The sequence below is a fragment of the Lygodium microphyllum genome, chromosome 12, assembly GCF_053477565.2.
Source record: "Lygodium microphyllum isolate KBCC chromosome 12, Lygodium_microphyllum_v1.1.10, whole genome shotgun sequence".
NCBI lineage: Eukaryota > Viridiplantae > Streptophyta > Polypodiopsida > Schizaeales > Lygodiaceae > Lygodium > Lygodium microphyllum.
Window position 1 is genome coordinate 49,057,043 of NC_141146.1, and position 144,179 is coordinate 49,201,221.

The 144,179-nt window shown below is 40.8% G+C and overlaps 2 protein-coding genes and 2 pseudogenes across 4 annotated transcripts; 1 reads left to right on the forward strand and 3 right to left on the reverse strand.

Moving 5' to 3' along the window:
• Positions 1-3,269: 3,269 nt before the first annotated feature.
• LOC148027741 (O-fucosyltransferase 35-like) lies at positions 3,270-15,091 on the forward strand. The gene is made up of 9 exons (XM_087689441.1): positions 3,270-4,148; positions 4,277-4,384; positions 4,606-4,690; positions 4,837-4,907; positions 5,101-5,189; positions 12,754-12,886; positions 13,004-13,233; positions 13,316-13,792; positions 14,214-15,091. The coding sequence occupies exons 1-9, from the start codon at positions 3,720-3,722 to the stop codon at positions 14,443-14,445; spliced, it is 1,854 nt and encodes a 617-aa protein (XP_087545567.1). The 5' UTR covers positions 3,270-3,719; the 3' UTR covers positions 14,446-15,091.
• A 31,664-nt stretch (positions 15,092-46,755) lies between these two features.
• LOC148027742 (heptahelical transmembrane protein 1-like) lies at positions 46,756-83,198 on the reverse strand. Of its 2 annotated transcripts, XM_087689442.1 has the most exons (4): positions 82,834-83,198; positions 48,155-48,238; positions 48,022-48,073; positions 46,756-47,681 (listed from the first exon to the last, which is right to left on the reverse strand). In XM_087689442.1, exons 1-4 carry the CDS (start codon positions 83,139-83,141, stop codon positions 47,028-47,030), a joined length of 1,098 nt encoding a protein of 365 aa, XP_087545568.1. In that variant the 5' UTR covers positions 83,142-83,198; the 3' UTR covers positions 46,756-47,027. The 2 variants fall into 2 exon arrangements, with proteins under 2 accessions (XP_087545568.1, XP_087545569.1); XM_087689443.1 differs by lacking the exon at positions 48,022-48,073 and having other exon boundaries at positions 48,151-48,238; positions 82,834-83,197.
• On the reverse strand, positions 48,289-53,637 carry LOC148027743 (uncharacterized; annotated as a pseudogene). Its single transcript, XR_015692642.1, has 3 exons — positions 53,234-53,637; positions 52,983-53,140; positions 48,289-52,883 (listed from the first exon to the last, which is right to left on the reverse strand). The product of XR_015692642.1 is annotated as an uncharacterized LOC148027743 (transcript).
• LOC148027744 (uncharacterized) lies at positions 53,748-55,005 on the reverse strand (annotated as a pseudogene).
• Positions 83,199-144,179: the final 60,981 nt, after the last annotated feature.

Here is a 144,179-nt window from a genome sequence, read left to right on the forward strand (position 1 = left end):
TAAAGGGCTCAAATCAATGCCATAAAACAAAGATCGATGCTAAGGTTGATTCTTGAGTAACCAAAAATATATATGAGTGCCTAATAGCTATCTATTGTAGAGGAGAATGATCACGACTTATTTGTTGAGTTGGACTAGGGCCTGAAATTAGGTGTAAATTATTGGGATCATGTTTTTGTTGATGCTTAGTAGGCTAAGCACTAATGAGTGCTATGGGAGCTCAAGGGAGTCCCAATGTAACGTGCCCATGTCCAGGCATGTCGAATCTAAGCAATGTCGCCTGGCACTCCCATGGAATGTTATGGGGTTTGTCACTTAGGGTTTCCCGTGTCCACCTCTCAATAGAACGTTCGCCCGGCTGAACCCACTGGGATCGACTTGAAATTTGGGTCCCTAGTAGTCAAGGTCTTTTGACGGCATTCTAGCGTCGGGTCCTAGACATTCTACTTTGCGCATAGATACCCAAGCCGAAGCAGATCCATATCACACTTGGTTCAAAGAGAATAGGAAATGAGAGGGATGCCCATTCAACCTCTCTTCCCGTAGGACATAGTCCCATTTCGGTCCCCTAAAACGGGATGAACCGGGGTTCTAACCTAACAATTCCTAAGGGTTGGTTGTCGATAAAACCTTGTGAAAAGCCTCCTAGTTCTCTAGGACCAAGTGCGGTATGGATCTGCTTCGGCTTGGGTATCTATGCGCAAAGTAGGATGTCCAGGAGGACCCGACGCTAGAATGCTGTCGGGAGACCTTGACCACTAGGGACCCAAATTTTAGGTCGATCCCAGTGGGTTTGGCAACGAACATTCTATTGTGAGGCAGACTCAAGAAACCGAAGGCAACAAACCTTGTAACATTCCATGGGATCGCCGGGCGGCGTTGCTTAGATTCGTCTCTCGAAGGATTGCTAAAAACGTGCCTGGGCAGTCGATAGGTGACACGTTACACCCAAAGAACCCTTACAAGAGGCCTCAATAGCCAATGATCAACATAAGTGAGAGGGAGCTCTAATTTGAATCTCTATAGGCTAAACCATGGCTACCTTCACTGTGAACTGAGCCAACTGCTTACTGAAGTGGGCTCAATGTTGACTCAAGATTGCTTTGAGCAAGCTCCAAGAAGCTTCAATGGGTGCTTAAATAAGTAGATGATCAATACAAACCTTGAAGGTGTGGCTATGGTTGCTAAGAATGAACACACTCGAATGCAAGCTGAGACAATCGGACCAAGCTCTAGCTTGTAGGAAGATGGCTTTGATACCAGTTGAAAAGAGGTGAGCCCTGAAGTGGAAGCATGCAAGCGAAAGCAAGAGCTATGGTAGAGAGAGAGAGAGAGAGAGAGAGAGAGAGAGAGAGAGAGAGAGAGAGAGAGAGAGAGAGAGAGAATGTGGGAACTCCAATAGTCACAATGGTCAGGCATGTAAAAAAGGGATGGGTGTCCAAAGGGGATTAGGGTTTTGTAAAAAATGTAAAAAGTGAATGAACAAGCTTGTTCTTGTGTGTGGCCAAAACTAGCTCTCCTCCTTCTTCTTCTTCTTCTTATTATTCTTGCTTGCTTGAGCTTGTGCTTGAAAGAGGGAGTGTGAGGGAGTGAGTGTGTGAGGGTGAGGGACCGTGGTGGAGAAGCTCTCCATCTTCTCCTCTCTTCTTCTTCTATTATCTTCTCTTGTCTTGTCTTGTGCATGGCAATGGAGCATGAAGCTTGGAGCTTGAGGATCGAGCTTGCTTGAAAGCTTGCACCTTGGATCATGGAGCTATCAGAGTGCTTGGAGGGAGGAGGCAACTCAGTCAAGCATGGAGGTAAGCTCACTACACTCATAGGTATGAGAGCATGTACGGCTATATAAGAGGTAGCCATTGCACTTGGCTTGAAATTCTTGAAGTAATAAGCAATTCGTAGGTCTTGGTGGTCTAGCGAGAAGCTCCCATATTTTGATTCATTGTCGGCATCAATGGATTCAAGCTTTGAGTGCTTGCATGCTCCAAATCAAGCATTGAAGTAGGGTGTGCTGCTTGAGAGATAGGTAGGAAGCAAAGCATTTAAAGAGGTATTCGATCTCCTTTGCATATTTTTCTAGTTTTTTGGATTTAGGTAAGTAGATTGGAAAGTGTAAGTGGTTTCTTGTGATTTGGATGCATTTAGATAAGAAAAAAAAACAAGGAAAATAGAGAAACACACATTAGGGTTTCTGCTATAATAGCACGCCCTAAACATGGGAAAAATGGAAAGAGAGAGGTTTAAGGCATTTAGACAGCAAAGAGAGAGAAGGGGGAGGTAAAAGACTAAGAAAAGAGGGGTTTAAGAAGCCATGAGGGCAAATAGAGAGGGGTTTAAGAAGCCAAGAGGGAAAAGAGAGAGCTCATTTGTGTGGAGTCAGAGAAATGTCTTCCTCCTCATGTTGACTAGTATACTAATCAACATGCAATCCTGCCTTGTCATCAAACACGCAAGCCAATAGTAAGCATGAGTCATTCCAAAACTACTACGCCACTCAAAATCTGCACTACAATCATCCTAGCAATAGGCCAAAATGTCAATCGACTCCCTTCTTGTATACATGCAGATAGACCAACCATCCAACACAACCAGCTCCTACTTTAGTTGGAAACTGACAAAAGTGGTCCTATTACAACGTCAGAACCATAGTCAGTTTTTGCATCATACATCATACAATGTGCCTTTCTCGCTGCTTATGAGAATGGAACACATGACCTTGAGTTTAACACACCATTTCACTATCGCTTGAACTCGTAGTCCTTGGCGAAAAGGCCCGATTTGAAGACTCGTCATAAGGCAGACCATTAGCTTTTAGTTGAATCTTAGTAGCTGATATTGTATAAGGTCCATGACCTTCAATGTAGCTTTTAGAGTTTTGCAAGAGGCAAAGTAAATATAAATCCCTAGGGATGGAGAAGCAAAGAATCAAGAATATAACATCTAAGTAATGAAATGGGATTCCTGACCATTGGAGCCAAGAGCCTTATACCATTGCTCGTAATAGGCTACCACTCATGTTTCTAGAGTCTTATCTCTAAGCAATGGAATGGGATTCGTGACCATTGGAGCCTGGAGGTCTTATACCATTGTTTGTAATAGGCCAGCACCCATGTTTCTAGACTCTTCCCTTAGAGGGAAGCTTGCCGTCCCAATTGGCAAGAGGATAGTTATTACTCGTACTATGATAGTCCGAATGCTTGCTGTGCCAATTGGCAGGAGGATAAATATTACTCGTAATATGATAATCTGAATGCCGCCCAAAGGGACGTACGAATCGGGAATGGCAGCCGATTCATTCGGACATGTCCACCCTCCGCGCGTCTAAGTTCTCTCTCGAGGTGTCTTCTGGCGCGTTGACTGATCTCATGCCAGTGCACTCTCCGTCACAGGCGCTCAGTCAAGCGTCAGTTATAAACACAGAGAGAGAGAGCGCCTGAGAGGCCAGTCCCCCCCTCCCCCCAATTGGGACACTCTCTGTGCTCTCCCTCAGCACATTAACATCAGGGTCTGCTATAGCCTGCTTACATCCATCTGGTATCTTAGATGTCCTGAGAGGCCAGTCCCCCATTGGCACACTCTCTGTCTGCTCTCCTTGAATCATAATAGCGTCAAGGTCTGTCATAGTCTGCTTATATCCATCCGAGATGTTCTGAACAGTCTGTACACAACAGTACCATTGAGCTATTCCTCCTTCCTGGCATCTCTGTGATAGGATCTAAGCCATGACCCTTCCATCTACCACTACCCTCGTCTCCCATGCTACCATGGATTCCCTCAGACTCAAAATGCCTGCCTCCCATCTGTCTGACACAAGTAGAGATGTAGCAGGAGTCGTACATTCCCCTAGGAGACCTCCTGTCACTAGGCGTTCCTTATCAAACAAGCAGCGGATGCTGGAGAAGACTGGGCTCTCGACTGAGACAAGGATAGATGCAGAATACTCAGGGGAGACTATCACTACAGGTCCTGCTACAAGGCCAGTGTGGAATCGTTTGTTCGCCGAGTCAGTGGCATTCTTCAGAACTAAAAAGGGGTTATCGAAAGCCTCATTCTGCTCGTTGGCATTATTCATGTGCTTGATCATAGCTCTAAAGGTATTTTCAGTCGGATGGATAACCTCAACGGATGATCGATATGTAGAAAACTCCATGGTACTGTCATATATCTGAAAATCTGTCTCTGAAAAGCTGTAGAGCAATTCTCATCTGTCTTTTCTAAGAGCATATTCAGACCGGGTAATCCACAGAGCTTGACCTGGCTGTAAAATGGCTGTGTACAGGTGCTGGTGGAGCAATACAAGGACAGAAATTGGGATGCTACTGACATGTATGAAACCACGGATGGATATAATTCATTGTTGATGGGAATGCAAACTTCTGAGTCTGAGGTAATGTTGGGCTAGGGGGGTGTATATTCTGTTTTGGTGTTGAATTGGACACTTTCGATGGACCCTTTTGCTCTGTAACTCAAAGTTAGGGATAGTAGCCCTGCCCAAAAATATGACTGAGACAAGCAAAGTCTGCTTTAAAGCTGTATTGGTATTTGAGATTAGCTGTATTGGTATTTGAGATTGTAGTTTGCTTACAAATGGGTGTAATTTTGCTGCAGCTTGTTGCTCAGGGTGGTGAGCTTTGGCATCGTCCAGATGCTCGAGGGTTTGAACAGTGCATTGGCAGACCCAAAAGTTACAAGCGTAAGTCCAATCACAAGATTGAAATTAGGTGCATCTTTTGTTCAATTCTGAGATCAAAACCACTGCACACCATTGTCACACAACCTGTGTTCAGCACTGGATTTCTGTGTTAGCTAATGTGAGGCACTGAGATGCTTTAACTTCAGGTCCAAAATCAACCCCCCGTGGCTATATCATGGTCAATGCAAATGGTGGGCTTAATCAAATGCGAGATGGGGTACCCTCTCTCTCTCTCTCTCTCTCTCTCAGAGTATGACCCATAAATACAAATATTCAGTGACATTAGGTTTCAGATTCCTGTATAGCACAACTTATCATAGGATAATCAGGCAACCTGTCAAGTTAACTCAATTTTGCTGCCAGACACTACAGTGGCTTAATTGGCTTGATTAATGGGATTTTTTTTGTAGATATGTGATATGGTTGCCATAGCAAGAATAATGAACGCAGCACTAGTCATCCCAGCTTTAGACCATACCTCCTTTTGGGCAGACCCCAGGTATATATTCTCAACCATCAATTGTGTTACATGGCATATTTTCAAGCCTTTTTTATGTGGTTTGGCCGCATTACATGTGAGCCTTGGTTTACATGTATTTAGGATTCTGTAATCTTTTTACATTTGTATTTTTCATACTGGGTGTTCACCCCATTTGGGGTTTCCCATTATCCCAAATAAAAAAGAGAAAGTGAGATTCTCCAAAATCAAGTAGCTAAAGTAGTTAGAGTGTTTGCCTTCCATGGAGAGACCAGGTTTCAAACACCATAGGGTGCTTGGTGGCTGACATCTTTTGAAACTATTGTTCCCACGAATTAGTACACTGACTTTGGCCCTGACTATGTACATTGAACTGACGCTGCAGAAGGATCAGATGCAACTCCTAGGTGTTGACAGCAGCAGATGCCCCCTGAAGTGATCAACTTAGGAACTATACCCAAAAATGCACACACACAGAGAGAGAGAGAGAGAGAGAGAGAGAGAGAGAGAGAGAGAGAGAGAGAGAGAGAGAGAGATTTATATTAACGTCTACAAAAGGCCAAGTTGGCCTATGAGATCAAAAGGTTACATACAAAATGTCTGGGAAGTTTTCCAAGTCCCAGTAAAGCTACTATCTAGTGTTATGGTAAACTAGGTGAGTAGGTACAAAATGGTATGCAGACTCGATGCAATCTACATGCACTTTTAAGTGCAGTGTGGAACTACTCATGGAGAGAGAGAGAGAGAGAGAGAGAGAGAGAGAGAGAGAGAGAGAGAGGTGTATTTATGTTTGTCAAAAGCCAAAATAGCCTATGAGACAAAGAAATGAGTACATTTGACCATGGCATCTCACCTCGAGAACAACAATGAAAATGAAGACGATGATGAAAAATGACTAACCATGATACTTGCAAGTATAGGCTACCATCATGTACAATATGATCATTTAGCTGACCTGTGGGTCTACACCGTGATCAATATAACTCTCTAGAACAATGTACTCTCCTCAAGGCAAGGATATGTGTCATGGGGTGGTCCAAGTCATTGAGTCCACTATGGGGAGGTACTCACCTTTGATGACGAGTGATGATGGCTCGAATCTTGCTAAGGGTGTTGGGCATGGTGATCGGGTGTTGGCCACCGTGCTCTATGGAGTGTGGCTGCCTTGTTTGTTGTGTAACTTGTGGATGGTGTAGTGGTGGTATCTGGTGAGCTAGCTCTAGAGCTAACACTAAAAAAATCTATGGAAAGCCATTGGCTCACTAGCTCTACCTTTGTCTTTGTCTTGCTTCTTAGGAGCTTCTCTTTGTATGCTTGGAGTTCCAATAAGAATAGTCCTAGGCATCTCTGATCCTTGTATTTCATCACCTTGTAGAAGGCCCAAATCTCTCTCAGAAAGGGCAATGAAATCTCCCTCTAATCCCATAATAGACAATACATCTACAAATAAAGGTGCTCCTCGGACTCAATTAGGCTTCTGGTGGCATAATTGGCAAATACATGCATCCTCAGGCATGTGTATACTGTCTTGGCTCAATCTTGAGTTGGTGTGATGATGTTCGTATTTGTCCAACAATACTACATATCCCATGGGAGAGGTGGACATCCATATATGTTGGTGTGACAATGAATCCCTTTGCCTACATGTGTAAGAAATGGCGCTGATACTATGCCATCTTTGTACCAAGGGGCTCCAAGGGACGTACCCATGTACAATTTTATCAACCTTCACAGTATCTAACCTGAGAATTTGATTCCACTTTGTATGAGTGTGATCTAAGTATGGGCAATCCAAATTGTACTATAGTAGTGGGAGTGTATTCATCTCTAACCCATTTATCTTGAACAATGATTGCATCTCTACATACCAATGTCAAAAGATGACATACCAGCGAGACAGTAGGGTTTGCAGGGAGGAACACGGAGTGAACTCGGCAAACATGGAGAAGAGAGAAGAAATTTTGATGAATGGAATGATGAAGTTCCGAATCATGGAGTGAATGTGATACAAGGAAACAAGGGTGCCGGAGCACAAGGAAGATGATGAAGACAGCCACGAACCACGAACCGCAATGTCCTCTTGAAGGTGTGTGAGGGTAGTGGTGAGGTTGGAGAGAAGAGGTGACAGACTGAATGAATCAGCCACGAGGAATGAATTAGAGAGTGGCCTATAAATAGGCATAGTCAGTCTAGGATGGCGCCCCTTTTTGGGGCTGCAAACCCTAAACGCAAAACGCAGAAACTCAAAAAATGTAAACTGTAGGTGAAGGGTGAAGGGTTTCTCAACACCCCCTCTTAGGCCCAAAAAGGGGAACAAGAGAAGAGAGGTGGAGATGCAATGCGTATGCAGCAGGTTCCACTTGGACAGTGTCCCTCATGGGGAAATTGTTCACTTGCCCAAGTGCCCTAGTACAGAGATGAGGAAAACATGCAATGCATAGGAGGAATGTCGGACTTTGTGTGGTGCCGAGAACCATAAGGATATCCCCGTACTCAATCTCGGGAGGTGGCTCTATGCTGACCAAGGGACAAAGGCAAGAAGAAGAGGAGGAAGAAGATGTAGAGGATCCCGAAGATCCAAGATTTCCACCGGAAAGGGAACCTGCAGTAAAGAATAATAGACAGAGTGAATTGGAGAACTCGAAACACAACCTCGGGAGAGAAGCCACTAGCTCCGTGCATCCATGCTGGAAGGAATACGAAGGCCTCGTCACCAAATTGCGGCTGAACCTCCGAGGTCCCGATCTAGGTGGTACCTGAAGATCCTAGGTATCAGTAGAAGAGATGATTGGTCGAAGATAGCCACCCCAAGAAAGTAGAGGATGGGTGAAGAACTTCATGTGGAGTAGGTTTCCCCTCTGAGATGGGAGGTGGAGGGACCTTGTTGAAGTCGAAGTAGATGCCCCCTCTCAAAGCAAATAAATAACATCCGCCTCTGAATCCCCCTCTAAAGTAGATAGGGAATCCAAAAACTCATGGATCATGGACTCCGTAATGTTTGATGACGAAGAAAGTACCGCCGGTCGTGCTAAAGAAGGTATTTGGGATGTTGAAGAGCTCCCAGAGGTAGCCTCTCGAACCTGAGTAGTCGAGGGTGGGGAAGGGTGGGGCTCAGAATGAGCAAGAGGTGGGCAATAGTCGCTATCTCTTAGTGGAGCAGACTGGGTAGCCGAAGAAGAGGAAGGAGCGGAGTAGCCACTGTCTCTTGAAAGAGCAGATTGATGAGGAGACGGTATCAAACGATCATTGTCTCTCGATGGAGCAGACTGTAGATCTGTAGGTCGTGGAAGCCACTGTACTTGAAAATAAGTGGGAGAAGACTGACGCTGGCATTGCGAGGATCTCCAGGAGGTTGTAGCACCAATCGATCGTCCATGTGCTCGAAAGGACCTAGTGCGCATTGGATGTGTTTTATTGCCTTGAGCATAGTACTTTGATAGCCGATGTAGAACGATCTCTGTGGCCCAAAAAGGAGAGGTGGCACAAGGAGTGTCTAGTGGAAGACACATATACTCCAGGGGGTGGGGAGCAAAGGTTGAAGTTGGCAAGCATCAGTGGTGTGTCCGGTGATGCCACAGTAGGAGCACCCAGTAGTCTGGACATCTATTGGTAAAGAAGCCATGGATACCAGTGTGCCTTGCTGAAGAAGGAAGAGGTCAGTCACTGCGGGTGGAAGGCTGGAAACAGGCGCTAGACTGTAGATAACACAAGGGACAATTGAGACTACGATGTCCTCCGTGAAAGGGGTGTGGGTAGCATGCTGAAAACATCTGAAACCTACAAAAACGAGATATTGACGCAGTGGAAGAAGAAGAGAAGTGGATGCCGAACCCACCACTGGTCTTTGCCTTAATTGGAGTGGAGGATCTTTGCCGCTGTTTGAGTAGATCCAGCTCTGATACCATGTCAAAAGATGACGTACCAACGAGACAGTAGGGTTTGCGGGGAGGAACATGGAGTGAACTCGGCAAACATGGAGAAGCAAGAAGAAATTTTGATGAATCGAATGATGAAGTTCCGAATCATGGAGTGAATGTGATACAAGGGAACAAGGGTGCCGTAGCACAAGGAAGATGATGAAGACAACCACGAACCATGAACCGCAATGTCCTCCTAAAGGGGTGTGAGGGTAGTGGAGAGGCTGGAGAGAAGAGGTGACGGACTGAATGAATCAGCCGTGAGGAATGACTGAGAGAGTGGCCTATTTACATGGCACCCCTTTTTGGGGCTGCAAACCCTAAACGCAAAACGCAAAAACGCAAAAAACGCAAACTATAGGTGAAGGGTTTCTCAACAACCAATGATGTGTATCCCCACTCTTTGGTAATTGTCTAAGTCAATGCCACTGATGGATATCCGTATCTAGGGAGCTCCCATATTCTTTGTAAGCAAGTTATTGACTGAAGCAATGCTTCCATGACCACAAGTGCTGCTCCAATCTCTGCTCTAATAATCTCGTGCGTGCGCACGTGAGAGAGAGAGAGAGAGAGAGAGAGAGAGAGAGAGAGAGAGAGAGAGAGAGCCTCATATAAGAAGAGCACTGACTTAAACTAACAACAAGAAACTTTGAAAATCATGTTGTCAAAAAACTTGGTAATAGAAGTCACATGGATGGGATGGACATACATTTAATATTAATAAACTTTTTGGGATGATTTGAAAGACATCTTTTTAATATCAAAAGTAATGCATGGCATTGGATAGTTATCATGGTCTTGGAAAGGACTAGTGAAGATTTACTTTCCAAAAAGTATGTGTAAGTCATGGCTAATTAAAGGCCTGTTCCTGTAATGAGAGTGGCCTACAAACTTGTTACTTCAATGATTGCCACAATAAGTTGCATGGTATGCAACTTCCGAGTGGCATCTTCCATCTACTTGTTTTGTAGATCAGTACCATTCTTGACTCATGGTGGTCCAATGTTGAGAATCCCACTTATGCACACTGTGCTACACTCCAAGCAATTCAAGCACAGTGAATCACCACCTTGCACCCATTTTTATGTTTCTACACCCTCTCATCCTTGGTTACACAAAAGTCAGGACTATTGACATAATTTTGTCAAGTCAGCCCTCTACACTTAGCAGCCCCTACCATCACTCATCCTATTCTTGGTGCTGCTCACAGATCTATTGTGCTAGGAATTCCTCTTGCATTATGGGCACTTTGGGGTAAACCCCCAAGTGTACTCCATTTTTTCAAAATATTGTCCTAGCACTGGTTCTTGTTGCTATAATGGGCCAAGAATGCATTTAGTGATAAGTCTCACTTCAATGCATCAAACTTCACAAATTTAGTCAAATCTTGTGCACTAAGTGTTTGATTCTCATGGACTTTGGGAGCTTCTCCAATGTTTAGAGCCACAAAGCGATCCTTGCATCTCCCACCTTGACCTTGTCTGTCAATAAAAGGTGCATAATGCCCGAATTCCATTCTCAATTATAGCACTTTCTCCATGCATCTGCTCACTATGCTCATCTTATGGGCCACAATGTGGCATGGGATCATCCATGACACTTACATCTTGATCATGAGCTTTAGGACTTTATGATTAAGGAAGGGGAGTGGCTGAAGATTGGCGGTTACTCATTAAGTTTTGCTACCATTGACCCATCAAAGTTAGATGATGATTGGGTTACTTTATTTCTTGACATGGTGTCAACCAAGTATTCTAATTTTATGCAGAAAGTCTGTTCTTTGCCCAACTTGACGGCTACCTTGTGAGTTTGAATGCCAGCTCCTATGTTGAATACGGTTGTATCACCAAGGCTACTAGGAGAGTACTTCTCTTCCTGCTTTACACTTTTTCAAATGGGACATTTGGGAGGGGCAATATTCTCAAGGAACATGAGGCAAGTCCTCCAAAGGGGAAATCTATTTCTTCGGACTGAAGAAAAACCAATAGTAGGAGCCCTCCTAGCATAATATACCTAAAAAGAATAGGTTTTGCACACATTACTAGAGGCCCGATCACCATTGATATGAATGTCGTACAAAGGCACGGCAATCTTTGAGTAATCCAAATCCCACTATTTATTGGATCTTGAGCCCACCAAGTAAAATGGAAAAACCCCTCAGCTTGACTAACTGGTCAACTGCATAGTGCACAGCCCTTAACCCATCTCGTCGTCTCTGTTAATGGAAAATCATGATAAGAGTCAAGAGACACATATCTAAGACATCTTCCTCTCATAGAGACCTTCTAGAGGAGCTGGGTGGTGGCTCTAACCTTGGGCTAGTCGTTCATAGATAGGCTAGTCAAGCTAGTCATGCCATAGGATTTCTAGTCTAGTCATATAGTTGGGCCCCTTAGGAAAATCATTCAGTAGGATCTTTTTAGCTAGGTAACCTATCTTACATTCTTTATTTTTTTCCACTACAAGTTCTTTAGGTTTACCTTCATGCTTAGCCTTGCACCAAAAGCATCTCAATGAAGCACTGTTGTGCAAGTCATTGGATATCGCTGTAGCACTTACATGCCAGGCTTGTATTTTAGTCATATGCGAACCTTGTAAGGATCTACTGGTTCTTGCTGGTTTGGAGACATGATTTTTTGGCTCTCCTATGGTGGCTTTGGGTTCTCCTTTCCTTTAGCCCTACTTTCTCAAACCAATATTAAGTAAATATCGTTGTTACTTCCTCTTCTGAGGGCAAGTTCTAGGCACTCTTTGATGCTACTGTAGAAAAGGCAAAGGGCCTTGCTGTTCCTTTCCTCAGACTCAGTTTTGGGCGAGATGGGGTGTTAAGCTAGGTCAAAATCAATCCTCAATTATTGGGTAATTTATTCAGTTCTTGTACAGCCCTGAAAGGCAAAACTCAAAGTTATAGTTGGGCATTCATATTGCTCACCCAACTCCATATAAAGGGATCAAGGGAGGCCACCCTTCATCCCATCATTCCCCACTTCAGCCAACTTCCGTTGCTAGTTTTATCTTCCACAGACCCGCCACACTTTTGTTCCAACCCTATGCATCTGTGGCCGCTTGCCTTTCGACTGCTCTGACCCTTCTAGTTGCTACCACATTATTTTCTATGGCTGCTACAACCTTTTAGCTGCCAAAATGCAGCCATTGCTGCCCCTTTTGTTGGTCCAGAAGACATGCACTACTCCAGGTTCCCATGCTGCGTCCTTGCATCAAAATGCAGTAGTTTTCAGCTACTCTGAAAAGCAGCTGTAGCAGCCTGCTTTGACTGCTCCAACCTTCCAGCTGCCGCTACATTCATCCATGACTGCCACGATTGGTTTGCCACAAAAATGCAGTGGTTCCTCCAGACAATGTGCACTATTACTCCAAGTTCCCATGCTACTGCCTTGCATTGAAATGCAGCAATTGCCAGCCCCTTTGCTGCTCAGTGACTACTCTACCAAATGAAGAATAAGCTCTTTAAACTTGTACATGTTGGACATTGAGTATGGTTAAAAACAATCCTATGTTTGAGTTCTGCTCGAGAGTCCTGCATATTGGTTTGTGCTATGGCTTCCCACCATGAGAGGGGGGGAACATACACAAGACTCTGTAATATAAGGGAATATAGGTTTTTGCTTGTATCGTTGCTTATTGAAAATTTACTGTCTGCTTTGCAGCGAGTTTGGTGATATCTTTGATGTAGACCATTTTATAGAGAGCCTGCAAGATGACATTCAAATTGTTGAGGAGCTGCCTTTATCTTTGAAGAAGATGGAGCCTTACAAAAAGGCACCAGTATCATGGTCTAAGGTAACAGAATTCTAAAGAACCTACATGTTGCCAGTTTGCTCATGTGTTTATTTGTTTTGGTTGTTGTTATTGTTCTTCTTGTTGCTGCATGACAGCCTGCACTTCTGTCATTGAAAGGCATTCTACTACAAGGACGAGATACTCCCTTTGCTTAAAAAGCACAAGGTGGTCTACTTCACACACTCTGATTCTCGGCTGGCAAACAATGACCTTCCTGACTCTGTGCAAAGGCTTCGTTGTCGAGCCTGCTACAAAGCTCTTAAATACACGGATGCCATCCAAGAATTGGGAAACAAACTGGTTGACCGGATGAGGAAGGATATCAATTTCATAGCTCTACATCTCAGGTTTGTTGTCTGTGAGATTACAGCATTTTATTTGAGCTCATTTTCTCTGTGTGTCCGTGCGTGTGACTCGTGTTTACTGCAGGTATGAGAAGGATATGCTAGCGTTCACTGGATGTACACATGGACTGGCAGCTGAAGAATCTGAAGAGCTAAGGCAAATGCGTTACGAGGTGAAGCACTGGAAAGAGAAGGAGATTGATGGTGAGGAGAGACGGAAGCAAGGGGGATGCCCTCTTACTCCACGAGAGACTGCTCTTCTCTTGAAGGGCCTGGGATACCCCTCCTCCACCCAAATATACATTGCTGCTGGAGACATCTATGGCAATGCAAGTTTGAATGCTTTGCAGGTTGAGTTCCCAAATGTCTTCACTCACTCCACCCTGGCTAGTGAGGAGGAGCTGCGTCCCTTCCTCCCTTTCCAGAACAGGTTGGCTGCCCTAGACCACATTGTAGCCCTTGAGAGTGATGTGTTTGTCTACACCTTCGATGGAAACATGGCAAAGGCTGTGCAGGGCCATCGACGATTTGAGGGATACCACAAAACTATTAGCCCTGACAGGTACTCTTTTTTTTTTCTGTTCGTAATAGGTACTCTGTGTGTATGTGTGTGTGTGTCTATGCTGTTGTTTATTGCAATTTCTCCTTTCTGGTTATCTCATATTTACATACACAACAAGTTTTAGCCAAATTCCGACTGAAATTCCCACATTGTTGATTACGACATCATTAGCTACTGTGAGGGAGGGATCGAATACCTAGCTAGGTGCAGTTGGGGATGCGGCTGCCGGCTGGGGTGCCCCCAACGGCACCTAGCTAGGTCTGTGGTGCCTCCTGACCAAAAGCTCATGATGCTATGCACTAAGGGGAAAACCAAGGTAAAAGAACCCCTTTTCCCACATGGGAAAATGTCCAAAACTTCTCGTGATAATTGCATAACAAGGCCTACTTACTATATATCACTAGAATATGCTTACTTGCAGGGCGCAATTGGTTGGCCTAGTGGACGATCTCGATGCAGGACGGATAATGTGGGAGGACTTCGAATCTGAGGTGAAGAGGATACACCAGACCAGGATTGGAGGTCCAGATTACAGACAGCCAGGGGAGTCTCCAAAACTAGAAGAGAACTTCTATGCCAATCCATTGCCTGGCTGCATTTGCCGCAAACAGCAGCAACCTGGTACTGCTAGAAGAGCGCCTAACAAGACCTAATCCAAGCAAGAAACAAAATCAAACAGAATTGAGAAGAGACGCTCTTGCAGATGCCACAAGGCAGATCTGTGTCGAAGTTGCTGTAACGTGGCAGAATAAGGTCAGAAAACCAACATTGCCAGGCAGCAAAGCTTAGATGCGCAACACAATCGGATTGGCGTTTCCATTTCCGGGCATGATTATTAGTATGTATCATTCTCTTATTATATAGTACTGCTGGCGATCAGCGATGGTGGGAGCATGGATTGAGATTATTGTATGCCCGCTTTAGCATTCACCCCTCTTCCAATGTGGATTCCATTCCGCTATCGCGAGCAGCCTCGCTCGCTCGCTTGCCTGCTTGGTCGTTCACTGAATTCACCCTTGTAAACAAACTTTTGGAAGATCCTTACAAGGGATGCACAGGCGCTGTGGATACTGTACAGAAAATAATGTGTTATGGAAGCCATGAAGAAAGCTATAACAGACATTTAAGTGCACGTAGCAAAGGGACGCAGAGGCGCTGTGGATGATCTACAGTAAGTAATGTGTTATCAAAGCCATGAAGAAAGCTATAATACACATTCAAGTGCATGTAGCAAATGGTATCCCAACTGCACTTACGATGTATTTGCTTTTGCATGAAAATCTTCACATTAAGAACCAAGTATATGGCCTATTAAGTACTAGCTTCATAAGCATGATTTTCTTTTTGTAAAGGGTAATTGTATTAATCGCGAAGATTGTATTAAGACTCGCCCAATTGCTTCGTATCAGACAGCATGATGGAATAGATGGCAGGATGTTGGAGCTGGATCATCCCTTCATTACTCTTTGATGGTCTTTCCATCTATGTACTTAGTTGAAAGCAAAGCAATAATAGATGAAGCCTCATCTAACAAACATACCCCTCTTCTAGCCCAAAATTAGAATAAAAACATGGCAATGTTGTGGAGGTTACCTTTCTTTTAATTGTATAGATGCCTTTACTTTTAAATATATTGAAAATTTTTCGAGCTTCTCACAATATCCTTCGAATGTGCAAAATTTGTGCCTCAGCAAAATTAAAAACAAAAAGTTTTGGAATCCTGAGAATCCTCAAACCAACACTTTGTATTTCAATGGAAGGTTGGTTTGAGTAAACATCGCTAGTCTTTCTCAAAGAGATAGGGCCTCAATTGTTGTTTTATTACTTGTTTGTACCTTCACTAACGTAAACTATACATGTGGACACTTGCACAATTGATTTTTGAACATGTTAAATCGACATTAATTGTCCACACGTTAAGATTGTTCATCATCTAGTGAGAAAATTGTTTTGCATTTTGAGCACCATCTACTTGTGTGGTTAGAGCAATACAAATCACATTGATTTGTTTACCTACCTCAATTTAATTAACTTTGTGAGACAAAGCTCATTTTTACTAATTACTTTTGTCATGATGTTCAATCAACAAGTATCAATTTAGAGGCTTGTTTAGTGTCTACAACATATGGCTTTGTGTTTAGAACAACCAATCACTTTAGAAGAATATTATTGAAAGATATCATCTATATGCAACTTCAAATAATGAACATAAAGTGTAGCTTGGAGAACCACATCTTCAACATACTAGGAAAGATCCTCATCATTAGGAATGAGTAGATCCCCTCAAACATACATGAAAGACATTAACATTGTATATGGTGTCCAATCACTTTAAACGAATATTATCGAAAGATATCATCTATATGCAACTCCAAATGATGAACATAAAGTGCAACTTGGAGTATCACGTCTTTAACATACTAGGAAAGGTCCTCATCATTAGGAATGAGTAGATCCCCTCAGACATACATGAAAGACATTAACATGGTATATGGTGTCATTGAATCTTCAAGTTCCATTCTAGCTACCTCAATCAAAAGATTAGATGTCCACTTAGTAGACCAACTTTCCTCGGGAGGAGATAGGTCCATTGTTGGCAATTTTATATAAAAGGCCAATTTTTATTGTTTATCCATCCTATAATAAAGATGCAAGTCCTCCAATTGCAACTAAGGGCCTATACACATGCATATACATACATACAACATGACCAAAACTGTAGCCTAATCACACTTCAAGCTTTGAGAATAGAGCAAGAATTGTCATGCATCTCTATTAGTTTACTTGCACCAATGGGCTCTATTGTTGCCTTTTCATTGGCTACCTTTTTCACTTATACCAATGTTTTAATTCCTAATATCCTTCAACATTGAACATTTATGGTTGGCAAAATTGATGAGTTTGTTTGTCCAAGTATAGCATTCCCATAGCTTCAATTGAAAGATGCTTTTATAAGGTGCAAGCATAGCAATAATGTCCTTATCCCCTAGCCCTTGCTTAGTCGAAAGGTAACTTTTCCTAAGATCCATGAGGTTGTGAACTTATGCAAACATTACTCACGTTGTTTCACAACTGGTGATTGAAGATAATCCTCTCACACAATCAGAAAACAAGACGACAAGGAGTACCAATAAAGTGATTGACTTTGTTTTAGAATTGAACTTAACAAGAATAATTGTTTTAAACACGAGTCAACCAACAATACTTATACCTTGTGTAGTCACAGAATACAAAACTCTCAAAACAAAAATTGATGCCCATGCCTTAAAAACATACCTCAAATTGTGTTTAAACAAAACTTGTCACTTCCACAATGCTCGAAAACTCGAAAGAACCCAAAAAACTCTTGTTTCTGCAATCTGAATTTTATTCTTGCGTGATCCTTCCCTTCTAATAGTAGTCAAAAACATTGGCAAGAGAAAGGCCCTTAACTCCTAGTTTCTTCTCTTTATATAGTTTTGCATCCCTCCTCTTGAGCTTTTCTTTTTATGCTTAGCTTATTAAAGAAGGATTTGAGGCTTTTTCTCCTCTATTGCAAACTCTTTCCATACTCGTGAAGCTTTTGGCCTCCACCTTCAACGTGTTGCAGGCCGATCACCCTCATGTCATTGTTTTGTTTATCCTGCCCAGTCATCTCTCCATGATCACGGGCCAACATGCATGAAAACAAGACTGACAGCCTCTCAGACTACATGAATATGGTGTCAAGCTTCTTGGATATCACGACTGCAGGACAACTCCATGGAACCCGTGCTGCTGCGTCCTCCTTCCTTTTGAGTCCCCCCCTGGAGCCTGTGCTGCCTTCTTCTGCAATCACCAAGCCTCTACTATGTGACTGACAGACGGCACCCCCCAATTATCCTCACTCAACGGCTTTTTTGCACTATAATTACAATTCACAAATTATTATACGAAATACTTCATGTAATATGCCTCTTGGTCGACCTCTACTTGTTGATCGATACCACAGTGGTATATTCAACTACGCCACCCAGCTGCCGCATATATATTGCGTTGTAGTCCGAGCTATCTTTCATTACATACTCAAGTCAGTCCCCCTGCGTAGATGTTGCAGGATCTCCAGAACAATCATACAATATTGATGATAATCCCCCCAACAAAACATGATGTAACTCTCAGCTCTTTGAGGCCATAAGACTGCTCCAAAATAGGTCCCAGCCACTCGCTGTGTAGCCCTCGTGATTGTTGTTGCTGTTGCTGTTGTTGCTGTTGCTGCTGCTGCTGCTGCTGGTCCCAGCCACTAGCTGTGTAGCCCTCGTGATTGTTGTTGTTGCTGCTGCTGCTGCTGCTGCTGATGATGATGATGATGATGATGATGATGATGATGATGCTGCTGCTGCCGTTGTTGATGATGATGATTAGCCTCCTCAAAATCATAAACCGCCCTGCTCCATCAGCCTTGCATGAAACCAGCCTTCTGAATCATGTTGGCTGCAAGTCAGTAAATGCATGCATGATGCCCTCCTCATCATGTGACCGGTAGAGCCAGTAGATGATCAGCCTCTTTTGAAGCACGTAGTACTGAGCTTCAATAACAGTCACTCTAGGACGAAAATAGAAAAGAAAAAACAAGCCGAGAAGATCCGACGGCAGGCCACCAGCTTGAGATCAACACTTCCACCATTTCCTGAATCAGTTCTTCCTGCATGTTCACCAAAAACTTCCACGCCTAGTATTCTTCATATGCTATTATGCAAAGCTTCAAACACTCGACCAAGCTTAGAATTATAACCATCATCCTCCATTCTCCAACTAATCGTGCCAGCTCATGTGCTATGTAATCCATTAATTGCTTGTTACTTATACTCATAATAAGATTTGAAGTAATGAGAACTTCTTAAATTGTTTCTCTCTCTAAACACTCAGCCTTCTTTACCCCCTAACATTGAACCAGATCGAGTTGTTACTCCTTGGTCCTTTGTTACCGCATTTGCTCATTCAATATAGCAAGCATTTGTTCCTTGAATTCCCAATATTACAACCACCATCTTTTTCCACACAAGAGCTTGCACTTTGAGATATTATTTCATAAATCCCTCCAATTTTTATTTTTTGAACCCAAGTTCGGTCCATGTAGGCAATAACCATCCCAACTATAAAAGCAGTTTTTCGTGAGGTGTGTTCCAGCCTCTTGTAGAATCCCATCAAAGTATTGCTTCTTCCTGATGTATTTGCTTTTTATACCATGCAATGTGTCCTATCCACAAACATGCTTCTGAAGATGAACCTCATGCTCACTCAATCATGGTATTGAAAAGGTGCAAAGTCAGAACCAATGTTGTGCAGTCACACAACCCATGCAATACACAAAAAGATGGATACACTAAAAATATAGTGCCTAACCTAACTACAAGTGCTCGTGCGTTATGCATTTTGCAAGCACAGTTTCTTGATTACTTTACAACCCTTATCCTCACCTCTCATCTCTTAACAAAGAAGAAATGTTGTATTCTGCTCCATCCATCCAAAATCTCACAATCACTCAACAAAAATTTGGTCCTCATGATGTTGACCAGGTAAAACAACCCATCTCACAACTGCAGGTGACCTTCACGACCCTTAAACTCACCCATCCACCTTCCCAATCATCCAGTGTTTCCTATTTTGGTGATGAATATCCCAATTCCCGTGCATGCACAATAAAAGGTGCTCTTTCAAGTGCACATGCATCCAAGGTTTACTACATATAGGTACCAGAGCAGGCATCATGCTGCTGTACTAATGCTCTACGATGGTGCAAAAAGTGCATCAACCCAACCCATGGCATGGAAGCAATTGATAAAATCAAGAGACAACCCTCGAGTGTAGTATATTTGACAAGTGTAATGTGAAGCGGTCGTGAACCCAAAATCCCATTGATATGCAAAGATATATCAGCAAGAAAATATACATGTTTCAGGATATCCAACAACTACCATCAAAGTCTTGCTCCAATCTCTTCAAAAGAACACCAATCTTGACCAAGGCTATCAAGTTTTCAAGCTCAACAAATCCAAAATAACAACACAATCAATATTTGCTCTAGACAAACACAAAAAATCTAGCTTCAAAACAACAAAATAAACAGTTACTCAAATGACTAAGCTAAACAAATCCTAACCTATCTAATGTTTTTCTAAGGATTTTCAATTTATGCAAAAGTGCATGACATGTTTGAAAATAAATTTGCACCTTATGAGAACCTCTTGTTCTAGATTCAATTCAATGGTAGAAGTAAATAATTGCATACTTACTCTTGTTGCCAACCAAGAGTAAGTAGAAGCATCAACTTAAGAGCTTTCAATGCTTCTCAATGTGTGGTAGTCTCCCTTACTTAGAGTAAGTAGAAGCGTCAACACAAGAGCTTTCAATGCTTTTGTATTGTCCCAACAAATGTCATAAAGTCTACTAGTGTTTGCATCATCATCTAGGGATTGTTAGAAACATCAAATATGTGCAAACCTCAATAGTAGCTTTAAGATATCTCTAGCAATAGTTTGGCACCTCTCTAGTGGAACTTTTTAAATGAATGCCACCATGGTGAAGAGATATATTTATCCATGTTTCCTCTCAAGTTCATGACAAGTAAGTAAAGTTCACCCTATATATCTTCAACAATCTCTTGTGATATCCTATCAAAAAGAGTTCATAGAGTCTTTTGAACATATGCTATGGTAGGATGTGTGAATGCACTTTAAGTTGCCTAGGTTGTTTCCCAAGGGGTTCACTATAGATGTTGTATGATATCATGTGAGTCTAAGGGAGGGGGTTTTTTGGAAGGGGACACTTAAGCATATATATTAGAGGTAGACCCCTCTTAATTTCCTATATTGAACTTAAATTTAAGGAGGGGATAGAGGGAAAAAAGAAGGGGGGACTGCATTTGATCACCTCTCTCCATAGATTGGTTTCTCCATGGCATATAAGAGACCTTGACAAGTAAGGTTAAAATCCTAAACCCTCACATAGTAGGGTTATTGAATTAATCATAGTGTGGGAGGGGGGGAGTTGGAACTCTCCTATGGTTTTGGTAGAGAGATTCAACTCCCCTTCTTCCAAAGAGAGCTTGGTGTCTGCTTGGTGTAGTCACTTTAAGTATAAAGGGGTTCTATTCCCCTACTCTCTCTCCTCATGTGGTAAGGGGACACGTGTACTCAAAAACATTGCGACACATACTTCGATGGTATTCAAGTGCCACTACATAAATCACTTTGTAATATGATAATTTTGATACTTTTAATTGCTTAGGATAAGTCCAACTTTTAAAAAGAAAGTTAGTATATGTTGTATGAAGACTTACATTTAAGAAAGAGGATACATAAAAATTCATACATGTATAAGCTTAAATAAGGAGATATATTAGTCTTACAAGCTTCATAAATAGGGTTTTTTTTAGAAGTCCTTGCACGCAGGTGACATGTCTTCTTTACTATGAGTGAACCCCCCGTGGATTGTTTTCCCTCCTCAAAATTTTTCCCTTGAGCTTGTACACATTGTAACATTTTTATTTATTGTAATGTTTTATACTTGTCTTTTTGTTCTTCTTTTCTTTGATTAAATTTGATAATAGAGTTGTGAGCTTTCCCTTTCTTTTCCATTATATCACTACAAGGATACACACATATAGTGATGCTAAGTAGCGACGTTTTTTTTTCGGCATCGCTATTTACGTTGCTAATCCTCGAAATATTTTAAGTCAAAAAATGCGTCGGTATTAGCGTCACTAAAAACGTCGCTATTAGCGTCGCTAAATAGTGACGACTTACTCTGGTAACATTTCGCGGAAACCCGAATGTTTCTTTCAAACGCGCATGCGAACTGCAGAAGCAAGGCGAAGGCGGAGAGAAAGAGAAAGGGAGGTGAGCAAGGAAGCAAGCCGCGAGCCACACATGAGGAGAGGAGCGTCGCCCGCACGAAGAGGTCGTGGAAGAAGAAGAGAGCATGGCGGTATACCCTATTTTGGTTTCTTTACAATCTTTGTTTTGCTTTGCAATGTAGGTTAGAAAGTGTTGGTTTCTCTTCGATCTTTGTGTTGCTTTGTGTTGTTTTGCTATGTAGGTTAGGAAGTATTGAAAGAGAGAGAAATGGAAGCGAGTGTTTTCAAAATTTTTCTTGTGTTGGTTTTTATTCTTTGCAATGTAGGTTAGAAAGTGTTGGTTTTTCTTCAATCTTTGTGTTGCTTTAATTTGCAATGTAGGTTAGGAAGTGTTGAAAGAGAGAAATGGAAGAGAGTGTTTTTATATTTTTTCTTATGTTGGTTCTCTTCAATCTTTGCAATGTATATAGGGTAGGAAGTGTTAAAAGAAAGAGAAATGGAAAGGAGTGTGAAGGGGGATGCTTGTTTTGCTTGATTATAATTTTAGAGAGAGAGTGAGAGAGATAGAGATGTAGAGAAAGAGAAATGAGATGCTTGTTTTGTTTGGATTGTATCTTTTGCAAGATCTTTCTAAACTACACATTCATCCACAATGATATTTCTAGATATAGAAATACTTCTTTTTCTAGGATCATAAAAGTAAAATGCTTTGGTAATGTTACTATTACTCATGAGAATACGTTTGAGAGATTTAGAGTCTAATTTCTTTCTATGAGCATAAGTAATGCTTCCAAAAACTTTCAAACAACTCACTACTAGCGTTTGACCAATAAAGGCTTCAAAAGGAGTTGTGCCTTTCAAGGCATAGTGGAATATCTATTAACTGTTATAAAAATGTATGTGTGTGAGCATAGTTTAGAGCCGACCTCAAAGATAGATAAGTTTAGAGCCGAACTCAAAGAGATAGGTACGAAAATTAAAAAAAAAAGACTTGAAATATATATAGTGGAGTGATCCCAATATACAATATAGAATCGTTATTAGATTATCATTCCATTACATCGCAGTCAAGATGTCTAGCACTCACGACCAACATGGTGGGGATCGTGAGGCTTGGCTCAATCAATGTGTCCCCTGTCCATGCACGCAATGCAAATTGGCCATTCATCGGAAACGTCGTTTGCCCATAGAGCATGTGCAACGGTATGGAGAGTTTCGAGTTGAGATAATCGACCAAGCAGTCTTGAATTACGAGATTGCGGTAAGTTCTCTCTCATTACTATATGACATGTAATTGATTTAAGTATAACAGTTTGGGGTTATCTTAGAAGTTAGCTCCTTAACGTCCTTTACAGGGTCAGGGCCATGTCGATACATTGCAGTCCGTAGATCTCTTGCGTCTAGTAAGACGGTTTCGTCCGCGCTCTATACAAATGCCGTCTGAGATAACTAACTGTCTCATAGAAGGTGATAACTCTCAACCCCCTTCTATGGGTGAGAATGCTGGAGACATGGACGATCCTCCTGCTTTTTTGGAGCCCGAGTTAGAGGACATGATTGAATCATTGCTTTCGATGGATTCGGAATCCCAAGATCCTTTAATTGCGGAGGCTGCCATTCCATTGTATCATGGGAGTCGGGTATCCCGTTTGAAGACACTTCTTGCATTGTCGAGCATACAAACAAAGTATGGATGGAGCGATGCGAGTGTGACAGAGCTATTCAGGTATATTATGATGTGTATGATTCTTTATTGAAAAACCATTAAAATGTGCTATGTAGTACTCTAATAACGTGCTTCATTGCAATTTGTAGAACATTGAAATCTTACATTTTGCCTACCCAAAACACGATGCGTGAGTCTCGTGATGATGCAAGACAAGTGCTGCGAAAGCTAGGCATGGATTATAATTGCATTCATGCTTGCCCCAATGATTGTGTTCTCTTCCGGGGAGAGTTTGAATTGTTGGCCACATGTCCCAAGTGCGGTGCGGACAGGTATTGAAATGACTTGCAAGGACAGACTGTTCCGCAGAAGGTTTTGAGGCACTTTCCGCCGTTGATACCGCATGTTCGTCACATTTTTCGGACCAAGAGTTTTGCAAAGTTGACTACATGGCACGCGGAAAATCGATCCATTGATGGTGTACAGCGTACACCAGCTGACTCAGAAGCATGGAATCACATTGACGAGACTTTCCCTGACTTTGCAAAGGAGGCGAGGAATCTACGATTCGGTCTTGCCATGGATGGGGTAAATCCTTTTGGTTTACGTTCCACCTCCTATAGTGTATGGCCCGTGGTCCTTGTTAACTACAATATACCTCCATGACTTTCCACCAAGAAAGGACACCTTTTGCTCAGCTTGCTTGTGCCTGGATGATACAAAGTCAAGAATATGGATGTCTACCTCTCTCCACTGATTGATGAGCTAAAGGAGTTGTGGGAGGGAATTGTAGTGGAGGACATGAGCAAACATATTGGTAGGCGATCCGCAATTATAAAGGAAATTCTTATGTGGACCATGCATGACTTTCGAGGTTATGGAGAATGCTCTGGTAAAGCGTGTTTTCTTATTTTGCTAGTTTTCTTTGAGCGATGTTGGTGTTATGACATGCCTCATTGTACATGTGTGTTCTGCAGGGCTAGTCACGTCAGGTTACCATGCATGTCCTCTGTGTGGACCAAGGTTGGATTCTCGTATGTCAAAATCTATGAAGAAGATGGTATTTGAGGGACATCGGGCTTTTTTGCCAGAGGGTCATGTCATGAGAGAATGATTTCTTGGTCGCCCTCCTGTGAGAATGAACGCACTGAGCTGGTTTGATCGCAGGATGGTAGACCAAGACTCGCTTCCCAGTGGAATGCGACGCTTCTCAATTTTCTATGAGCTGACTTATTGGAAAAAACTGAAAATTAACCACCTTTTAGATCCCATGCACATTTTTAAGAATGTGGGTAGCTTGCTATGGGACCACCTCACTGGGTAGCGAGACACACTAGGAGCGAGGATGGATTTGAAAGCAGTGGGAAAGATGGAACCATATTGGCCTGTAAGTGGCATCGACGGTCGAGTGCAATTGCTGTGTGCTCCTTGGGTTTTGTCTGGCAATGAAGTGCAACAAGTAAAGAAAAACATCAAGTCCTTTCGCACGCCGACTGGCCTAATGCGTTCTCTCAAGACAACATTCACAAAGGATAACCAACTGACAGGACTCAAATCCCATGATTGGCATAAGATGTGTCAGGTATGTACGGTATGAGGCTGCGTATGGCATGATTCTGCATATTAGATTTCAGAATCTCCGTTTGTTTATACACAATATTAATTACATGGTTTTCACAGTTCGTATTGCCGATTGCAATCGCGGGATCTCTGACATCAGAGGTACGAACAACCATTTACAAATTGTCCGAGTTGGTTTAGTTTGTCTCCCAAAAAGAGATTCACACATCATCGATTGAATCCGCAAAATGCATGGCAGTAGAGACTACTTGTCTTTTGGAGAACTATCTTCCCACTAGCATGCTCACGATACAAACCCATCTTCTAGTGCATATTGTAGATGAATTGCAGGTTACAGTCCAGTCCATAGTCGATGGATGTTTTTCCTTGAACGGTTCATAAAGACCTTAAAGGGATTTGCGCGACAACGGGCTCGTCCTGAGGGTAGCATGGCTGAAGGTTGGTTAGTGTCGGAGGCCTTGGTGTACATTTCTGAGTGGTTGTCCACTGTGGACCAGGACCAAGGCTTGATATGGTCACTTAAGGAGGATGATCGTCTGAATGGAGATGTCCTAGTGGGAAATGGAATAGAGAAGAAGATGGACGCATCCATGGAGTCCAAGGTGAACCGATTTTGTATGCTGCATAGCGCTATGATGGAGAAGTGGCTGCAACGGTATGAGGATGCTCGAGCTGAGCGAGAGTCTGCAAGATCTGACTTTCGATGGGAGTACGCGGCAACGGCCCATTTGATATCCGAAGGGGTTAGAGGAGTTGCCTCTACTCATGTCCACTAGATGGCTACATGAGGCCCTAACCAAAGCATCTCAAGATGGAGAAACAGTTTACTGAAGAAGAGTGGGACTTCTCACATGGATGCAATCCCAAGGTATGCAATCCCAAGAAATTACAATCTATACTGTAAATCGCAACTAATATACTTATTCTTCTCCTAGTATAAGGTCCATAGTGTAGCATGGTCACGTGGACGACATTTCAAAGTAGAGCACATCGACAAGTTACGCTCGACAATGGACTGTGGAGGAGTGATGGCAATGTTTAAGCAGGAAAGCCAACGATGTGCCACAGATCCAAACCATGTAGTTGCAGAGATGGAGTATTTCGGATGTTTACAGAGTATCCTCGCAGTGGACTATTGAAGTTTCTCCATGACCATATTTGATGTGCAATGGTTCAAGGTTACTCTCGAAGGAGCAGGTGCAACTATTCGGCGAGGGCCAAGTGGCTTTGTTGAGATTGACTCAACGAAGAAGTGAACCGATTTGAGTGATACATTTGTTTTGCCAAATCACTGTGAGCAGGTAAGAGTCCCTAATACTTGACGCACTTTAGCAATCTCAAAGTGGACTTTTATACTAATCGTAATATGGATCAGGTCGTCTTTTTCCCTAATCCGCAATAACCTCAATGGTGGTATGTAATTCCCATGACATCTAGGAGTATCCCCTTGTTTGCCAGAACCCCCGTATCGATCGTAGAAGAGACACCTTTAATAGCGGCAATGACAAAAGGCATACAAGAAACTAGGATGAACCGCCTGGAGGACCAAGACATCTCACCTATGGAGATCGAGGTGATAGAGGATGGGTTTTTTGAAAATGAAGCAGAGTTCTCATTTTGTGGAGAATTTTGTACAGATCTTACGGTGTATATACTGAGCTATGTCAAGATGAGATTGTGGAACCCTAAACAAAAGTGACTTGATCAAAACGTTCCTCCCACTATAGCAATACCACTTTTTGCAAATCGGTTAGGACAGTTTGTATGTTTTTGGAGTATGGTGTTTTGTCGAAGCAGCTACTAGCACGGGTCAGAGATAGAGCCGATGCACAGCTTTCCCGTTCCACCTCAGCACGATCGGCAGACCCTGGATGGTCCGATGCTTCAGTCTCCAGTAGACGCAGTCGCAGGTCTCGCTTTGCTTCAGAGTCACATAGTCGAGGAGGAGGCAGCTCCTGTTGTGGGGATACAGATGCAGTCTCTCCCACTCGCACTGCCACCAGGGAGTCGACACCGTCTTTCACTAGCGGTGGGCGGGCAGACGTCTACTGCTCCCACTCCTTCACGCACCCCACAGATCACTCCTAGGGCCGACAAGAAGTACACGGCACCCACTCCTCCAGGTATGTATTTTCACATCCTTTTTCGCAATAGCACTTATCAATTCAAGTTGTGTTTGACACATTTGTATTAATGTCATAAAAGTACCCGTTTGCAAAATCTTGTAGGTTACTCGTATCTCATAGATAAGGCCACTGGCCATTTATACATGAATGATGAGGGAAAAGCTGACATCTCTAGGATGCATGAGTTGTGCCAACAAGTATTTCGGCACAACATTACAGACAAGTGGAAGCAGATCCCAGATGCCAGCAAGGAGTACATAATCAATACATTGTATCGAGAGTTCTCTCAGCCCTCTAGCAATGATACATTTTCGAGAGGGTGGATGATGACGCGTATGTGTGACTATCAATTGCATAGGCGGTCTGATGCACACGAAGCAGTCAAGCAGGGCAAATCGAAGCCGGAGTGGTTGGATATAGAGGACTGGAGTAATCTCCAGGATGAGGCGACATCCACTCCAGACAAGTGGAAGCAGCAGGAAGGACGCAGCAAAGGCGCGCTTGGACGCAGGATCGATGCATCACCCTGGTAGCGGCGGCTACGCAACATTCCTGGCAGATTTCGTAAGTATTAATAGGGTAGAGTACTCTAATTTAATGACATCCATGTTGATGTATGTATTTTGAACATGAATCTCAAGTACGTTGTTTTTCAATGTTTGCTTGCCACAGCAAGGTTTTATGAATCGCGACTCGACTCCACTAGAGGTGACATACGGGGAGAAGCATGGCTTGAGTGCCCTGATTGAGAAACTCTATGCTCGCGGAGGACTGGTAAGTAGTAATAAATATGATTCCTAATTTGAGAAATCTTTCATTATATGTCAGTTTGTATTTGGTACTCACAATTATATATGTATTTGCTGTTGCAGGCTCCCTTCTATATGCCACTACAGCAAGAGGAGTTGTCTGATGCGGATGAGTCGTAGAGAGCAAATTAGGCTACATAGGATTACTCCCCATCTTGTATTATGTAAGGCCTTATGTCCTCTATCCTCCATATATAATAGCTAAGTGTATATGATTCGGACTTCTACCTTGTAGCGTAACTCCATATACACATCTCCATGTTATTCACCACATATTGATGTACAGGTGTATACATATTTGCTTTGTCGCAGTAGCACTTCTCAATTTAAGTTCTGTTATTTTCTTTATCAATGCAGTGCACATTTGTGTTAATTAATGTCATGAAAGTACTTGTTTGCAAAGTCTTGTCATTATTTGGGATCGATTGTCTAACTTCTTTGACAGCAAGAATTGTCTCTTAGCCCTGTGTGGCTCTAACTGTGGCAGGGCTGCATCTGCAGCGTTGCCACATTTTTTTTTCTGCAACCGTTGGTATTAGCATTGCAAAATAATTCTGCAATCGTCGGTATTAGCATCGGAAATTCCTCTATAACCGTCGCTATTTTCGTCGCTAATTTCGTCGGTATTAGTGACGCTAAATACCGACGAGAATAGTGAGGCAAATAGCGACGCTTTGTAGCGACGCTAATAGCGATGATGGGGATATTTTTCATCTATAAAGAAAACGTCATTATAAACGTCGTTATAGCATGTATATGTTGTAGTGTATCTTGTTCTCACTTTGCCCATTTCATCACCCTTGAATGCCGTTAGGCACATGTATTGTGACCTATAAAGAAGGAAACCTTTACTAACTAGGATGTGTCTTTTTTCAATCATTTCACCATATTGCACCAAAAATAGCTGCATTAAGTCACTTAAAAAATATCTATCTTCAACAAACTCACTCTTAATATGCTCTTCTCTATATAATTTTTTGTTGCAAAATATAGTCCCAAAAAATTTGTGTTCAATATGTTAGTACAAATATAAAGGGATTAATTGATCATATAAGATGTGGCATGCATTGTTGGAACAATGGTGTGTTCAAATTCTCTTAACGGGACCAACTAGCCCTATATGATATGGCATGTATTGGCTGCACCATTTGGGAACAAGAATTTGTTTAACATTGACTACCTTAATCGGACCAACTCGTTCTATGTGTGTGACATGTATTGGTTGCACAAAAGGCATTGAGTCATGGCCCATGCCTTAAGAAGAGGTGGAAACTTGTCCCTATAGGTACATTGAAAGGTGTGACAAGTCTTAGGATTGGCAGGGCTATACTAGTACCTAAGCTAGATATACAACTCATTCCTAATGGGATGAAAATGATGCATAGGCTCATACATTATTTGTTCAATCTATAAAATGATCAATTATACCTTACATTTGCTATTGTAAAACTACCCAAGTAGGCTTGGGATGCACTCACTAGTCTCTATGAGGTGCATAATGGAGCATGAGTGGCTTACTTGCACAAATAGTTGGAATCTAAGCATATATATTAGGATAACTCCATAGATGCATTTCTCATAAAAATAAAGGATCTCAAAGAAGAAGCTCATTATAATCCAGGGTGTTGGGGTATAGGCCAATGGCCACTAGTAAATCAGGCATCCCTTGTAATGTATCTAGTCTAGCATAATTGAATAGGCATGGTTAGAAGTCTATTAGGTCTCTTTACCAAACAATGCCACCGTAAGGAAATCGTGGACTTTATTATTCAGTTAATACCCAAGTCTATCTCATGGGAGATGTTGGCTTATTCCCACAAGGATTGACATGTGGTTCCTAATTGATGATTCTAAGGTCTCCTAATAATCTTCTAGTGTCATGCACGATGAGTAGTCACTTGTGTAGACAACTAAGCTCAAAGTGGACTAGTGCCATACTTGGTTCAGCGAGAGTGAGAAATTAGGGGGAGTAGGAATCTTGACCCCTCTCCCTATAGGGCATAGTCTCACCTAGGCCCTCTAAAATGGCACTAGGTCGATTCTAAGACCACTAGACCATAGGTTAGATGGTCTTGTTTCTCAACTCTAATTGATCCTATCACTGTGATGAGAAGCCTCCCAGCTTATCGAAACCACCCAACCATAGGACCGGACTTGTTGGAAAATTTCCCTCTCCCTTTCCACTTATCCACATTGAAACATGTTTATCGAAACCACCCAACCATAGGATCGGACTTGTTGGAAGTTTTCCCTCTCCCTTTCCACTTATCCACATTGAAACATGTTTTCTTAGTTTTTAATTATCCTATCACATTAGTTTGACACTTGAATCATGCTTATTTAATTAGGCCCATTAGAGCAAATTCCTTTATGTAACTTAAACATGGATACCAATACAAGAGAAAATAATCCTTTGAAAGTAATATTTTTATTTATAAGAATTTTGTGGAATAACATTAGCCCAATTGACCTTATCCAACTTAACTCCTCCCAATCCACTAATCCCACCCATCAACTAGTATAAAGCCTTTTGAAAATGCTCTCCCAAGCTTGTAGGGGGACTACTTATTCCTAACATGCTTGGGATTATGACCAGAGCCCCCCTAGTTCCCCAAGAATATTCTAAACAAGATCTAGCCCTATGGAGAGACCTCTCACTCACACTACTCATTCTAGCAGGTGAAGCAAACCTAGTTTCTAGTGGTGAAACATCCAACATGTGACTTGGGGAAGTCGGTGAAGGGTGGAGCAAGAGTGGAAGCACAAGGAAAAGTAAGAGAGAAGTAAGAGCTATGGAGGTTCATGTAGGAGAGAGTAAAACGATATGTGGGAACTCCAATTGTTACAAAGTGTGACCTACCTTCCCTTATTCTATTGTCATGTAAAGAATAAAGAATAAAGTGACAGTGTGATGGATGGCCGTCACTTATAGTGTACACCTACGTGTATGAGTGGTAAGTACAAGCAAATATTGGTTGCTAGGCACATGGGACCTTTTACCCCCTGGACAAATGTACTTGAGTCTAGATTTTTAAGAAAAGTCACAAAATATAAAGTATACATAGAAGTACAAGAAGATGATGAATAAAGGTCGTCTCATCCTACACCTATCATCTTCTTAAGGAAAGCATAACATTGCACTAGGAGACTTTAAGTAAATAGATCTGTAAGATTCTCGTTAGTCAAGATCTTAACAAGCTCTATTTGCTTGTCATCAATAATCTTTTTGATGAAGTGATAACAGACCTCAATGTGCTTGGTCTTTGCATAAAGGACCGGATCATATGCCAAACTAAATGGCACTCATAGAGACCGAATGCAATGTATGAGTCATAATCATACCAAGGTCTACCACCGGATGGCCTAACCATAGGGCCTCCTTTATGCCTTAGTAGTAGTTGCAATGTACTTGGACTTGCCATGCATTTCTACACTTGGGACATCCAAAAAATAGCACCTCCAGAAAAGATGAAAACATAGTCAAAGAAGACTTCCTACTATCTGCATATCCTACATAATCAAAGTTTGTATAGACCATGACTCCAATATCTTAGCCACCATAACAAATTTATGTATTTGCAGTGCCCTTAAGGTATCTCATGATACCCTTCATAGTGTCCTAATGTCCCAATGTCCTAATGTCACCTATCAAGTGTCACCATATAAGGAGCCACAACACCTACCACTACAAATGTTGTGCCAGGTCTAGTGGCTATCATGGCATACATCAAACTAGCCACCGTGGATGCATATGGAATGTTGGCCATCTTGGACCCCTCATCATCTGATTGGGGACAATTTGTCTAACTGACCTACACATGAGAAGGTAATCATGTAGTCAATAGTCTTACTACTCTACAAAGGAACCAAAGTCCATGTACAATTTCTCTACAATGAATCATACTCAAACTACATGGAAGTCTCCCAAGAGTGACTATTACCTCTGTGCATAGCCTCCTCATAAGTGAGAGGCTTACCAGTATCTATCACCCATGACATAATGTATGGAGGGCTCAAAATATCCTAGAGGATGTGAGGCTCTAGTGGAGCATCTCAAGACTAATTGTGGCACATGTACAACATGTCCTCTTCTATCCAATATCGTGATCCTACATAACTATGGAATCTTGGGACACTACATCATCATCAACTCTATTGTAGTAGGCTATCTAACTAGGATTGGTTGTACTGTAGTAGGATGCTCCTCCTAAAAGATCACCATGTGTATCTCAACTACCTACTTTGCTCTCATATGTATCTTTTGTTTATAGAATACAACATCATGGCTATACATAACCTTCCAAGCCTATGGATCCCAAAGGTACTAGCCTCCCTGTATCACCATATCCAAGAAACATGCATTTGAGGGACTTCGAATTCTACTTATTACATTTGCCTTTAGAAATATGGCAAAAGACCTAACATCCAAAGAAATGCAAGTGTGTATACAAGGGAGGTTTCCAAGCTATACCTCCTTTTGTACCACTACCATCAAGAGCAGTACATTACAAATCTATCAATCAAATGAATTGTAGTAGTAATGGTATCATCCCAAAAGTATTGTGGTAAGCCTACTTGACTAAGCATAGTGTGGAATCTTTCCTTAATAGTCCTTTCTTGAATAATCAAATGAATTATAGTACTAAGTGCATTAGCCTAAAAGTAGTATGCTAAGCCTACCTGACTAAGCATACTATAGACACTTTCCTAAAAAGTCCTATTCATGGGCTCTACAACACCATTCCGGGGTGTGGTAAATGGGGAAACTACTCAAATGCCTTAGAGACATATTCACTTCTATTGTGAGATCGTCAGTATTTCAACCTATGCCTAGACTGGCTCTTAACCATAGCTAGAAACCACTAAAACATAGCCAAGACATTTGATTTCTACTTTATGGGATAGGCCTAATAATCATCAATAAATGTGACAAAATACTTAGCACCACGTAATGACTCACAAGGCATGGGACCACAAACATTTGATTGCACGAGCCAACAACTCACCCACACACATAGAGCCAAATGTATTATGCAAGTCACGAGTTTGCCTATCATATAAATAATGATCAAAGAGTCAAAACATGTGTGCTCGAGAGATGTCAAATACTGCAAACAAGTAAGTAACTTTATTCCTTTAAGGGATATATTCTCAAGACAGCGATGCCAATGAGATACATGAGGAAGATCAAAACATGATCAATGGAGCTAGATACAAGCAAGAGGTATAGGCTTCCAACCTTGGCACCTCTAGCAAAAACAAGACTACCACAAGTAATCTTTCATACATAATCACCAAAAGAGATTTGGTACCTAAATTCATCATCCAACTATTTAGTGAAGATAAGGCTTTTAGTCAAAGTTTGGATATGATATACATCGTGAATCATAAATAGAGCACCTATACCAAACTGCAATCTTACATCACTAATATGAATACTATCTAATGCAATGCCATCTCCCAATCTAACCAAACCTATGATAGTATGGTAGGTATAAAACCAATGATGATGCACCGTAACATGAAACAAAATCCTTGAAAATCAAGAAGCCAACATTGAGAGAAAGAAGATGGATCATCGATCAACTTAGTAGCATCAAGTATGTTATCATCTGAGTGATGAAGCAGCAAGTATGTAATCATCTGAGTTTTACTCCAAGGCATTTATCTCTTACATCTTAACACTGAACTTAGGAAAAATTTTGTAATCATTAGAAGATTTATCATTATATTGCACTTTTCCTTTGCCTTTTTCATGCCTATCATTGTGCATCTTATGGCACTATGGCCTTATGTAACCCTGCTGCCCACAATAGTGACAAGTAAGAGAGGACTCAGGACTACCTGAATTATTGTGTGATTTCCCATGAGACTTAGACTTGCCCTTGTTGGATTGTGAGTCTCTACTATGATTATTATTTCCATTACCAACTTGTCTGCCTCTTACTCTAAGTTCATGAGAAGTACGAGCTACATCAACATTCTTTCTATTTACTTCTTGTTTTGTGAGCAAATCAACCCTCTACATCCTTGATTTGAAAGAAACCTTCAAGAGAATTTGCACTCCTTAGCAGTGTGGAACGTATCTCGAGACTCAACAATGTGACAAGCAAGAAAAGAGTCTTGACATTCTCCTCAAACATAAGGCCCTCTGAAGTGAGTTGATTGAAAATAGAATGAAACTCATTTAAGTGAGAAGACATAGACATTCCTTCCTTCATGCAAAGGTCCATGAGTTTCTTAAGCCAATACTGTTGAGTTGTCGAACTCTCCTTATCATAGTGATCACAAAATGATGGTAGACTTACATAGCTCATCAAGCTCTTCACATTCCCCTATATAATAAAGTTTTGGCTTTATGCCCTCTAACAATGGCTTAACTTGATTCTTCTATACCAGTATGTGCCAAATTTGAGTCTTTCAATACTAGAAGTTATTGCTATCCAAGTTCTCTGTGTTGAAGATAGCATTGTCATTGGAAGCATTTGAAGCACCTTCCATTATGTCTGCCAAACAAAGAAAGTATGTGCTACTATAATAACACAAATCATTCATAAAACCAAGCCAAAAAGTATGCAACAGGAGGAGGACTAAGCTAATACATTATTATCCATAAGCTTGAAGCATTAGAGTGATGAATGCAAGTGTTTTCTCTTAAAAGAATTGCTCAAAATTGATTTTCAACATGATTGCCTATAAAATTACACTAAATTAGCATGTAATCATAGGCAAACATGATAAAGAGTAAGCTTCCACTACCACAAAGATCCAAGTAGCAACCAAAATGTACAACACAACTATAGTATAAAGACAACATAAGCCATCAAGTACCAAAGACTATCAAAACATCCAAGGTATCAAGTATAGAGATGCAGACCGCAAAGCATACCAAGCATGTATCCACCACTAATAATGAGTGGTGATACAAATTGCCCAAATCAAAGGAAAATTATTCCAAGTCACAAATCTCTATATAGTGACAGTACATGCACAAATCAATAAAGTTTAAGAGAGGCTCTCACAAACTTAAATGAACCAAGCTTTATGCAAAAAATACTTACTCCCCCTAGAGTGAATCAAGAGTATCGAAAGTAGCAAAGAAAATCACTAGAGCAAATAGCCCACTGCCCCAATGCAACCAATGGAGCTCAAATCCAAGATATAAATCTCAATATAAGCATATTTAGGCATAAAAAACATTGGAAAGTATCAAGATAACCATGTAGCATACTCGAATAGCATGTAGGCATTCAACTCATAAGCATTAATTGTGAATGCTTACTGTTGAAACCAAGATTATTCTATTATTGTGTAAAATAGAGAAAAATAAAATTGTATAGGATCAACTCTAAGATGACTAATATCTATAGTTCTTGCCGCACTCTTTATTTTGAGCTATAGAACACCTCAATCCAATTTTGTATGTAAAAGTTATGGCTAAAATATGAAAGTATTGTCAAGCTGCCATGACTGTCCACAACTTTTATAATATGCTCTATATCCACTTAAAATGGATAGTGTGACTATTTCTCCATAAGTACTCAACAAGACTAACTAAGCCCTATGAAGCTCCTCAACTAGCTTGGAACAAGTGTTGAAGATAGAAATCCAATGTATATCTCAAATGGACCGAAATGGGGTTTCCATGAAAGCTATAGGTCAAGCTCTCTTCCTAGGCTAAATGAAATGTTAGTAAAGCACCTCAAATGACGACTTTGATACTAATTGAAAGTTGAAGCAAGAGTGGAAGCAAAATAAAAGCAGGAGAGAAGCAAGAGCTATGGAGGTTCAAGTAATAGAGAGCAACACGGTATGCGAGAACTCTAATGGTCACAATGTGTGACCTACCTTCCATAATTCTATTGTCATGTAAAGAATAAAGAATAAAGTGATAGTGGTAGGCAGTTGCCACATTCAATGTACAAGTGTGTGGGTGGTAAGTACAAGTAAATGTAGGTGACTAGGCACAAGTGGCTAGGCGTAGGTAGCCTTTAACTCCCCAACAATCAGTCTTGTTTCCCATAATCACCTATATGGGGTACCATCTTTGAGATCATCTTATCAACTGCAAATATAAAACAACCTTACATATAGTTGAGCAACAAACAACTTATTTGAAAGCAGTGTTCCTTCTTACCTTCCACTTTACTATGGGTTGAGTCGACTAGCATAAGATTTTTGGCCCAATATCCCCAGGATCAACAAGGATAATAATTATCTCTCTTAAGTCATTTATCATATACTCTAATTGATTTAGGGTTTAGATCCCCTTACCTATCTCATTCCTTGAGTCACCCAAGTTAAGCATCATTGAGTTGATTTCAGCCTCCTTAGTCATTCTAGCTTTCCTTGACAAGGTTATAGAAGTATAAGTTAATGAATTTTCTAAAAGAAATTATATCCTTGTCTGTGCTTTGGTTTTATCTTATGATCGAGTGTCTCAAGCTTCCCTAGGCAACCTTATGTCTTGATATTCATAATTCATGGAGATTCACAATATTCTCCTTGATTTTTCTTACCTAACGTACTCACTTAAATACCCTAGGTATTTCTCCCCCTAATCTTCTTAATAGCTACCCTTAATACCTTACTAAGGCTCAATTTGAAATAGGCCCTTAATTAAAGATTCGCATTTGAAAGGACTGTGTACAAGAGATTCTAATCATGGTGTTGTCCCTAATTTTCTGATATAATACGATTCCTTTCTCTTCCTATGAGTATTTTATGCTAAACACAATACTCAATTTCTTCCCGACTAATTCAACCAAGTGATAATCTTTATCTCTACTATTATCAACATTGGATTGAACAATTTATGGGCATGCTAGCTCCTACGAGAAGATGCTTTATGTTAGAAAATCCTCTCCATAAGCTAGTCATGATTACCCCAAGGCTGTTTCAAAAAAGAGGGTTCCATGAGGGATTCTTAATTCTAGAGATCTCCAATTTACAACAAAACTATTTATCTTAATACATTACTTTAATGATTGCACTTGGGGCATAGGTGGAGATGAGGGTGCCTCGCTTGTCGTTGCAACTTCGCATTATGCTCCCATTGTGCTTAGGTGCCAAAGTGTATTTCCTTTGTAATCCATATGTGTCATGGGATTTTTGCATCGAGTGTGAAAGCAAGATATGCTTTGTCTTATGGAAGAGTTCATGCTTTATCTAGAAATGGTAAGTGACAGACTTCTTAGTCATTGGACTTCTCTAACTTGCTCATTGTCTTGATAATAGGAGTTAGTCAAATAGAGACTTGGGAGTTAATGAGCATGTGGCTTTTGAGTAGTGATTAGTAGTCACTTAAGTGACTTGTTTTATGGGATATATGGTGGAGAATAAATCATGAGACCAAGAAGACCATCTAGCATAGATTTAGCGGCACCAACAGGACTAATTGGGCAACTACTATCCAATGTGGCCACAAAGGTGAAGGCGATGGAATGCTAACTAGGAGAGGACACAAGGGAAAGGTGGGGAGAAGAGCCAAAGAAAGTAAGTGGGCTAGAAGCTCATGCATTGGGGAGAAGAGAGAGGAGAATATTGGGACTATTTTGGAACAAGGGAAAACAGAGGGAAGAGAGGGGAGCAAGTTTTCCTTGAAGATCTTCATCGCTTACAAGGTCTTTGAGATAATCTCTCACTTGATTCTTGGTTCCGAACATTAGGAAAACCTTGATTGATTATCAAAGAGGAATTTTGAAGGGTTTGTGCTCTTCATGTGGACTATTTTGGGCTATGAATAACAATCAAGAAGAGGGCAACAAGTTGAAAATGAAGATTTGATTCTCAAATAAGGCTTCTCTTGAGTTCTATCGCTTGATTTTTTATCTCTACCTTTTGTAGACACAATATACACAACAATGATGTAGTTTTTCTTGGGTTTGGGGCAACATCTATACCATATTTTATTGCTATAATAAAATTGTGATTACAAGGCTAAAATGCTTTTGAAGGCTCGTAGAGGGTATTTATAGGGATTTATGCATTCTAATTCATGTATCTTGTCTATGGTGGTACCACCTATCATATTCTATCAACAAATTAATGTACGCATGAGATTTTGAGGTGTTACCTACAACTTTTAGATTATGTTTAACAAAGATTATTCATGTATTAGTGTGTAAACTAAGCCATAGTCTTAGTTTGTGTTGGGCTATCATCCCAAGTGTGTGCATGTGCCTTTGTCTTGGGCATATCTATTAGATCTATTAGATGTATTATAGATTGATTACTTTGTTGAACCATATGAAATGAATTCACTCGATTTCACCTCTATCAGTCCCCATTAAATTTCCAAATTCTGAATTCTCTTTCTTTCATCTTGTTCCTATTAGTAGATATGCTAGCTCATGTGTGAGTTTGTGCATACAGAGGTTGGGCACATTATTTAGGATATTTAGGCATTTTTATCTATGTCATTTTATGGTCATATTGGGCATTTATTGCTGGCTGACTAGCATTAAATATTGGCCAACTTGATAATTTTCAGGATATATTTTTCTCCTATTTATTTAGGCTCTTCCTCCTCAGTTTGTCAGTCACTCATCATCACTTGTGGATCTTTTGCTTTGGGGACCTCCTCCTAGCCTGGGCGATCGCATTATTAAACCGTTTTTACTATTTTAGGTAGTTTCTGATTGTTTTTTGACTTTTCACAGCAGATTTCTACTTGTTTTTGTCAAATTTTGGCGAATACTATGAATTTATTATTCCATTGGGAGCTTTTTAGACGTGAACTCTCATTTTCTGCAATCAGCGCTTCTGGTTTGTCTATATTCCCTCTCCAAATACCTTCTATTCTCTACTTCTCTTCTCAATCCTCTCCAGATGGCTCCTACGTGCACATCCATTGATGATAAGTTACATGGACTTGATTATCTTACATGGAGTGCTGTGATGAAGGCTTGGTTTACACAGAAGTGATTATGGTACGTGGTTTGCGGAGCTATTGAACGTTCTCAGCGGCTTTCTCTTGTTCCAACTAATTTTGATGAAGACAACCATGAGAAAGCAATGCTTACATGGGATTCGGATGATGCCCATGCTTACTCAGCCTTGCTTTAGTGTATTTTCAAAGAAGTCTTACTGGCGGTTACCTCTTGCAAGACATGTTTTGAAGTATAGACGAAGTTGCAGCTCCTGATGTATGTAGCACCTTCCACCATGCGGACAATTACTCTTTATGGACAGCTCTAGCAAATTTCATTTGAGGCCAAAGATACTATCCATTCTTTTCTACTTTCTGTGACCCAGATCCAAGAGCAACTTTGGCAGATGCAGTCTACCCTTCTAGAGACTCATCTTATTGGACTCGTACTCTCCAAACTCCCGCTGGTGTTTGATGGAGTTGCAAATGCTTTGAGGGCACAGAAATCATCGATTCCTATCAGTTTTACACATACAACCTCGATGCTGCTTGAGCATGAGGCTTCTTTGCAGTTACAGGGGCGACTTTCATCAGTAACTAGTGATGTTCTTGCCACTTCAGAGAGGGGTTCAAATAAGAAGAAGTCAAAGATGCAAGGTTACCAATGTGCAAAGATAGGTCATTTTTGAAAGAACTACAGAGAGTTAGCAGCTTCCAGGAAGAAGAAGGCGAAGAAGATGAAGGGGGATGTGGACTCCTCCAATGAGTATCATTTGCTTCTAACTCAAACTCTGATTCTTTGGCCAAGGAGAAGTCCAAGGAGTGGAAAGGATTAGCTTCTTTGGATCGCGGGAAGGGATTTGTTGCCCCTTCCTTAGCTGCTTTTTCTAGTGGTGGTGATAATGGCATCCCTCATGACTCTCCAATGCTAGAGAGGGAGTGTGAGAGGGTGGTGAGATGAGGCAGTCGTGCCTCATCTTGACATTTATACAAATGCACAGGATCCAAAGAGAGAGGTCACTGACACATCGATTGAAGTTTGGCAGGTTCAAATCCTAGAGCTAGGATTGAAATCCAGGTTCATGATGGGTTGTTTATTTGACAAAGAGCAGCATTGGTTCCTAGTCATGAGCTCACATGAGGGGACACTTTCGCAGTCTGGCCAAAGGCAAAGGCAAGGAACCATTGTCACATATGTTCCAAAGGAATTTTTTATAGGATGGTCATGTATGCTATTGAGAGACATTGGGAAAAACATAGACTATGATCTTCTCTATTTTTAGGAGTTGGTACGATCGACCTTGACATCAGGTTCTCTTCAAGGCACCTTGGTGGTGGCTTGATCACCCACCACTGCTTGGGTATCCATGGTTCTTCTTGGTGATTCTATGCTATATGATTCATGATTCATTCTCATTGTACCATTGCATTATATCAGATCACCCATGATTTGAGAGAGGGTGTTAACAGATATGTCAACTCATGTGTGAGTCTGTGCATATGCAGAGGCTGGGCACATTATTTAGGATATTTAGGCATTTTCATGTGTCATTTTATGGTCATATTGGGCATTTATTACTGGCCAACCATCTTTAAATGTTGGCCAACCTTATCATTTTGAGGATCTATTTTTTTCCTATTTATTCAAGCTCTTCCTCCTCAGTCAATCAGTCACTCATCATCACTTGTGGATCTTCTACTCTAGGGAGAGGAGCCAATGCCAATGCCCATGCAACCAATGACTCACTATTGTATGTGACTGTCTTGTGTTCGATATATGGATTCCATTTATAATGTATACAGCTGAGTTCTCATTTGAATTGTGTTCTTCAATGTTCTTTCTTTCCCTTTCTCTTTTGTCTTGTGTTTTAGCAATTTATTATAGCATATATTTATCCTGCCATTGCTGCTCCACTTCTGAGAGTTCCATCTCTCAATCTCCCTACACCCTTTCGTCTCTTATCCCAACAAGAGACCTTCAACCCTACACACTCTGACATTGGTGAACTCAATGTGAATGAAGGTCACCAAAAGTAGAGTAATCATGGGGGATTCATCAGGTCTTGGTTCAAGAGATATTTTGAAGTAGTGATCTTGCTATAGCAATCACATCAGAAGCAAGCCCAACAACAACAAAGAAGGTAGGATTCTCAAAAAGTTGATGCTGTAGATGTGCATGCTTGGCAGGATGTGGGACATGAGATGAAGGATTTTAATGGGCAGAAAGTGTTAGCCTATCTATAGATATATGCAAACAATATGATTTTTCATGGGGTTCCTCAGTATGCGTGGAGTAGATATTTTTTTCCCTCATTGTGCATGCATTGCAAGAACGATTGATTGAATCATATCAAAGAGATAGTGACTGGGTTGCCTTTGAGAAGGCTCTCAGAGAGGAGTTTTTCCTTGAAGAAACTATTGAAATGTAGAGAGAAAAGATATGTAGAGACACGAGAGAGAGAGAGAGAGAGAAAGAGAGAGAGAGAGAGAGAGAGAGAGAGAGAGAGAGAGAGAGAGAGAGAGAGAGAGAGAGAGAGAGAGAGAGAGAGAGAGAGAGAGGCACACCATATATACTCCCAAAGATAATATCATAGTGATCACAATCTACATATATATAGGTGAGACCTAGTTTAGATAGGGTGAGCTATAGATAGCTTCAACACCCCCACTCAAACAAAGGTCTCTAGCTGTAGATGAAAAACTCATTGGGGAGCACAAGGAAAAAACCCGAGCTCCTATATACAAATGTACAAACATGATCAAGAAGGATTTTTGTGTGCATGTAAAGTGAATCCATGCATGTGAAGTGAAAGTGATATGTATGTACAAAGATGACCAAGAGGTCTAAGGTGTATGTGCATATGTGAAGTGTATGGTGCCTACCAGGAGCATATACAATGGCACTACAATGTCATAGTAGATTAATTCCCAAAGATTGAAGCTGGTACAACTCCAAGTTCCAATCATAGCAACGTGCTTCATTGAGTCCTTTGGTGAATATATCTGCAATCATCTGATCACTTGGACAATGTTCAATCATGATTGTGCCTTTCTTTACTTCATATCGAACATAATGATAATGCACAACAATATATTTAGACTTGTTATGTTGAGCATAGTCTTTAGCAAGACTAATAGCATTTTGGTTATCACATCGAAGTGGTATCTTGGAGAGAGGAGGATGACCAATATCTAATCAAACTTGTTGAAGCCATACTAACTCTCAAGCTGCTAAAGATGCAGCTACATATTCAGCCTCTATAGTGGAAACAGAAACACATCGTTGTTTCTTACTAGTCCAAGAAACAAGACAACCATTGATAAAGAAACAATTCCCACTTGTGGAATGCATAGATAAGTGAGAGCTTGCCCAATCTGTATCTGTATAAACTAAAAGTTGAAGTGAATGTAGAGAAGCAGAGTTTTGTTGGTGCCAATAAACCAATCCAAAATCTTTAGTGCCTTTCAAATACTTCAAAACTCGTTTACTCGTTTAGTTGCAGTCCTGCAGTCAAGCCATGGAGAACTAAGACATTGTCCATGAAAATTTGCAACAAAAAGAATTTAAGCCAACAAATTGAAGACATCCAACAAGATTAGCATAAGGTTGATGTAATGCTAATTGTCCATTATTTTGTAGAAAGTGAGTTTTTGGTAGAGCTCACAAGACAACGAGTCCTAGCAGGATGATATGCAAAATCCAAACCAAACTTCTAAATAATATTTTCAATGAACTTTGTTTGACATAGTAATAAAACATCCTTTTCTTGCATTACTTGTTGAAGGAAGTTGAGATTGTTAGAAACAAGTATGGTATCATTCACATATAGAGCAAGAATAACAAAACTATCATTGCAGCAGTTGACATATAAGTTAGGATCTAAAGAACAAGAGATAAAGCCTTGTTAGGAAGAGATCAATTCCTTCCAAACCCTAAGAATTGCAATAATAAATTACTAACTTATCCTATCATAAGCTTATCCAAATCCAATACCCAATAAAACATTTAGAATACCATCTTGAATCTTTCTATTATATATGGAACCATTTTCTATGTGCCAATTGGGGAAAAAGGAAGTTAATCCACAAGGCTACATTTTGGCCATGACCTTATAAGTAGCATTGAGCACATAAGTGGCCAAGATCAATTTGTTATTAGTAGTCATCTATGTCATGTATGGTCATCTCTTCCCTATGAGCCTTGGTTTGAATCACAATATGACATTTGGAGCTTTGATAGTGTATTTATTTGTCATCTATTTTGTCCCAAAAGTTTTAGGTGGAGATCTGCACTTCCATTTCAGTCCAAATAGCTTTCTCCAATTCCATATAGGCATCCATTGCCTTGGTTAAGATGGATATTTCTAGGATTAGGGACCATTTAGATCATGTATTAGTCAATCTAGGCACTTTTTTGTTGGTCTAACCTCCATTAAATCTAGGTAGATATGTTTGTTATTCTTATCCTATTTAGACACTACCTACCACACCTCCAAATCAGTCATTCATCATCCATGCCATGCCTCCTCATCTTTCTATCTCTTCCTCTTGCTTCTATCTAGAGCCCACGTTAGGTGTTCCCTAGCTTGCATTTTCTACCCTAGTCACCTCTTGCACCTATGTTTTGCAAATTGGCACATTTTGGCACTCCAATTTGGAACAACTCCAATTGATCTACAGCACTCCAGAATACACCTAACTAGCAACCATTCAAACCCCAAATAGATTGATGTCCTATAGGTCATTTGCAACATCAACAATAATTTTTTCTTATTTATTATAGGTTATCTTGCTAGGCAAAGATGGCAAACCAATACAACTAGTAGGTTTGATTGTATGAAGACCTCAAGGACTATCAAAGTGATGATCAAGTTGAGGATATCATGAACATTACAGAGATTGAGACAAAGATTGTGATGCGGATTAACAGACGAACTACGATTGGGTTTCTTCTCAACCATGTTCACATCACTCTATCCCTATCATTGCATCTTTATGGCCACCAGTCTACTATTGGCCATCATGGCACCACCCATACAAATGCCCATCCTACCCTCCTCGCTTCTAAAAATCTAGATGGGACAAACTATTATCTATGGTAGTGCAAAGTTGATTGCATCCTCAATACCTTTGATGTCTAGGATTTCATTACTATCCCTCATCATCAACCTACTATGGATCCCCATGTTGGAGTGATCTTGGACCTGATAGCTTTATGAAATCGGCTCAACATTTAAGCATGCTCTTTTCTCTTTTTGACATGTACAAATGTTGTGCTTGTGCATGTAAGACATATTTGCACTGCATTAAAAGTTAGGACTAGATTAGCATCTCCTTACCAAGTCCAAACATTCGAACATCACATGACCCTCAAGTTGAAGCTTTAACATCTCTTTATCAGACTCCCCTACAAGGAAGGGCCACATCAACAAGATGCAAGAGACTAGAGATAAGCTTGCACCGCTTGGTAAGATCTTGATTTTGAAGACTTTTCTATAACACTTCTATCACATCTCCTACCCTTGAAGTAGGACATACTCTACACTAGTTTTTACACCTCTCATACAAGGGAGATACTATCACTTGGAAGGAGCCAATCTTGATCGTGGTAGAGCAAGATGTGCCAGAAGAAGACAGATTCTCGTGACATAATGGCACAAAGTTGACTTTGATAAAAATACAAAGGGAAGTGTTAAAGGATATCTTAAGGGTCCACAATGGGAAGACCTCGCACCCCGAGAAGAAGTGTTAGAACAAATAACCTCACCTTCATCTAGGAGCAAAGGAAGGAGCGATGATGGTGCCTTCATCCGCCTCTATGTCCACCCCACTACTACCACCAAGTCAATGTTCCTTCATATCCGTTAGTTGGAGAAGCCTTCTTCTACTATCTCATCTTCACATAGCCTCATTAATAGTGGTGCATCGAGTTATGTCTTCCCAAGGAGACATGACTCCCCCAAGAGAATGGCTCTAAGGTCTCCATTCACAAGAGGATACATGCAATGTTAGTGACATTACATTAGGTGTCTATTTTGTGATGCTAGCACCTTGTCTCTATTGATTGATTGTTCATCTTCGAGCTCAATATTGAAAGTCCTACATATTTCAAACTTGGGCTTCCATCTCCTCTCAATTCATGGCATTACAAGACTCATACTTGAGTTGTCTTTACTGAGCATGCCAACCATTTATGCTTTAGTCCTAGGCATTTCCCCCACTTCATTTTCCTTGATGCAAACTCCATCTCATTCAAGTAAGGGTTTGCCCAAGAGAAGAGAGAGATTATTATCCACCTAAAGCATGCATGTTTGAGAAATTATTGGAGTCTATTGATAAACTTCATTAACCTTGTGCGCCAAGCCAACAATTGATGAAATGTGTCTGAAAAACTTTGGCAATGCCTCCCTCTTTTGTGACAATTCTACCACTACCGTTGGCTTGTACTAATGCTTGTTCAGGGCCTTGTCCTTTAGCTCCCATTGTTGCTTAATTGAATATTAACTTGGAAATTTTTACATCCTTCCAAATTTTAAGGTAATCTTATAGGTCCTACAAGAGAATGAAAAATGTTATCACTGAGAGAGAGAGAGAGAGAGAGAGAGAGAGAGTGTGTGTGTGTGAAACATGACTTCTACCTGTTGAAACAACAAAATTACGGTGCCTCTACCCCATGCAACCTTAATACGTCCATATTTCTTGGATATAGCAACAAATCCTCTCGTGCACTCCTCCCAGCGGTCAATAGGGTCTTCGCTATCCACAGCATGCTTAGCCACATATTCTTCACTTTTCTTTAGTAATCTCTGTGACCCAGAAAATTACATTTAGTTTGAAGTGGGACGGGCCCTTGCAATTCTGTTTAAACATAGAAGTTTTAAAGGCAATCAGAATCCGAGAATGATCTGAATAGGGGAGTATGTCCACTACCTTATACTTCAAATCCACCACTCCTCACCATACACTTAGCAACAGCCGTGTCATCTATAAAGACCATCATCTCGGTCCGCTGTTGATCACATCAATCAATCACTAATTCATCTAAAGGATTTCCCCAAGCTTCTTTCACTTGCAATCATGCAACCTATACTATGAGATCTATCACCCTGACTCTTGATCATATTCCAATTGACGATCAACACAGTATTCTTCACCCGAATCTAAGCATCAAGCCACTCCCACTTTCTCGTGTGCTTAATTGATATATTCAAAGCCTAGATCTACAGTCTCACCATCGACAACTATCTAAACATCCAAAAATGCATCCTTCCTTATCTCGAAAGGCAGAAGTCAGAGAATGAGAATCGTTAATAAGGAGAACAGAGCCTCGCCCCTCTTTGAAGCTTCAATAAAGGACAAAACTTGAAGCTTCAATAAAGCACTTTTGTCCTTTGGACTAACCAACATCAACATCTTTCCAACATTAACTTCTTACAATGCCAGGACCGAGGGCTTTCTTTGCCTCAATATACTATCGCATGCATGCATCCATCCAAGGTAGAACATGCACAAAATTCCCACGGTAGCCCATAGAGCAGGAGAGCATCCATTCTCCGTCAGCAGTAGAGCCCACCAAACCTCTACCAATAAACTTAGGTAGTGCAGATATACAACCCAGAAGTGGCAAAATTGTATCAACAAGAACACAGAACCGAGAGCAACATGCATGCCTGGTGCATCCTTTTGCTTCCACCTATAATAGCTTCTCTCTCGCTTGGCAACAGCTCTTTGCCATATCAGTGGGCACTGCTTCGTGAACCAGTTCAAGTCGAACTTGCTTCCCTTCGCATGGTCAGCAAAGGAGTAGCTCCATCTCCCCATTACTGGATTTCTAAGCTTTGGAAACACACCCTCCTCAGGGCACATACATACGCACTAGGTGTCCTAAATGGTTTCTAAAAGCTTAATGTTGAAAATATGGTCACAAAGTTGGGAGGATAACAAAAGTTCACCACACGCAAACCTTACACTGTATTAAATATCATGATACGAATCCAAGGAAAGTACCGTTTGAAGCACACTTGAATTTTTGTTACTATTCCGCACATTAATCTTTGATGCCCTTCCAACATGGAAAGCAATCAGTATCGTCCCATTGTGACACATCTAATAGCTTAAATTAAAAGTTTTGAAGTATACATCTATAAACGAGTAGCTTGTACAAGTAGTAGAAATGCAGGTCCGGGTTTACATGGGGAAATACAAACCAACTTTAGTGAACCTCACTAATGCTCATACATCAGCCAATAAGCGATGATGGTTGACTGGAGGGTCATCCCAAACAACCCCGAACAGGCAAACAATGTATAATGCGGTATCATCACATTCAATTACAGAAGATTTTGCTACTAGTAGCCAAGTTTCACTTCAATCACAGCCCTTTGAATCTCTCCATTCTAGAAACAGTAATGTAGCTCTGTAGTGAGTTAATGCTCCAAAAATAACCAGGACATGGAAAATGTTGTGACTGTGCCCTCCAAGATCAAACAGCCCAGGCTTCCAGCGCTCTGGAATTCTAACAACATAAATCATTGCTCCAATACCATAAAATCCAGCCATTATAGCTTCATGGGCAGCAGTAATTGGGCACATGGGTTCGTGCCACTGTGTCAAAACAGCATGAATGGCAGGAATAACCCCAGAAACCCCCATAGACACAAATAACAGAGCCCTAAATGGCCTATACTTGCCAGTTTGGCATATTGGAGCAAATAACACACCCACTGCTATTAGAGCCAGTACACTGATAGTGCCCAAATAGATCCACTGCCAAATTGGGGTACACTGGAACACGTAGTATATGGGAGGGAAAAATGATGTGGCAATCATTGCAGCAATGCCTGCGTAATCTAGCCGCATCAAGAAGATTGCCAGTGGTTGAGAATGACATGTGAACAGGTGGCATAGGGAACTAGCCAGCAAGCAAAACATTGATCCCCCAAGGAACACAAAGAATGGCCATCTTGTGGTACGATTCAACATTGTCGCAACCATCCGTGTCACACCATCTTTCATTGATTGCTGAAAATATTCCAAAAAAAGCCATGAATCAGGATGTACACAAATCTGAAATACTGCTTAGAAAAACTGTTAAAACTGAGAAAAATGTTTTATTTGTGACACAAGCTATCCCTATACATTCAGTTATTAAAAATCACATCTTTCTTTAGTGGAAATACTTCGACTTGATCAGGAGAATGAGACAACTTCCAACCACTGCAAAAACTATGCTATATGGAACTGGGCAGAAGTATAAGAGGCCCTAAACCAAAGGAAATCATGGCCACTTTATATAGGCCCTGGCATATTAAGGTTTCACTGTTGATCCAACATCCTTGATTTCAAGGAGCTTCGTTCATACCAATTTGCAATGCTCAGTACTACTGTTTTCTTGCCCCACCCCATGGGAGCACCTGGAAAGTCCATTTGAGTTAGAGAATGCATTGAGAGGGCTTGAATGGAAAAACAAAGTATTGGGAGCGTATAATACCAACATTGTAAGAGAAGCTGGGACTTGTTGCAGCTCTAAGACAGCAAAAACTGTCAAGCCAAGAAAAAGCAGGAATCCCAGCAAATGCCTGCAGAAATACACTTAATTAGTTCAGCTAGGAGCACTTCATAGAAGAAAACAATCAACAGAAAAAAGTATGACAGGTTTGCCAACCATGCATATCCTGTATACTGGTGGAACCAGTTTAATACACTCTTCTAAATGCCATACAAGAGAAAAGATTAATTGAATGCTTATGAGAAGACAAAAATGTGTTAATTTTTGCAACTGGATTCCAATATTTATAAGACAAAGGGGATGCTTGCTTATGAGAAAAGGAAAGTAAGGGTTTTATTTGGCAACTGGCACCAATACTTACAGGTTGCAAGCAGATAACATTTGAAAACATGAAGTAATATATGTACGTGCATCTGCATGTGCATGTATGCATGCACGTGTATTAAGACCCATCCATGAATAAGAAAAGTATAGGATTGTACAACACTGCAATTATGTAAGAAAAAACGTATTATAAATAGCTTACAACTAGAACACAACCTAGTAAGTATGATGGGAAACATTTTCAATAACAGACAACTTTTGGCTAATGCCTGCCAAAATAGAAAACCACAGCACCTGTAGATAAGGGTTCCTCCAAAGAAGGTAGAATCACCGCTGCTACATCTCTCTAGAAACACATTTCTTTTAAAAAAGGTTTCTTCCTTCATTAAGCATGTTTTGGGGCTGTTTTAAGTAAAGCTAATGCATCTTTAGCTCAACACTGGGCAACCAATGTGCGTCCTTTGTCCAATGCCCTAGTGTTGGGATAAAGGTCCTTTATTTACCTCCGTGTATTGTACACATGTATTATTTAGTTGTACATGTGAATGCACCCTTACGTGTGCCCTAAGTATGAATACATTTTATTCTTTGTGTACCAACACATTTGTTGGTACACCCAAAATCATATCGTACTCTCTCTCCTCTCTCTCTCTCAGCTGCAGCATACTCTCACAATTGGTATTAGAGCACAAGTTGTGCACGCTTCCCGAGACCACAGGCATTAGTCACCAGCTGCAGCTCAACAAGTTAGACTTGGGCTTCAGATTGAAGACTAGCAGGCAGCTGACCAGGCAGCAGGGAAACCAAGCGACCTGATGGGACGGGTCCAATGGGGAACCAATGTGGCGGACGGGAGTGAGACAGGTAGACACAGGGACCACGTGGCAGGCACTGCGTGCAGAACGGAGTCGTGGCGACCAAGCGGGACAGCACTGTGCACGGGGACGGTCCTCTCTTATGTATGCTATGGTTTCATCCAGACATTGCTCATGTAGTGGGAGTTGTCAACACGTTTATGTCAAATCCTCGCAAAACACATTGGGAGGCTGTAAAGTGTATTCTTTGATATCTAAAAGGTACACAAAGAAAGTGTATTTGCTATGGGCAAGGTGCACTTAGTTTGAAGGGTTATAGTGATGCAAATATGACAGGTGACATGCACACTCGCACATCCACTAGAGCGGGTATGTCTTTACAGTTGTTGGTGGGGCCATTTCTTGGTGTTCCAAGTTGCAGAACATCGTAGCACTGAGTACTACTAAATTTGAATATATATCAACTATTGAAGCTTATAAGAAAGCTATATGGTTGAGCAAACTTGCAGAGGATCTCTGCATGTCTATGAGTACTCCAATGTTGGGATATGATAGCCAGAGTGTTGTGTATCTGGCTAAGAATGCCAAGTATCATTCATGCACAAAGCATATAGATATGCGATATCACTTTATCAGACAAATTCTGGAAGATGGTCTAATCACATTGATTAAGATCAAAACACAGGACAACCCTACAAATGTTCTCACTAAAAGTCTAAGCGAGGCTCAACATGAGCATTGCATACGATTAGTGGAAGTCAGTTAGAGATTCACTTTGAACCTTTAAGTGGGAGGTTGTTGGGATAAAGGTTCTTTATTTACCTTTGTATATTGTACACGTGTATTATTTTGTTTTACATGTAAATGCACCCTTACGTGCTTTAAGTATAAATACATTTTATTCTTTATGTATCAACACATTTGTTGGTACACCCAAAATCATATCGTACTTTCTCTCTCTCTCTCTCTCTCTCTCTCTCTCTCTCTCTCTCTCTCTCTCCTTCAACTGCAGCACACTCTCACACTTAGCTACTTTGGGGTGGGACGCCTTGGGTAAATATTGCAAGTCTTTCTTTTTAGGCTCAATTTTGGGCCTGAGAGGGGATATTGAGCTAAAAGACCCTTTACAGCTGATTAACATTTTTAAACAGCCCCAAAACACGCTTAATTAATTAAAAACACAAATTTGTTAGGCAATTCAAGAGAGTTTCAATGGTCTCCCAAAACCCTAATTTTTGGGGTACCCTTCAATATCTATAAATAGACTGGTTGCCCACCATCCAGTTTTATCCTTTTGTACAAGTTTCTCACTCTGCCGTACAGATTTCAGTCATCAGTCACCTACCATCCGCTATCCAGCCATAACCAACTAGAACCAATCACCATCCAGCCCTAAGCAGCCTATTTTAGCCATCTCTCTATTGTTTGAAGATCTCCATCTACTGCACCATCAAAGCACCTCATTAACCTGCGTTTTCAACATATGGAGCAAGGCAACAGGCTGCTGCCGTCTCTCCCACCGAGCAACTACTGTAGTACTTGCGTTTTTGCTGTCCCACAAGCCGTCTACATTTGGAAACGCCTGTCTTGTCATCACTTAACAGTTTTCAGCCTTCTTCTAGTGGCACATTGCTGCACTTACTAGATTTCAACCTTCCGCTATGTTTTGGTGACCAACCTATTGCCCTTCATTATTCAGCACTCTCATCTCCAACTGGTGTTTATTGAACTTGGGATCGGTCTCCGATGGACATTACTCTCCAACACTGCATTGCTCTACCCATGGGGCATTCTGTATACTCTTACATTCATTTGCAGCATTCATTCACTTCAGAGTTTCTTCTCTCTATGTTTCAATTTTGAGTTTTTACATTTTGCATTTAGGGTTTGAGTTTTGCTCATCTTCAGAGTTTCTTCTCTCTATGTTTCAGTTTTGAGTTTTTACATTTTGCATTTAGGGTTTGAGTTTTGCTATCTCTGCCTCAGTCTTTGTGTTTCAATCTTGGTCATACATGTTGTGTTTCTTCAATGTCGACTAGGGCCAACTCAACGTGTGAATCCAGTGATGAAGCAATCTTCTCCTCCACTAAGGGTGGCGCGAATGCTTAATACTATTAGCAAATATGTCAACTCATGTGCGAGTTTGTGCATGCAGAGGCTGGGGACATTATTTAGTATATTTAGGCTTTTATATTCATGTCATTTTATAGTCATATTGGGCATTTATTGCTGGCCGACCAGCATTAAATGCTGGCCAACCTGATCATATTGAGGAAATGTTTTTGTCCTATTTATTCAAGCTCTTCCTCCTCAATCAATCAATCACTCATCATCACTTGTGGATCTTCTACTAGGGAAAGGAGCCAATGCTAGTGCCCACGCACCTAGTGGCTCACTATTGTATGCAACTATCTCGTATTGGATATGTGGATTCCATTTCCCAAGCATACATCTGAGTTCTCATGTGTATTGTATTCTTCAGTGTCCTTTCTTTCCCTCTCTCTTTTGTCTTGTGTTTCAGTAGTTTATTACAACATATATTTACGCTCCCATCAAGGTTGCAGCCGTACGCAAGGTTGATGTGTACGTACTGTACATAATGTACGATACATATTTGTACATTGTTCCGTACAAATAAATTTTTTGTGTAAGTAAAAATATATACCATTGTAAAAAATATCAATCTATATGGCATTTCATATCAAAATAAACATAAAAAGATCCAAATACATTTTAAATTGTGAGAGAGACCTACAAGACAATCTAGTAAGGTCTTTGCTAATACGCATTTGATTAGTAATCACAAAACCCTTGCCGCACGTTGTAAAACTTGTTACTTCAAAAATCAAACATTAGATACCAAAACCAGTTTTCAATCAGAGATCAATCTTCAATCACCAATCACCACTCTTAGCTCTATATAAACTGATGAATCAGCGTTTACACAACAAAAGTCTAGACTCTCATCCATGTTAAAAGGCTGCAAATGCATCAAAACAAACTGAATACAATGCACATACTACATAGCAAGCTACAACACTACATAGAAATGTCTTCAAAAGGCCCATAAGGGCTAGTCCAAAGTCTAGACTCCACAATGAAACGTGATCTAAGAGTCAAAACTCCTCATTAGATGATGATGATAACGATGCACTAGAAGAGAGCAAGTCCCCATCTGTTAGGACATTGCCCTCATTGTCATACTCAAGCTCTACCATCACGGGCACATGTGATGATGTGAAAGATGTATCATGAGATCCATGTGCTACATCATCATCTCCTGGCTCTCTCTAAGTATGAATGAGAGTGACAACCTCATTCGCCCAAGTCCGCTGCATACGAACAAGTAGCTTCCCCCAACGAATGCTCCTCCGTCTAGCGCTCTCTGAATCTACAGCCTCCTCACGCAAAGGTATCGCCAAAGCCCGTGTGCGTGACCTTGTGACATGGCGATCGATGCTCTCCAACTCTCTATGAAGGAGTTGTATAATACTTGCCTCCTCATCTCTAACACGCTGCTCCACGTTGTTCTCAGTAGAGGCTGGCACCATCTTCACACGGATCGGATGTGCTTGTGGAAAAGCAAAATCTGACAAGTCAAAACCACAAGAAATGACTTAATTATATCGAAGTGTGTCAAAAGACGTACGACATCGGACAGTTAAATATACCTACTTGGGTATCCCCAAAGCATGGTAATCTCACACGAGCTTCATATTAGCTTGGCAATATACTAATCGCTCCAGCTGAGTGGTACTAAATCGATTGCGGATCTTCGTGTGAACCAAGGAGTAGGTGCTCCAATTGCGCTCACAAGCACCAGTAGAACAATCCTACGATCACGAATCACGATACGATTTTGGAGTCAAAACCCTTAATGAATTAAACTTTAAAGATGGATGTAATTGTGAAAGAGTCAAGAGTACCTGCGAGAGGATTCGGGGAGCAAGATGAGTCAACTTTGAAAGACCTTGTCTTCCATAGCTCTGCCACCACGTGAGAGGAAATTTTATGGCTTCCTCTCTCAAAACCACCGCTCTAGCAAAGGATGGTCCTAGATTGTTCATAAAACTCACCATCTCTGCATCAACCTCAAGTTGCTCATCCTCGTCGTACATTATGTTGATGTAATGGTCTCTTTCTGTGTGAGCAAAGTGCTCTCACTAAACAGCTCTGGCTTCTTGTGGAAGGGATGAAGCAATGCAGCCATCCCATGAATGGGACGGCTCATAAACGTCCATCGCTGCTCTACAATAGCCAGGATGTCACCTCGGCTACAAATTGACAAGCCAGCATTCCAACAGTCATTATATAATATAACTTTAAACATATTGTTGCAATGTGCATATTATTTAATATTAATGTAATCAGCCAAGAACAATATCCAAGTGTACACTCACCGAGACTCTGTCAATGTCGTACAAGCGGCAATATGGCGCTTCATCTCCATGAAGAGATGATAGACCATTCCAAGAGTAGAGCTAGAGTAGAGCCCTCCATATCTGTGACTCGAAGAGTAGAGCCCTCTATATCTGTGACTCGGAGGAGGACATGGATAGGCTACAATTCCACTCTCAAGCTTTGTACCTCTATCTAAAAGGCCTCATCAAGCATTTCCCATTGAATGTATCTAGAGGCCTTTGTCTGCACATGGTGCATAAACCTCCATTTCGGGTCCACCACAGTCTGTAGTATTGGGTCCCGCAATCTAAAAAGCCTATGCAAGACTATGAACATATAAGAAAACCTAGTCTTCAAGGGTCGCACCATATCAAGTGCACTATGGCTCCTGAAGATGGCCAAAGCTTGACGTTTTTTTCGGAAAAATCTTCGTGGCATCTGCAACATGAGGTTGCACCCATGGCAACTTTCCAATATCCTCCATCAACACGTCCAAGCAATGTGCAGCACAAGGAGTCCAAGCAATGCAAGGAAACTCTGCCTCGACCAATTCACCCATACGCTTGCAATTTGAAGCATTGTCTGTCACCACTTGGACCACATTCTCTAGGCCAACATCCAAAATTGCATGTCTCATGTGGTGATAAATAAACTCAGCATTAATGGATTCTCCTGCCTTTTTTGCATCCACAGCCTGCAAGAAGTATGTGCCAAGACATGGGGACACCAAAATATTGATAATGTGTCGTCTACGCATATCACTCCAGCCATCAGATATGATGGTGCACCCAAAAGACTATCATCCTGCCTTGACAGGTACCAATGCCTTGTCTATCAAGGCTTTCTGCTCTTCAAGCATCGTGGTACGCATTTTGTTATACTCCACCCCGGACCACGAGTCTGTGTGGCCAACCTCTCCTATGGCCCTCACCATTCTCTTCCATTGATCAATCCTCAGTACATTGAAGGAGATGTTGCACTCCACAAGAGTGCGAGCAATCTCCATCTCAACCACTTTTTGTCTCTCTTTCACCAACGAAAGAGATGACACACGTGAAGGCAAAGTACTCTATCTCAGCACATGTGCATCATCATCCTCATCAACCTCCTGCATCAAACCGACCCTCTTTCTGCCCCCTGTAGGTTGCCTATCCTGTGTGGAAGAATCACCCATCTCCCCCACAAGCACATCATGAAGTGCATCTTGAGTGTGTTGGCTGCCCCTTACCTTCTTTAAACCCTTTGCTGTTGATGAATTCTCAGCAATGAGCTTGTCTCTGATATCCTGCGGCACCTGCTTGCACCCACCACAATTGCCGGTGGTGCCAATACTTGTCAACTGTATCATGACACGAGAAATTGTACTCGTGAGCTCGAAGTTGCAATATTTGCACTACCATCTACACGTGCCAAAACCAGCTTGGGTCAACGTATTAATAGCAGGGATAACATTGGTGTGCTCCTGCCATTAAGGGTTGCATGGCTTCGGCATATTGGATCATGGAAGTTGTGTGACAAAGAAAGAGAGACAAAGCTTAGAGCATACTCCAAAGAGAGAGAGAGAGAGAGAGAGAGAGATGCATTACACACGCAAGAGTTTCAAAAGGAAAAAGCATCCAAAGGCTCAATCGGAGCCCTTGAAGGAGACATGGGCAAAATATGGACGCACAATATTATCCGTTGGATGGTTGGGTATGCATCGAAGAACTGTTTACAACGTTTTGATGTCTTCATGCAAAGGTACCATGTTCATTAAGGCCATCAATGTCTCTACCTCAAGTCTTACCATCACAAGACCTTTCATTTGGAAGCACATGCAATAGATCATCATGGATGTAGTCTAGGTGGTAATAAATAATGGAAGCAATTGTGTGTCTATGAAATGTATGCTTGAGGAGAAGTATCCTAGCATAGTATGGACTCCATGTGCATCCCATTGCCTTGACTTGCTTATTGAAGATGTGGGCAAAATATCTCGGGTGGATGACATTTTCAAGATGACAACAAGCATGGTGAGATTTGTGAAGAAGAGGCCATCTGTCACAAGCATATTTTGAGCCAATAGCACACTTGAGCTATTAAAGCTCTATGCCACTAAATTTTCTTATATGATTGTTGTATTGGAGAGGTTGATACGAGTCCATCCAAATTTAGTACCAACCATTGCATGCCAAGAGTAGCTCACATGGAGTGCAAGAGAGTCTTGAAAGGCTCTTGCTCTTAGGCGCAATATTTTAAATGAGTTAGTAGGTTGAGACAGAGACATTAGTGAAAAGTATCAGTCATATTTATATTGTATTGCACATTACTAATATAAAGGAGAGTACTTTGGGCCTTCTATATGAGTATATGGATAAAATTGGCAAGGCCTTGCTTCGCAACAACTTTTTGTCCCAAGACAAGTAAGTTATTGTTTGACTTTTATATATGTAATTATTTAGTGTTAACAACTCATTGATGATTATTCTAACTTCTAAGTTTCTAGCTTATTTTATATCATCCTAAACTCTCAAAGGTTGATGAGATTCATGCAATGAGGAATGCACAATGGAATTGGTTCCATAAACCAATCCATGTTGTCGCACATATCTTGCATCTCCTTTGGAACAATGAAAAACAATACATTGGTCAGGAATTGAAGAAGAGCTTCATGGAGTACATGAGGCGCCTCACAAGAAATGATGTAGATACGAAGAGGAGAGTAGAGGATGATTTGTTCGCATTCCACAATCGTTCTCTTCATTTTGACTGACCCATAGCTAGGATTCGAGAGACACAGCTTCAGCATGTCTCTTGGTAGGAGAAATACAATTGTACTCCTACTTTGATATGTGACTAGTGACTTCTATGTTTTAAAACTTGATAATCTAATGTATAATGCAACCTAGGTAACAAGTTTATACTCTATTGCCCTTTAAAATGCTGATTTTGTGGCTTGCCTAAAGAGTGCGAGCAAAAGCAAAGCGAGCACACATGTAGATCTAGGTGCAACAAAAGTTTAGTCAACAGTGAGTGAATGTGAGAGTGAGAGTCGACATATAGGTGTGTACCAATGTGGTACACACAAAGAATAAAAAAATGTATTTATACTTAGGGTACGATACACTTACACCCGCAAGGGTCAATACACGTATAAATAAAATAATATACACGCAAGAGTAGCGTAAGGGCCTTTCCACCCAACAACCTCCCACTTAAAGGTTCTAAGCGAACCTTTAACCAACTCCCACTAGTCGAATGCAATGCTCATGTTGCACATTTGCAAGACTTTTAGTAAGAATATCTGCAAGGTTATCCTATGTTTTGATCTTAGTCCATGTAACTAGACCATCATCCAAAACCTACATGATAAAATGATACTGCACATCAATATGTTTGGTACGTGCATGAAACATGGCATTCTTAGCCAAGGTAAAAATGTACCCACTAGTAGACTTGCGAGTATCCAAGTCACCTGCCATGTCTGCATCACAATACCTTTGCAAATTTAACGTACCCTTTGTTGAGCTAAAATGTGCATTACTTGCTGATTAGTCTCTTAAACAGCTCCAAAACACACTAAAAATGCTCTTTTAGAGTAAAACCCTAAAACAAGGAGCGGTTCGAGAGAGTTTAGTGGAAACCCTAATTTTTGGGGCGCCCTACCACATCTATGAATAGACAAGCTACCCCCATTCAGTGATTATCCTTGTTTGCAAGTTACACCAGCCCACACACCCTCTGCTGTCCTGTTGGCGCCCAATTTCCAGCCTGCAGCCCACCTCCATCTGCTGTCCTGTCATCATCGACTACAGCCACATTATCATCAGCCTGTCTATTGCTGTAGGCGACAACTCTCAACTGCTGGCAACTGCTCCAAACTGGAGCAAACTGTTGTTCAGCATGTTGTCCATCATCTCCAAGGTCAACCAGCCTGCGTTTTCAGCACTGCAGGCCTTGACACTCTCAGACACTGTTTCAACTTGCTGTTTACAGCAGATTGTGCATAGTTTCCAGCCTCCAATCAGTGGTGCACTGTTGCATTTACCAGTTTCTAGCCTCCAGACTACTGTGTTTTGGTGATCAACCTATTGCCATTCACTATTCAACACTCCTACACTCCCAATGGTGGTCACAGTCTTGGGATCCGTCTTTGGTGGACGTCACACTCCAACATTGCTCTGCCCTTGAGCACACTGTACACTCTTATATTCATTTAGAGTATTCATTCACTTCAGAGTTGTGTTCTCTCTCTCCCTTCTTCTGTTTGTGTTTGAGTTTTGAGTTTTGCGTTTAGTGTTTGAGTTTTGCTCTCTCTGTCTATGTCTGTCTCTTTGTGTTTCTGTCGTGGTCGTACACTCTGTGTGTCCTCAATGCAAACCCTAGCAGTTTCCTTCACATGGTATCAGAGCCAGTGCTCTTGTAAAGAGTATCCTGTGGATATTGTGGAAAGCTAGTCTTTGTGTGAGATACACAATACAACTCGTAACCGAATCACAATTTCCTAGACACCTTCTTCTCCAGCTCCTATAATGTCTTATCAGGCTTCTCCATCATTGGAGGCCCTGAGACGGCATTATGGACTCGGTGAGGAGGACGACACTCCACCTTCACCAGATTTCAATAACATGACACCGGAGGACTTTGAGGAGTACTATTGCAACAAGTATGGTGATGTTTATACCCATCCTACCAGTTTTGCTACCACATCCGGACCAGTTGGTGAGGCTGGCCACCTCTCCGATAATGGAGGACATACGGCATTCGAAACGTCTAGCGATCCATCTTCATCATCTCAGCCAGGTCCAATGTCAGGTTTGTATAATTCTTTTATGTTGCATGAATCAAAACCCTCGCTTGTTTCTTCTTTTAAGGTACAGGATCTGGATGGCTTTGCGTATGTGAACTTCAATAGAGGGGGCTCACGAAGGAGACGAAATTTAGGTACATCTACAACTTCTGTTTCATTTGAGTATATCTCACACACTTCTCACTTCCCTCCCATCCCACCCTCTTCTATATCACACCTCTCATCATCTTTCCAAAACCTTGGATTACACTCCACATCTGCATCACATACCCTAGGGGTTGGATCTTCCATCTCCGCTCCTAACACCTTTTCCTTCTCCACCCCATTCTCTACCTCTTTGCACCATGGTACTTCATTAGGGGGAATGCCACCCTTTAACACAGTGCCTCTTACCTTTCAGCAAATAAGCACACCCATAACTCCTGGGTCGACTATGATGGGCATCCCTCTCACTCTCCCCAGCTTTACATCTCACATGACCACTCAAACGCAGGGGTTTCCATCCTCAGCTTATGGTGCGTCTTCACACTCTACTTGGGTTACACCTATATAGGGATTTCCATCTTCTACTCACCGTGTTCCATCCCATCTCCTTGGGTTCCTCATGTGGCTACCATGCCCATGCCTAGTCAGCCCATCCCTACCTATGGATCCACTTTGCACACTACCGGCATGCCTAGTGGGCACTCTAGGGCCCATACCCAAGTATACTCCACTCCCCTATCCTACCCCCACTACACTTTCTCACACTATCCATCTCCGAGCACTACCACTCCTGTTGCAAAGGCCAAGAATGCCTTCACGGATAAGACACGTTTTAACGGGTCAAGTTTCACCACTTGGTCTAATTTCATGCAACAAATACTTGAGTCTCAGGGTCTTTGGGGCCTCGTCATTGGTCTAGAGCCTATGCCGGACCCTCGACTAGCTCACCCTAATTACATCCGTCAATGGAGAACCCACAATCCCATAGCCAATATTGAGCTAATGCAGGGATTGCTTCCTGAGTTTCACTCTCAATTGTAACACTTCCCGCTCGCGTCAGAGCGTTGAAGTCACCTTCTCGACCGCTATGCGGCTCATGATCGTACTCGGTGCATCAATCTCAATTTTGAGCTTCAAGAGTTGTCTATTAAGAAAGGGGATGATCTGAAAGTCAAGATGGCTAAATATAGGCGATTACTTGCCGAGCTCGCCACTACTCGCTCTCCAAAGTCAGATGACGATCAGGTTACATTCTTCTTGAATAAGTTGCCCGACAAGTACTTCAATTTCATTCAATACATCATCTCCCAACCTAGATTGCCAACCTTCTACGAGTTTGAGTGCCAGTTCTTACGTTATGCGAGGCCGTATGATCAAGTCCACAAAAAATCCTCATCGCAACCTTATTCAGAGCAGAGGGGATTGGTTGCCTCTTCTTCAGGAGGGACAACCAGTAGTGGCAAGAACTTGCTAGATGCGAAGGCAAGCCAATCAAAGGATGACTCCTCTTCCTCAGATGGAACCAAAGAATCTAGACCTATTTGGCAACAACTCCCTAAGAAAAACCGGTTTTGCACACATTGCCAGAGAGCAGGCCATGTGGACAAGGAGTGTCGCTCCAAGGCCCAAGGTCTTCCACCTAAAAAGCCTCAGCAGATAGCTGCAACTGCACAGTCCAGTGGGGCTACACCCTCCGCTCCTGCTTCATCAACTCCTTCAGCACCCATTGTTGCTGCTGTTGGACATGTGGCTCAAGTACAGCCTCAACGGCCCATCTCTTTCACTATCCCTGAGGGATTGGCTGATTGGTCTGCAAGTTCCGATCCCGTTGCACTTCATACATCCATCTCACCTTCCTCTCCACCTCATCAAGCGTTGCCTTGGCAGAGCCCTGCTATTGGACATACACAATGGTAGCCACCTTCTTCGACTCACATGCCTCTAGATCCTTTCAGATACCCTAGGTCTGTCGCATTCATTTTTTGCACTCTTAGAGTCGAGCCTATAGGATTCATTATCCTTAGTTTTTTCTTTTTTTTTTCTTCCGTTGCATTTACTCACACACATACACATTCCTTGCATTTATTTTGAGTTAGATTTTCTTTCTGTTCTGTCTTGCTTTAGAGCATCTCACCACTAACCTCTACGTTTGTAGATTCTCATCTCTTTTGCAAGGTTTTGTCTTTCAGTGTAAGGCTAACTTGCAGATTGCTTTGGTCCTCCCTAGGCTAGAGACGTGGGGATGCGCACCGTTCCTTTCATGGTTTCATCATCCTAGGAGTGCTTGCTCTTCTTCCAGCATGGCGGTTTCCCCTCCCGAGGCGGATCGTGCAGCATCTCTCTCGATGCTATCATGGCGGTGACCTCTACCTTGCTCTTCTAGCGAGGTGCTTCATCCACTTCATCTTATTTCATTCCTTATGGTTCTTGGCACCATATGAAGACCGACATCAGGCTCCTCTTCCTTCTTCAACATCTACATCCAGGTTGAGAGGGGGTTCCGACCCTTCTTGGTATTCTACAGGCTTCAGCACTTTGTCTTCGACATCGGCTTCTTCCCCCTGTTGTACCTTACCCTTTGCATTGCATGATTACATCATCCTTGTACTAGGGCGCTTGGGCAAGTGAATAATTTTCCCACAAGGAACATTGTCTAAGTGGCACCTACTGCATGAGCATTCTTCAACATGTAGCATACTTTGCATCTCATTGTGCAGAGCACCACTTGCACGGATCCTAAGCTGTTTCCACCAATGGCTGTTGTTACCACATCACCCTCCTTCATCACATGGATACCTCATCACGGGTTAGCTTGTACTGTTTTGTGATGTATTGGGTATACCCCCTCTACTCTCGTCTTCTGGGTCACTTTTACTCAATCGGCCACATCCCATCAAATTTACTTCACTTATTCGAAAAAAAAAAACATTCCACATAGTTCCATCTACCTTTGTAGGGCTTGGTAGGCCATTGGGCAGCCGACGTGCATCCTTTGTCCGATGCCCTATCCTCTTTGGGGTGACTACTTGGATTTCCTTTGTACGATAACCATCGCCTCTATAGTCTTGGTAGCCACTGGGCAACCGACGTGCACCCTTTGTCCGATGCCTTGGTTGCTTTGGGGTGGGACGCCTTGGGATACATAAACATCACAATGACTGGCCTAACCTTTCAGCTCAGTTTTGGGCTTGAGAGAGGGTGTTGAGCTAAAATATACATTACTTGCTGATTAGCCTCTTAAACAACCCCAAAATACACTAAAAATGATCTTTTAGAGTAAAACCCTAAAACAGGGAGCGGTTCGAGAGAGTTTAGTGGAAACCCTAATTTTTGGGGCGCTTTTCCACATCTATAAATAGACAAGCTATCCCCATTCAGCAATTATCCCTCTTTGCAAGTTACACCAACCCACACACCCTCTGCTATGCTATTGGCGCCCAATTTCTAGCTTGCAATCCGCCTCCATCTGTTGTCCAGCCATCATCGACTGCAGCCACATTATCTTCAACCTGTCCATTGTTGTAGGCGACAACTCTCAGCTGTTGGCAACTGCTCTAGACTGTCCCAGTTTGCTGTTCAATCTGTTGTCCATCATCTCCAGGGTCAGCCAGACTACGTTTTCAGCATTGCAGACCCTGACACTCTCAGACATTGTTTCAGCCTGCTGTTTCCAGCAGACTATGCACAGTTTCCAACCTCCGATCGGCGGTACATTGCTACGTTTACCAGTTTCTAGCCTCCAAACTGCTGCGTTTTGATGACCAACCTGCTACCATTCACTATTCAACACTCCTACTCTCGGACTAATGGTCACAAACTTGGGATCTGTCTTCGGTGGACGTCACACTCTGACATTGCTCTGCCCTTGAGCACACTGTACACTCTTACATTCATTTAGAGCATTCATTCACTTCAGAACTGTGTTCTCTCTCTCCGTTCTTCTGTTTGTGTTTGAGTTTTTGTGTTTGAGTTTTGAGTTTTGCGTTTAGGGTTTGAGTTTTGCCCTCTGTGTCTGTGTCTGTCTCGTTGTGTTTCTATCATGGTCGTACACTTTGTGTGTCCTCAGTGCAAACCCTAGTAGTTTCCTTCACACCCTTTCCATAGCAAATATATTTTCTTTGTGTGACCTTAAGGTACCGTAAGATGCATTTCACTACTTCCCAATGTGCTTTGCTAGGATTTGATATAAACCTCCTCACAACTCCCACTGCACGAGCAATGACAGGTCTAGTGGCAACCATAGCATACATGAGTGAACCACAAGCTGAAGCATAAGAAACACCCTTCATAGAGTTGGTTGCCTTATCATCTTTTGGGTAATCTACTTTGCTAAGCTTAAGATATGCTGGTAAAAGAACACCAAGTGTCTTAGCATCAGCCATAGAAAAACGATCAAAAAGTACTTTGCTGATGTTCTTTTCTTGTGAGAGCAACAAGAGCTACTGCTCTCTATCTCTCATAACACGCGTGTCCCAAATGTGTTCAGCTTCACCTAAGTCCTTCATGAAAAAAGCTAAACTCAGCTCCTTTTTCAATGCATTAACCTAGTTTTTATGCTTGCCAGTAATAAGCATATCATCCACATAAAGCACAAGTATAATAAGGCTTCCATCATCATAAGCAATGATTTGCATTGCTCCTTTTAAACCCATGTGAGAGCATGAAGACATCAGACTTTTATACCACTATCTAGGAACCTGTTTCAAACCATACAAGCTTCTCTTAAGTTGACATACCAAATGCTCATTTCCTAATATAACAAAGCCTTCTGGCTGCTTCATGTACAGCTCTTCTTCCAAGTCACAATGCTGGAATGCAATTTTAACATCCATCTCATTAAGTTCAAGATCCATAGATGCTACAATGGTAAACAATATCCGAAAAGTAGTCATTTTGACAAGAGGTGAAAAGACTTCTTGAAAGTCAATCCCCTCTTTCTCTGATAGCCCTTAGCCACAAGCCTGGCTTTGTACTTTGGTTTGCCATCCACACACTTGATTTTATAGACTTGTTTGTTAGGAATAGCTTTCCTGTCTTTGGGTAATGGAACCAAATCCCAAGTATCATTCTGATACAATGACTTCATTTCTTCCTGCATAGCTAGCTCCCACTTTTTCTTTAACTCACATGATAAAGTCTCTTTATACATAAGAGGCTCGGCTTCGTCTATGAGCAAAATGCAATCCAAAGAGGGATCAAACATTTATTTAGGTCTTTTGACACGTGTAGACCTTCTTACCCTATGATCTCTGTTATCAAGTAATGGATCCACATCCAAAGGAATGTCAATGACCTCATTATTTGACTACTGAACTGTATATTCACATTGCTATAATGCATTTTCAGACTACTCTAATTCATTTTCAGCATGCTAATTTTGTTACCCAAGCTGATTTTCAGCATCCCTTTGCTGCCCATATTCATCCAACTCAATGATGATGACTCAAAATACCAACGAAAGCATTCAAATGCTCTGAGGCAAAGCTTAGACTCATCAAGCTTCAAGTTTACCAACTTTCGCATGAGATATACTTGATTGGCAAGAGTTATATTCTCATAAGTAGCCTTGAGTTCTCCCAAACTGCAAAGACAATATCAAGTCCCTTGATATCAACCAAGATATCATCTTCAACAGCCATTTTAATGTAAGTAGTGGCCTTTTTATTCATTTTAGCGCAATCCTCATCTAACAAAGCAATAGGCTTATGTTCTGCCAAAGCATCATCACAATCGTACAAAAAGAGTATACCTTGCATACGATCTTTCCAAAGATCAAAGCCATTGCCATCAAATTTATGAATCTCAAAGAGATTCTTTGTGTCAGATATAGATGCACTACCAACCATCTTCAGCAATAAAAAACTACAATAAAGTGCAAAATGCTTTCAGCCAATAGCAAGGTTGCTAAATGTAGTAGCAAGTACACACACTTGTACTTCCAGGATGTCCAAGAAGTAGATGTTTTGCTGCAATGTCAGTCTCAAATACTGATTACAATATGTACACAAATCAAATCTGATACATTTGCATTGACGACAGCTCCCACTTCAGTAATACATCACCATAATGCCCAAATGCGATAGCCCAAGTGCAGTATATACCATTGTTTCACTGCATAATGAGCATTCAGCAATACACATACCAAGAGAAGCTGCCCTTTACAACATATGAAACATCCCAAGTTCAAATTTCTCCCACTCAGCAGTGAATCTACTGCAAGTTTCACTGTCAAGGCTCAAATCGACTGAAAGTGCATCACCGATGTGGAAAGCCCCAAAATTTTTGCAGTAAATCTGCCCCAATTGCATCAATACATCTTCCTGAGCATCAAATACGGGCAAATGTTGCAAAAAGTTTCAGGAATTCTGCAAAAGCCCCAAATTTCAGGGTCCAAGAGTGCACAAATTTCAATGAAATTGGCTCAACCGAGCAAAATTTCACTTACACGTGAAAAGCCCCAAAATTTTCGAGACATATGCAATGAATGTCTACAATTTATGGGTCAACAGCCATTGTTATGCATGTCCAACACCAAATCTGGGAAAAGCCCCAAATTTTAGGAGTAAATTTGCACAGATTTGTGTTCTTGCTTGCGCACGTGAACACCCGGTAAGATGAGGGGCCTGATTCTTCAAAAATTAAATATATAATAAAAAAATGCCAAATCGTTGACTATTCTGGCATGTTGCCCACTGCCTTGTCCGTCTAATGGGTGCAATCTGGTGGCCTACCAACTGTCAAGTTGACCTTCGACTACCACTACGCCTATTGCCTGCCTGAGCTGTTGTGCAGTCTGCGCCTGAACTATCGTGCAATCCGCTTGGTCTGTTAGTTGTCGAGTTGACCAGCCTCAACAAACCCACCAGTCTATCCCACCTATAGCAAGGGTTATCACAACTACTGCTTGTTGATCACAAGTCTCGCCAGTTTGGCACGCCTGTAGGAGACGTTATGCAGCTGCCTGTCCTCACAACTACCTACTTGTACCATCATGCTCTAATACCAATTTGAAGAGTACGAGCGGAAGCAAAGAGGGCACACATGTCAATCTAGGTGCAACAAGAGTTTCGTGAACAGTGAGTGAGTGTGAGAGTGAGAGTCGACAGATAGATGTGTACCAGTGTGGTACACACAAAGAATAAAAGAATGTATTTATACTCAGGATACGGTACACTTTAACCCGCAAGGGTGAGTTCACATGTGTAAAGTAAAATACACATGGAAGTAGCGTAAGGGCCTTTACATACAACAAGTGTTTGTTGTACACACTCTGTGTTACTCCCCACAAACCCTACTATCTCCTTGCGTTCACTTATTTTGACATAGTTTGAGAGCATACTTGTTATTTTTTACAATAATACCATATTTATTTTAGTGTACAATCGGAAATGTTGTTTCCCCGTTTCCAAAATTTGGCCAAAACTCAAAAACTCCAGTTTTTCCTATTTCTGTTTCCCCTGTTTCCAAAACTCCCCCGTACTATGCAATAGAGCTACACTACCTCCTTAGCAATTGAAGAAAGAGAGCAATACTCTGCCTCTATAGAAGAAAGCGCCACAATAGGTTGCTTCTTACTACTCCACGAGACAGTTCTTGAACTAAGGGAGAAATCAAAACTTGTAGTGGACTGTCTCGAATCCACTTTGTTAGAAGATGCGAATCTAGAGCACGACACAAGCTATAGTGAATGAAAGATGAAGACTAGACTCATAATGGCATAGACAAGTAGAGATAAACTATTACACAAGTGAATTAGGTTCCAAGATAGATTAGCTTGGACTCATAAACACAATCTTGTGTAGAATTGACAATAACAAGACACTTAACTGAAAGTACAAAGCATCATGGCATTGTATCCATTTCATAGTCAAGTACAATACTTTATAGACTTTGAGTTGTTCCACTCCCCTCACTGTGCATATGGGATTCAAGACAACTCTTCTTGGAGCATACATCATTTGTCTATTTCTCAACACCCCCCCTCAAATGATGAGTCCTTGCACTTGCTGGCTTTTGCCCCCCCCCCCCCCCCCCCCCCGCACATGATAACATGGCTCGAAAGACTAGCTCATAGGCAACCTAGTCAAGTTAAAGCTTGAGACTTTACATCTTTGCCAAGGGTTTTACAATCAAATCCACTAAGGGAAACATAGAGATCAACTATGGGAACAAATTCCTTAGAACAACCTGTCAGAGTTGTTGATGGTAGCGGAAGTATCTTTTTCTTCTTCTTCATTCATAAATTGACTTTGGTGATGGTCAATCTGCATCTGCTGTGCTCTTTTCTTGTGGAAGCATTCACTGACAATATGGTCAGTTTTACCACAATGCTAACATGTCATCCGACTCCTATTGTCGGTGTTGAATCCTCAACCTCTTCCTTTGGGTCCAGTAGCTCCTCTAGTGTATAAGAGGTTTTTCCTTGAGCTAGTCTCTTTTACATCTTTGCTTTCTCCATCAAGCAATGAGTGCTCAATATCTTTGAGTGAGAGACTCGGAACATTACTTAGAGTGAGCACAAGGTTCTCATATGGATCCTTGTTTACACTTGCAAGCAATATGGCTATTGCTTCATCTTCATCAATATTCTTCTTAAGAGTTGCAAGCTGGGTTTTTAGGCTCTTGAACTTATTAATATGCATGGTCATAGAAGCATTGTCTTTGATATCTAGTTTATAAAACTGCATGAGAAGTTTTACCTTTGAGTTCTTTGCTTCGGTACCAAACATTCTGTCAAGTTCCTCCCAAGCAGTTCTAGCATTTCTAATGCCAGATATATGATGTAGTACATCATCACTAAGTCCCTATGCAATGATGCCTAGTGCCTTGTTATTCATTTTCTTCCATTCTTTGGTTTTGAGCTGGTCTTCTTCAACAAACCCGTCTTCATCATCTTCCCCCTTGCTATCTGCATCATCTTCAAACAGGTCCCACAAGTCCTTCCATATCAGGTGATACATGGTCTTCTCCTTACATGCATGAAATCCTTCACCATTGAATTTAGCTATTTACATAAGCTCTGCCATGTTGCTAAACTTCAGTTAACCAACATAAGTTTGTATTTTAATGTGTCGAGAGACACAAGAGAATCAATGTCAAATTGACACTAGTTGAGTGTTAATGGATACTAGTCGGTACTTGATCTACTTTCTCTCTCACAAACTTCCTGGATGGCTTCTGAGTTTGCTTGGGTGCTTCCAGAACAGTAATGAACTCTAGAGAGTATTGCTCAGTGATTAAAATCATTGTTGATGACTTCAGTGAGAAGAACCTGTAAAGAATGTCAAATTTTGAAGCTTTGGCTATGGCTTCCTGGATTAGGGTTTAGACACAAGTCTAGTTTTTTTACTAATTTCATGAGCTATAGTGGATCATTTCCAAAAGTTTTTTTATGGAAATGTAGCTCTCTTCAAGCTCTACAAAAGCCCTATAATCTAGACGGAAATCGCGCTGCATGGAAGGAGAATAGACTGCTCGAACAGAACCATGAGCAAATCTGATAGCGTCGTCCAATTTTCGCAATGCTGAGTGGCTAGGGGGCCAATGTCTGACTGTCATGTGCCAGGTAGAAGCGCTTGGAATTCACGAAGGTTTTCCTAGAAGAGACCTTGGAGAGATATGGCCTCTATGTGGAGATACAACTCCTCCAAGTCAGGTAGATGCCGCTTTCCACAGACACAGGTATGGCAACAACTTTAAAAACAGGCAATGATGAGGCAATAGTGACCCAATGATGTCAATGACTGAGGTGCAAGGGAGGAGCTCTAGAAGCAGGGAAACACTTCTCTAGAAGAAAGTCCAGACAAATTTGACCTGTGGAGAGAGATATAAAAGCTTCAAGCTGATAGGGTATTGTTGGCTATGGTTGCCATGGAAGCTTTATTGAAGGTAGAATTGCAAATGAAGTTGGGGATGAGATCCAACACTCAACCTGAGTTGGGAAGAGATGGAGATGATCTAAGCCATGCCCAACTAATCTCTGATACCATGTTAGAAGATGCGGATCTAGAGCATGACACAAGCTATGGTGGATGAAAGATGAAGACCAAACTCATAATGACATAGACAAGTAGAGACAAATTGTTACACAAGTGAATTAGGTTCCAAGATAGATTAGCTTGGACTCATAAACACAATCTTGTGTAGAATTGGCAATGACAAGATACTTAACTGAAAGTACAAAGCATCATGGCATTGTATCCATTTCATAGTTAAGTACAATACTTTATAGACTTTGAGTTGTTCCACTCTCCTCACTGTGCATATGGGATTCAGTACCTCTTCTTGGAGCATACATCATTTGTCTATTTCTCAACACACTTTACCTGCCCCATTAGAGTCACTCCATCCAAAAAGAGCAATCCCCTCATCACACATAATCTTGTAGGATTGAGTCCCTTGAAGATAATGCAAAACACGCAAAGCAACTCTCTAATGAGCCTGAGTAGAAGTCTTCACAAAACAAGACAGCAAAGCCACCACAAAAGAGATGTCCAACCAAGTGTGAATCAACTAGATCAAAGAGCCAACAAGGCACCTGTAATGAGTAGCATCTAAAAGAAGATCACCTGCTACTAATAACTTGGACTCCGCATCCATGGGGCAAGAAATAAGCCGATACTAGACCATTCCAAACTTTGAAAGTAACTCAAAAATATACCTATGCTGGGAAATAAAGATGTCATATGCCATTTGATAAATCTCTAGACCAAGAAAGAAGTATAGGATCCCAAGATCCATCATGTCGAACTCATGTTGCAATATCTCCCAAGTCCGATCAACCTGCTGTGAGTCACTCGTCATTATAATGAGTTCATCAACATACAAGATGACCAACACATACCTACCACCCTCAACCTTGTAATAAAAGTTGGGGTCACATCTGAACGATGAAAGCCACTCTGTAAGAAGCAGTGACCAATCCTCTAGTACCAAGCTCGAGGAGCTTGCTTTAGGCCATAAGAGGGTCTTTCGAAGCTTGTAAACATGGTCCTCCTTCCTCTACACAAAAAGCCAAGAGACTGTGAGATATAAATCTTCTCCTTCAAGACACCACTCAAAAAGACTTAACTTCACATCCATCCAATAAACCAGCTAATGGTAATGAGCTGTTGGGAATAAAGGGCCATCGTGCCTTTTATATGTGCACGGGTGTGAACACACCCTTAGCACATTGTACTTTATATATATATATATATAAACCTAAAGTGGTACACTCGTCATTGTACCAAAAAATGTGCTCACTCTCTACTCTGCTCTCTCTCTGTCTCTCACTACGCGTAGGACAATTTGCCTCGATCTCCGTGCCTAATCAATCCCTACAAACTGGTATCAGAGGCGGCAAGAGGCAGTGCGAGTAGGAATAGCGGGTGACCTAGCGGGTGACGGGCTGCAGTTGATCGCGGGCCCAGTCGAACTGCGTGACAGGCGTGACGGGCTGAGGCTGGTCGGGGTCCAGTGTGGACCACGGCGACTGCAACTGACGGGACAGGGTAGCGGACAGCAGCCGGCGCATGGCAAGAAACAGTCGACGAGCGACTGCACGACAACCAGCTGAGGGACTTGCGATATAGGCACCATGTCTAGCCGGGCAACCAGCGCAAGCAGGCGATTAGGCGGCATCAACGTCACAGCGCACGACTGACAGGTCAACGGACCCATCATCAATTTATTTTTTTCAAAATCCTTTGAAATTCCCCCCTCTAACCAAGGTTTCGCGCGCACAAACACAAGTCTCAGATCTGTGCAAAATTGGCCCAAAAATTTGGGCCTTTCCCCAAATTGGGAAATTTGATGCAAGACAAGCAAATCTATCTCAAAAATTGCAGGAATTTGTGACATTTTGTCCCTAACATTTGGGACTTTTAATGTACATGCACAAATTGGGCTAAAATTAACCCAATTTCTTGACATTGAGGCACATTGGACCCTGTGCAATTTGGGGCTTTTCCAGTTAGGGTAAAATTTGTGCAACATTTGGTCATTTTATGTACATGCAAGTTGAATTCCACGCAATTTGGACATCAACGCTTGGTAAATTTTGGGGGTTTTTCTGAAATTTCTTTATTTTGGCAAAATTGGACAGTCCTAAGCATGACAGAGGAAATACAAATGTGTGTTTGACGCTTTGAGCACAGAATTTTGGGGCTTTTGACCGTTCCTGTCAAATTTTATGCCCGTGGGTACATGTACAACAGAAATTGCAGCTGAAATTTTGGGATTCTCATATAATGTGATGCTCATGCCCTTGGAACAGCTGTAATCAGTTGGATAATGCTCTAGCACATGGTTTGGTGCTTCTGAAAATTTAATTACAGATCTGAAATCTGTACTTCTGCGTGGTCATTTATTGCTGAAAGGTACTTGTTTGTACCTTGGTCACTTGGGTAACAGTTTGGGCCTGCATTTGCTGGTTTTTTTGTCACATTTGGGCTGAAAATCATGGCTGGCAGCAATGACAGCAGTAATTTGATGCACATAAAGAAGCTTAAAGGCACACATAATTTTGCAATGTGGCAAAAACAATGCTACAATATCCTGTTACAAAAGAAGCAGGCAAAACTGATCAAAACCAAAGGGGCAAAGCCTACCGACATGGATCAAGACGATTGGGATGAGTTGAATGAGCTTGCACGCTCAACCATAGAGCTATCAATTTCTGATGCCTTGCTCTTCAACATTGAAGGTTTGGATTTCGCATATGCTATATGGACTAGACTGGAAGAGCTGTATGCACAGAAGAGTGCTGCAAGCAAAGTGTATTGGCTGAAAAAGCTCATGGATTTGCGTATGAAAGAAGGTACAGCAATGTCTACTCACTTGAGTGAGTTTAACTCCATTTTCAGCCAGCTGGTTGCCTTGAAGTTCATGATTGATGAGGAATTTAAGTCTACTTTCTTGCTTTGCACTCTACCAAAGAGTTGGGATACATTCAGGACTGCTATGAGCAATTCTAATGTGATCCTTTTGTATGTTGATGTAGAGAGTGCTCTACATATGAAAGAGATGAATCAACAGAACAATGCATCCAGTAAGTCTTCCAGTGCTTTGCATACTAGGGGCAGATCACAACAAAAGGGCAAATATGATAGCAAAGGACATAGTAAATCACGTGGCAAAGATGTTGAATGCCATCATTGTGGCAAGAAAGGTCACTTTAAACGTGGCTGCTACAAATGGAAGAAAGAGAAAGGAAAAAGCAAGAAGACAAATGATAGCAAGGAAGAGAAGAAAGACAATCACCCTAAGAATAGCAGTGTAAAAATTGAAGAGGTGAATGTAGTCACTCATGACAGTGACAGTGGGAGTGACGTACTCTTTGTCTCTTCACACTTTCGTGCACATGCTTTACTTACATATACAGATGACGACATGCATACCTGGATTCTTGATTCAGGTGCTTCCTTTCATGTCACCCCTCATCGTGAGTGGTTTTCCGCCTATATAGGGGGTCGACATGGTGTTGTCCATCTTAGGGACAACTATACATATGAGATTGCAAGTATTGACAATGTGCAGTTACAGTTTCAGCATGGCTCTATCTTTACACTTTAGCATGTACGGCATGTACCTCAGCTCAAGAAGAGCTTGATTAGCACAAGGCAACTAGATGATGATGGTTTTTATACCACCTTTGCTGATGGAAAATGAAAGATCTGTAAGGGATCTAGGGTTATTGCCAGAGGTTGCAAGAGTGATACTTTGTATCCACTCCATGTATCTAGTGTGCATGACCATGTTGTTGCTGTGACCGAGCAGCTAAGCGTTTCTTTGTGGCATGGCCGATTGGGACACATGAGTCAAACAGGAATGAAAGTGCTCTCTCATTTGGGTTACTTGCCTTGTCTTCGTTATGCTGATTTTGAGCATTGTGATCATTGCATTTATGACAAACATGCACAGACGTCACATAAAAAGTCTCTTTCTTTGAAATCTTCTCCTCTAGAGTTAGTACATTCGAATATATGTCAAATGCCAAGATTATCTTTAGGGGGAAAGAAATATTTTGTCACCTTTGTCAATGATGCTACACGGAAAGTATGGGTTTACCCTATTCGTAGCAAGGATAAAAAGCTTAATAAAGTTTTAAAAACTCTTGACACTGGCTGAAAATCAGACAGATAAGACACTTAACTGTCTTTGCTCTAACAATGGTGGGAAATATGTGTCCAAGGCCTTTCAGGCATTTTGTGACAGCAAAGGGATAAAGAGGGAGCTCACTGCCCCTCATAATCCGGCCCAAAATGGAGTTGCAGAGCGTATGAATCAGACCATACAAGATAAGGTCCGTACGATGCTGTCTCACGCTGCATTACCCTATGGTTTTTGGACAGAGGCTGTTATGACAACCGTTCACTTGATTAATTGGTCACCAAACACATCTTGGGGGGGGGTTTCCCAAGAAGCATGATCGGGCAAGCCATCTTCATATGCTCATCTGAAAGTGTTTGGCTGCCAGGCTTTTATGCACATTCGTAAAGAAAAACACAACAAACTTGAGCCAAAGTCCTGTAAATGCATTTTGCTAGGATATGGTGACGAGGGTAAAATGGGGTATAAATTGTGGGATCCCGAGAAAAAGAAAGTAGTACGCAACAATGACGTTATCTTCCGGGAAGATCGCATGCACAAACAACCCGAAAAGACTGGGGAGGTCCGAAGGGTTGTATTCCGGGAAGAAATACCTTTTGGACAGCAAAATGTGCCCGTTGTACAGCAGCAAATACCTACTGTAAATGAACCTGTAAATGCAGGAAATGATGCTAGAAACGATCAGCCAGCTATTGCCCATGAAAATGAGCCATTACATGTGCAGGAACAGCCAGGACAGCAAGTCGTTAATGCTGATTTGCAGGCTGAAATGCCAGGACAGCATGCTGAAAATGAAAATTTGTAGGAACAGCCAGCAAACAATGACCATTGGGTTAGGAAATCGTCTAGGGCTACTAGACAACCTGACAGGTTTGTTCCTGGTGCAATTAATGTGGCTGATTATGTCATGATGATAGACTGTGGTGAACTGTCTTGCTTCAAGGAAGCAATGGACAGACAAAACAGCAAGAAATGGTATAAAGCCATGCTGTTAGAGATGGAATCTCTTGAAAAAAATGGCACTTGGGACTTGATGCAGTTGCCTAAAGGGTAAAAAACCCTTCCATGCAAATGGGTTTACAAGATGAAGGTCACTTCTAGTTCCTCACCAAAGTACAAAGCAAGATTGGTTGCAAAAGGGTACAAGAAGGAGCATGGAATTGACTTTGATGAGATGTTCTCTCCTGTAGTCAAGATGACTACATTGAGAACCATTTTGGGCTTGGTTGCAGTTGAGGATATGGAGCTCATACAGATGGATGTAAAGACTGTGTTTTTACATGGTGATCTCCATGAAGACATATATATGCAGCAGCCTGAAGGGTTTGTTGAACAAGGGAATGAAAAAATGGTATGTAAACTCAAAAGGAGTTTGTATGGGTTGAAACAAGCACCAAGAGAATGGTATCATAAGTTTGATACATTCATGCAATCCCAAGGCTTTCATATAAGTCAAATGGATCATTGCTTATACACCAAGAAGGCAGCAGATGGCAACCTGATTATCTTGGTTTTGTATGTTGATGACATGCTAATTGCTGGCAGGGATACTCATGCCTTGGACTCATTGAAGCAAAGTCTTCATGGCAGCTTTGACATGAAGGATCTTGGTGATGCAAATCACATTATTGGCATGCGAATACTCAGAGATAGATCGAAAGGCTTACTCTATCTATCTCAACAAGAGTATATCTCCAAAGTTTTGCCGTGTTTTAATATGGAGGAGGGGAAAACAATTGGGGTTCCATTGCCTCCATATGTGAAACTTAGTGCAGAGGACAGCCCTGCATCTGATGATGAGAAGGCTGAAATGGCCAAGATACCATATGCTTCAGCTGTTGGCAATTTGATGTATACTATGGTTGCTACATGTCCTGACATTGCCTTTGCATTGGGATGCAGTGAAAGGTATTATGAGATACCTCAAAGGCACAAAGGAGTTGTGCATCTGCTTTGGAAAGCAAAAGGCATCTGTTGTTAGCTTTACGGATGCAGACTATGCTGGTCATGCGTACTATAGGAAGTCCGCTTCTGGGTATGTGTTTACTTTCACAGGAGGAGCAGTCTCTTGGATCTCCAAGCTACAAAAGTGTGTTGCATTGTCTACTACAGAGGTAGAGTATGTGGCTGCCACTGAGGCATGCAAGGAGGCTTTAAGGCTTTCACGTCTGGTGGGAGAGCTTCACATCACAAAGTTACTTGTTCTCCATTGTGATAGTCAAAGTGCTATCATGCTAGCACAGAATCCTATCTTTCATGCAAAGACAAAGCACATACAGGTGAAGTACCACTTCATTAGAGATGTACTTGACAGCAAGAGCATTGAGCTTGTCAAAGTGCATACATATGATAATCCTGCAAACCTTCTCACGAAGGGTCTTCCAGCAGAGCGGTTTGCTCATTGCCGACAAATGATGGGAGTTGGATAGATATATTTATTTCGGCTTTGTACATACCTAGACTCAGCTAATTCTTTTCTCCTCTTAAGGCACATTGCCTTTAGGTGGGAGGTTGTTGGGACTAAAGGGCCATCGTGCCTTTTATATGTACACAGGTGTGAACACATCCTTAGCACATTGTACTTTCATATATATATATATATATATATATATATATATATATATATATATATATATATATATATATATATATATATATATATATATATATAAAAACCTAAAGTGGTACACTCGTCATTGTACCGAAAAACGTGCTCTCTCTCTACTCTACTCTATCTCTGTCTCTCATTGCGTGTAGGACAATTTGCCTCGATCTCCGTGCCTAATCGATCCCTACATGAGCGACTAAAGCCAAGATAGCTCAAATAAGGGACATCCAAGCTATCCGTGCAAAAGTTTCAAAGTAATCCAAACCCATTTGCTAAGAGAATCCCTTAGCAAAACAAGCTATACCTTATGCTTGTCCAAGGTCCCATCTACAAGATACTTGGTCTTATAGACCCACTTCATACCAATCACCTTCCACTTCTTCGGACAAAAAACCAGCTCTCAAGTCTAGTTTTGCTCAATAGAATCAAGCTCGGCCTCCATAGCATTGCGCTAAAGCTCCTGTGCTCATGGTCCTAAAGAATTCGAGATAAGGGCATAGTTCACATAGAGTAAACTATCCCACTGGGCTTGAATCCTAGCTGGTTTGCGTGAACCAAGAGGCGTTTCAAGAAACTAAGTAATCCCTGAATACTGCATGAGCTGCCAATACCATTGCAGAATGGTGATGGGCTCAACCTACTACGAAGTAGACCGAGGCCTTCGGTACCTGTAAAGCACCTATCTATGGAAGGGGATGGTAAAGCACCTACCATTGCAGAATGGTGATGGGCTCAACCTATCTATGGAAGGGGCTCCCCCTCACAAAGGAAAGGTAAATCCTCCTCATCTAATAAAAAAGACTCCCACTTTGATAGCTCAATCCCCCCAAGGAAGCCTGAGGAGATGGGAAAAGGGGTGGAAATACTTGATAACGACGAAGTAGATGAAGGAGTTGTCAAGGGCAGAAGGGGAGAAGGTAAAGGAGAAGAGAAAGAAGTCAAACAAAGAAGGGGTGCCAAGGGGTAACCTAGAAGAAAGGAGAGAGGTTGAGATTAGGGGGATCAATCAATGACGAAGAACCACCTGTATCAAAAGAACTATCAATTGGATCTTCAAAGGCCACAACCACATCAAAGATCACATCCCTGCTCACCTCGAGTTTGCTCCAACTTTCTTCTTGTCCACATGGACATATGCCTCACACCCAAAGATGCGAAAGTGGAAAACTAAAGGCTTCTTCCCAAAAGGGTCGTAAGAGTCATATCCTACAATGCCAAAGTAGGGGACTTATTGCATATATGTATATCACTAGCCACTACCTCACCCTATAAAGAATAGGGAAGACTCCTATGCTCCAACATAAGCTATCTCAAGCATGGTCCAAACGGCGCACTCCACCACACCATTTTCTGATGGTGTCACGCGTGTTCAGACGGGAATACTCCACCCAAATGCAATGTTTCCTGTAAAGCTAAGAAAATAGATTAAAATAAAACTCGCCACCGTGGTTTGCTCAGACACCACAAACTTTGAAAGACATTTGTGTCTCTGCAAACACATTCCACTCACAGAATTGGGAGTACTCCTTGCTCTTGTACTCCAAAAAATAGGGCCACACATAATAACTTAAGTTGTCAACAATCAACATGAGATACTTGGCCTTTCCAAGGGAGGCCATGCCCATAGGTCTACAAACGTCAATGTGAACCAACCCGAGTAGTGTCAAAGCCCTCCGAGTAGCAACTTATGGATGAGGCTACCTATGCTACTTACCCCTCAAGCAACTAGGGCAAAGAGTGTGAACCGAAGGGAACTCTAGAAGCCCCTCCACCATCATCTTTCAAGAAGTCCATCAAATAGCATCAAGGTTCAAACTTCAAATGCCCATAGCGAGTATGCCAAAGCAGTCTAAGCTCGTGTGAAGATTGGACAACAAGGGCTGTGAGTGTATAGAGTCCGCCCCATAGAGCAGCTTTTGAAGATGCATCCTCCACTGTGACTACATCCTAGGTGAAGATGACTCGAGTATCGAGCTAAGCAAAATGTTAAAATCCAAATCTGATACATAAAGGGCCGTAAACAAACAAAAAGTTGAAACCTATATCAAGTACATAGAGGACTTTGGCCAAAGAAGTATGCCAATTGGGTTAGAGGGAAATGGTCCCTACTCGCACCGGGACAAAAGAGTTGTCACCAATGGTGATAGATCCCCCTCTCGATCTCATGTCCTAAAGCCAATCCTAGCAATAAGTCATGTCGGAAGAGGCCCCACTATCCACTAGCCAAGGCTTCTCAAAAGAAGAAGCAAGTGTTGCATCCTCGACCTCAAACAAGTGTACAAAGGTAGACTCTATGGTAGTGAGTATGGCCTTCGAATCCTTTGATGCCTCCTTGGACTTCAAATGGGGTTACTTTTGCCGGCACTTCTCTTTCAAATGAGTACCTTTGCCATAATGGGGACACTTAGGCTTCTTGGAATCCTTGGAATCATCCTTCTTGACCCCCTATTTCTTAGCCTAGCGCTTCCCCTTCTTCCCTCCCTCAAAACCTATGTTAGAAGCCTTTGTAGAGTGGAATCCACCTATCTGTATATCTCTAAAACACTCGTTATGCTCCAAGACTAGCGAGGCAAGGTTCTCCCAAATAAGTGTATCTTGGGTCCTTAAAGTAAGAAGACTAATGTAGGATACATTGAACTTTGGAGATGGCAACTGAGTCAATAGAATCATGGCCATGTCCTCAGAAGATATAGTATGTCCGAGAGGAGATGCAAGCTTATCTCTCATTTCCTCCAATTTATTGATATGGGCCTTCATGGAAGGAGAATCATCGACACTAAGCATCCGAAGTTTCTTCTCAAGGGATATGCAATAAGCAAATGTCTTTTGATGGTAGAGAGGCACTAGCTTCTTCCAACATCCGCAACAATCATCAATCTATGAACATACACTACGAAAGAATCATGTAAGCTCATAAAAAGAAAGGATCTAGCCTGAGAATTGAACCAATCCCATAAGACTACACGATCTATCATTGATTCCCCTATGGGATCCTCCATGGAACGGGGAACACGACGAGAAACAAACTCCTAAAGGTCAAAGGTGTTGAGAATACACTCCACCTTATATGACCACAAAGAATAGTTGGACCATCCAAGCGATCCTCCTTGGGCAAAGAAGGAAGTACGAGCACCTACATAGAGGGTGCCATTGTAATGCATCCTAAGACCACGGTGATGGATCTTGTTGAAACATGAAAGGAGGGAAGAGGAGAAGGCTACTGTACAAATGGGCTTGATGACCTCTGTTCTTCTCAATCTTCGGGTGGACTGGCACGATAATGTCCCCACCTCTCAAAGAAATGATGAGAGACCTCATCCTCTCAGTCACCGAATCCTTCAAACTCGTGATACGACATCTTCAATAACCTGTAAAAGAACCAAAAAACCTACATTTGCAATAGACAGCTCCAAGAGTGATGAAAAATACTACAAATTCGCATAAGGGACGATGTAGAGGTCCATTGAGAAGAGAAAACTTGTTGGCTGTACCAAAACACCGCATATGCAGCAAAATGCTAATCATTGACAATCCAAAAGCACCAAAAGGGCAAGCTGATGACTATTGCTTGGCTCCAAAAGGACTGCATTTCAATAGTCCAAGAAGTCTTCTTAATGGTGATCAACTCCGCGTTCTCTCTTTTGGCAATGATACCATGTGAGAGTATGAAACATAAGGAGAACACAAACACAAAGGGAGAAAGAGACAGTAAGAAGAAGAAAGAAAGAAAGAAATCTACACTAACTAAATAATGAATACTGAATGTAACAGTGTGGACCAATCAGTCCCTACACACAGCCCAAGGTGTCAATGAGGACACCAAATAAAGCTGAGAATGATGCTAGCAACAATAGCACCAAAGACAAAGAAGTATGCCAGAGTCATAGGAGCAGCCTTCAAAGAATAAATACCAAAGTAAGAAATGGATAGCTATAAATAGTTGTAGATTACCAAATCTAACCGAATTGCCATAAATGGCCCAAATTTTGGCCAACCTGCTGAAATGATCATGGGGCTGCAATAAATGCAATCTGACTGAACATAAAAATCCAGCTAATAGAGACATGGCATCCTAGGCAGTCGGGCATTGGCAGGAGGTGTAAACCAACTAATGAACATAGGAAAAGTGCCAACAATAGAAGAAATGCACACTAAAATGCCAAAGCTCCCATGTCTCTATCAAAGGCTAACAAGAGCTCACAACCAAGAGATGACAAACTTGCAACCCTAAACTAAGTAAGCTAACAAAGATACCCCATCAAGAACTTGAAAAGAGTCCTTATCAAACTCAACTATCAAACCAAGGGTGCAAATCTTATTCATTGAAAGGAGATGATACCCTAAACCCGGCACATCAAGAATCTCTCATGTGTGGGCACCACCCCACCCATCCAAAATTAGTTGTATATTACCTTTGCCTTTGATCGAGACCGAAGAGTTGTCACCTATGAGAATTTGCCCATGCATTAGACACATATGGGCAATACCATCTTAAAAAGGAGTCATGGCAAAAAGCCAGTATCCACAATCCACTCACGAGCTTGTGGGACCCACATTACTACATCAATGGCCATCAAAGGAGCATCCTCTATCACCTCCAAAAGGAGAAAGGCGACTGATGAAGGAGTAGCCACTGTTCCTAAGTCCTTTGTAGTCTTCTCCTTCTTGGTGTCCTCCTTGACCTTGTCAGCGAAATCCTTGTTCCAATGACCTATCTTACCATAAATATAGCAACTAGACTCCTTGATATTATCTTACTTGGACTTCTCATTCTTCTTCTTCTTCTTCTTCTTCTTCTTCTTCTTCTTCTATTGAGAAGACTAACCAGTCAAAGCCTCTATCTTTGGAGCATTCTGACCTTTGTGCTGTTTCTCTTGGTCCAAGACCATCGAAACCAACTCCTTCCACTTACGGGCTCGGTCCACCTTGAAGCAATCAAGGCAAAATAGAGTGCACTAAATTGGGGGGGTAACCCGAAAAGAAGAGTTATCACCGTGTCCTTTGAGGTAACCACCTTCCCTACATTTTGGACTTGCATCTGCAATCGCTAAAGCTTACTGATCTGCTCCTGCATAGAAGAAGACTTATTGGGACTCTTAAGTCCACATCTGAAGTCCACATCTGAACCTCCAAAGACACCCACTTCAAAACAATCATCCAATTGTATATTTGATCCAATTCTAGCTATACATCCTAAGCCACGATCAAGTGCTCGATGTAAGCAATAACAACTAGAGTGCAAGAGAGAAAGAGGAGAGAACAAATGCAAGCGTTCAATTTGTCCCAATGTGCTTGTACCTTCAACAACTCAACTTTCTCATCAGCAGAAAACTCGACAACCAGCAACCAAATTTGGCTAATTGCTCAAAAACAATGCCAAAAAGTAGCAACCTGCTATAGAGCAACCAAATGGCATGGCCACTTATCCCAAATTGTCTAATCTACCTAGTAAAAGGTGTGTACTCCTAGTGACTACTGAAAATGCCCTAAAACCGACAAAAAATGTATAATTGTGCCCGAGAGAACTAACTGTACCAACTATAGCCTAACATTGCCAATATAGGGGATGACTAAATCTCTAATACGTACCTAGCTTCACCTGTAATCTCAAAAATTATAGCAAACCTCAACATGCTTTGTCTTTAGATTGAAGATGGAGTTGGCAACAAGTGTTATGGCACTCTGGCAATTACAATAAATCATAGTCTAGATCTACCATGAAAACTATAGCTTTGCCAACAAGCTCCTCAGATAGACTCAACCCCAACAACTATATCTTTTTACCGCTTGATCACACAATGGAGTTGAGCCCAAGAAGAACATGTAGCTGCCATGGAAACGTTGGGTGTCCACATATTCAGCCCACTTAGAATCAATGTAGCCCTACAAGGTTAGTCCTTTGCTAAAATGTAAACCATAAACATAAGTGCACTTGATGTACATTAACACACATAAACAAGAGATCCTGAGAGACATCTTTGGTGCACTAGGTACGGACCAAGTATAGAAGCTGAGTTTGCAATATCTAGTGTACTATATATAAACCATAGGAGCTTTTCCACTATCAATCTCTATGTATGCTCATTAACACGTTGTGCATGGGAGTCCTTTATGAGCTTCACAATAGAATCGAGAGGTGTGGTCACCAGCTATATCTCATTTGAATAATGGTGATCCACTAATCAAAGGGCATATTGCTAGCGGAACATAAAGATACCCACCCCATGTGGACAACCTCCATGCCCAGAAAACAAGATAAGTGACCAAGGACTCTAATTTAATCATTCAATACATTGGCTTTCATTTGTGATCGTGTATCATTGTGCTTCAACTCTCTCTCTCTCTCTCTCTCTCTCTCTCTCTCTCTCTCTCTCTCTCTCTCTCCAGGGGCCACTTCACCAATTTCTAACCACTACTCCTATATCGAAATTAGGGGCTCTCATCACCCGCATGTTACGCTTCCGGAGAACTACGCTGCATAGATCATTCTTTCACCATAGCTACCCTTTCCTACCATGGGGGAGGAGAATCATTGTATATCTAGAAAGGTCCCATGGGTCATAATTTGGCCTTCTGTGGACGATAATAAACTACTCTACTCTACTCTCTCTCTCTCAATTCCTCCACACATGGGCCAGCAATGCAAAATAAATAGAAGAAAAACACTTTGGTCTAAACACAATACAAGGCTGCAACCAATCAGTCACCAAACCTGTAAGTGCCATGTCAACGAGGGCATTGGACTGATGGCAGAAGATAAGAATCTAACTACTAAGGAAGCTGAGAGAAAATGATGGTTGGATGAATGTGCATACATATAGTCATGAAACATGAAACAGGTTGACTTACTGCAGCCAAAAGCTGGTGCCCACTCAAAAACCTGCCAAAGATAAGACATCATTGACCAAAGGGCAAGGGATGGGCATGCCAGCAGCAAGATAGGGTGACTCAGAGAAGAGGGAGAGTAGCCACTGCATGAGGTAAAGGCCCGGTGAAAACGTGCACCCCACAAAAAGCTTATCGTGATCCTAAGAAGAAGGGCCAAGGTGAGGTTGATATATTAATGAGTTCCAGCTTACTCAATACTAATCCTCGAGGATGGGTAATCTCTTTGACATTACATCTTTCCCCAGACAAAACTTTTACCTGGTTGGTGATTTCTTTGACCTTTTTGCCTGCAATTAACTCTTTTTCCCTCACCATATTGTAAAGTATCTTGAGAACGAAGTGTACGTCACTGAAAAGAATCCTTCAGATTGGGAAACTACACTCAAGTATTGGTTGGTTTTAAATACCTATGTGTGTTTCTGAGTGACATAAATCTAATTTCTTTTCTTACGTTTTGAATGGACATTGTCATGATGTCTACTCCCCTTGTATATTAATGATCTAGTGAACCATGGTTTCATAGCAGAAAAAAATATCTGTGGTTAGTGAGATGCTGAAGCAGCCATGCAGCTCTGACTCATATGGTGCAAATCTGCCTGGCACAAAAATACAATGCCCTCCAATTTCACTAGGTAGAGATGACAGACTTGTCAAACATATGAACATGCAGGACAGACTACAAAAGCAAAAACGTCCAATTTTGCAAAACATGTGCAATACATTGCGTTATGGACATACAAGGGCGAGAGGGAAACGAGGCGTACGTCCATATGTTGAGTGTTTCGTTGTGCATTCTGAAGAGACTATTGAGGGCCTGAGTGAAGGAAAAATCGGCTCTGTAGTAGGAAAGGATGTACTCATTGTCCTTAAGGTAATCAGGGAGGGCGTGATATTCCAGGAGACGGTATTCATTCTGGACCTTCTCCTTCACCTGCGTCCACATCTGTTGACTCTCATGAGCAACACCGTTCCTGCTGTTGTGGTTGAGGAGAAGGAGGGGGTCGACCCCCTCCTCCTGGTCGTGGCCGGGCAGAAGGTCGTGTTGCTTCAGAGGCCTTTGCCTGACCTCCATCGCCAGTCCAGCGGGGGAAAGACGAGAATCAGACGGGGGGGGGCTCTCCTGCGCCGTTCTTCAGATTCAAATAGTGTTCTGGGAATAAATAATAAGGCCTATATCATCACATCATCATATTATTTATTAATTTGATCATTCATACATGGCTCCGTTTACACACGGCGCCTTTCGCCACCAATTAGATGCCGACACTTGTACCGTCTTACTTTTTTTTTGCTTTTTAGAAAAGGCGTATTAGATGGGGCCCGGGCGGTCGGTCAGGTCCCACCATACAATTGTCTCCATTTCTTCTTTATAGGTACACATATGTCTGTATCTACACTCTACTATTCCATATTCCTTATTTTACTATTTCCCAAACCACCTGACATTGATTCCATGCTAACCCTACGATTTTTCGAAAAATCCTAATCAAAACTATTTGCCTACTTTGCAATGTGCATGCTCCTTTCTGAAACAGAGACGCCGCCGGGCATTGACTCTAACCACCCCCAAAACACTTATGTAAACAAATATTAACCACCCACAAAACACTTGTGTAAACAAATATTAACCACCTACAAAACATTAATTACACCACTTTCATACACATACAACTAACTTTATTAGCACAAAAACACAATCATGTTTGAAAGTTTTGAAATACCCACATAAAATGCATTAAATCTCGCTTCAATTGCATGTCCACCCACACACACACACAGTGTGTGTGAATCTCAAAACAATCAATGTGCAAGACAATGGATCAACCAAGATATAAGTCAACAAGGAATGGTCAAGATAATCAATGTGCAAGACAACGGATCAACCAAGATATAAGTCAACAAGGAATGGTCAAGATAATGAGTAATCAAGAAGTTGCTACTCACCCCCCAATCCACTTTAGATAATTAAGATGTAAAAATTTCCCACCAATAGGAAATCTCACATAAATTGCCACAACCACAACCTTTTGGCCCTTTGCATATCAAATTGCATGTGTTTTTATTTTAAACAAATTAAAAGTTAGCTTCTCTAGTGATTGAGACCTTTCTTATTTGACATGTGCACTATAGTAAAAAGAAATGATGATTTCCCTCTCTATGAATGATGCCTTTCACATATGCCATGCACAAATGTGTAAAGGCTATCAACCAAAAAACTAAAGGCATGGTGGCTTTTGTACAATGTGATGATTAGGAGATGCTATGTGCCAAGGAGTAAAGATTTCTGGGGGATTATTTAGTAAGCTTTTTCCAATCAACTGCAGAGAGAAATGGTGAGTTGTTTTATTCGCTTAAAGATAGCTTTTGCAAAATCTTGTGATGTAAAGCATGCAAATCTTCACACTTGGAGGATTGAACAAGAATACTTCCAAGTTTAAGAAGAAAAACATAGAAGTTTTTTATGAACCTTGGAGATGAGCTTTTTTGTGTCTTTCAAAGACATCTTCCACCAAATCCTCTAGTGTAAAGCATGCAACTCATCACATACAAGGCATTGAATAATAAATTCACAAGGCACAATACAAATAAATTAATTGAAACTTCACACTTAGGAAGATAAATCTCCCATTACAAAGGACCATTCAAATTCCAAAAAGTTGAGTTTACAAAATATACATAGCAAGGATATTCTTACCCGCGTCACATAATCTTAGCAAAGCATGTACTGCTCTCTTGCATCGTTCAACTCAATTGCTCCTTGATATCCTTCATTGGCAAGCTAATTGTCATCATTTAACTCTACAAGGTTTGTGCATGGACTCAAAACTTGTTTTGCAGTTGTCATGACCTATTATTCAAATCACAAAAATCTATCAACTACATTGGTATACTTTTTAGATGTTATTAAGATGCACAATTGTTCACTCTTTTATACTTATATATGCCATTAGTTCTCCCAATGCATTTCCTAATGGTATATTTGAATTTCCCACTAGTTATATCAATGGTGAAATTATGCCACTCAATAGCAGACGAAATCTAAACAAAGAATACAATGTAAATAACAAATTAAAGAAGGACTAAAGTTTCTTTATTTACAAACAAATTGATACATTGATTGTTCTATCCACCATCTAGAGTGAAGCTTAGATATTGGTCTAAATGGATTCTAGAACTACAAGGATACGGAGGCATAGCGACGGTGCTTTTCGATGCAAATTAGCAGCGTCGTGACGGTACTTAGATGAAAAACGAAGGCTGAAACCCGAGCGCGTTATTTTGCGCGAACGAACGAAAGAGAGAGCGAAAGGGAGAGCGAACTCCATCTTGCATTTGACAGGGAGCGGGAGAGAAAGAGAGAAAGAGGGAGAAGGAAAACTCACCGCCGCCACCACCGTTTGTGAAGAAGAGGAGGAAGTGTACGAAGGGCGAAGAGGAGCTGCCGAATCCATCCTCGGGCCTTTGCGGTGAGTGCATTGTTCCCTCTTGCTTTGTTTTTGTTTTTTCTCCTATTCTTTTACTTGTTTTTGTTAAAAATCATGTGTATTGAGAGAGAAAGACGGGAAATGAGAGAGGGAGAGGAAAAGAGAAAAGGAAAGAAGGAATGAGAGAGAGAGAGGGAGAAAACATTAAACATAATAGGGAAAGAGAGAAAGAGAGGGAGAGGGAGGGAGAGAGAGAGAGAGAGAGAGAGAGAGAGAGAGGGAGGGAGAGGTTGTTATTATTATTGTTGTTGTTTTATTTCTTCTTCTTCTTTTTTCTTGTTTATTGTTGTTGTGGTAGTCATAGTAGTGGTAGTGGTAGTTGTTGTTGTTTAATTTCTTATTTTCTTGTTTGTTGTTGTTGTGGTAGTGGTAGTAGTAGTGGTAGTGGTAGTGATAGTAGTAGTTGCTGTTATTTAATTTCTTCTTTTCTTGTTTGTTGTTGTTGTGGTAGTCATAGTCGTGATTGTAGTAGTAGAACTAGTAGTAGTAATAGTAGTTTTCTTGTTTGTTGTTGTTGTAACAGTAGTAGTTTTTTTTTCTTTTCTTGTTTATTATTGTTTAGTTTTCTTGTTTGTTATTGTTGTTTTTGTAGTAGTAGTAGTAGTGGTAGTAGTAGTTTTTTCTTCTTTTCTTGTTTGTTGTTGTAGTAGTAGTAGTAGTTGTTGTTGTTGTTTTTTCTTCTTTTCTTGTTTATTGTAGTGGTAGTGGTTTGTTGTTGTGGTAGTAGTAGTCATAGTCATAGTAGTAGTAGTAGTAGTAGTTTTTCTTTTCTTTTCTTTTCTTGTTTATTGTTGTTTAGTTTTCTTATTTGTTGTTGTTGTAGTAGTGGAAGTAGTAGTAGTTTTTTCTTCACTTGGAAGGTACTACCCAATCTATATTGTCAATACCAGAGGGGACATGCAACCTTCCAGACTTACCTACAATCTTGAAGCCTTAGATGGAGGCAATGATCGATGCATTGATGCCCGTGGATGTTGACACTTCTAATCCGCTTAGAGAGGAAGCATCCATACCATTATATGATGGGTGCCGAGTATCTTGCCTGAAGACACTGCTTGCACTCCTAAGTGTGCAAGCAAAATACGGGTGGAGAGATGTGAGTGTGACTGAGTTATTGAGGTACCTTGTATGTATGCTTTGTTGATTTCTTTTCGACACTATCATTAAAAACTTTTGTGCTTTTTCAAGGTGTTTTATGATTTTTTAAAAGGTTACTAAAGTATCATATATTACCACTCACAAATACCATGCATGAGTCTCATGATGATGTGCGACATGTTTTATGAAAGCTTTGCATGGACTACAACAGCATCCATGCATGTATCTCAACGATTGCATACTGTTTCAACGAGAATACGAGACTATGGAAACATGTCCAAAGTGTGGTGCTCACAGGTATCGATAGGACTTGCAAGGGCAAACCATCCCTCAAAAAGTTCTTAGACACTTTTCGCTTATCCCCCGCATAGACCACATGTTTCATACGTCCGGCATGGCGAGCTTGACAATGTGGCATGTGCAGAATAGGTCCACAAATGGAGTTCAACGAATATTAGTGAATTCACGTGCATTGAGCCACATTGACTCTACCTTCCTAGGCTTTGCCCAAGAGCCAAGGAATCTTCGACTCAGTCTTGTTATGGATGGCGTGAACCCATTCGGTCTGCGCTCAACTTCTTACAGTGTGTGGCCTATAGTTCTTGTCAACTACAATATCCCTCCATGGCTTTCTACGAAGAAAGAACATGTCATCCCTAACTTGCTTGTTCTCGGCTGCTACAAAGTAAAAAATATGAAAGTGTATCTTCCTCCATTAGTAGATGAGCTTAAGATTTTGTGGGAGCAGGGGGTCACCGTGCAAGATATGAGCAAGCGCAATGGTTGATGGTCCGCCAATATTCGAGCCATTCTCATGTGGACCATGCATGACTTTTCGGGTTTCGAAGAGTACTCAGGTAAGTAAGCTTCCATTCTTGTTGGTAATATCTATCATAGCTCGTTCAAGTTTGTATTCACTGGATAGAGGTGTTGGAATAGATCTAGTTACCTCCGGTTATCATGCATGTCCATTGTGTGGGCCACAGTTAGACTTTCGAAGGTCACATGAAGAAGATGGTATATCAAGGATATGTCGCTTTGTTGCCAAAGGATCATGAACTTAGGGAAGGTTTTCTTGGACAATCTCCATCATGTATGAATGCCCAAAGTTGATACGATCTGAAAATGGTCCAGACGGAGTCACATCCAAATAGAATGTGACGGTTCTCAGTTTTCTACAAGTTGCCATATTGGACCCACTTACAGATCAACCACTTGTTGGATCCCTTGCATATTTTCAAGAACATGGGCAGCTTGCTATGGGACCACCTCACAGGAAAGAGAGACATTGTAGAGACATGAATGGATTTAAAGGAGGTAGGCAAGATGGAGGTGCTTTGGCCACAGTCGAGTGCTGATGGTTGCTTATAGCTACCTCGCACTTCTTGGGTCTTGTCCACTAAAGAAGAGCGCATTGTGAAGCAAATAGTCAAGTCTATCTGCACTCTGACGGTATCATCCATGCTACCTTCTAGCCGAGCTCGTTGTCGCACAAAGCCTTTTAGGGTTTTCATGAAGCGCTCCAAGAAGAAGATCCATTGCGTATGGACAGGTCCAACAATCTCCACTTCATCTATAAGATGCACAAGAATGTAGATTTGTATCGTGAGCATGCTGGTAGGCAAGTATTTCTCAAAGAGACAGACTGTCTCCACTGCTCCCCACCTTGTGAATTCAATAGAGGAAGTCTTAATCTCATTTTGTGAGATCCACTGCACTAAAGTCGATAACTTGTAAATCTCCTCGCGTATTTCTGGAGTAAGGCATCTTGCGATCGCGATCGGTAGTACAAACTGCCATAAACGAGGAAGCATTATGAACAACGACTACACTCCAAATAGCAAATATATGCAGGCCACTTACAATCCATTCGTAATACAAACCTCTGAGGCATTAGTGCATATTTCACACTGGCTACCAACGGTGGATTCAGACAACATTATTCTATGATCACTGAAGGACGATGATAGACTGATCAGAGATATGGTGGTTGAAAATGGGGTAGAAAAAAGAATGGATACTGCAATGGATGAGAAAGTGAATCGCTTTTGCATGTTGCACCATGCTTTTATGTAAACGTGGCTCACTAAGTACCAGCAAGCTAGGAAAGATTGAGAGAAAGTGCGATCTGAATTTTGACGTAGTACGAGCCATTGACCGATTCGATATCCCGAGGGCATGGAGGAGATGCCGCGGTTTATGTCAACGTGATGGTTGCATGGAGCTTTGACCGCAACGTCTCGCGAAGGGGCAAAGGTCTCAACCGAGGAGTGGGAATTCTCAAGGGGTTGTACTCCAAAGGTGATGACATGTTTAGGATTTGTCGTATCTATATTTTATATGCGACAACTAATTGAGTGTTTCAATGTACAGTACAAAATATATAGTGCGACGTGATCACACGTACGACATTTTCGCGTTGAGCGTATTGACAAAATGCATTCCACAACATATTGTGGTATCATGGCAAGGTTTGAGCAAGGGAGCCGATGATGAGCAATAGATCCAAATACGGTTATAGATGAGATGGAGTATTTTGGGAACTTGCAAAGTATTATCACGGTGGATTACCGTAGCTTCTCCATGATCCTATTCGATGTGTGGAGTGGTTCAAAGTGGTACTTGAAGGAGTTGGAGCAATAGTTTGATGAGGTCCATCTCAATTTCTCGAAATAGATTTCGGAAAAAAATCGATGGATTTGCGCGACACATTTGTGTTGCCGGCCCATTGTGAACAGGTGTATGAACTCACATGTTTTTTTATTGTATTACGATATTGTACATGTCACAATAGTAAAACATGATTGTGAACATGTAATTTTCTATCCAAACCCCTGACAACCTCGATGGTGGTACATTATGCTTCACCTCCTTAAAGTGCGAGAGTATATGATCAAAGTGATGTTCCGAACATAGATGAGGACAATACGCAAATAGAGGGGTCGATATTGCAAGGGATGGAGGCCACCGAAAGCTTAGAGCATGTAGAGGAGCCAGCATCGGGTAACAATGATAGAAATACAGGAGTCCAAGAATTCTTTGAGAACAAGGTGAACTCATCCTTTTGTGGTGACATGTCTATCGACCTTCTAGTGTATGCGGAGTTGTGTCATGAGATTGACATGGGACCATAGGGTACTTCATACTTGAAGCATTCACCTACTTAATTCGTTGACGGATTGCTTATAAGGGTACATAAGATATGTATTTTAAGTAAGACCATTTTTTTAAAGATTTATATTATGGTGCTTTGTATGATTTATATTGACTATTCTAACATCAATGTTAATCTGTGTAGGTGACCTTTGTGGATATTTAGATCATCACAATGAGTCGAGGGATGAGCGACGAGGAGCTATAAGAGATCTTCATGTGTATGTCTTTAGATTAGATGGCGAGATTCAGAGATATGACGGACCAGGAGCTGTCTTGGACACCATCAGGCTGTTCTATTAGATCTACTTTGGCGCGCTCTGATGCTTCAATTTCTAGAAGACGAGGACGAGGTCGACGCTCCAAACTTGGGCTAGATAGAGGGAGTGGTTTAGTGGGATGTTACGGAGATCTGTATGCAATGATCCTGCGGTTGGCTCAGGATACAGGTGCTACTCCTTGCTCTTGTGGCGGTTCGAGAGAGAGTGGCTCAAGTGGTTGCTGTGGAGGTATCGACACAGTGTCTCCGTCTCGTCGTTTTGTTGGAGTTGCGTCACCTCCGAGATTTCTCACACCTATGGGGATGTCTACTCCAGTCACTCCGACTTTTGCTCAGCTATCTGCAGGTGCACCCCTATGGATGCTACTCTTAGAGATACTACCCCTGTAGGTACACCATATGTATAGGGGTCTCCTGGATATGCCCAGGAGCGTGATCGTACGTGGGAGAGGACCCATCTTAGGCTTACCCTAGAGGGGTATGCCTACTTTGTAGATGATATGACAGGAGCTGTGGGAGCTTTCGCTCAACTGCCAAGACCCACGGACTGCTTATTGTTTCAAGTGTTCCAAGCCGAGTACTAATGGCTACCTCTCACATAGCGGACGCGCCGTCCATATCTACGAGTGTAGTGAGCTTACCTCCATGATAATTGTGTTACCTCCTCTCTCGCGTACTCTGGTAGCTCCATGATCCAAGTGCAAGCTTTAAGCAAGCTCCATCCTCAAGCTCCACGCTCCAAGCTCCATCACCGCGAGCAAGAGAAGAGAAGAGAAGAGAAGAGAAGAAGAGAGGAAAAGATGGAGAGCTTCTCCTCTCCCGTCCCTCATCCTCACACACTCACTCCCTCACACTCTCACACTCCCTCTCTCAAGCACAAGCTCAAGCAAGTAAGAAGAAGAAGAAGAAGAAGAAGAGGAGAGCCACTTTTGGCCACACACAAGAATGAGCTTCTCATTCACCTTTCAACTTTATATACAAAACCCTAAATCCCTTTTTGGGCGGTCATCCCCTTATCCCCTTTTTTACATGGCCGGCCGTAGCCTAGGTCCTAGCTTCCTTTCCACTGCCCGTCCACATTTACAAATTGCACGGGTGAGAGCCCGACGCTCCTTGAATGAAACCATGATGCGCTTGCGCTCTTTTATGAAAGTATTGACTTGCGCTTTTCCTTGCGCGCCTTTCTCCCTTATTTAGGACTTTTCTCCTTGTGCATCTTTGTCTTCCGTTTCACTTTGCCTTGGCCTTTGTCTTTTGCTTTAGCTTTTCCGGATTTTCCACCTTCATTCGTTTAAGGGTTAACATTACCCCCCTCCTAGACGAGTGCCAGTCCCATGGCACTCACCATCATAGGTAGCAGGCTTTAGCATGCACGGAAGATGTAGGTGGCAAGGACGTCTGTGGTTGACATGGAGGAGTGTTGGTGGTGGTGTGGACGAAGGTCCTTGGGGGCACGTTGGTGGCCTAGGTGGCTGGTGGAAGGGTTGTCGGAGTTGGTGGTAGGGCTGTTCTTTATGGGGGATTGCATTGATGGCCAGCACAAGTGTTGGTTTGTTGGGGATTCTGCACATGACAATTCTTTACGGGCTTGTAGAATGATAAAGGATAAGAATTCAGAGTTGGGTGTCGATAAAGAGCACACGACACTTTCGTTGGGGTCTTCAATACCTGCAATTGAAAACCTCTCATAGGTGGTCTCTCCCTAGGGATAGTGCTAGTCTTCTCTATCGTGCACAAGACATAATTTAATTAGTTTGGGAGACACGTCGAACTCTAAGAAAGCTGAGAGCATTGCCCTGCACTTGAGGACCCAAACTATGTATATATTTTGGTGCAGATATTATGTGAGTGCTCGTGTATACTTAGATATTACGTAGTTAGAAGACCGCGGGCTGGTTTCTCATAACGATGTGTGGATAAAGCAAAGTTGTCCACATTGAGAAGAAGTACATGTGAAGGTGTATGCGACATCCTTTGCATTGTGACTGCGCGACGTAACATAATTGAACACAGGGACACTGCACTATCGGTAGAGCTGGTAGCTATTGGACGTGCGTGATGAGAACAGTGTACTTTTCATGGCCATTCGTGCGGTGCTTACCACAATTGATTGCAATGGTATTAAGGTAGAGTGCAAGAGGGAATCGTGTGAATGGGTCAGGGTGACAGGTCTAACCATAGGCGAGACAAGCTCCCTAGGTATGTCCTACCCTTGATATGCCCTGAATAATTGTGGGTGATGCTAAGGGGCTAGGGGACTAGGGACGGAGCCAGCCGACCAAGGTCACTGGATGCACCTAATTTGAGGACTCCTAGGTGCTGTGCTGTGATCGTGGGTGCTTCTTATCTATTCGTTCTTTTCTTTTCTTTTTTTTTTTTTTTTGGCCTGCCCGAGTACAACCATTGCAATATGTTGAGGCTATTAGCCTTTCAATGGGTTGGGAAATGTCAAGCTTCGAAGGCTCAGGAGATGGATATTACAGTGATGATTGTGCCCTAGCCTCGTTGTTAAAGAAGCAGTTGTTGAGATGGGGAGATACACTTGAAATATTGCAAACCTCTTTGTGACATGTGATGGCGGTACAATTGAGGTAACAATTGTCGTGAGTCAACTGTAGAGCTTGACCCAGAAAGAGAGCGTAGCAATATGGGCACTCACAAGGGTGATTTTTCGCGTTCGGCAGCGTGGTTTTGTCGCGGTTCTTTGTGAAGTTGGTGGTCTTGTGGTAACTTTGGACATTGAATACGTTCGCACGAAGATCTGTGTCATCCTGCATCTACTTGTTACTTCATGAGAGTATATGCAAGTCGCATGTGTCAAGTACAATGAACAAATGCAATCATGTCAAGATATTACGTTTTCAAAATCCTATGATGTTGATTGCGATGCCTATTCCGGTGCTTGTTAAAGACTTGGCATATATTAGCAATAGGTGGGAAAAGTGTGTACAAGTGGGGAGCTTGCCCCTTTAACCATCAAAAGACAAAAAGTTATGGCAGGATGGCCTTTGTTAAGTTGCTTGTATATCATAGGGGCTACTCGATTTGCACGAGGCGGGGCGAGTCTGGGTGGTCAAGCGACTGAGGCTCTGCTGGTGCGGGCCTCATATGAGGTTGGGCAGGGAAGATGTCGGTCGGGACCTGAATGGTGTAGTCTCTGGCCGCCACTCCAAAATGATTTTGAACAATGCATCAAATTTTTCCTTATCTCGAGCTACCCTTTTTGCCTTTGAGCACCTGGTGCCTGAGCGTCTGTTGGGGGACTCGCACAACCAGTGTTGCCACGCCTTGTGTACTTCTTTGAGCTTCTATTCCCCTGGCCTGGGGATTTTTCAGCCTACGTCCAGGGCGGTGTCGCTTGGGACCTCGTTTCTTTGCATACCTTTTGAGGCTAGGCACGTAGTGCACCGATGGAGGAGCTTGTGCTACATATTCCCTTCGATGACAGAGAGGGTCTTTGCAAGCCAGCTCCCCTGGGTGCTCCATGTGTTCCACGTAGGGGGACCTGCAAAATGCGAACCAAGGATTAGGCCTTGATACAGGATAAAACCATTCGCATGGAGGGGATTATAGTGTGGGTTATCAAGCGCATATGACGAGGAGGGGAGGGATGCGGTATGCAATGTTTGTTGTAGAGGGATGCCCCCCCCCTATGATGATGTTCATTTTGCCTCTAGCCATTAGCAGATCTCGGCTTCTTTTAAGTTGCGTGGACTAGTTGTCATGGAGTGGGGCAGGGCTTATCCCTGGAAGGATAGACCGGAAATGGGGAAAGGTGTATAGAAAGGGATAGTACCCTATCTACACCCTCAGAGATGTTGATCAGGGCTTCCTATGGTGGTAATGAGGGTTGCATGCCCTCCACCTGGAGGTGGTAATGGTCACACAACTTCTAAATGTGCGGTGAGAGGAGACCTGAGGAGCTTAGCCTGTTGAACCCAACTCTTCTCCCTGTGCTTGACTATCATTGCTTGTGTGTGTTGACATTATCTATACAAGGTCACAAAAGTCATTGTTTGTTTATATACCTATCTATGAATCCATGTCACTTTATGAGGATAAAAGCCAATTGTAGAACTCTGGATTGTACTAGAGTGTGGCACACGCATCTAGTACTCGTGGCAGCTTACTCAATACCGATAGATATTTTGCAACATCGAGTAGCATGGAATCTTGTCTGAGTCTACTGCAACATGCAACTTCTCCTCAGTGAGAACCTTATCAGACAGAGAGTTCTCTCGACTAGTTTTAGCTAAGTCCGTACCCTGAATGGCAGTCAGCACTCGAAAGGAAGTTGGTGCCACATAGGTTGGGTCTCGTTGAGACTACCATTTAGCCAATCTCTCCTCTAAAACTGTCATGATCAGGGCTCCTAGTTCGGCCATTGCAATGCGGTTTTCACACCAATGTTGTTCAAATTGACTTCAACCCTCTGATAGCTGCTTTAGTTGCTCTATCTCTAAGAGATTTGGTTGGCAGAGCACATCATTGAATGTGACCGTTAAGCGTAGTTCATCGGCTTCCTCGTCAGAGATGAGTCGCATGTGTTCATACAGGAGCCTGTTATAGTGCTCGTCAAGATGTTCTTGCTCTTCCCAGGATAAGGGAAATGGCAAGTATTCTTCAAGCTGCTCTTTAGGGAATGCGCCCATGTGTGCCAGGACATAGACACGTGCGAACACTTATGAGCTTAGCATCCAACTCGGTTAAGCATTCTATGACACTTATATATTCAATGAGGGCTTGCTTGGTTGCTATCTCATGCAAGGTTCTAGGAGTTTGCTTGGGCTTTAGCATAACTGGGGGCTCAGGCCTAGACGAGCAGGTTTGGCCAACACTAGGATTTCTTATGCTCTCGGGGTTTCCATGTTTCTCCTGAGGCTTCGTTATTGCATCATGGTTCTCCTTGGATGTGACTGGTATAGATTTGTCACCCTGTTGTGACAACATTGTATCCACTCTTGATTGGTTAATGCAAGTTCTGTTGTCGGTGGATTGAATGTTGTAAGCAACTGTTGATGGTAACGATTGCTTTGCTTTTTCATAACACACAGATGTGTCTGAGGTTTCATCGCTATTAGGAGAGGCATCAATGGGGTCATTGATGGATGGACTCGATGCTTTATTCCTCAGCTCTCCAGCGCTCTTGGTGTCAATGTTCTTGGGGATCCATAACCACCTGTGACTGTTGTTGTCTTCGTTGTTTTCTCCTCGTTTTCTTGTTTAGTGAAGGTGTGTCTCTCAACGACTCAGGACCCTGGACTAGGTCAACCATTGATGTGCTTGGTTGGGCCTCACTATTCACTTTCTCTAGTGTGTCCTTATGGGACATAGCTATGGCTTGCTGAATAGCCTCGCCAGGTTGTGAGGGTACAACTGCCTCCGTATTCGAAGAGTCTAGCTCTTCAGCAAATTCCCTTGTGTTTAACTCCTCCAACCTAGGTTTTAGGCACTCTGGAAGTGTTGGAGTTGTCAAGGAAGTTGGTTGCGACACCTCCTCCACCACAGGTAAACTACTAAGGAGACATTCCGCAAGGGGCATTGTCACGGACAAGGGTTGTGACTACTATGATCCCTGATTGGAAGTAGTAGCGGCTAGTCCAGTGGGTTGGCTATCCTTGGTGGATTGCGGTGTCAAATCCCTAGGGCGATCGGAAGTGGTCGTGTCTTTTGTTGCCCTTTAAGCATTCATCTGTGTAGATCGAGCATGAGTTGATCTAGTCACATTAGGTTGCTCAGGCATATCCTTGGGCCGAGAGCTACGGATGGTGTCATGTCCCACCTCTTGGACATTTGGAAGCTTAGATGGAGATAGAGATTGGGGTTGAGCAATCGCCCTTGACGACTGCTGTTGTGCTTCCTGTGTTCGGTTGGAAAAATAGGGTGTAGGAGATTTAGGACTCTTACGTGGACTTGGCACTAGCTGAATGATTTGCTCGAGGCTATTAGATGATTGTGCTATTTTCTTTGTTGAGCAATCAGCCTTCTCACGAGCAGCGTTGTGCCTCTGGTGCTCATTATCCTCTTGGGAAGTTAAAAGCTCCTTGAGCACTAATGGTCTTTGTGTACACTCAATGGTTACATATGACATCTTCTTATTAAGCAAGCTAGGCTAAGGCTCTTTCTTTTGAAAACTCATGTTTGGTTTCTTGCCTCGAGACCTGGAGTTTCTGTTAGATTTCCTCCTCTGCCTCGTTACTTTTGGTGCAATCTCACCTTCAGCTAATAGAGGTGGTTTAGCAGGGGGTTTTGGTATCCAAATCCATCGATTACCTGCGTAATACCCTTGAGCACATAGCAACGCTTTGGATATCCATCATGGCGTTGTGCTGACCCTCCATCGATGTCTTTGTCTATAAGACTTGGGCTTCTTTTGGGGTCTTCTACGATATTTGTAAGTCCAAAGCCCGTCCTTGGCATTGTCTCTTGACCTTCTTGTTTCAGGCATGGCCTCACTCACTGGTTCTCGTTGTTCGACCTGTGCTTGTATCAACTCTTCCAATAAGTCCTTGCTCTCGTTAGTAGGCTTGACTGTTATGTCAGCACCTTCCTTGCCTTTCTCTCGAGGTTCGATGAGGTCACCCTTGCTAAAGGTTATGACTATCCTCACACTCGGTAGTGTTAGGTGTATCCTCTGTGCTACATAGTCAGCCTCACACTTGGTCGCCCTTTTGAAGGGTCTTCATAGGAGGGTTTCCTTCCCATAATTAGCACTATTTGGAGGAACATGAAATAGGATAGGCAAGCTTTCAGTTTCAATTTTCGCAAGGATTTTGCACTTCCCTATGAGTGCTTGTGGGTGTCCCCCGTAAGGGCTCAGAGTTGTATTAGTCGGTGTGAGCTCTGGTTGGTCTAGTAGGGTCCATGATTCATAGGTCAAGATATTAAAATTTGCTCCTTCATCAATCAAAGCATCGATAGTATGCTCTCTTTTTGCGGTGAGTTTGACCCTAAGATAAGCATGTGGTACTATGTCTTCGGCTTCCAATATTGGCTTGTAAATTTAAGCCTTCTGACAAATGTCCTTGAGTCCCCAACTGCACGACCAGATGTGGATTCTCCACTGATGTCTTGGATCATCAGTGTAGTGCTATTCAAGGAGCATCTATCATCAGGATTGTCATATCTAGTTATTCTCGCTATGTAGCTCGATGTTGTTGCTTTTCGCTTTGACTAGATGCAATCCGAATGCAACATGTATGTGTTTTTGTAGTGTGGCCTTTTTGCCCTTGTTGGCTAGATTGGCCCATTGATGTTCTAGGGTCTCTGTTTCTCTCTGTTGTTCGGGTATGGGATTTTGGTTACTCTTTTGCAAGTGAGAATCTATGCTCATGTAGAGCCATTACTACACTGGGGTCCAATTTGGAGGATCTATCACGACACGTGTTTTCTCTCCAACCTACTTGGGGGAGGTGCAGAGGAGGTAGAGCCCCCTCTGCGGGGGTCCGGGGGGGGCAGTCCTCCCCGGCCGCAGGGCCATTATGGTAAACACCATGCGCAATTTGGAGGACCATTTATAGCCAAATTTTGAACTACTTGCTCTAAGTTTCAGCCCAATGATGGATCTATGATGTGCCTTTAGCTCTACGTAGCCTTTGGGGTCAATTTCGGGGTTTAGATGCGTCAAAATTTGAGTTCTAGATACCTGTTCGATTTTGACAGTTTTCTGTCCGATTTTCAAGAGTCCGATTATTAGAATTGGACGTCCAATTTTGGGTTGTTCCGATCGTCCCAGTGGTTCGATTTTGGTCATGTTCGATTTCTGGAATCGGACGTCCGATTTTGACAAGTGTCCGGTTCTGAGTGGTCCGATTCCTTGCGTTCGATTTCTAGAATCCGAGTGTCCGATTTTCAAAATCGGACGATCCGACAGGGAAAGGTGGTCCGATTCTGGGACTGGTCCGATTCTGGAACTGGTTCTATTCTGGGACTCGGATCGGAAGGGTGGTCCAATTTTCGGAGTCAGATGGTTTTCGAAGAGGTCCGATTTTCGGTCTGACTCTAGAGATAGGGCAATCCTATTCTGGGACTCGGATGAACTGGTCCGAGTGCGCGGCCCACGAGTTGCATGCGACGCCTCTAGACTGATGTCTACTTCACCAAATTGTGCCGTGCCGTCTAATTAGATGCAAAGCAACAGAGAGAAACGCCTGGTGTACCTGAAAATGGTGTGGCGCTCGAATCGATCAGTATGTCAAAGATCTCCCCGTAGCTCTCTCTCTCTCTCTCCCTGGCTCTCAAGCTCACTCTCTTCTCAGAGGGCAGGATGTCAAATGTGGCCTTTCCTGGTTTCCTGGGCCTCTTATTGCCCCATCCCAGCCTGCTGTGACCTCAGAGGTTAGTCCCTCATACTCTTCCAATCGGAAATCTGAATCTGTGCCCCTATTTTCCTGTTTCAGCCTGTTACACAACAACAGAAAACCCTACTGTTTTCCTTCTTTTTTCCTATCCTAACCTTAACCTAATGCAACAAAAATCAAAACCAGAGATGGAGATGGATGGTACTACTCTAATATTCAACAACAAATCAAAAACCTACTTGCTAAGGAGATCGAATACCTCTTTAAACTCCCTCGCTTTCTACCTATCTACCTCAAGCACCGGTTCGGGGAAAACCCTACTTCAATGCTCGATTCGAAGCATGCAAGCGCTTAAGGCTTGAATCTGTTTGTCTCGGCAATGGAACCAAAATGTGGGAGATTTCGCTCAACCACCAAGACCCAAGGACCGCTTATTGTTTCAAGCGTTCCAAGCCGAGCACTAATGGCTACCTCTCACATAGCCAATGCGCCGTCCATATCTACGGGTGTAGTGAGCTTACCTCCATGTGACAATTGAGTTACCTCCTCTCTCGCACACTCGGTAGCTCCACGATCCAAGTGCAAGCTTTAAGCAAGCTCCATCCTCAAGCTCCATGCTCCAAGCTCCATCACCGTGAGCAAGAGAAGAGAAGAGAAGAAGAGAGGAGAAGATGGAGAGCTTCTCCTCCCCGGTCCCTCACCCTCACACACTCACTCCCTCACACTTTCACACTCCCTCTCTCAAGCACAAGCACAAGCAAGCAAGAAGAAGAAGAAGAAAAAGAAGAGGAGAGCCACTTTTGGCCACACACAAGAATGAGCTTCTCATTCACTTTTCAACTTTATATACAAAACCCTAAATCCCTTTTTGGGCGGTCATCCCCTTATCCCCTTTTTTACATGGCCGGCCGTGGCCTAGGTCCTTTTTCCCATTTTCCTTCTATTTTCCTAGCTTCCTTTCCACTGCTCGTCCACATTTACAAATTGCACGGGTGAGATCCCGGCGCTCCTTGAATTAAACCATGATGCGTTTGCGCTCTTTTACGAAAGTATTGACTTGCGCTTTTCCTTGCGCGCCTTTCTCCCTTATTTAGAACTTTTCTCCTTGTGCGTCTTTGTCTTCCGTTTCACTTTGCCTTGGCCTTTATCTTCTGCTTTAGCTTTTTCAAAATTTCCACCTTCATTTGTTTGAGGGTTAACAGGAGCCATCATCATGAATGATGAGGGGAGGAGGGTGATAGCTCATATGACACAGTTGTGCCAACAAGTTTTTCGACACAACGTCTTGGATCATTGGAAGAACATACTGGAGGGGAGCAAGGACTACATAGTAGCATCCTTGCATGAGGAGTTTTCGGTACTGATCGCATCAGATAGATTTTTTACTGGCTAGATGATGGAGTGCATGCGTGCATATATGTCACACAGACGATGGATGCATGCAAGGCACTCAAGAGTGGGGCTTCAAAGCTCGAGTGGCTAGATGCGGATGACTGACGCCAACTCAGGGAGGAGGCTACAGATTCTCCAGGATGTTGGAGACAACAGCGTGAGGTGGTGAGTGCACAATTAGAGGCTAGACTGGTCCATCATCTTGGGAGTGGTGGCCACAGGACATATCTGGAGGACTTTGTAAGTTTTTCTTTTGTTATGCTTGCTATTTTTTTTGCAATATCCTTTGTATTGATAATCATGTTTCCAATAGTTGTATTTTGTTTTCTTTGCAACACTCCATTACAAACTGCAATCCCATCGACCTTGAGACCCAATATGCAGAGAGGCATGGTCTCACTGTATTGATCGACTGATTGTATGGACGCGACAACCTTGTAAGTCAATCATCTTTCTTGTTCGTAGTTACTAAGTTTAATTAAAATGCATTATTGTATGGTGGAATGATGTGTAGTTGTTTCTTTTTTTGCAAAGTCCATTCGATGCTCCTTTGCGGTGGGACAAGGTTTCGGATGGCGAGGATCTATAGCTCACCCTTGGATCCCTGGAGCTCACATACTTTTCTTTTTTGGTCACGGTATAGTGTAGACATTTTCTATGTAGTAGTAGTATATTGTCATGATTGAATCGGTCACTTTTATTATGCGATCATGTATTTATTTCATGTATCAATGTTATGATTTAAGTACACTTTGTCTTTGTTTACACGAGCATTGTACACATTACTACTGAATCTATTTTGTATGGCTCAAAATAAAGCACAATTTTTTTCCCTGTTACCGTCGCTATTAACGTCGCAAATTTACTTCACGCGTTGCTATTAGCGTTGCAATATGCATCGCAAAGCGTCATTATCAATGTCGCTATTTATATCGGTATTAGCGTTGCAAAAGTGCAACGCTAATACCGACACTGATAACGATGCTAATATCAACTGTTCTATGGCATCGCCAATAACGATATTTTTTGCAATGACGGGGGCAAATTTCTTTATGAATATTTTCGTCGCTTTTAATGTCGGTATAAGGCCTATATCTTGTAGTGTAGGTATGAGGTTAAAGCTTTTTGGATGATCTCTAACTAGGTGAATGGATAATCATGGTTCAAGAGGGTTACTTTTTTATAGCTTGCCAAGGTGGTAGGTCAAGTTGATCAACATGCCATATTCCATATTACTGACCTTTGCCAATCGACTAAGGAATATTCATTTTAGCATCAAATCATGAGTGTTACCACTTAACCCCCACTCGAAGGGAGTAAGCTCTGAGTGGAAGCAAGAGCTATGGTGGAAGAAGCAAGAGCAAGAGAGAGAAAGAGATATAAGATATGGGAACTTCAATAGTTACAATGGGTAACCAACCTTCCCTTATTCAAATGTCCTTGAAAGAATAAAGAATGAAGTGATAGTGATGGGTGCCTACCTGCAATGTACAAGTGTGTGAGCACTGTTAGCATAACTAATACATGGGTAGCTAGGCATAGATACCTTTATGGGTAGAAGGGTCGATGTGCTACACTCCCCTTCGTCTCCCATTCTCTTTGAACCAAGTGCAATGCAAGTTCGCTTCAGTTCAAGTAATCCTATGAGAAGTGAAAACTCAAAATATTGACGCTATAGCTGATTGATAGGTGACTTGACCAATATTAGGAACCTAGAACTTAAGTTGATCCTTGTTGGGACGATCGAAAACTTCCATTGTGAGGCAGGCTCAAGCCAAACTCGATAGCAAACTTCAAGGTATTCCATGGAGTCCCAAGCGACGTTGTCTAGGATATCTCTTGATAGACTACTAAGAATGTGTCGACGAGAAAGTAGCTTGAGGAGGCACATCACAATTGGCTAATGTATCCACCATAACTGACATGGTGTGGGTTGGTGATATGAGACCCTGATGGATGTGGTCCTGAGACACAATGCTACTAGCTCCCAGGCTTAGGGGCGAGCCCATTTGGCTATATGGTTGAAAGGTGAGTTTGATGTCTAGTTCCTTTTATTCATGGATATGGCTTATGTTGCATCTTATATATAGGTTGGATCTTAGGGGGGATGCTTCACCACCTACCATAAGTTGGTGTCTGTTGAGTATCTAATGTTTAGCTAATGAAGGATTGGTGGCCCACTAATTAAGGGCATTATTTCACAAAAAAGAAATTTGGGTTATTGACACTACAATGGAGTGATCTTGGGTGTTGCTACTACCCAAGAATAACACAGCCACTCATGCATTCCACCTTAAAAGAGCCTTAAAAACTTTGATCAATAAGGATACCCTGAATAGAAAGATAAAGGATTAACCTAATCCAGATGACGATTCCTCCAAATAGATTAGAATTACCACCTTTATCATGCATAATTAGGAGGACGAATAACACATCCCTACTTATATCATGAACACCCAAGGATAGGTGCTAGCCGAACATCTTAAGATAAGCGTGAATACTATTGCCATAATAGACTGCCATATGAGATGCCACCATAAATATGGTGGATCCAAAGTCACCCACCTTGTAATAAGGTAAAAGGGAATTATGCTACACAAATGCCGAGGGTTTTCATCCTTGAATGGATGCTTGCAAATATAAGTTTTTCCCCCATCCAAAGTGCCCCATTTGTATAAAAGCACAATGCCAAGGGGTAATGTAAGGTGTTATGCTCAATAGAGTGTTGTGCATAGTGCAATGGTGCTACTTGGAAAATGCCCTCATGGGGGAATTGTTCACTTGCCCAAGCACCATTCTATAATTATCATCTTCTAGGTAATACAAAGAATGATACAAGTACATATGAAAATGAACTAATGATGGTCAAAATCTTGTAAACACCAAAAGTAGTAGCTACCCTCTCTTACCATTGGATGGTGGAAGGAGAAGTTGTTGGGATCCCCTCTCCCCATGATACAATGTTGAAGGGGAGGGAGTATTGATGCTGGTCTAAGGAAACAAGTATTGGAGGATAGCTTGGTCATGAGGTTAGTGGGATTTTGGACGTTGGCATGAATTCTAATTGAATGGTATCGTCAGAGTGCAAGGAACGCGGAAGTGTTGTCAGGCATTTTTGTGAAAACTGGATCTACCTCAACAAATAAGTTGGAAACGAAAGTTCAATGAAGTGGAGCAAGCACAAACTAGTCTGCGATTTGTATAAACAGGTAGAGGATGATGTCACATTTCTTTGGCATGACAAGGAGTTTTTCAATAGATGCGGGATTGTTTTGGATTTTGCCACTCTACACGATGGAGAGAATGTTGGAAGTAATGAAGATTTTTGATTTTAAAGGTGACTTTGGATGCATACTTGGTTGGAATCCTTTTAATTTATAAGAGACCTTAAAACTAAGGTGAGGAGGGGTCATGAGTATTAGCCTCAACAAAAGCTATCAAAAGCAAAGGAAGGAAGGAAGAAGGCGACGTAGCTTAATAGAAAAGATAAAAATAAATAAATCCAATTTGCATTGTATGGCGGGCCATCTATAAAAGAGGGGGTGGCGGCGATCGTTACAGGGAGTCGGGAGAGCGGAATGGATATATTTTCGAAGAAAAATGATTCTGATCAGATCACCTCGGCGTCCAGGGTGGCGGACATGCGACATCGGGGTTGCCTGATCTGCATGAGGCCGAGCCTCGAGGAGTGCGATCTGATAACCGATATTGTGCCGATATGACGATGAGTAATGTTAATTGCCGCAACTTATAATTGTTATTGCTTGCGACGTTGTATTCAGACGAATTCTCGAGTTGCCAAGTAATTCCCAGTTTATCCTGCAACGTCCAGTTCGGCTATCTGGCTACTTCAAGTTTTCAGAGAGCAGAATCTTGTGCGCGGTTGCGGGGGGGTTGCCTCGATAAGAAACTGGTTGAATCAATCAGTCGCACAGAAGACAGAATCGAGTAAAATCGACCGACCTGGAAGCTGAAGATATTGCGTCTGTGCAGACGGTACTCAGACTGACAACTTCCAAATATAGAAAGATAAGTCGCCATCCGTGCTTATGTTGGGTGTATGAAGAAGTACGTGTTGGCCTTCTTGCTGGAGTATTTCGCTATATTCAAGAAGAATTTTTTATTTGTTGCTAGAGGTGCCTATTTAAGCAGCAAAGTCAGTAAGCAATGTCAAGGCTGACGTAATTATATTTTTCTGAAGGCCAAATCAACTATTTTTGAGCAGCAACTTAACTTGTTAAGTGAGAAGTAATTTATATTATACAATGATCAGTTTGTGTTTCTTCTCTTCTCTTTAGCACTTTGCCATCAAGGGTTAACACTGCCCTCCCTCCTAGACAAGTGCTAGTCACCTTAGCACTCAATTGAAGGTGAGTTGATGGTAGGTAGATGGCCAGATGTGCTGGTACTTGTACGAGAAATGGTAGTCATTATAGTTTAGTTGGGGGTGGAGGGTTTCACTACGTCAAGCTTGGATGCCAAGTTTGATTATGTTGACTTGTGGTAGAGGGAGGGAGCATGGCCACCAATATCAAAGGATGTATCTTCAAGTACCTACAATTTTTCTATGCTTGTTGCTAGGGGTGTAGCTACCTCTCTGTACAACGAATGACGTTGGTGATAGTGCAATCAGGAGATGGGTCAAACTTTTGATAGCTCAGAGTGTTCTCCCATAGTTGAGGACCTAATTGGTATATGGTTATTTGTGCGGTGGAATGTTTAGGATAAAAAGTCATTCAACATTGCCTAATTGGTCTTTCCTCTTGTAGTGCTCTGAGATGGTACAATGGGGGATACTCCACATAGAATGGATGCATATAGTAAGTGATGCATATGTCTATCATGTCTTCTAGCAAGACTATAGAATATGATGGGAGGAGCAAGGTGTGCATGAATAAACAAATCATATCAACTCTATCAATCATGTATTTATGTCTAAGAATTTATGGAGATAGACTGTCCTCATATGCAATCGTGCTTGTTACAATAGTGTCATACTAAAAGATGAAGATAAGTACATGTGGTGATGAAAGCATGTCATCGAAATTTGTAAAGTTCTTGAGGAACTTGTTAAAGGAAGGTCTACGATTCCTTGGATGAAAGAGGTAAAAGTTGTTCTATAATGCCGCATTTACATGAGGGATGCTTGGGAAATTGTACCAACGATGGTGTTGTCTGCTCTCTGCAGTCTCCATGCCTCTCAGGGTATAGGTAGTAAAGCACATTGGCCCACCCTTGAGGCTAGGAATAGTAGAAGGTGAATCAAGCTAGCTTGCCTACCTTTAAGATAATGTATTGCTATTATTGTTGGCATTTCTAAGCATCCTGAGGCCACATTGCTAGATAGTCACTTCTAGTTTTGTCCTTTTGAAGTTGATAAGCATCCCATGGTCCATCTTAGTTTTGTTAATTCCTCTAGCTTAAAGCTATGCTCTCCCCTAACTTAATGAGTGTTTTCACTAGTATGACGATGGGTAAATAAATTTAGACTCTCTCTTCCTAGAAAATGTTGAAATCAAAGGCTATGGCCAAGTCTGATATTCTCTCTTAGTATCTTTGCGCTGGTTCCTCCAAGTCTTCTTGTACTTCTTCATATCCTCGAAAGTCTAGAGGGTGGTTAAGAAACTTCTATGTAGGGGCTTGCAATGCCTGGATCATCCTATCATAATGCTCATGGATTTCTAGTGCCATTTCTATTGTTGGTTACCTCTCCTATGTCTTCTCTAGGCTCACCAAACTCAAGAGGATGTGTATAGTTTGTAGTTGCTACCAAGATTTTTTGTGGATCCAGTGATGTAGATTGCAGTTGTTTGCAAAGTCCTAGTGCCTTCAACTCTTGAGCACTATAGCCAATACCCGATAAGCAACATATCAATGCTTCTTTTGTAGGCTCGAGAGTCAAGAGTTTGAGTTTGTGGCCAAGGCCCAAACCTTCTAATGTAGTGATGATGAAATACGACTGAGCCTTGAGTTTGGAACATCCTTAGTATTTAGGCATGGAAGCTGTTAGGATGGCCTTATAGTAGAGCTCTTGACACTATGCAATCATATATTCATAAATGACTACACAAGCCTTGAGATGACTCTCTATATGAAGTGATTCTACCAAGTCATTGGCCAATTTCATTAGTGTTTCTCCATAAGCTCTTTGAGTTTCACTTTTCATCAAGCTGCCAACTCCTATCAGGTTTACTATGATTGCTTACTATAGACTTGTGCAGGTTGCTTGTAGTTGCCCTTGAACCTACTAATTTTCTTGGAGTTTCCTTATTTTTTGAAGGGATATTTTTGCTCTTTCCTATTCCAATTGGAATTTGAGATCTATTAGTGGGGCTTGCCCTCACATTGTTTTTGCATCCCTTCTACTTCTTATTCCTTGGATTTTACTTCTAGGGTCACACTCCTTTAATTATGCTTGGAGGTCCTATAATTGTTGATTGGATTGTATTATGAATCTTTTCTAGGCTTCTCGGGTCTCATCCAACCACACCTACAACTCTTAACATAGTTTTTCTAAGGTGCCTAGACCACCCATTATTCTTGGTACTAAATTACACTCATGTGGGCTCAGTGGTAGACAAAGCATTGCTTTTCTCCTTGGGAAGTGATGGTGACCTCCTTTGTGGCTTTCATTTTTTCTAGTTTAGCAAACTTGGCTTGCATATCTTTTATTGGTTAAACTAGCTATTAAAAGGTTCCTTGATCAATAGGTGTGGTAGGTTTTCAACTAGCTTCTCCTTATGATGTTATTCTTCCCTCTCTTGACTAGTATTTCTTCTATATGTAGTGTAAGAGCTATTTCTCTTCATCATCCATCCTCTCATATGACCCTATGAGAGTTTTTTTGAAGTCCTCCTTTTCTTTTTTAATTTTAGCTTCTAATATTTTCATGTTCCTTTTAGACCTTTTCTTGGTAGTGCAATTTGCTCTTCTTTGATTCCCCGTTCATTAGAGTTCTTTGAGGATGATCTTTTTTTTGTTTTCTTCTCTTTATTTCTTCTACTAACTACCTCTCTCTTCACTCAATGAAGTGTTTTCTGGTAGTGATGCTATTGCTTGGAGTAGCAAGAAATAGTTGATTGCCTAGTATAGAGGCAAAGTACAAAGGTACTACAATTACAACATGTGAGGTAGCTTGGTTGTGCAAGCTACTTGGTGATTTGGGGATACAAGTGGACAATAAGGTTGTCTACTATGATAACCTTAGTAACATTCAATTGGGTAGAAACCCAATGTATTATGTGTAGACTAAACACATAGAGGTCCATTACCATTTCATTTGGAAGTAGGTTTTAACACGTGATATTGACTTGGTTTATATCAACACAAGAGGATCAAGTTGCTAACATTTTTTCCAAGGCCTTGGGAGTTGAGAAGCTTCAATGCTTTAGGCCTATGCTTGGAGTTCATGAGCTTATATTGAGCTCAAGGGGAGGTGTTAAGATATCGATCTCTAGCTGGCATCCACTATGCTCCTTTGGTGATGTGGCAAGATATTATTCACTGGCATGTTAGATACTAACATGAGGATATACTAGTGATTCTACAGCTAAACTATACCCATGTAGCCTACCCTTGGTTATGGCACATTTATTGTGTTACCTCTTCTTTTCTTAGTGGGTTTACACTTAGTGACTGCATATACATACATTGTGGTACTTTTATATTAGTCTTTTATCATGTTGTAGACTGAGTTCTTTTTTGTGGAAGAAGAAGAAAGAAGAAGAATAAGATTTCAGCCCTATCTCTCTGTGTGCTCAAATCTCCATTGATTTTGTATATGTGCTCTTGGTTTCTTCACCTCTCTTTTCTCTTGTTTGTTTTCATCTTATGCATCTCCTTTAACATTGCAAAATCAATGTGACCAAATCTTTCATGCCAAAGTTTACTTGTGACTACACTAGCAGTGGTTGTAAGAGCACTTAGCTCATATAAGTTGTTCCTTCTTTCTTCTTTGCTTGCCAACAACTTTTCCAGCACTATCAATAATCTTTGTACCTATCTCGGTGAACCTCACCTCATGGCCAAGATTAGTTATAGAAGCAACTGATAATAGATTTCTCTTAATCTTTGGAACATACAATACATTTGAAAGACTTTTGAGTTCACCATTTCTAGTAACAAAGGAAATAATATGTATGTCCTTAGTAGGATATTTTACATCATTTCCAACTATCATAGTGATAGATTCTTGCATAGGCTTCATAAAACTATATATACATTTTTTGCTTGTCATGTGATAAGAAGCACCACTATCCAATACACATGAGTTAGAGGTAGCCAACTCTTCTTCAACCGTATTAGATGTCTCCTTTCCATTAGTCTTCGTGGGGCCATTCTTTTCATTTGCCTTCTTAACATGACAATTTGCAATTTCATGTCCTTTCTTCTTGCAATAGAAGCACTCTCCTTGAAACATTTTTGTACCACCCTTCTTCTTCTTCTTTTTTCATAGTTAGTAGAGGAACCACTTTTGCCTTTCACGTTGAAAGAGAATACACATCTCCACTACTTCTATATTCTCAGGCTCTAAGTCGCAACTCCTCCTCCATTAGTACAAAATCCCTTAAATATCAAAGCTTGGGGTCTCACTTGAGTGTTTAAGGTAGTTACCAATTTATCAAAATTTGGTGGAAAAATCCAAAGACACCTTTGAGCTTGTTACTCAGTGATCTTTTGTATCCTAGTGCTACTAGTCATCTAGTTGTATAGATTCTTGATATTAATGATAAATGCTTTAGCTATCTCTCCTTTAGCAAACTTCTCTACTATTAGCTAATTATCCAAGTTCTAAATCCTTGTTTGATTTCACATTTCACACTGACTCCTCAATATATTCTAAGCCTTTGATGCCTTCATTGTATGTTGAATCAATTTCAAAACAGTATTAGAATAGCTTGTAACTAAGACACACAATGTATTTGCATTCCTTCATTTCCAGGATTGTAGATTTGTATTTTGAGAAATCATGACACTCAAATTTGAGGTGTCAGAGGTGGGTTGTGATTTTGGGTCAGTCCACAACATTCTCTAGAAGCTCATAAAAATCAAGGATAGTTCTAATTTTGAACTTTCACAAAGTGTAGTTTGTACTATCTAACTTGCATTTGCTACATGTTAGTGGATGAATTCTCACTTTACTACTGGGATGAGGCCATTGCCCCCAGACCCTTGTGGGGCCCACTGGCCCCCTTGAGACCCATATCTTGCAACTTGATGCATTGTGCATTGAGTTGCTACCAACATAATATTCTATCTAACACAAAGGCTACATCCATAAAGGTCACATTTTTGCCATCTTATCACATAGACCTCATTTGACATACAAGTTAGGACTGGGTTCACACATGGCTTCTCCTCATGATGGGGGCCTTACAACTTAGAGCACCATGGATCATTGGTGGCATCTTACAAGGGTTGGGCATTGAGCATATCTAACATTCTATGTAAGCCAATGCCACAATAACACTTGGCTCAATTTCCTAATATTGGAATTATTGATGACTTATGTCATCTCTTCTTGAATGTCTTGGTTCCTCTTGTAATTAATCTTCGTTTCATAGCTTAGCACTAGTGTTATCGTCCACTGGCCCCCTTGAGACCCACATCCCGCAACTTGATGCATTGTGCCTTGAGTTGCTACCAACATAATATTCTATCTAACGCAAAGGCTAGATCCATAAAGGTCACCTTTGTGCCATCCTATCACATAGACCTCATTTGACATACAAGTCACGATTCAATCAATGTCTAGGCTCACACATGGCTTCTCCTCATAATGGGGGCCTTACAACTTAAAGCACCATGGATCATTGGTGGCACCTTACAAGGACTAGGCATTGAATATATTTAACATTCTGTGTAAGTCAATGCCACAATAACACTAGGCTCAATTTTCTAAAATTGGAATTATTGGGATTTGTTGTTGGTTTCACATGGGATAAAGAAACCATCCCCACAAATAGTAACTCACCAATATCCAAGGTAGACTAAGCAAGAGTTGCTCAAAGCTCCAAGAAGAGGGTGCAAGGGTCCTCAACCATATGCAATATCCAAAAGGTCACACGATATTAAAGAAGTAGATATTAAAAGCCATTGGTCACATCAAGAGGTAGACTCATGAATCACCTCCCAAAGCCAAACTATCATCCTGCACAAAATGAAACAAGAGGTGCACCTAAGAGATGCCAATAGTAAATCGCTCCTGCACCAAAATCCCCCTCTCAAACACCACTTTCCATAACCCCCCTCTAATTGGGTGTACTAGGGAGCTACTATCATGGGTGGGAGGGGAGCCTTGGATCCTCACCACCTCACCAAGGACCACTCAAAACAAACTAGAGCCAAAAGTGAGGCACCAACTCAAGAGCACACATATTGCGAACAAGTCAACAAAGTCTAGAAACCATAAATGTCCTAGTCCCACAAAAACAAGATGCATGCCAAATAGAGCACAAAAAAGAATCCTTAATGATGAAGCATATGAAAAAAAACTCCCACATGTGATATCTCACCAATTTCCAATGTGGACCAAGCAAGAGATAATCAAAGCTCCAAGAAGATCACCAAATAGTTTTTGAACCATATGCGGTGCTTAGAGGGCCACATAATATCAAAGAAGTAGAATGTTCCATGCCATTTCTCACATCAAGAAAAGGAAAAGGGTTTACAAAATGATCAATGGGGATCTAGAGAGCAAGATGGAGAGTGAAGTAAATGAAGAGAACTCACTTTTTTGGTAACACTCCTTCAAGAACCTAGTTGGACTAAATTTGCCTCTGCATGGAATGCCAAGATAGTAAAAGCTCTTAGAGGAAAAATGCAAAGTGTGGCATTTTCCCTTACGAAAAAATAAAAACTAGCAAAGTACATGTATATCTTGTGAATTTTATTCTCAAATCAAACCCCAATTGAAGTTTAAGAACTATTTAGCTAAAACAAGATTTCAAAAATGTATTAAATGCTTCATCATACATTTTGTTTCTACAACTAGACACAAAATCTAGCAATATGTATGTATCCTTGTGGTGTCTTGAAAAAACACACAAGGTTCCATAAAAAGAAAGAATTCTTAATTAGAATTTAACATGGTGGCAATATAGACTATAAAAAAATCTATCATTTACAAATATTAGCACACACATAATTGGAGTTACTTATGAGTGTGCATGCTTATGATTAATCCAAGACTTATACTACCATAGGTTAGTAAGAGAGTGAAAGTTTGTAATAATGGAATATACCATATGAGGGGAAGAGAGAGTTTGTATGTGCATGCATGCATGTGTGTGCAAAGGTGGATATGTATATTATTTGCACTTAAGACTAATCTTACTAGTATCATGTGTGTTTGTGTGTCACTATGTCTAATTGTGAGAGTGTGAAGCTAGAGAGGTGGAAAAGTTGTGTGCATAGAAGATACAATGTAGGCTGTTGAGATGTGCACATGTGAATGTGCATGCCAAACAAGCAAAGTTGTAGCTCAATATATCAGACACTTGGTATGTATTGCAAAGAGGTTTCTCTTGTCTTGCAAGATTGGCATGCCCTAGTGCGATGTTCAAGGTGTACACACTCCTTCAATATGGGTTTAAGAGGGTTTATGATGATTAGTACCTAAGGTGCTTATTGAGGTGTGATGTCTACACTTGACTTTCTTGTTTGGACCATCTTTCAAATGCACATATTTCTTTCTCCCATTTTCTATTTTAAAAAAATGTGAGCTTCACTTCATATTTTGAGAAAGGCCACCCTTCACAGACATATATTCATATATGTGTTGTGGCTATTCCATACATGGCAAGAGTGAGGATTTCACCCATTATCACTATCCTAGACTACAATGTATCATGACACTTGGTGTGAATGGTAGAGAGGGTTCTCTTGTCTTGCAAAATTAGTGAGATTTAGTGTAATAATCAATTGTATATGTATCTTCACTGTGTTTAAGATGGTTTGTGATGAGCACTACTTAACCAAGGTGCTCATTTAGAGGTGGTATGATACTTACACTTGATGCTCCCATCAGAACCATTCTTCATGTGCATCCCTCACTTGCTCTTATTTTTCATTCAAAAAATGAGATTTTCAATTGATACTAAATTGGAAAAACCTACCCTTCACATACACACATTCAAACACATGCTCCATCTACTTTCATACATGAGAGGAGAAATGATTTTGCATTATCACCACCCTTGTTAATTTCATTATATCATTGTGTCAATTAGACTAGTGGTAGTGGTTAGGGGACCAATCTTGTAGGAGATTACCACATAGCACATCCGAGTTTCTCAAAACCTTGGTAGACCTTAAGTAAGTATAAGCCAAGTACCTCAATGGAATTCATATACTATAGTAATTGAAGAAGTTAATTTGACTATACCTAATGGGGTTCTCTGTACAGTGAATCACATTTGCAAATAAATAGACCTTGACACATACATACATACATACATACATACATACATACATACATACATACATATAACATTCAGCCTTATCTCAATTTTCCCTCCCTCTATCTTTCTCTTTCCCATGCTTCCTTGTATATCGCCTTATCAGCCATTGGCTTTTGCCGTGCATGTCCAAATTGTGTGTTTGTATCAATAACTCTCAATCATTGCATAAGAACATGCTTAGCCTTTTTTGTTCAAATCTTGGCATGTTTTGGAGCTTTGAATTTCTTAAGTAAAAGATTCTTTGTGGGTGCTTGTGTTTGCATCTTGATTTGGCTTAATGCTAAAGTTGACACCAGGAAGGCTCTATCTCATGGAAGTGTTTTGACAATCTAAAGACCAATATCATGTGATAGGAAGTTCTGCAGAGTGGAATATATTTGAGGTAAGTCATAATGATTAAGAAGTGTTTTGACAATCTAGAAACCAGTATCATGCAGTAGCTCTTTCAATACAGCCCATTCAGTTTGCAACTATTCATTGGATTCTTATTCTCTCTATTCTTCATAATTGGAATGCAATAGTAAGCACATTTTGAACCAACTAAAAAAAGGAAGAAATTGTATGGCTCCTCCCCTCCTTTTCTTTTCATTGCCCTCCATGCTACTACTGTGGTAAAATGGGTCATATGGCTAAAGACTGCTATAAAAAGCAGAATGACATCATGAATGGAAAATTGCAATAAGGAAATTATGCATATTCTAGTAGACAGGGTGATGACAGAAATGAGCATTTGTTTATGGTACAGCACATGGCCAATTCTGTGACAAGTGCAGAAGAAAGCAACGATGTGTGGTATGTTGACTCAGGTGCATCAAACCACATGACAGGTCATGCAGAATGGATGCAGGATGCAAGGAAAATGGAAAAACCAAGATTTGTGGAGACTGGTGATGATACTGTACATCCTATTGGGCAGATTGGAAAAATTCCTTTGTCTATGCAGGATGGAAAAAAGAAATACCTGTCGGATGTATTTCATGTCCCGAATATCACCAAGAACCTAGTTTTTGTTGGTCAAATGGTTGAGCAGGGCTTGCAGGTCAGATTTAATTCTCATGGATGCTTTGTTGAGGATATGAAAAATAAAGGTCGCTTGATAGCAAAATGAAAGAAGAAGGGTAGAATGTTTACGTTGGATGCAGACATGCCTGAATTGAGTGCAGCAATGTTTGCACATGGGACCGGTGTAGTTGCAGATATTGTTATCTGGCATAAACGCATTGGTCATGTTAATTTACAACGACTTAAATCAATGCAAGCCCAAAGTATTGTTGCAGGATTGCCTAAATTCAAGGTTGTAGAAATGCATAAGGTATGTGAAGCCTGTCAGTTTGGAAAACATGCAAGGAAACCATTTCCTAGACATGTTCAAGAGAGTAAGAAGCCATTGGAATTAATCCACTCTGATGTGTGGACTACTAAAGCTGCATCTCTTGGAGGCTGTCATTATTTTGTCACTTTTATTGATGACTATAGCAGAAAAGTTTGGGTGTATTTTATGAAAAAGAAAAGTGAAGTTTTTGGGCATTTCAAAACTCTTAAAGTTATGGTTGAAAAAGAAACATGCCTGTAAATAAAATGCCTAAGGTCAGATGGAGGGGGAGAGTACCTCTTAAATGAGTTTGCAAGGTTCCTGCAGGAGCATGGCATAAAGCAGCAATATTCATGCAATCATACGCCACAACAAAATGAAATTACAAAAAGGAAAAATAGGCATATTGGAGAGGTATCTCGTGCCATGCTCAATGAAAAATACCTGCCAGATTTTTATTGGGCTGAGGTAGTTGCTGCAGCAGTCTACATAATGAACAGGACTCCCACTGCAGCAATACATGGGATGACTCCAGAGGAGAGGTATACTGGTAGGAAACCAGATATTTCTCATTTGAAAATTTTTGGTTGCATTGCCTATGTTCATGTGCCAGATGAGTTGAGATCCAAGTTGGATCCAAAAGCTGAGAAGTGCATCTTTATTGGTTATTCTCTACAGCAAAAAGGGTATAGATGCTATAACCCTTCTACTCGTAAGTTTATAGTGAGCAGAGATGTTGTTTTTGATGAGATGAGTAGCTGGTATAAACCAGTAAATGTGATTGATAATGTAGATGCATAAAATGGTAATGCTGTACAGAATTCACAGCAGCAGTCACAAGATATTAGTGGACCTGGAGCGTCCTCTAGCAGTGGTTCACATTCTTTGCCATGGACAGGCAGATTGAGATCAGGAGAATCTTCTCAAAGCAATGCAGATACTGGTATGCAGGTATCACGAAAAGGAAAAGAGAAGGTAGATCAGCCCATGTTTGATGTGAATGCAGGTCACTCTTATGTGGATGGTGAATCCAGTGACTCAGAACAGAGCATTGATGATGAGTTGGGTATTCCTTCTATTGTTACACTTGGAGTAAGGAAGACCAGGGATGTTTTGAGAGCACCTGGGAGTGAATCTACTTTGCGCAGGTCTACCAGAGCTAGGTATCCTCTGGATAGGCTGAAATATGATGGATTTACAGCCATTCACTATGCCTGTATGGTCAAAGTGATATAGGAACCAGAACCCACTTCTTTTGAGCAAGCCATGGGAAAAGAAAAATGGGAGAAAGCCATGGATGAAGAAATGGATGCCTTGGAAGCAAATGCTACATGGGAATTGGTACCTTTGCCTAAAGATAAGAATGCAATTGGTTGTAAGTGGATTTATAAGGTGAAACACAATGCAGATGGTTCTGTGAACAGATACAAGGCAAGATTAGTAGTCAAGGTGTATGCACAAACATATGGCATTGATTATGAAGAAACATTCAGTCCGGTTGCAAGGATGGCAACCGTAAGAGCAGTCATTGCTATGGCTGCATCAAGGGATGGTCTTTACATCAAATGGATGTAAAGAATGCCTTCTTGCATGGTGATTTGCAAGAAGAGGTCTATATGGAGCAGCCACCAGGTTATGTACATGATGTTCATCCTGAGTTTGTTTGCAAGTTGAAGAAAGCCTTGTATGGCTTAAAGAAAGCACCTAGAGCATGGTCTGACAAGATAGGACAATATCTTGTCACTATTGGCTTTCAGATTTCCAAGGCAGATTTCTCACTTTATGTGAGAAAAACATAGAAAGGTATTATGCTACTTGTCATTTATGTTGATGATTTGATTATGACAGGTGACAGTGATGAAGATATCCTTCATGTGAAAATGCTATTGAAGCAGAAGTTTGAGATGAAGGATTTGGGAGAGCTGCGTTATTTCTTAGGCATTGAGGTGATTAGATCACCAAGTGGGATATGGCTCTTGCAGAGGCAGTATTGATTGGACATGCTATCCAAATATGGGATGACAGGCTGTAAGCCTATTTCAGTTTCTTTGGAGCAGAATGTGAAGTTGAGCGCAGATGCAAGTGAGCTTCTCGAAGACCCTACTATGTACAGATGCATAGTAGGAAGTTTGATTTATATGACTATTACCAGGCCAAATTTGAGCTATGCTGTTGGATTGGTAAGTTAGTTTATGCAGGCTCCAAGGAAACCACATTTGGATGCGGCTAGACGCATACTCAGGTATGTGAAGTCCACATTGCAGTATGGACTATTTTATGAGACTGGGGTTCAGATACAGTTGCATGGATACAATGATGCTGATTGGGGTGGTAGTATTTCTAATAGACAATCTACCAGTGGATATGTGTTCTCTTTTGGGAGTGCTGCAGTCACTTGGAGCAGCCAAAAACAACCTAAAGTTGCCTTGTCGAGCACAGAGGCTGAATACAGGGGTGCAGCAATGGCTACATGTGAGGTAGCTTGGTTGCATAAGCTACTTTATGATGTGCATCAGTCTACAGATGGGCCAGTTGTCATTTATTGTGATAACATGAGTAGTATACACTTGGCAAATAACCCAGTCTATCATGCTAGAACAAAGCACATTGAGGTGCATTATCACTATGTGCGGGAGAGGGTTTTAATAGGTCTTATTGATCTAGTTTATGTCAGCACAGAGGATCAAGTAGCTGACATATTTACGAAGGCATTGGGCGTAGAGAAGCTGCGCAAGTTCAGAGACCTACTTGGTGTGCAGGAATTGGGATTGAGCTCGAGGGGGAGTGTTGAGATATCGAGCTCCACTCGTGATATGCCAGGGTGACCATTGTGCATTTATATCACCGACTTGTCAATTGTTACAGATGTGGTTGGTACACCGCCCATGAATAATAGCTAGATGACAGCTATCCTTATCTACTCTAGTTCGTGGCTCAGTTAGTATGCCACCTTAGTTAGTTGAATTTGGTTTGAGACCCATATATAGGGTTCTTCTATTTCTATGTACTTGAGTTCTTTTTGGTTTACACAACTAAGAAGAGGAAAACTATTTTCAGCCTCCACCTGTGTGTGTATTCCCCCATTGTGCAAGCAAGAAAGCTACAAGTGAGATTCCTTCCTTCTCTCCCACAATTTTGACAAGTAGTAGTAGTAGTAGTAGTAGTAGTAGTAGTAGTAGTAGAGAGAGAGATAGAGAGAGAGAGAGAGAGAGAGAGAGAGAGAGAGAGAGAGAGAGAAGAAGAAGAAGAAGAAGAAGAAGAAGAAAAAAAAAGAGAGAGAGAGAGAATATGAACAAATAGAGAGAATTATAGAGAGAGAAAATATAAAATTTAAGAGAAAGTGAGAGGAGAAGAAGAAGAAGAGAGAGAGAGAGAGAGAGAGAGAGAGAGAGAGAGAGAGAGCAAGAAGATGAGAGAAAATAAATTAAAATAAAAGGTAGAGAGAGAGGGGGAAGAAGAAGAAGAAGTAGTAGTAGTAGTAGTAGTAGGAGAGAGAGAGAGAGAGAGAGAGAGAGAGAGAAGAAGAAGAAGAAGAAGAAGAAAAAGAAAAAGAAGAAAGGAGAAGAAGAATAAGAAGAAAAAGAAGAAGAAAGGAAAAAAGAGTAGAGGGAGAGAGAAAGAAAAGAGAGGAGAGACGGGAGAAGAAAAGGGAAAAGAGAGAGAGAGAATTATAGAGAGAGAAAATAAATTTTTAAAAATAAAGAGAGAATTTAAAAAGGAAAAAAGAGGGGTGAGAGAGAGAAGGGAGAAAGAAAGAAAGAAAGAAAGTTATATTAACGTCTTCTAAAGACCAAAACTGGCCTATGAGACAAACTGTGATACAACTGAAGAAGAAAAGAGGAGAGAGAGAGGGGGAGAGGAGAAAAGGGGAGAGAGAGAGAGAGAGAAAAGAAGAAGAAGAAGAAGAAGAGAGAATATGAACACAGAGAGAAAGCATTATACAAATATGAAAGATAAGATTTAAAAGAGAGACTGAGAGAGAAAATAAAAAAAATTAAAGAGAGAATGAAGAGAGAGAGAGAGAGAGAAGAGGAAAAAAAGGAAAAAAGAGGATAGGAAAAGAAAAGAAGAGAGAGAGAGAGAGAGAGAGAGAGAGAACAAGAAAATGAGAGAAAATAAACTAAAATAAAAGGCACAGAGAGAGATTTAGACATAGCGAATTAGGGGGAGAGAGAGAGAGAGAGAGAAGAAAAAGATTAGAAATAGAGGGGGAAAAGAGGAGAGAGAAAGAGGAGAAATGGATTATCAAGTGCCGCACGACAACTTTGCTTGTTGTTTCATGGCAGCAAAGCTGCTATGAAGTGACCTAGCATTCTGTGCATGCAAAGCATGTGCGGAACGCTAGTATATATAAAAAGGTCTATACCTCTTACCCCATCCAACCCCTCTTTCTTACCCTCCTCCTTTGCCTTGTTCATATGTTGATGTTGTTTATTACTAATGCTTAAATAGCCCCCCACCACTTCAATTTGCTACTACAAAGTACCTTCAATAGTCTACTCAAGTTATGAACTCAAGTAAGGTAAACTTGTATATGGGTTGAAGGGAATGGAAACCATGAATGAATGTTGAAACTTATAGTGTAGATCTATTTATTAGTTCTTACTAATATGTGGGTTTGTTTGACTTGTAGGTAGAAGTTTACTCCTCTATCCATATCTTTGAATGCTTTGTTGGAGTTCTAATCTTCGTTCTGTTGTATACAATTGTTTAATATAAATCATTTTTTAAAAGTACTTGGCATGACTATTCCTTTGCATCTTATAACTATGATTTCAAAATGCTACTAAATTTTCATCAAAAAATATGTGGGCTTTATTCAGTAACATATCCAATAAAAATTTAACAATATTTTAAAATAGATACAAGATGCAAAGAAATAGTATACACATATGCAAATGCGGGCTTTCTTTATGTATGCATATGTGTATGTATGTGTTACACACATATGGGATTGAAGGAGGTCATATACGTAATAAGGTATGGAGTGTGTTATAAGAATGAATTAAAATAGTTCAAAATGTAGGTTTCCTTGGAGTGTCTTGAGGATATGTGAATGAAGGGCCTAAGTTGTCTAAAGTATAAGCTTAAAGCTTATGAAAAGGCTTTTTATCATAAAAATGAAACCATCTTTGAGTTATGTCATCGATGATAGTAGCTTTTGTGTTGAAACACTTTTTGAAAGCTTCAAATGTTCAAAAAGTAGCAATATATTTTACCTCAAAGCTAAGTTTTGGTCGTTTGTTGAGGATGCCACCCTAGGGACACATATATAAGGTTATATAATGATGAGGAAGATCAAAAGCAGTGGAGGGCATCAATAAGGAAGAAGTGTTGTCGAAGATGTTAAGGAGGAGAAACACTTGGTGAAGCTGAGGAATTGGAGAGTGCCAACAAAGTGAACCGATTGAAGTTGTAGAAGAGAAAATGCATTGCCCTTTGGAGTAGTGGAAGTTGAAGAGAAGCGAGTTGTGAATTTTAAGAAGAGTTGAGAGATTGCTTAGATTTATCTTTATAACTTGATCAAAGTGGCAAGGGAAAGATCATAAACTTTCAAAAATGGTAAGAATTAGCTTAATTTCTATAGTGTTGTTTCTTTTGATTTGATGTTGATGCTCATAACCTTGTTATATATGCTCAGTACCCAACACTTGTAAGGTGTCACCAATGATCCATGGCGCTCTAAGTTATAAGACCCCCATTATGAGGAGAAGCTATGTGTGAGCCTTGGGTCTTGACTTGTATGTCAGATAAGGGTCTATGCGATTGGATGGCAAAAAGGTGACCTTTGTGGATCTAGCCTTTGGGTTAAATAGAGTATCTATGTCGATAGCAAGTGGAAGCATAATGCATTGAGTTGAGGGGTGTGGGAGTTATCAAGGATCCCTATTTTGGGGTTAGGGGGCTGCAAAAGCGGCCTCTAGCTTGGGGGTTTAAGGGGGGCCACTGGGGGTTTGAAAGTAGCACCCTCGGCCTGACAATAAAGAAAATATTCATTGGCCAACTAGGAAAGATTCATATTATATCAAACAAGGCGACTAAATTACCTTCCCAAGTTATGAAAGGAAGACTCTTCCCAAGCTATCATCAATCTATCTTTCACCTTATTAGAGTTCTTCTAGATAGCCTTAATCTCTTTGCCTATTATATATTTGGATTGTCATTTAAGCTTCACAGTGGAAGAAAATGGGTGAATGAATCCATCTTTATATCCATTCATTTAAAAGTAAAGCAATTTCTATTCTTTTCATATTTGTTGTACATCCTCTACTCCTTGCTGAGATTCTGTTTGTTGGGCAGTGTAATTTTTATATGATATTAGAGTTGAGGGGGACTCTAAGAAGTAAAGAGTACAAGAGAGGTAATGGATTCAATATTAAAGAGGAGAAATATCGTCTAGTGTATTAGGTAGTGGTACTGTTGTAATAGCAATTCAAACACTGAAGATTCGTCCACCAACCTTTAGTGAGGCAAGTTAGATGTTACAAACTTGTGAAAGTGTAAAATTACTATCCTTGATTCTTATGAGCTTTTGGAGATGGTATTCGGGACTAACCTAGAACCACAACCCACCACTAACCCATCAAATTTGAGTATTACGATTCTTCAAAATGTAGATCTTTTACAGGCTTGGAAATGAAGAAAAGCAGATGTATTGTGTGCCTTAGTTACAAGTTGTTCTAGTAGTGTTTTGATCTTGATCCAACATACAACCAAGGCATTAGAGGCTTGAAATATACTAAGCATTCAATAGAAACATGAAATCAAATAAGAATTTAGAACCTAGAGAATCAACTGGCAATCCAAAGAATTCTACTAAAGGAGAGAGAGTTAAAGCATTTATCACTCAAATTAAGAATCTATACGACCAAATGGTTGGCATTGGGATACAAAAGACTAATCACGAGTTACCTTAGAGGTGTCTTCGGATTTGTCCACCAAATTTTGATGGACTAGTAATTTTCCTAAACACTTAGGTGAGACCCTAAGCTTTAATGTTTGAGGAATTTTGTCTACTATTAATAATGGAGAAGCTATAGCTTAAAGCTCGAGAAGGTAGTAGCAGTAATGGAGATGCTACATCCTCCACTAATGTGAAAGGAAAATGTGATTCTTTTACCAATAGTGACAAAAACAATAAGGGCGGATAAGAAACAATTTCAAGAAAAGTGCTTTTGTTCCAAGAAGAAAGGACACGCAATCACATATTGTTGTGTCAAGAAGACAAATGAAAAGAATGGCACCCTAAAAATTAAAGGAAAGGAGATAGCCAATAGGGCTAGATTTATTCATGGTGACCATTGAGAAAGTGTGTTTCTCGATGCAAGAAGCATCTACCATTGACTCATGGATATTAAATAGTAGCACCTCTCATCACATGAACAACAAGAAATGTCTATACAATTCTATGCAACCTCTTCGAGAATCTATCATTGTGATGGTTGGGAATGATACAAAATGCCCTACTAAGGGTACATGAATTATTCCCTTTGTTACTACAAACGATGAACTCAAAAAGCTTTCATATGTATTGCATATTCTAGAATTAAGAGAAATTTGCTGTCAATTGCTTCTATAATTGATCTTGGCCATGAGGTGAGGTTTACCAAGATAGATGTAGAAATTCTCAATACTACTAGCAAAGTTGTTTACAAAGGAGAAAGAAGAAACAACTTACATAAGCTAAGTGCTCTAACAGCCACCACTGATGGTGTGGGTACAAGTAAACTTTGGTGTAAAAGATTTAGTCACATTGGATTTCCAGTGTTAAAGGAGATGCATAAGCAATGTATGGTTACTCTGTATGGTTACTCACTACCTATAGTAATTGAAATGGTGGAACTATGTGAAGCTTGTAAAATGGGCAACTGATAGATAAATGTATTTCCATAAGAAAGCAAGAATCAACCAAACTTGGCTCCTCTAGAGTTAATACATGCTCACTTCTGTAGTAAAATGCCTACACAGGCCTTGGGAACATCTTCTTATTTTATATCAATCATCGTCTACTACACTAGGAAGATATGGATGTGCTTCCTTCGTGATGAGGCTCAAGTTTTTGGTAAGTTTAAAGAATGGCTTAAACTTATTCAAGATGAAACATGGCAAAATGTGAAGAAGTTAGAACAAATGGCGATGGTGAGTTCAACTCAAATGAGTTTGAATACTTTTGCAAGAGCAAAGAGATTAAGTGTCAATTGATGACACCTCATATACCTAAAAAAAATGGCATTGTTGAATGTTGAAATCCCACCATTGTGGAAATGGCAAGGTGCATGCTTAAGTGCAAGGGATTGTTAAGTCAATTTTGGGCCAAAGTTGTAAGTACTATAGTCTACATCTTTTTATAGGAGTCACATAAAGACTTTTAAGGAAAAAACTCTTCACAAGACCTATATTGGTAAGAAACCATTTGTCTCACACGTTAAAACTTTTGGATGTGAATGTTATGCACATATTCCAAAGGATAAGAGAATTAAGTTAAAACCAAAAGGCATCAAATGTATATTCTTAGGTTATAGTAATGAGCAAAAGACTTACAAATTGTGTAATGAAGAGGCAAAGAAGATCATAGCGAGTTGTGATGTGGTGTTCAAGGAGTAGCCACATACAATGAAGGATGAAAATGTAAGTTCTTTCACTTCAACTAGATTAGTTGCATAGAGATTTTCATAGATTGAAGGATTTGATTTTCAAGAATCATTCACTTCAATTACTAGAATAACCACTATTCACTTGTAGTGACTTGCGAGAAGTAGCCAAATTACCAAATGGATGTTAAATCAACATTCTTAAATGGTGACCTCAAGGAGGATGTGTAGGTGGCTCACTCATTGGGATTTGAGGCCCCCCATTCTAAGAACAAAGTTTATAAGCCAAAGAAGATATTGTGTAGGTTGAGACAAGCCCCTAGAGCATGGTACAATTAGATAGATAAATTCTTTTTGGGCTTAAACTTCAAAAGATGTGCCTCATATGCTAACTTATATATTTACATGGATGCTAAAAATTTTGTAGTGATTGTTCTATATGTGGATGACCTTATTATTATAGGTGACTATGAAGATATGATCCATCTGACTCAAAAGGCTTTTGAGCTCTGAGTTTGAAATGATAGACTTAGGCTTTTTGCACTATTGTTTGGGGATCGAAGTTTGGTGAAATCTTCATCTCTAAAAAGAACTATACATTAGAGAGATATTGCAAACATTTGGCATGACTGAGTCTAAGGAGATAGCTACACCTATACATGTCAATGTGAAGTTATCCATTGAGGATACATCAACACTAACAAACATTGGGAGGTATAAGAGGTTGGTCAACAGTCTCATCTATTTGTGCAAAACCATGCCAATATCAGTTTTGCTATTGGCCCTTTTGAATATGTTCTTAAATAAACCACAAGAAAGTCATTAGAAAGCTCGGATGCATGTGCTCAGATATTTAAAGAAAACTTTTGACTATGGTATGGCATACAAGTGTGTTTTTTTAGTGAGCTTACTTAGGTGACATTTTCAGCCATACAATCAAATCAAAGAGCTTTTATGGCCATTGTGAGCCATCTAAGGTCAATAAATGTCACAAGTAGCTAGATCTACTTGTAAATGGGAACGTGGAAATATGTATGTATTGTTTATTTATCTTTGATGCTTAATTGTCATAGACACAACTATAAAGATACAATAATATATATAATGGTAAACTTAATAGAGAAAATTATATATAAGGGTAATAGGTCATAATCAACAACTTCTATGAATAGATTTTACAAAACTACAGACTCTATTGTAAGGTATGAAAAGAAACATGCTTGTCATTTTCTATGCCCAAGTAATGCCAACCTAGCTCCTTACACTGTTCACCAAGCTCTTGCATTGAGCAAATACATCAAATACTGTCTCTCTCTCCTTGACAAAAGTAGACAATAGCCACGTACATAAATAATCCCATTAGTTATTACCAAATAAATTTCATAAGCATTGGACATATTTATATTTGCACCTTAGAATATATAAAAGTGTGATGAGCACTCTAGCCCTTCTCATAGATGATGATCATCCACTTTGGTACACTCATACGGTAAGGTTTTGCTTTGCTCCCCTAATATGTTTCACTTTGAATTCAAGAAGGCTCGTAAAACTTTCTTGCTTATATATTTGATGATGGATCAAGAACATCACTTCTTTGAGAAGATTGCGATAATGATGGTCCTTATCTTAACAATAAGTAATTAGTTAATTCTTATCCACTCTCATTAGTGTGGACATGTCAAAATCCATATATAAGGATGTGTTTTATACCTCTTTCTCCTCATTCTCATATTTATATCCACATTCCACTAGCAAGGGTTCTATCATGAGTGAGCCTTGTCTTCTTTTTATGCTTCGTAAGAACTGGCAAATGATCTATGATACTGCATATCACAAAACATCCCTCATCTGTAACATATAAACTGCCAAACATTGCAAGCCATTGAGAGAAAATCACATAAAGGATTTCATGGTGGATAGTTCGTAGATTCCCTAGTCTCCACAACTTGACCGATAAGAAAATTAGCCCACAATCAGCTTGGCCATTGTCACATATGGCTCCCCCCATGGCTTAGTGCACTCTCAATTTTCTCCAATTAGTAATTAACTTTGCAATACAAATGATTATACAACATGGGCTATATGAAGATGGTAATGATTCAAATTGAAAAAATATATAAGATGACTAAATCAATATTGAAATACTCACATTATAGGCCACTTCACAATGGTTGTTATTTTATCATCTACAAGAACTAGCTTTGCCATAGTGTCAAACATCTTTCCCCTCTTCTCTTGGCTATTTACTTTCTCATCCACACTCAAACTAGAACTTGCCTTGTCATTGCAACTCAATCTTCTCAATCTAGCACTTCAATCGATCTATTGAGCTACAACAATTGGTTGAAACCACAATTTATATACATTAAATAAGAGGCTTTGTTGTGAAAATTATAATACACTTTAATTTTTCTATGTATTCCCAAATAAAAAACTATGCTATTATGATATTACAACATAAGGGTAGTAATAATATCAAGTTGGTTTTTATAGGCACTTGCTATAGTACCCCAAATTACCATAAACATTAGAGTTTGAGGATAGCATAGCTTCTTTGTGCTTTGTGATTTGTGCTTTAGTTGGCTTTGTGCATCTACAAATGCTTAACCTCCTCCTCAATGTCTACTTGTACTTTTGCTTATACTTCCCACTTTGCATCGAGTATAGTGGCATCTATGGGGTTGGCCTAGGACTCTTGGCGGGATATAGAATAGTCCACAAAGGCACTCCTACAATAGCATACTTCTCCTCCTTTTCTTACTTGCCCTTGCCTATATGTCATTAACAACTACACTTGGCTCTCTCTCTGTTCTCCCCTCTTTTTTCTTCCTTTTTTGTGCTATTAGCGATGGGATAGAAGAGGAAACACCCGTCCTCCTTTCCTTTTCAATATTCTAACATCCTTTCCTTATGATATTTGCATGAATAGTAGCAATGCTACTACGATGCTTCCTCCATTGCACTTGGAATCGGGCTTTAGGTGTGGATTTTCACTCTTAGATTTGATGCTTGATAGCTCTCACGTATATGAAATTTCCAACCAAGTGGTGCGCATCCATGCCCACACAACAAACATTTATTTGTCAATTACAATAATCCCATGATATAAAGAATAGGATCTGTTTTGGGCATCATGTATGGTTCCTCTCGAATAACTTGCTTAAAGTAGGGTGAACTAAAGTATAGTATGATTACATGCATATAAATGTGCTTAATTCTTCTCCCCTTTTATATAATAAAACGAGACCAACTATTTAGGATTGAGTCTTTAGTGCAATATTCCATAGAGACAATCGACTAAGGTTTTTGTACCATGTGTACGTCTCAATAGTAGACCAATGAACCACATATATACCCAAAGACAATTTCAGTGATCTAATGAGAACTGTTGGCTAAGATCTTTCAAGACTAGCAAAAGAAGAATATATCCACACCATCCTAGATCTTAGACTATAAATGCTTCAATGCCAAATACAAGATTTATAATGGCAATGGCTATCAAAACACTAGTCAGCATGCCCATTCAAACAATCCAATCACCAAATATAAACGTACAAAAAGATAAGCTACATTCACACCTATCCAACCAATATGAGCCTAGCTCTAATAGTTGGTGGTTCCAGTGGCCTTTGAAACCTGCAAGGACCTACAACAAACTAGCTCTAAGAAAGAATCTTTGAAGACTATTGGTAAATATTTGAGATTGAGGCATATTCTATCGTAGCTCATCCATGATGATTTCATGCTTGTGAACTGGTAGTAACGGAAATCATGTAATAAGTTGGCACAGAAGATAGGGCCAATCCTCTCACTCCTACCAATCTTTTGGATCTTGGAATACATGCAACCAATTTGAAACTTTCATGTCAATGATGGTGACCCCTAGAGTTGCAATCGATTTGAAACTTCTATGTCAATCATGGTGACCCCTAGAGTTGGACAAGTTGGTAAACAATTGAGTTACATGTGCTACTCAGAATGGGGTTGAATTATTGATAAATTTTCTCGCATCATGCTTGTTTTTTCTTGTTTTAGTGGGTCATATAACGCTATGGTGTGGCTAATCATTTTCATCTAGAAACAAGCTTCGTGGTGGCAATTTTATGTAGAGAAAAATGCCTGAGTTGTGAATGTATCTTTGCCTTGTTAATAACGAGCGTACTTTCTTGCTTATCACATAAATTTTGACACAAGCTCTCAAATTGACCAGATGTTGCTGCAAGACCCACACCCCACCCACATATTCTCAATTGCTACTTATGCTACATTACTGTTAAAGCCACTAGAACCAACATGCCAGGAATTTATGGACTGCATTTCAAGCCAAGGTGTGTAACAAGCTATTAGTGGCAGCTTCATTCACAATTTTCATGTAGCCTCTTGTTGAGATATGCCTTCCAACATTGATCTAGATCTTTCTTTAGATGGTTTGGATTTCAACAAGTGCTCATCAAGCTTTAAAGCAACTGAAAAAGGCCCTAGAATTGTCCACACTGATTGCTCCTATTTGAGCAGCAATATCCTTTATTTGCTCCAACTTCTTCAACCCCTACCTACTACTCTAGACATTGCCCATTATTTGGTACACCTTGGCACTTGATCTCGAATACTTTTTGCTTGATTTTGAGCGCCACTTGGAGATATTAAAGTCTGCTATTACTTCACTATTAAAGGTAGACTACTATTCACAGTTTTTTGTGGGTAGCATACTTTTGACCATCTGATGCTCCTATGATGCTTATGGGAAAGTTTCTGATGTTCACATGATGTATTGATGCTCAAGAAAGCTTCTTAGATCTATGAGAGCTTATGTGAATCAACATTTGGAAGGTTATTGTTGTAATACCCTATGGCAGCAAGCATACAACTTGAATGCTTATGTATTTGATGCCTACATGCTACCCAGGTTGCTATATTGCCTTACGGATGCTTGCCATTGATGTGCATGCTTGGATATGCTCTCATTAAGCTTTGAGCCTTGATCTTGAGCTCGAATATTTACATACCTACAATGGCTACTTGATTTTGAGCTTTATCAGTTACGAGGTTAGTTACTTACATTCTGCATATGCTCTTGGATGTACATTTGATGCTTCTTAGATTCTCGGATACTATGACACTTATGTCTTGAACTTACATTGCTCTTTGCTCTTCTAAACTTTGTTCTAGCCTGGGAGTACTTCGACATTTTCATTGCAAAGCTTGGCTTATGAAAAACAGTAGGAGTCTCTAGTTTATGTATATATACTCAATTTGTTTATGCATATCTTGTCTTTGTAGACATTGATGACTATGGGTTGATTCAGCTCTGATTTGTACTCTGGATACTTTCCTCCTGTTAGACAGGTTTGTCAACTTTGGATGCATGCTTGGTTATGTACTTAAGCTTCATTTTTCATATGTAGCGAGTTAGTTGTAGATTGGTGGATCTCTATTACTTTTGGAGATCTCTTAAAGCTAGAGTAAAACCATGAAAGGACCATTTGTGCACATCCACACTGATTGATTTATAAGTTTGTTTGTTTGGGCATATATGTGATTCACTTTGCATCTTCATTTTCATACATGGTATCAAGAGAATCATTCCTTGGATGCATTACACTTGGATGCTTAGATATTGACCCACGTTTAGTGTGAGGATCCTTTGAGTTGTAGTGTTATCAGTTTCTTTGGGGACTTATGTGGTAAGGATTATATTATCTCCTAGAACGTTTTATCAAAAGAGAGGACTATGTTGTGTATGTGTTTTATGTTGAAATGACACATCCTAGGGCTAATCCCCAGAGTGTAGGAGAGCCATAGTGGGGCCACAACAATAAGCTGGGGGTGCTCCCTTTGTTTGTATTACGAGGTACTAGCCACTAATATGTTTAGGTGCTCCATCTTCTTAGAGTCAGGAGAAGGGGATCACATTGGGCTATAATCAAGAGATAGTATCTCTACAAACGTGCTCTTTGGATAAATCAATTCATAGTGTCTACATCATCGTGTTCACAAGGCTGTGGGGTTATTTAGGTGAGTTTAGGAGTTTGGCTAGCACCTTAAATCCAGTTGTGTTGGGCCCATTTTTAGTCTTGATAGGACTAGAATGATCAAATTCAATGGTAAGCTCACTATATCCTTGTGTGAGAGTGTGCATGACTATGTGAGAGATAGCCATTGCCACTTGCTTGAAATGCTTGACTCAATAAACGGTTTGTAGGGTCTTGACGATTGCTAGTGATAGCGACGACATTTTGATTCCATTGCTAGGACCAATGGATTCAAGCTTGAGCGCTTGCACACTCCAAATCGAGCAATGGAGTAGGAGTTCATATCTGAAACAATGCTTGATTTAGGTAGGAAGTAAGGGAGTGAGAAGGTGTTTGATCTCCTTTATCGAATAATTTAGGTGTTGGAAGATTTAGGAACATTACTTAGATCAATGGTAGAATGTTTCTCATTAGTAGAATGCATTAAGGTTTGGCAAAAAGGAAAAAGAAAGGAAATATAAGTTTTTGTTACAACCAGGAAGAAACATGGGAGAAAGGACAAAAAAGAAAAGAGATTTTAAATATCTTAAAAGGAAACATAGAGTAAGGGAAGAAAGAGAGAGCATTAAAAGGAGAGAAAAGGGGGGAAGAGCTCATTTGAGCTTGTGAGAGATTGAGAGAGAGAGAGAGAGAGAGAGAGAGAGAGAGAGAGAGAGAGAGAGAGAGAGAGAGAGAGAGAGAGAGAGAGAGAGAGAGAGAGAGAGAGAGAGAGAGAGAGCAACATGTCAGGAGAGAGTAGCAGGCCAAGAAAGCAGCATAAATCCATTGTATCATCATTCTCGGTGGTTCTAAGTATGCTTAGAACCCCCCTTGTTGATTGATGAATAAGGATATAATCATAGTTAGGCGCATGTGTGATTAAGCAATTCGCTATCATCGAATTTTTATCATTCAACGTGGTTTTTTCGTTGCTCAGACGGCCTTAGATGGCTAAAGCTAGGGGCCGAGTCACCTAAGTTCACTCGGACTGCCCTACTCGAACTCGGATGGTCCACACTCAGATGGTTGAGTCAATCCACTCGAACACTTAAAAGTCCACTTGGACAGTCCCGTTTGAATGCACAGATGACCAAATTGTCCACCTAGACATACCTTCTCAGGCAACTCGAATGGGCACCCTTGTCTAAGGCAGACCTGCGAGACCATTCGCATAGGTCAAATCCACACTGGGATAGTCAAGTCTAGGACTTGAATAGTCAAGAGACCTACAACTCAGATGTCCAAATTGGAAGACTACCATAACCATAACACATTCTTGGGGACCATCCTCAAACCCCCAACATACCAAGGGATGTGAGCTAAATAATGAGTGACCTTAGCTCGATCCTAGACCTGTGAGTGTGACCATAGAGTTGACCAACACCAAAATTTACCTTGACAAGCCAAGAATTGATCAAAACTGCCAATTACTCAGCTTACCACCTAGTAGAGACACTATTTAATTGTCTAGTGTGCATGTGAATGATTTCATTGAAGGTTGTACATTGCAATGTAGGCACTTAGGTGCATGAGAAAATTTGAAAGCCTGATTGTGCATGGCTCACCTTGCATTGCACCATCCAAGTGTGTGAGCAAGCATAAACATGCAAAGTGATTCCATTAATAAGGAACACACTAAAGGGGAATGAAGCTAAGAAATGAACCCACTAGTGTAGGACTTGCAACACCCTTGGGACCATGGGGACAAACCAAGACACCCAACACTGAGAGATGAATAGGCTTAAACCCCCTGATAACCAAGCAAAGAAAGGAATAGACCACAATTAGAGACGTGTCCTTAGCCAACCTAATCACCCTCATTGACACCTTAGTGGTTCAAGAGACTGCCAGTATGGCAGGTGCTAGCACAGATGCGGGCAACCAAGACCTCGACCTGGCGATTTTCCAATCGACATACAACAACTCATATCACAATATGATCGTCAAACAAAATTAGCACACCATGGGAGATCTATAGATGAAATCATAGCCAATCTCAAGGAGGAGACGAGGCTAGGAAGAGTTGCCTTGCAATGCTTAGCTAGCTACAATCAAGAGCAATGTGCTCAGAGGCTATGCTAGGAAATAGAGCTTAATGAAGTCCAACAAGTTCTAGCCATCGCAGGAAGGAAAACTAAGCTAGAGGAAATGTCGATAGGGAGAGAGTTTTAGAGGTTGATCTTACATTGAGTGAGTTCCTCCTCATGAAGCGGTTGTTAGATAACACTGCCATAGAGCAAATCAGGGTATCCCTACAACTTCATTGCTAACTGGACTGGGTTCACCACAAACATTAGAAGCTAGACCAAGATACCTATAGTTGCAAAGCAACTTGAGAAGTATCAGACATGTAACGATCCTTATAGCTTTGTTGAGCAGTTTGAGCTCATGTGCAAGGCAAACAGTCTCATGGACCCCGCTCAATGTGCTCAAGCTTTTAGACTCTTCCTAGGAGACAAGGGATGACGAACTTGGTTTACAAGCCTAGACGATGTTGAGTGCAACAACTTCAATAACCTAAAGAATATTTTCATTAAAAGATTTTTCGAGACTAGATATTTACACAACTTTATTGTCTCAAGCTGATGAATGTTAGCCAAAAAAGACAAGGAGGAGATCCGAGACTATGTATCTCATGTGAGAAGTCCCTACAAGAGGATTGTAGCGATGGAGTGACCCAATGAGGGAGCAATCTCCACTGTCTTCATCAACGGAATCTAAAACAAAGAGCTCTATAGGGCCTTAGCTAGTAACTTGAACCTACTATTAAGGGGCGTGTTAGCTAGGGTCTTTGAAGAGGCAATATGCATAGATGACTTGCTGAGAGAGAGAAGCTCAAGAGTCACACTAACAAACCCTTAATCCTTAGTGATCAGTCAAGCCATGGCACGCAGGATAAGGGAAAAAACATCAACCAAAACCAAGAAATAGTTGACTAAAGTTAGAGTTGGCCAAGCTACAAGAGATGCTAAGAAGGCCAATGTCACCCCATGTGTAGTGTATCCATTGTGATGGGAATCATCTCCCAGCTAAATGTCTCGACCCTAGATCATGGCCTTGTGATAACAACAATTAGTTTGGCAACGATGTGTTGCACTGCTAATTGCCAACAAGGCTCCCATGCCCACAACCCTATACTCAGCCCTACTATCCAGGGAATAGGCAGCCCACCAACTTTGGAAGAGGAGGGAGCTCTACCAATGCCCAATGATGTGAGGCTAGCTACCCCTAGGGTGGACATCAACCCCACGTGAATCCCAAGGCCACTTCTATCCATAGTGACCCATCCATCGAGCGATGCTCCAATATATTTTTGTAGAGGAGCCATTGGAGGATGAAAAACCCTAATCCTAGCTCCAATAAGGCAAAACATACATGGCCAAAGGTCACTCTCAATATAGATGAGAGAGTGTACTAGTTATACTCCATAAGCAACTTAGAGAGCAAGATTTTGTTCTTGTACTTTGAGCTCTCTTCTCCCTCTTGTGCACACATTTCCATGTTGCCACTCTAATATTCTAACAATACTCAATAAGAAGATAGAGCATTGATCAACTCAATAGCATCAAGTGATGAAGCAATAAGTATAAAATCATGTGAGTTGTACTCCAATGTATTTATCTATCTTAACACTAGACCTAGGAACAATGCTATAATCATTAAAAGATTTGGCATTATTATGTGCTTTCCCTTTGTCTTTTTCTCACCTATCACTATGCATCTTATGGCACTCCTTGCTATCCAAAATAATGATAAGTAAGAGAGGACTAAGGACCACGTGACTTACTATGTGATTGCCCACAAGTTAAACTTGCCTTTATTGGACTATGAGTCTTTATTGTGATTATTATTCCCATTACCATATTGTCAGCCTCTCACTGTGAGTGTATGAGAAGTACAAATTGTATCAACATTCTTCCTATTTACTTCCTTATTAAGAAAAGTGCCCTCTATAGCCTTGAGTTGAAAGCCACCTTTAGGAGTGTTTGCACTCATAGTAGTGTGGAATGTATACCATGACTTTAGTAGTATGATAAGTAAAAATATATACTTTATGTTATCCTCATAAATATCCTATGAGATAAGCTGGCCAAAAATAGAATGGAACTCATTCAAATGAGTAGATATAGGCATACCCTTTTTCATGAAAAGATCCACAAGTTTCTTCAAGGCGTACTCTCCTTCATGCAAGGGTCCACAAGTTTCTTCAACTAATACAAGCAAGATGCAGGACTTTGCTTGTCATAAAGATCACGTATCTTTTGCCATAAACCATATGCACCACCATTAATTGAAATAACATTGAAGTACATCTACTTGGACAAAGACAATATGATAGTGGACTTGCATAACTCATCAAGCTTATCGCAATCATCTTTATCCCAATTTCAAGCTTTATATCCTTGGCTTTCAATGGCCTAACTTGCTTCTTTTGCACTAACACCTACCATATTTGCGTCTTCCAATATTAGAAGTTATTACCATTCAACTTTTCAATGTTGAAAGTAGCACTAGCATTTGATGCATTAGAAGTACCTCTGCCATTATGTTTGCAAAGGATTACAAAGTACAAGAGTATATACTACTATTATTAGAGTAAGATAACCCCCAAAACTCAGCTAAAAGTATACAGTTGTCCACAAACAATAGGGATTAGAATGCTCAAACAAAATGTCTGCTCTCAAAGAAACTACTATGAAACAAATTTCAACATGTTGTCCATAAAAACTATAGTAGTTAACCATACATTTGTGGGCATAAGCTCTCACTGCTAGGAATATCAAGGTAGCAACTAGGATATATAAAATGTGACCAGTAGTGTAGCAACCAAGTACCAATAGTTATCAAAACATAGTCCATGTCAAATACATAAATACATACAACAATGTTTATCAAGCATGTATCCACCATCGACAACCCATTGAAAATGGTGGATACAAGGTACTCAATCTCAAATCCAAATCAACCCACAGTCATGTATCTATGCAATGAACAATGTAGCATAAACCAAAAGAGCATAAAAAGTCTCCCACTGACTTAAAGAACCAAGCTCTACAATATAAATACAAATGTGTAATGAATGAAACTAAGAGGAGAGAGGAGAATGAGTAGAAGGGAGAAAGAGAGAAAGAAGAAGAAGGAGAAAAACTAAAAAAGGAGATAGAAAGACAGAAAAGAGGGGAAAAAGAGGGAGAAAGCCATGGAATCTTGAGAGGAAGGTGACGAGCCAGTTCTTGATTATGTCTCCATGCCCTAAACTGGGTCTCTTACACCTTATATACATCGATCAGTGTGATTGGGTGTCTAACCCCTCATTCTTGTACATCCCATTCGTTACATTCCATCCCTATATTGAGAGTTTTCGCCCTAAAAAACAAAAGACAACAAGAGAAAATTGATAGAATGGCTAGGGAGTGGGGGTGCAGAGTGCTACTCTGAGCTACATTACAATGAGAAGGGTGGGTGAAGACTATGGACAGCATGTTGTCCACTGCAGGCTTGCTAAGGTAAATCTGCCATAACTTTTGATAGGGTACTCCAAATGGGGCACGCCACATGTCGAAATGAAGATTATGCCACGTATTTTTAGTTCATGTAGGAAGCACATGGGTATAATTGAAGTAGATACAAAACTATCCTAAAATAATGTGCAGTCTACAAGTAGTGTGCCGTCAAAAGGGGACATAACCAGCCAATGTATTGGCCATCTATTGATAGGGACCGTGTTTAAGCTAATATTGGGAGTTTTTAGCCACTATCCCATGTTGTAATTTCTGAAAGATGTGGTTGAAGTCCTCATCCAACAAGTAAGCTTCCTGAAGTTCCTCAATCCAATCAATATGTAACTCTTAAATGGAATATACTTTGCATACCCACATCCTTGAAAGTGAATCGGCCATTATGTTATCTTTACTTCGAGTGTGAGAGATGTCAAAATCATAGTTTGCAAGGTTACCACCCATCTCCTCTGCTTAGGAGTCAAAGTAGACTAAGTCAAGAAATATTGGAGGACTCAATGGTCACTCTTCACTCTAGAGCGGCTACCATATATGTAGTGGTGCCATTTCTTAATAGCATGGAGGATGGCCAACATCTCCTCGTCATAAAAATTCATGTGCATCTCCTTGTCATCAAGCTTATGGCTCTTAAAAATAATAACACCATGCTCTCGCAACAAAACATCACCAATACCTCGGCCCACCACTGGCATCACACTAAATGGTAAACTCCTTGGAGAAGTCAAGGCATATGAGGATGGGAGGTGAAGTAAGCATTTCCTTCAACTATGTAAATCTTTGATAAGCATTAGCATCCCAAAATAACAATTTCTTCTTTAACCAATCAATCAAAGGTGCTACAATGGTGGCATAATGCTTGATGAAGCACCTATAAAATAAAGAGAGACTAAGGAAACCACGTAATGAAGTACTAGTGGATGGTGTGGGCCAGTCCTTTACACATTGGACCTTTTTAGGGTTAGCTTGTATACCATTCTTGTTAACAATGTACCCCAAGTACTCCACTAATGTCTATGTAAAGATACACTTACTTTCCTTAACAAAGAGTCAATGCTTCCTCAAGATATTAAATACCCTTCTAACATGTGCCAAGCACTCATATTGTAGCATACTGTAAATGAGAATGTCATCAAAGAAAATGAGCACAAACTTGAATAGGAAGGGATGGAGGATTTTATTCATGAGCCTCTAAAATGTGGCAAGGACACTAATCAAACCAAAAAGCATTGCCAAAAAATGATAAAGCCCACAATCTGTCCTGAAAGTTTTTTTGATCTCATCACCCTCCCTCGTGTGTATCTGATGGTAGCCAGAGCGCAAATCAATCTTAGTGAAGAATCGTGCCCCTTTTAACTTGTCTAATAAGTCATCAATCCATGGGATGGGATACCAGTTCTTAATTGTGATTTTGTTCAAGTCCTTTTAGTCAATGCACATATGGAAAGAGCCATCTTTCTTCTTAACTAGCAGGATTGGAGATGCATGAAGGGAAGATCTTGGTTCATTAAATCCCATCTCAAGTAACTCTTTGACTTGCTTTGTGACTTCTTCATGTTCATACTTGGAGAGTCGATAAGATGTCTTGTTCTCACTAGCTTGGAATGGGTCTCTAAATCAAGTAGTTGGTCCACTTGCCTCTTAGAGGAAAGAGCTATAGGCATCTGAAATAAATCACTATACTCCTCAAGTAAAACCTTCAAGGCTGAATCCTGAGATACTTTGGAGGGCTAATCTGATTTTTCCTTATTCAAATGCAAAACAAAGATTTGTGAGCATTTTTTAAACTCCCTTTGAGTTACTCTAATATAATTAGCCAAAAATCAGTATTATTATGAGCTCCCTCTAAGCGGATGAGCTATCCATGCATCATAAACTCCATGTAAACATGAGAGAAGTCTATAGCAATTTTACTCAAATGTTTTAGCCAATCACAATCCAAGACAACATCAATGGGGCCCATGTCTAATGTGATTAGGTCAACTAATGCCACATAATTCTCAACCAAGCATAGGGGGACTTTGAAGCATAGATGGGTATTGATTTCTTCTTCACCATTTGCTACTTGAACTTTCAGGGGGTGCTACATTCCATAATGGTGCATTTCAACTAATCAATGTCTAATTTATTGACAAAACTGTGTACACTACCACTATCCACAATGATAAATATATGCTTCCCATTAATACAACCTTGAATGTGTAGAGTATTGGGGCTCCTAAAACCGGTCCAAGCATCCATGGAGATGGAGCAAAGGGAGGTCGTGATTGGGTAGGGTGTAGTAGGGATAAGAAAATCAAGAGCATGGGATGGGCAACCACCTGAGTCAAAGGAAAACCCATCCTCTGGATCATAGAACTGCTCTTGGTCCAAATCCTCAACATACTCTTCATTTTCAACAGGTAATTCCTCCTCAACATTATTCCAATCTTCCATCACATACATGCTATGAACTTTGACCTTGGCTGTCTTGTAAGGGCATTTTAATGCATGGTCAAATGTGTACTTATCACCACATTTAAAGCATAGGCGTTTTTCTTTCCGTTCCTTCACAAAATCTAGGGGAATGAACTTTTGATCAATTGGACCATTTGAGGAAGCGTGGGGTCTTTTTTTTCAACATATTTGCTCTCACCATTTATAGGTAAGTAGTGTCCAAAAAGTAACATGTTTTCTTTCAATATGGAAGGGGGATAACTAGGTATTTTGGGATTGCTACTTACGGGGTTGCCTCTAAAACACCCCTATATGGGGCTAACCTCAATGGGATGTGAGGTTGTCTATAACCTTACTGAAAATTCTTATTTTTATGGTACTTTCTTGCATATCTTTTAGCCAATTCAATTGCATCAAATATGGTAGTAGGCTTTTGAGCCATGAGATCCACGAATAGGCTTGGTTCTAGCCTCTCATAGATGTACTAGTGCAATTTTGTATCATCATTAATGCTCTCCACATACATGGTCAAGTTTATAAACCAATTCATGTACTCCCCTCCCCATACAATGAGATTGTGTTGGTCAAGAGTGTACCATTGTCATGCCAACCACTCTTTTTCTACAAGGGATACAAATACTTGAACCATGTGCATCTTAAAGTCTTCCACTAAAAGAGGAGAGAGAAAGACAAGAAAGAGGGGAGAAAACCATGGAAGCTTGAGAGAAAGGTGAAGAATCAGTTCTTGATGATTATGTCTCCATGCCCTAAACTAGGTCTCTTACACTTTATATACCCCAATCAGTGTGACTAGGTATCTAACCCCTAGTTCCCGTGTATCCTGTTCATTGCAAAATGACTCCCACATGAAGCGAATCCAGAAAGTCTAAGAGCACATCAAGCACATAACATCTAGGAAACCCAAGCACATCAATGATACATCTGAGACTGTATACATCCAATGTGTCTTCAACCTACAAAACAAGTGAAGAATCGTTGAAGCAAATGGCTAGCACCCAAATACATCCAATAGAGCTCAAATCCAAGCTTCAAAGGTCATTATAAACATATATGGGCATAAACATCAATGTTGAGTATTAACATAAGTATGTGGAAGACTTGAATAGCATGTAGATATGTAATACAAAAAGCTTTGTAACCTATAAGCTTACTGTCCAAACTAGAACTATTTTATTTTTTGTAAAATAGAGAGTTGAGAACTACACATAATCAACTCTATGCCACTTAGATCTATATTTTTAGTTGAGCTTTTCATTTTGAGATAAAGGACTCCTCAATCTGATATGCAAAAGTTATGGTCAAAATATGAAAGTACTATCAAGTTACCATAACTATCCACAACTTTTGTGGCATGCTTTGTATCCATTGAAAATGGATAGAATGGCTAATTTTTGGCTTAGTAAGCACTCAACAAGGCTCAACTAAGTCCCAGAAATCTCCTCAACTAGCTTGGAACAAGTATTGCAAGTAGGAAAGCCAATGCATCCCTCAAATAAACTTAAATGGGGCTACCATAAAAGCTGTAGGTCAAGATCTCTTTCCAAGCTGAATGCAATGTTAGTGAAGCTCCTTGAATGCCAATTTTGATACTAGTTGAAAGGTAGAGCATGAGTGGAAACACAAGTAGAAGGAAGAAAGAAACTGAAGCTATGGATGTTCATGGAAGAGAGATCAAGATGGTATGAGGGAACTCCAACAATCACAATGTGTGACTTGCCTTCCATTATTCTATTGTCATAGTAAGAATAAAGAATAGAGTGACAGTGATGGGCAATCTCCACTTGTAGTGTATAGGTGTGTGGGTGGTAAGTATAAGTAAATGTAGGCAACTAGGCATAGGTGGCCTTTAACCCCCAATATTATATGCACATGAAGATGTATATGCACCTATAAAGGATCACACACATGCTATCCATTCATATATAGTTGGTGGTCTAAAAATATGTTCATCAAAGATATGGTGGATTTGAGGTTATAATTATTGTAGGTCGTTTCATTTTGGTAAATTATTTGTGGGATATGGTATTATAGTCCAAAACTTACTCATATTGAGTGCTTGAGGCTTTAATAAATGATTCAATTACAAGCCTTGAGAAGAATTATTTGCATTTAAAAATGCAAAGCTAAGATGATAAACATTACTACTATCATTTTGCATTGGTATATTTTAGGCTATTACTATAATTTTTATATACCCATGTATGCATGTAGGGAGATGATAATCTTTGTTGAATTTAACATCATAATAACATATTGAGTATATAAATAGCATTGTGTATGTAAAGATGCCCTTATATACACATGCCCTAGATATGCAAAACCTCCCAAAAATAAGACAACAAAATCCTTTTGTGTGTGTGTGTGTGTGTGTGTGTGTGCTCAAATCATCAAATGTATAATATAGATTTTGAGCTATGATATATGAATCACAATTATACAAATTCAACCAAATCACCTTTATAAAAGCTATATATCTAGTCATAACTATATAAAGTGATATTGTTATCTTTTTGGAGGCAATTTTTAGGTGAGGAGAGCCAAATGACAACTAATAAATGTTATATTTGGTCATGTTTTTTAAGCTATTGAGGATTACATAAGTTAAGTTCTTCTCAAAGCAAGCTATTGAAGCTTACCCTAAGAAGAGCTTCCTCTATGGATATAAGGTAAAAGATGGCATAATGTCTATGCAATGATTGAGAGAGAGAGAGAGAGAGAGAGAGAGAGAGAGAGAGAGAGAGAGAGAGAGAGAGAGAGAGAGAGAGAGAGAGAGAGAGAGAGAGAGAGAGAGAGAGAGAGAGAGAGAGAGAGAGAGAGAGAGAGAGAGAGAGAGAGAGAGAGAGAGAGAGAGAGAGAGAGAGAGAGAGAGAGAGAGAGAGAGAGAGAGAGAGAGAGAATGTGTGTTTGTGTGCGCGCACATGCCACTTGTAGTGCAATAATGCTTGGCACATTATGCAAGTGTGAATTTGTGATTTGGGGCTTGCCTAGAGAAGAATGACCTTAATGCATGTAACATAGAAGATGTATCTTTGCTCCCATTTCTCACAAACACACACACACACACACACACACACACACACACACACACACACACTCTCTCTCTCTCTCTCTCTCTCTCTCTCTCTCTCTCTCTCTCTCTCTCTCTCTCTCTCTCTCTCTCTCTCTCTCTCTCTCTCTCTCCCTCCCTCTCCCTCTCTCTCTCTCTCTCTCTCTCTCTCTCTCTCTCTCTCTCTCATATGATTGGTACATACACCACAACATTAGGAGCCATCTCCACCAATGCAAGTTTCGTGGCCAAATTAAACATTTCTTCTCAAACTTATCAATTCACATATCTTGGAGTCCATAATCAATTTGTGAAATTGAAACCTTGCCATGCCAAAGGTGAATGAGTTGCCCAAAAAAGTTTTCAATCAACTTGGATGTGTGGAGTTTTTTCGCTCTGCTAGTTGTTTCTCATTGGTGAGCACAATGTGGAAAACATCTATGCACAAAATGCACATTTTAGTGGGCACCCGCCATGGGCTCTCTCAGGGCTATCCACAATCCTTTGGGGCTTACATGGTTGCTCATGACCTTTGGTTCAGCATGCCCTCACTCCCTCTTTGTGTAACTCTCAACCTTCCTCCATTGACATAAAGGCTTACCATTTCTCAATTTTGCTTCCAACTTGCCCTTCTCTAGAGGGTGAACAATCTTTGATAGCGCCATTGTTGGATAATGTCAACAATGGAAATCAATTTAGAGGACTCCCTCGTACATCCAAAGCAACCACCTAGAAGATAGACCTCGAGATCCTATTAGGTACTTGACCACATAATTTTAGCCCAAGCATTATGCTATTGCATGTCACAACTATGACACAAGTAAATAGTAATAACCAACTTCCTTTGCAGTCCTTTGATTGTTCCAATTTTCATTCTAGTTGGTTAACAATATTATTATCAACTTTCAACATTCTAGCTTCAACACTAGGTTTTGTGATGACAACATGCCAAGAATGAGCAACTTGATTAAGTGTATCTACATGATCATTATTAGGATGCACCACATACTCTGACATCCTTACAACAGTGGTCTGAATGTGCACAAAATGGGAGAGTAGTGGCCTTCTATGCTTAATGCCTCACATTTCTTTGTGAAGAGGGTTGGAGCTCGTCTTTCTCCTCCTCATCTCTAGGACCTTAGCACCATTAATAGCACTGACAATACAACTTACATCATGTGGCACCACAACTTTCCAATCACACATGCCTATTGCATCACTTGTGTCTTGTTTTGCTAGCACAACATTCAAGACTATTAGTGCTCTCTTGATTGCTAAGATGGATGCAAGGTCGAAGTCCATTATCAAGCATGACTCTGCAAGGGCCACCTCTCCTCTCAATAGGAAGATGCCAATAAAAGGTATGGAATAGTAAGAGAAGGGCCCACATGCATTCAAAGAGGCCTCAATATGTGTTTGTAAAATAGAAAATTAGAAGATATGACTCATCAAAACACATTTGCTCATGATGTAATGTGTGTTAATGAGCCAAATTGTGTGGTGTGTGTGTGTGTGTGTGTGTGTGTGTGTGTGTGTGTGTGTGTGTGTGTGTGTGTGTGTGTGTGTGTGTGTGTGTGTGTGTGTGTGTGTGTGTGTGTGTGTGTGTGTGTGTGTGTGTGTGTGTGTGTGTGTGTGTGTGTGTGTGTGTGTGTGTGTGTGTGTGTGTGTGTGTGTGTGTGTGTGTGTGTGTGTGTGTGTGTGTGTGTGTGTGTGTGTGTGTGTGTGTGTGTGTGTGTGTGTGTGTGTGTGTGTGTGTGTGTGTTGAGTTAATGCACATGCCACCACCACACAATTGAAAGATTGCTAACAATGTAATGTGAGGGTTAATGAGTTAGATTGGATGAGGGGAGGGGAGAGAGAGAGAGAGAGAGAGAGAGAGAGAGAGAGAGAGAGAGAGAGAGAGAGAGAGAGAGAGAGAGAGAGAGAGAGAGAGAGAGAGAGAGAGAGAGAGAGAGAGAGAGAGAGAGAGAGAGAGAGAGAGAGAGAGAGAGAGAGAGAGAGAGAGAGAGAGAGAGAGAGAGAGATTGAGTTAATGCACCATACAAATGGAAGATATTGAATAACGTTTGAATTCTAAAATTTTATGATTTATGGTTTGAAAAATAGAAGAGAAGGTTCGAGAGCTTTATACACTTGCCACATAAGATTGGGAATTGGTTTGGTACATGTCTCAGCTATAATATAGCATAAATATATACAATTTTATGTTTATTATTAGAAGATTTTGGGGATGCCACGTGGTAGATTCTCATTAGCCCCTAAAACCTTCTCTTTTTCTCTCATTTTTTCTTTGTTTTTTCCTTTTTGCTCCTCTATTCTTGATAAGCAGGGACTCTCTCTTTCTCTCTCTCTCTCTCTCTCTCTCTCTCTCTCTCTCTCTCCACACACACATCATACTATTATTGTAATTGAATATTATTACATAAATTATACTTAGCCTATAATTAATGCATATATTTATAAATAATACTTATATTGTGTAGTGATACTTAATTATTATGTATAGTTACCATTATCTTATTATTCATGTTAATCATGATTATAATATACATACTATAATTACTAATATGCATATACAAATTAGTATGTATTTATATATTTATAATTACATGAATTATTACACACACACACACACACACACACACACACACACACACACACACACACACACACACACACACACACACACACACACACACACACACACACACACACACACACACACACACACACACACACACACACACACACACACACACACACACACACACACACACACACACACACACACACACACACACACACACACACACACACACACATAATGATAATGATAGATATGATATAATTATATATTAATTCAATAATATACATATCAATTATGGTTACTAATATATTAACATAATTGATTACATATTAATAATTAAACATTAGTCCATTACTAAATTGTTAATAAAATATGTATATATGTATACTATAATTAATAAATAGGTTAATGTATACACATATTATGTATTATGCATATACATTAATATATAACTATACTCTATTATACTAATTAATATATTTTTATTTAAACTAACTATTAGTATATATAAGTATCCTTCATGTATTATTTGTATTAATGATAATTATACCTAAAGTGAAAAAAAAACCTATTGCAAATAACATGGATGTTTTATATTATATAGAAGCTCCCTACATGATAGCAATCCAACTAAAATTTTTAATTCCAATAGATGCAATAATAATCATAATGGCCATGATACAATAAGCACATGTGATATACGTATCATAATTATTACTTTAATATACTTGATTACATGTACACTAATTAATATGTATACTAATACAATAGTATACTTAATTAGATATAAATAATTAATCATTAATATATTAATTAATTGATAATAAATTTACATTATGCAATAATTAATGTATCATACACATATAATTATGGATACATGCTATTAATTATTAATTTTGTGTGTGTGTGTGTGGGAGGCAGGGAGAGAGGGAGGGAGGAGGCGGAATTCTTAATATAGTTATGGGTTATCAAATTTATGTAATGTTGTAGTAGGCTCAATGTATGAGGATCATATGCATGCTGTGATAGGCTCAACATGAGTAGAAATCACTATTAAATGTGTTTGTCTTTGAGAAACTTTGAGAAATGATCATAAGGGTTCTTTAAGGATATAGTTTAGACTTGATCATGTTAATATTGGTCTTTCACTCATGGTATATCAACGAGTGCCACATCCTTATATATTGCATTCTCATACATTCAACATTATATTAGTCTAAGTTACCAAAGGTTTCAAAGTTTGGATAATGTTATGTCAACCTCCCCTGCACTCACTTGCCACATGCAACATACTTTCAAATCCAGCAGCGACGTGAAGAGAATCTAAGCGTGAGCACCTATTAATATATTACAACTAATAAAAGACTAAATTTCACATGCTATTTACATGTTTAGATAAACACCAATATTTATTTATCTTTTTCCTGCTTTTTTTCTTTCAAAAATTTGAAGATAGAAAAAAGCTTTATCCTTCGTCAATTTTCATTGCTTTTCATTGGCTAAAAAGCAGCAATGTGGCACTTTTGCAGCAACAATAGAAGAAGAGAATGATTGACTGTAGCTAGCCATAAAAGAACAACCTCCTACAATCACTTTCATCACATTGCATTGCAAATGCAGTAAGGACACTTTCTCTATTCCCTTCTCTGAGGACACCACCATCCAAACTCTTAAAGAGAAGTTGCATGCCTTATTTGGCGTGCTTCATTGCCTACAAAAGATCATCTTTAAAGGCTCTAATTCATTTTACATTTCGAATGTTTTTTATTTTTTCTTTGCAGATTCAACAAGCTAATGCGATGTCATCACTAGATATAGAGTCGTTGTATTGCATTTATCTCATATTATAAATTGTCATGCTTACTCACAGAATAAAAAGTGGAGATGTAGTTTAGGACTTGCCACTTGTTTCTATTGAAAATTCCTTTAGTGGTGATAGAGTCGAGGTAGTATGTAAGTTGTAAACTGTGCACACACACTCTCTAATATCAATTTTCCATCTAGTATTTTCGTTTCCTTTATATGTACATCCCTCTAACACAGTCACATAAGCATAACAGATTGTGAATTGACTACTACTCGTAAGGGCATTCCATTCTACTGGTGCCATGGCACACATATAATTTATCACTTTTGAATCTTTTGCAGGTAGGATGCTAGATTCAAGCATGTCTTTGAGGGTTGCATCCTTATCAGATGGTAGTAAGTTGATGATGGTTGCCTATGTAATTGAGAATCAAGGGGTATGCCTTGATCCCTTTGTAATGTAGAAAATGAAGTCATGCTACTTAAATATCTTGAATTAGGACATATCCTTGATAGAGTGTTATTGGAAATTTATATTCTTTATCATAATCTGTTGTCTTTCATCATGTTTTGGTTGTTGTTGTTGACATTTTGTGTGCAACTCATATGTCTTCA

Bases quoted from the DNA above. Each gene is read 5' to 3' on its own strand.
- LOC148027741 (XM_087689441.1), top strand. From the start codon at position 3,720: ATGACCCTTCCATCTACCACTACCCTCGTCTCCCATGCTACCATGGAT. The intron at 4,149-4,276 runs GTACTGTCATAT...GGCTGTGTACAG, and splicing joins GATATGTAGAAAACTCCATG to GTGCTGGTGGAGCAATACAA. The intron at 4,908-5,100 runs GTACCCTCTCTC...TTTTTTTTGTAG, and splicing joins TTAATCAAATGCGAGATGGG to ATATGTGATATGGTTGCCAT.
- LOC148027742 (XM_087689442.1), bottom strand. From the start codon at position 83,141: ATGGAGGTCAGGCAAAGGCCTCTGAAGCAACACGACCTTCTGCCCGGC. The intron at 48,074-48,154 runs GTTGGTATTATA...TGGACTTTCCAG, and splicing joins GTCCCAGCTTCTCTTACAAT to GTGCTCCCATGGGGTGGGGC. The intron at 47,682-48,021 runs GTATGAACGAAG...GAATATTTTCAG, and splicing joins GTACTGAGCATTGCAAATTG to CAATCAATGAAAGATGGTGT.